This window comes from Bos indicus x Bos taurus, chromosome 3 (assembly GCF_003369695.1).
Source record: "Bos indicus x Bos taurus breed Angus x Brahman F1 hybrid chromosome 3, Bos_hybrid_MaternalHap_v2.0, whole genome shotgun sequence".
Lineage (NCBI taxonomy): Eukaryota > Metazoa > Chordata > Mammalia > Artiodactyla > Bovidae > Bos > Bos indicus x Bos taurus.
Window position 1 is genome coordinate 118974894 of NC_040078.1, and position 143376 is coordinate 119118269.

At 48.4% G+C, this 143376-nt stretch overlaps 7 protein-coding genes across 9 annotated transcripts; 4 read left to right on the forward strand and 3 right to left on the reverse strand.

Moving 5' to 3' along the window:
- Window positions 1–16196: 16196 nt before the first annotated feature.
- Window positions 16197–20042, forward strand: LOC113890238. The gene is made up of 2 exons (XM_027538108.1): window positions 16197–16658; window positions 19516–20042. The coding sequence occupies exons 1-2, from the start codon at window positions 16293–16295 to the stop codon at window positions 19681–19683; spliced, it is 534 nt and encodes a 177-aa protein (XP_027393909.1). The 5' UTR covers window positions 16197–16292; the 3' UTR covers window positions 19684–20042.
- Window positions 20043–20121: 79 nt separating this feature from the next.
- On the reverse strand, window positions 20122–59072 carry NDUFA10 (NADH:ubiquinone oxidoreductase subunit A10). Of its 3 annotated transcripts, XM_027538104.1 has the most exons (11): window positions 58951–59072; window positions 51371–51539; window positions 50441–50656; window positions 49839–49925; window positions 48101–48222; window positions 46162–46241; window positions 44283–44337; window positions 42018–42103; window positions 36931–37039; window positions 35177–35489; window positions 20122–20464 (listed from the first exon to the last, which is right to left on the reverse strand). In XM_027538104.1, the coding sequence occupies exons 1-10, from the start codon at window positions 58987–58989 to the stop codon at window positions 35178–35180; spliced, it is 1275 nt and encodes a 424-aa protein (XP_027393905.1). In that variant the 5' UTR covers window positions 58990–59072; the 3' UTR covers window positions 20122–20464; window position 35177. The 3 variants fall into 3 exon arrangements, with proteins under 3 accessions (XP_027393905.1, XP_027393906.1, XP_027393908.1); XM_027538105.1 differs by lacking the exon at window positions 35177–35489 and having other exon boundaries at window positions 58951–59071; XM_027538107.1 differs by lacking the exons at window positions 35177–35489; window positions 36931–37039 and having other exon boundaries at window positions 58951–59064.
- Window positions 59073–63439: 4367 nt separating this feature from the next.
- LOC113890534 (olfactory receptor 6B2-like) lies at window positions 63440–64557 on the reverse strand. The gene has a single exon (XM_027538374.1). It carries the CDS (start codon window positions 64539–64541, stop codon window positions 63621–63623), a length of 921 nt encoding a protein of 306 aa, XP_027394175.1. The 5' UTR covers window positions 64542–64557; the 3' UTR covers window positions 63440–63620.
- A 10611-nt stretch (window positions 64558–75168) lies between these two features.
- Window positions 75169–76107, reverse strand: LOC113890536 (olfactory receptor 6B2). Its single transcript, XM_027538375.1, has one exon. It carries the CDS (start codon window positions 76105–76107, stop codon window positions 75169–75171), a length of 939 nt encoding a protein of 312 aa, XP_027394176.1.
- A 40757-nt stretch (window positions 76108–116864) lies between these two features.
- Window positions 116865–117824, forward strand: LOC113890537 (olfactory receptor 12-like). The gene has a single exon (XM_027538376.1). The coding sequence runs from the start codon at window positions 116874–116876 to the stop codon at window positions 117822–117824; it is 951 nt and encodes a 316-aa protein (XP_027394177.1). The 5' UTR covers window positions 116865–116873.
- An 11775-nt stretch (window positions 117825–129599) lies between these two features.
- On the forward strand, window positions 129600–130550 carry LOC113890373 (olfactory receptor 12-like). Its single transcript, XM_027538268.1, has one exon. The coding sequence runs from the start codon at window positions 129600–129602 to the stop codon at window positions 130548–130550; it is 951 nt and encodes a 316-aa protein (XP_027394069.1).
- Window positions 130551–140163: 9613 nt separating this feature from the next.
- Window positions 140164–141114, forward strand: LOC113890538 (olfactory receptor 12-like). The gene has a single exon (XM_027538377.1). It carries the CDS (start codon window positions 140164–140166, stop codon window positions 141112–141114), a length of 951 nt encoding a protein of 316 aa, XP_027394178.1.
- Window positions 141115–143376: the final 2262 nt, after the last annotated feature.

Genomic DNA, 143376 nt, shown 5'->3' on the forward strand with positions numbered 1-143376 from the left:
CTGGAGATCAGTGGAGAAATAACTCCAGAAAGAATGAAGGGATGGAGCCAAAGCAAAAAGAATACCCAGCTGTGGATGTGACTGGTGATAGAAGCAAGGTCCGATGCTGTAAAGAGCAATACTGCATAGGAACCTGGAATGTCAGGTCCATGAATCAAGGCAAATTGGAAGTGGTCAAACAAGAGATGGCAAGAGTGAACGTCGACATTCTAGGAATCAGCGAACTGAAATGGACTGGAATGGGTGAATTTAACTCAGATGACCATTACACCTACTACTGCAGACAGGAATCCCTCAAAAGAAATGGAGTAGCCATCATGGTCAACAAAAGAGTCCATAATGCAGTACTTGGATGCAATCTCAAAAACGACAGAATGATCTCTGTTTCCAAGGCAAACCATTCAATATCACAGTAATCCAAGTCTATGCCCCAACAAGTAACGCTGAAGAAGCTGAAGTTGAATGGTTCTATGAAGACCTACAAGACCTTTTAGAACTAACACCCAAAAAAGATGTCCTTTTCATTATAGGGGACTGGAATGCAAAAGTAGGAAGTCAAGAAACACCTGGAGTAACAGGCAAATTTGGCCTTGGAATATGGAATGAAGCAGGGCAAAGACTAATAGAGTTTTGCCAAGAAAATGTACTGGTCATAGCAAACACCCTCTTCCAACAACACCAGAGAAGACTCTACACATGGACATCACCCAGATGGTCAACACCAAAATCAGATTGATTATATTCTTTGCAGCCAAAGATGGAGAAGCTCTATACAGTCAATAAAAACAAGACCAGGAGCTGACTGTGGCTCAGATCATGAGCTCCTTATTACCAAATTCAGACTTAAGTTGAAGAAAGTAGGGAAAACCACTAGACCATTCAGGTATGACCTAAATCAAATCCCTTATGATTATACAGTGGAAGTGAGAAATAGATTTAAGGGCCTAGATCTGATAGTAGAGTGCGTGATGAGCTATGGAATGAGGTTCGTGACATTGTACAGGAGACAGGGATCAAGACCATCCCCATGGAAAAGAAATGCAAAAAAGCAAAATGGCTGTCTGGGGAGGCCTTACAAATAGCTGTGAAAAGAAGAGAAGCAAAAAGCAAAGGAGAAAAGGAAAGATATAAGCATCTGAATGCAGTGTTCCAAAGAATAGCAAGAAGACATAAAAAAGCCTTCCTCAGCAATCAGTGCAAAGAAATGGAGGAAAACAACAGAATGGGAAAGACTAGAGATCTCTTCAAGAAAATTAGAGATACCAAGGGAACATTTCATGCGAAGATGGGCTCAATAAAGGACAGAAATGGTAGGGACCTAACAGAAGCAGAAGATATTAAGAAGAGGTGGCAAGAATACACATTTCTGTGTATTAAGTACAAAAAAGATCTTCATGACCCAGATAATCACGATGGTGTGATCACTGATCTAGAGCCAGACATCCTAGAATGTGAGAAGTCAAGTGGGCCTTAGAAAGCATCACTACAAACAAAGTTGGTGGAGGTGATAGAATTCCAGTTGAGCTATTTCAAATCCTGAAAGATGATGCTGTGAAAGTGCTGCACTCAATATGCCAGCAAATTTGGAAAACTCAGCAGTGGCCACAGGACTGGAAAAGGTCAGTTTTCATTCCAATCCCAAGAAAAGGCAATGCCAAAGAATGCTCAAACTACCACACAATTGGACTCATCTCACATGCTAGTAAAGTAATGCTCAAAATTCTCCAAGCTGGGCTTCAGCAGTACATGAACCGTGGACTTCCTGATGTTGAAGCTGGTTTTAGAAAAGGCAGAGGAACCAGAGATCAAATTGCCAACATCTGCTGGATCATGGAAAAAGCAAGAGAGTTCCAGAAAAACATCTATTTCTGCTTTATTGACTATGCCAAAGCCTTTGACTGTGTGGATCACAATAAACTGTGGGAAATTCTGAAAGAGATGGGAATACCAGACCACCTGATCTGCCTCTTGAGAAATCTGTATGCAGGTCAGGAAGCAACAGTTAGAACTGGACATGGAACAACAGACTGGTTCCAAATAGGAAAAGGAGTACGTCAAGGCTGTATATTGTCACTCTGCTTATTTAACTTCTATGCAGAGGACATCATGAGAAACGCTGGACTGGAAGAAGCACAAGCTGGAATCAAGATTGCCAGGAGAAATATCAATCACCTCAGATATGCAGATGACACCACCCTTATGGCAGAAAGTGAAGAGGAACTCAAAAGCCTCTTGATGAAAGTGAAAGAGGAGAGTGAAAAAGTTAGCTTAAAGCTCAACATTCAGAAAACGAAGATCATGACATCTGGTCCCATCACTTTATGGGAAATAGATGGGGAAACAGTGGAAACAGTGTCAGACTTTATTTTTCTGGGCTCCAAAATCACTGCAGATGGTGACTGCAGCCATCAAATTAAAAGACGCTTACTCCTCGGAAGGAAAGTTATGACCAACCTAGATAGCATATTGAAAAGCAGAGACATAACTTTGCCAACAAAGGTCCATCTAGTCAAGGCTATGGTTTTTCCTGTGGTCATGTATGGATGTGAGAGTTGGACTGTGAAGAAGGCTGTGTGCCAAAGAATTGATGCTTTTGAACTGTGGTTCTTGAGAGTCCCTGGACTGCAAGGAGATCCAACCAGTCCATTCTGAAGGAGATCAGTCCTGGGTGTCCTTTGGAAGGAATGATGCTAAAGCTGAAACTTCAATACTTTGGCCACCTCATGCGAAGAGTTGACTCATTGGAAAAGACTCTGATGCTGGGAGGGATTGGGGGCAGGAGGAGAAGGGGACGACAGAGGATGAGATGGCTGGATGGCATCACTGACTTGATGGACATGAGTCTGAGTGAACTCCGGGAGTTGGTGATGGACAGGGAGGCCTGGCATGCTGCTATTCATGGGGTCACAAAGAATCGGACACGACTGAGCAACTGAACTGAACTGAACAGAAGCAGAAGATATTAAGAAGAGGTGGCAAGAATACACAGAAGAACTATACAAAAAAGATCTTCATGACCCAGATAACCATGACGGTGTGATCACTCACCTAGAACTAGACATCCTGGAGTGTGAAGTCAAGTGGGCCTTAGGAAGCATCACGATGCACAAAGTTAGTGGTGGTGATGGAATTCCAGTTGAGCTATTTCAAATCCTAAAAGATGATGCTGTGCAAGTTTTGCACTCAATATGCCAGCAAATTTGGAAAACCAATCAGTAGCCACAGAACTGGAAAAGGTCAGTTTTCATTCCAATCCCAAGAAAAGGTAATGCCAAAGAATGCTCAAACTACCGCACAATTGCATTTGTCTCACACACTAGCAAAGTAATGCTCAAAATTCTCCAAGCCAGGCTTCAACAGTACATGAACCATGAACTTCCAGATGTTCAAGCTGGATTTAGAAAAAGCATAGGAACCAGAGATCAAAGTGCTAACATCTGCTGGGTCATCAAAAAGGCAAGAGTTCCAGAAAAACATCTATTTCTGCTTTATTGACTATGCCAAAGCCTTTGTGTGGATCACAACAAACTGTGGAAAGTTCTTAAAGAGATAGGAACATCAGACCACCTGACCTGCCTCTTGAGAAATCTGTATGCAGGTTAAGAAGCAACAGTTAGAACAGACTGGTTCCAAATTGGGAAAGGAGTACGTCGAGGCTGTATATTATTACCCTGCTTATTTAACTTACATGCAGAGTACCTCATGAGAAATGCTGGACTGGAAGAAGCAGAAGCTGAAATCAAGATTGCTGGGAGAAATAACAAGAACCTTAGATATGCAGATGACACCACCCTTATGGCAGAAAGTGAAGAGGAACTCAAAAGCCTCTTGATGAAAGTGAAAGAGCAGAGTGAAAAAGTTGGCTTAAAGCTCAACATTCAGAAAACTAAGATCATGACATCTGGTCCCATCACTTCATGGCAAATAGATGGGGAAACAATGGAAACAGTGACAGATTTTATTTTGGGGGGCTCCAAAATCACTGCAGATGGTGGCTGCAGCCATGCAATTAAAAGACACTTGCTCCTTGGAAGAAAAGTTATGACCAACCTAGACAGCATATTAAAAAGCAGAGACATTACTTTGCCAACAAAGGTCCATCTAATCAAAGCTTTGGTTTTCCCAGTGGTCATGTATGGATGGAGAGTTGGACTCTAAAGCAATCTGAGCACCGAAAAATTGACGCTTTTGAACTGTGGTGTTGGAGAAGACTCTTGAGAGTCCCTTGGACTGCAAGGAGATATAACCAGTCCATCCTAAAGGAAATCAGTCCTGAATATTCAGTGGAAGGACTGATGCTGAAGCTGAAACTCCAATACTTTGGCCACGTGATGCAAAGAACTCACTCATTGGAAAAGACTCTGATGCTGGGCAAGATTGAAGGCAGGAGGAGGAGATGACAGAGGATGAGATGGTTGGATAGCATCACCAACTCAATAGATATGAGTTTGAGTAAGCTCCAGGAGTTGCTGATGTACAGAGAAGCCTGGTATGCTTCAGTCCATAGGGTTGCAAGGAGTCAGACACGACTGAGTGACTGAACTGAACTAACCATTATATCTACTACTGTGGGTAAGAATCCCTTAGAATAAATGGAGTAGGCCTCAGTCAACAAAAGAGTCCAAAATGCAGTACTTGGGTGCAATCTTAAAAATGCCAGAATGATCTCAGTTTTTTCCCTGGCAAACATTTCAATATCAGACTAATCCATGTCTGTGTCTCAACCACTGATGCTGAAGAAGCTGAAGTTGACCAGTTACATTAAGACCTACAAGACCTTCTAGAATGATGACAAAAAAAAAAAAAAAAGATGTCCTTTTCATCATAGGGGATGGGAATGCAAAAGTAGGAAGTCAAGAGATACCTGGAGTAACAGGGAAGTTTGGCTTTGGAGTACAAAATGAAGCAGGTCAAAGGCTAACAGAGTTTTGCCAAGAGAAAGCACTGGTCATAGCAAACACCCTCTTCCAACAACACGAAGGATGACTCTACACATGGACATCACCAGATGGCCAAAACCAAAATCAGATTGATTATATTCTTTGCAGCCAAAGATGGAGCTCTATACAGTCAGCAAAAACAAGACCAGGAGCTGACCGTGGCTCAGATGATGAACTCCTTATTGCCCAATTCAGACTTAAATGGAAAAAAGTAGGGAAATTCGGGTATAACCTAAATTCAGTAGGTCATTCAAGTATAACCAAAATCAAACCCCTCATGATATTACAGTGTAAATGACCAATAGATGCAAGGGGATCAGTTCTGATAGACGAGTGCCTGAAGAACTACGGACAGAGGATTGTAACGTTGTTCAGGAGGCAGTGACCAAAACCATCCCCAAGAAAAAGAAATGCAAGAAGGCAATGTGGTTGTCTGAGGCGGCCTTACAAATAGCTGATAAAAGATGAGGAGCAGAAAGCAAGGGAGAAAGGGAAATGGCAAACCATTTTCCTCCTGTCTTGGAGGAGGACATGGAAAACCACTCCACTGTTCTTGCTGTGAGAACCCCATGAACAGTACGAAGAGCTACAATGAATTCTGTAGAAAAGCAGACGTCTCAACTGTGCTTTGAATTTCAGTTGAGTCTTCCAGAAACATGACCATAATAACTACGGACGTCGTGTGTGTATTCCTCACCGAGCATGGAGCAGGGAGTCCCCTCATGAACCTTGTCTGGACATGACCAGGAAGGCGGTGGCCCTCAGCTGTCAGTGATGAGAACAGATCCCTCCTCTGCAGCTCCCAGGTTGAAGACCTGCTCTTCCACAAGGCACGGATGAAACATGAGCACGTCTGGCCCTGCTGGACAAGCAGGGCATTCACCCACCAGCCTTCTTAAGGAAAGACATAAATGATCCCTGTTACACGTGTGGTCAGGGCTGTCCCTGGCTCCATCATGTCCTCCCATTTCCTGCAGTTTCCTCTCCCACCGTCTAGCCGCTCCGAGAGCCGGTCTCGTCCCTGCTCACAAATGGCCGCACTAGCCCCGCTGAAACAGAACCGCTGGGGCAGCAGGGGCCAGGGAGATCGCAGCTCTCCTAAGTCCAGGGCACTGGGAGGTCTTCATGGCCTTGATGCCTGGGGCCTTGCCACCGCAGAGGTAGGTGTGTGGCATGGGCTGCAGGGAGCTGGCCCCAGGAGGGCAGCGTGGGGCTCCCTGTGACGGGCCTCTCAGGCGAGCAAGGCCCCCTCTGCACTGCAGGGATTTTCTTGCTAGGCCCACTTCTCCCCGTTCTGTCCAGGCCGAGGCAGCTGGGGCCCGGGTGGAGGATGTCTGAATAGCTGGTCTCCCCCTAGAAATGCTTCTCCAGGTGACAGGCAGCAAGCAGGGCTCAGGGCTTGGACCCCATCACCTGGAGGGGCCCCGAGGCCCCAGGTGGCTCGTAGCCTGGGCGGGTCCTCTGCCGCAGGCCTGCTCCCAGGAAGACGGTGCCTCGGTCCAGGGCTAGCCCTCTGAGGAGCGGGAAGAGTGAGCCCCAACTGTCGGGGCGGCAGCCGGCCTGCTGCCATCAAAGCCCCTCGGTGCTCCGGGAGGCTGTGCACTGGGCCTTGGTGTCAGCTCTGTCCAGAAGCGCCTCTGGCTAGGCCAGCCCAAGCTCTCCCTGTCAGCCCCAGGTCTCCTTGATGACAGAGAAGCAGAGACCCTGGTCCTGTGAGCCTCTCGTCACCTCCCCAAGCTGGAAACACACATGGAGCCTCAGGTCCCTGGAAGGACACAGAGGCTCAGCCAGCAGCCGCCACCTGGAGACAGTCTCCACTCAGCTGACATTGACAAAGCCCTCGGTAACATGCAGACTGGATCCCATTAACTTGATCTTTTTCCACTGTTTTTTTTAACAGCTTTATAGAGGCATAACTCACATACCATAAAATTCACCTATTTTAAGAACGCAACTTAATGACTTTTCACCAGTTGACAGAGTCGTGCAGCAATCCAACGCTAGAACATTCCCCCTTCCCCAAGGGACCCCTCCTGCCCTCTGGCCATCACCCCACCCCCACCACCCACCCAGCCCCTGACAACCACTAACTGCCTTCTGCCTCTCTGGCTTTGAAACTCTGAATGTTTCAAATAAAGGCGTCCCTGCAAAGCATGCTCTTTCTCCTAGCGGCTTTGTCCATGCAGTGTCACATTTCAGGCCTCACCCGTGCCGTGTCGAGTTATCGGGGTGTCAGGGACTCCGGGGGCCCCCCTTGGCTGCTTGAACGCCTCTGTGCAGGGGTTTGTGTGCACGTGTGCTTCCATTTCACTCGAGTGTAAACCTAGGGGTGGAACTCCCGGGTCACGGGTGACTCGCTGTCTACGGAACAGCTGCCCGTTTCCATTGCCATCATCCGCAACCAGGAGTCCAGCTTCTCCACATCCATGCCAACACTTGTTACTGTCTGAGTCTGTTTTCAACCACTCCGGTGGGAGCTCACTAACCTTCTTTGTAGCAGATTGTGACACGCCTCACAGCTGCTCCCAGCACCCCGATTCAGCACACTGTCACCATGGGGTCCCCAGGTCACAGTCCCCGCCCTGGAGAGTAGCGTCTAGCTCCCAGCCTTCTCACGCCAGGTCCCCAGTACCTGTTCACGTTGTTGGGACATTTGTGTTGCTGCTGCTGAAACACACCTGACCAGGCCGGCCACCCAAGATCTTCAGCTGTCAGCCGTGCTGGCAGATAATGACCCAGTGCCCAGACCTAGTATCACTGCCAAAGAGTTCACGGGGTCACAAGCTGTCATGCGTGTCCTGTGGCTCATCTAACGGGGGGCTCGCTCCCCATTTGACCAGAGGCTGTACAGGTAGTGCAGGAAGGGACCCCATGTCTATACGGAGGACACATCCACTCCCTGCCCCCTGGGCTCCAGGCAGTTGCTGCCTTGGGTCCCACCAAGCTGCAGGGCCATGCTGCTAGATGGGGACACAGGGGCATTGGCCAGGTCGAGTTCCAGCTTGTAGTCCTGCGAGGTTGCACCCCTAGACCAGGGTGGCCAGGGGAGATGGGCTGCCTGGGGCTTGCGGGCAGGGGTGCAGGAGTGTCCACTGGCAAGCTTGTGCCCATAAACACCTGATGGTGATGCAGGCCAGCAGGGCCTCCGGTCCACCATCTGGTTCCTGTTCAGTCATAAAGCTGGGAGAAACATCACTCGGTGGAGGGACCGTCACACAGGCGGCCCTGAGCATCCAGACAGGGCAGGTCTGGGGCCTGCATCCAGTCAGGGTCCCGGCAGATGGCACCCATCCTCCCTGGGGGTCGCCGAGGAGGGAGAGAGGCCGTGCCCCAGGGTCCACAGGGCTTCAGCTTCGCAGGCCCCACCCTCCCGGTGCCTTCCAACAATTCTCCCAGGAGTAGACTTGGGCAGCCCTCCTCCCTGCACAGGGCGGCTGCTGAAATGACTGTGGGTTTGGGGGGAGCAGGCGGGCAGGGCTCCATGGAAGGAGAGAGGCAGAAACACCCGTCAGCGAGGCTCACATGTCCAGGAAGTGACACTGCCAAACCCAGAGCAGCTGCCCGGCGTTCGCTCATCCCGAGGCTTCTGTCGTTGCACAAAGCAATTCTGTGCTTGCCACACTCTTGTGTGTACCTTTAAGAAAATTCTCATTCGGGGGGTAAAGATTATGCAGGTTCATTAAAAAGGGTTCCAGACCTGCAGAAACACTTAAGAAATAGCAGGAGGTATTTGTAATGTGCACAGTTGCTAGAATAGAAAAGGATTTTCTCTACATCAGCAAGAAAGGGGCAGCTCTGCCAGCCAGAAAGGGGCTGAGAACGCAGTGGGCAACTCGGGAGAAACCCGAGGTCAGTGTGAAGCAGAGTCCTGAAGGCGGAGCCCGTGGGACACTGGCCTCGGGAGCAGGGCTCTGCGGGGAGCAGCAGTCAGGGAGGGGACTGGCCCGGCGCGTAGGGTGGGCTGCGCTGGGGAGCAGCCCAGATCGCCACGTGCAGACCGAGCAGGCAGATCCAAGCGGCTGCCCGGCAGAGGGCTGGATCCCAGACAGGCCTCGAGCTTGGGTGGCAAGTGGGTCTGCTTCACGTGATGGACGCTCCCCCACCCCAGACGGGTGAGCAAGACTCCTGTCTGCTGTAAAGATCCATCACTGCCTGGCAGAAGTGCCAGGCTGCGTTCCAATAAAGCATTATTTACAAACACGGGTGGTGAGTCATCCCGCGGGCCACAGTCAGCTGACCCCTGATCTAGAGCATCACCCATCCCCAGGACCAGGGAAGCGATTCTCTCATCAGGGGGGCCCTTCTGCCTTGGACATGCTGTGTCCCCTCTTCTCCCGGCCTGGTGGGGTCGGGTGCCCAGCGGAGGGGTGCCTCTGCTGTGAGGCACAGGAGGGTGGGGAGAGCAGACCTTGGTGACGTTGGCGTCGACCAGCAATGCCTGGCCCGTCAGCCAGCTCTTCCTCTGACATGCTTCCCACAGAGCTTCACACAGCTTCATGAGGAGACAGGCCCCCTCTGGGGACAAGAGAACCTGCAGAAAGAAAGTCAGGTCAGGTCTCCCCTGGGAGACATAGAAAATGGAACACATTGGAGACTTTATTCTACTCACTCTAAGAATCAGACTGGTTCAAAGAGAACCCAGGGAACTGACGCTGATGGACCCGGGTTGATGGGCTGAGGACGCTGTGCGTGGAGGTGGCAGTGAGCGGTCCTGAGCAGCCACGGACGGCGGGGAGCGGGACGCGCCTGGGAAACAGCCCAAAGCTGTGACGGCGAGAATCAGGGGACCTGGGCCGTGTTCTCTGGACAACATACCCTTGAGTATTGAAGCGGGAACACCCTGCTCAGCTGCGGGCTGTCCTCGCAGCCTTGCCTGAGTGTCCATCCCCACAGAAGGAATTGGCACCACCAGTTCCCCTGGGGCAGGTGCACACAGCGAGGACAGACCTTAAATACACAGCGGGGGTGAAACATCCAGGAAGCAGAAGGGGCCAAGGATCCCGTAGCCATGTGTGTGCATCAAAATGCACACACACAACACACACAGCACAGATGTGCACACAAAACACACACGGCACAGATGTGCACACAACACACACGCAGCACAGGTGTGCACACAACACACACGCAGCACAGGTGTGCACACAACACACAGCACAGATGTACACACAACACACAATATAGATGTGCACACAACACACGGCACAGATGTGCACACAACACACATGCAGCACAGGTGTGCACACAACACACAGCACAGATGTACACACAACACACAATATAGATGTGCACACAACACACAGCACAGATGTGCACACAACACACACGGCACAGATGTGCATACAACACACAGCACAGATGTGCACACAACACACAATACAGATGTGCACACAACACACAGCACAGGTGTGCACACAACACACACGGCACAGATGTGCACACAACACACAGCACAGATGTGCACACAACACACAATACAGATGTGCACACAACACGCAGCACAGATGTGCACACAACACACATGGCACAGATGTGCACACAACACACAGCACAGATGTGCACAAAACACACAATACAGATGTGCACACAACACACAATACAGATGTACACACAACACAGATGTGCACACAACACACACACGGCACAGATGTCCACACAACACACAATACAGATGTGCACACAACACACAGCACAGGTGTGCACACAACACACACATGCAGCACAGATATGCACACAACACACAATACAGATGTACACACGGCACAGATGTGCACACAACACACAGCACAGGTGTGCACACAACACACATGGCACAGATGTGCACACAACACACAATACAGATGTGCACACAACACACAATACAGATGTACACACAACACAGATGTGCACACAACACACACACGGCACAGATGTGCACACAACACACACAGCACAGATGTCCACACAACACACAATATAGATGTGCACACAACACAGCACAGGTGTGCACACAACACACACACGCAGCACAGATATGCACACAACACACAATACAGATGTACACATGGCACAGATGTGCACACAACACATGTGGCACAGATGTACACACAACACACAGCACAGATGTGCACACAACACACACGGCACAGATGTGCACACAACACACAATACAGATGTGCACACAACACACACACGGCACAGATGTGCTCAGCACAGGAGCATGGCCCCTTTTGCTCGGGTGACTCAGGACATAAAAACGTCAGCAAATGACTGAGGAGGGCTGTGGTACAGCCGTGACTGCGGGCCCGGAACGAGAGCCTGGTCACCTCGATCCCTGGTGTCAGACATCCCTCCACGCCATCCACACCACAGAACCACGTGGGGAAGAAGGGAAACCGGCCAAGTTCTTCTCTTCAGCAAGACCGCCATTAACATAAGTGAGCCTGATACGCTGAAGTGTGTACCAATAGGAGGGCAGCTGCACTCTCGTAAAATGGAATCTTACTATGGATGCTCTCAACACTTTAAAATATATTTAATTTCACTTAACATCAGTTTTAACATAACAAGCAGAACTACTGCATTTTCTAAACATGAAATACTTCCGTTATCACAACAGTCGGTCCCTTGTTATTGATTCATGCACGTATTTATGGCTGTGCCAGCTCTTGGTTGCTGCGTGCGGGCCTTCTCTAGCCGCAGGGAGCAGGGGCCGCTCTAGTTGTGAGCAGGCTGTAGGGTGAGCAGGCTCAGTTGTTGTGGCACGCACTTTTAGTTGCCCTGGGGCACGTGCCCATCTACCAGACCAGGCATCGAACACGTGTCCCCTGCTTTGGCAGGCTGTCTCCCAACCACTGTACTACCAGCGAAGTCTGGCAGTCTGTACTTCTGATTAAAAAAAAAAATCCCTTGAAATGGGAAAAAAACCCTAAAATGGCTTTGTATTTTGAAAGATCACATCATGTATGCACACACACACACGCACACACACACACACACACACCCTGTATGTGTACACAGAGCCACTACACACATTCATGCAGATGTACACATACGCATACAGGTGTATGCATGCACACTCACACGTGTACACCCCACAAGTGTACACACGGCCACGACACGTGTGCACACGCATGCATGTACATGCACCCCCCACAGGTACACTTTTTCTGCTCCATTTGCTGGGTGCATTACTTCAAGAGCACCAGTTATCCTTATGTTGGGTTGTCTTGTTTATTCTTAATGTGATTTAGGTTTACAAAACTCATAATAAACACCTCTTGTTTTACTTCATTTACTGGGTCATCTGAAACCTTTCTGAGGCCAGTGGCTCCCACACAGTGGCCTCGGCGTCACGTTGAAGGCCTGTCGGTCCACAGGCTGCTGGCCCCGCCCTTCTGAGAATCTGAGTTTGTGACAGAATGCTGACACCGTGGGCCCAGGGACCACGCTCTGAGAACACAGCTCTGTGTCAACGGCTCGATTTCCACCTTGTCCGTTTTGCTCTTCGCTGTCTGTAATTCATTTGCTGGTTCTTTATTGACACTGTCTGGTTTCAGTTTGTTTTCTGACGTCTGGAGTCCAGTTTTCAGATCTTAGCCTTTTGTATATTTTTGATGTTTATCTCCCGAGTCCCTGTTCTTATCAAATCCCTTGGGCAGAGGGTGGGACGAGACTTGGTTCTGTTCGCTGGCTGTTTATCCCAAGTCGGCCTTGTAGTCATCTTGCTATGACCCTATCCTGTGCACTGAGTCACTTATTTTCCTGTGGCTATTTGCACACCCCTGGCCTCCCCACACCTTCCCATCTTGTTCAAGCCTGAGCGACTGTCCACGTGTCCGTGTGTTGGTAACCCTCGTCCCTCAAAGCCTGGCGATGGTTTGCTTTCCCATCGGAGGCACGAATACTTGTGTTCTGGACGCCATGGGAAGCTCGGGGAGGGGGGTGCTGGTGGCAGAAGGGAGGTCTAGGAGGAGGGGTGTTGTTAGAAGCAGCCTAGCCTTGCTTCCTCCTGCAATCTGTGAGATGTCCTGGACTCACAGGGGGAGGGCAGTGTGTACAGTCCTGGATCCTGGGCCCACGGCTGGTGTGCCTGGAGCCACCATGCCCTCCTGGGAGGGTCAGCCCACAGCCACCCCGTTTCTGCTGTTCCATGACTTCCCAGGGTCAGTATGTGCAGATGAATCAGGGCTCCTGGCCCCCAGTCACTGGCTGGCATGGCTCTGGGGCAGGGGGCGGCCCAGGGACCATGCGGTCTGTGCCTCTGATCCGCGGGGGAGCTGTCCCCTCCTTGCTCAGCACCCAGTGTCTGAAGCTTGTGTTCTTGCTTGTTTTTTGCTGGGATTCTTCTCTGATTTTTCCTAGTTATTTCCTTTCTATTCATCCTGGGGGCAGGAGATTCTGCCTCACCACTGTCTCTGACATTCTCTTCGAATATCCACAAGCAGGGACGACTCTTGGTCCCATAAGAACATACCTGACTTGGGGGACGCTAGGAACGTCCATGAGAAGGAGCACCTTGGTGCTTTCGGAGCCAGAGTGCCCGAAATCCAGGTCAGAAAAACAGGAACATCAAGACCAAGGAGGGAGATGTCCCCCTGGCAGGTTCCGGATCTGCCAGCGCCCTCCCGGACGGGACACACGCTCTGTGGCAAGCAAGGTGCTTCTCGGGTGCCCTCCGGCTGTTGAAGCCCGGGCGGGTGGGCTAAACAACGATGCCGGCAGAACCTGGAACAGCCCGGGCACATAGCTGCCCCGGCACGGCCCTCACCCGCCCGCCCTCCTCCACGCCCGTCCCTTCGGACCTCACACCCGCTCTGCAGCCACACCGACCTTCCAAACACACCACAGGTCCTGTCCCTCCTGGGAATGGGCTCCCGGGCGCCCAGCACGCCCGCCCTCCCTGCCGTGGACCCCTTCCTGGATGCCGGCCCATCTGGGGACCACCCACGCCCCACATCGTTGCTTCAGCTTCTTACGAGTGACAGCTGGGTTCCTGTGCATCCTCCAGTCGGGCCCTGGGGCCTCGGGCCTCTGTGGGACAGGGAGCCGCCAGCCTGCGGCGGCCCTTCCTCCCCGTCACCTCTCTGTGACACCTTCCTGCCTCCTCTGCTCCTCGCTTCAGGGCTGGGGTCCCTACACGCCTTCCCAGGGATGGACCTTGGCACGTGGGTGCTTGGGGCTGGAAGCTGAGGGCGCCCTGGCAACCACAGCCAGGCGACCTCGGGCTCCAGGTCCCGGCTCCTTCCTTCCCGTGTGTCACAGGCACCCCAGCAGCCTGAGGGTGCAAGGCGGCCTTGGCTGGTCCTCCCAAGGATGCAGGGCACAGATCCAGACCCAGGCTGCTGGCAGGCTGGCCACTCCCTGCCCGGGCACTGGGTATCCTGAGGCCAGGCCTGAAGGGACCCACGACGCTGAAGCCTTTCCCATCAAGGACATAACAGGAAAGCAGCCCACGGGGTAGGGGGGCCTCTGCAGTCCCTCAGGGGTGCCCTGAGCTCCGAGGCCCAGGCTGGAGACTCGCTGTCAAGAAGCCCACAGGGTCGCACAGAGTCGGACACGACTGAAGTGACTTAGCAGCAGCAGCAGCAGCCCACAGGGCTGGGGCTTCTCTCCTACAGTAGTTCAGCCCGGGCCTGGACCAGCCAGGGAAGCGGGGCGCTCCCACCACACCAGCCTGGGAGTGTTTTTCTTCACCAGGACTGGCAGCCTGCAATTAGACGGAAGCCAGGGCTTCCCAAGAAACGGGATCAAACTCGGGGAACACGGCTCCACCACCGCCCCCTGGTGGCCCTGGGGCCGCTGTCCACTCGCAGTGGGGTCCTGGGTCTGGGCCCTGACCAGGCCCGAGGGCCGTGCTGGCTGTGGAGGGAAACGCGCTTCCCCCGTCCACGGTGCGGTGGTATCAGGGCAGGGCAGGAGGGTGGTAAACACAGCATATGCTGACGCTCCAGGTGGGCTGCGGCAGGTCCCCACGCCCGGCCCTGCCCTCCGGCGCTCCGCCTGGTTGTCACCCAGCGAAGCAGCGGGTGTGGGGAGGGCGTGCCCCTGCAGCCCGCAGGCAGTGCCGGGCGGGGGCCCTGCCCAGCTGGGGGTTGCGGTGCTGCCAGCACTCAGGCCGGGGCTCTGGGGCCTGGCGCGCCCCACTGAGCCTCCACTCTGGCCCGTGGTCCTCACGAGGTCTGCACACGGGGCACCCCGCGGGCCTGGCCCATGCCGTCATGCCATGTGGCCTGAGGCTGTCAGAGGAGCTGGTCTGCAGGTGGACAGGGGTGTGGGCCCTGGGACAGACAGGCTGCAGGCGGGGCGGGCGGGGGAGCACAGAGTGGGGGCCCCCGAGGGGACAGGGCTCTGGCCTCGGTGACACTGGGTTCTTTTTCTGGCTTTTCTTCAACTTCCATGCTGAGTCGAGGCCATCACTGCCTCCTGGAAGACCCCTGCCCCCTGAGCAGCCTCTGCACCAGGCGAGCCCCTGGAGACCCTCCTTCAAGTCACAGGGTGACTGCTCAGACTCGCCCCCAAGGATATGAGCTGCACAGGGGCAGCTGGCCTGGGTCAGGGCAGGGTCCCGGGGAGGGGAGGGCAGGGAGCCCCGGGAGGGGACACTGGGGAGGGGAGGAGCCCCGGGGACGGGGGGGTGGGGCGCAGGGCGGGCCCAGCAGCAGCATCCCCAGGCCACCCGCTGTCCTTAGATGGCCTTCCTGTTGTTGCATAGTGGGGCTCCTGCGGGAGTGTCAGGCTCCAGACGTCCACATCCTGCCCCTGGAACCCATGGCCATGACAGCACATGGTGGGTGGGGTGGGGGCCCTGCAGGTGTGACCGTGGGCCTGGAGTTGGCCACTCCGCATTTTCTGGGGCTGCATTCTCACGGGGCCCTTGGACAGAGGCTCCGGAGGGCCAGGCTCAGGGAAGGAGGCCAGGGACCCAAGGAGCGGCTGTGAGCCCTGGGACCTGGGCGGCGTCCCGAAGCTGGAAATGTCAGGGAAACGGATCCCCTGTGGACAGCTGGCCCCGAGGCCTCCTGCGAGAGGACACGGGCGTGGTTCAAGCCGCTGAGTCCCAGTCACTTGTGACGGCACCACAGGCCACTGCAGGCTCAGTGGTGACCCCATCGAGACCAGGTGGGATCAGCCCCGGGGGGCTGGGTCCCGGCTAAGACACGCTGCTGAGCGCCCCACCCTGAGGCCCTCGCCGTGACCTCATCGGGGCTGCAGCTCTGGACACTGCCCTTCTCGGGGCGTCAGCTCACCACCCCTTCCACAGGCTGGAGGCCGCTGGAGGCTGCTGCAGGCCGCGTGGACAACCTCCAGGCAGGGGCTGGGGTGTGCCCAGACCCCAGGGAAGGCTCTGCGTGGTCACAGCACTGCACTCACATGCCCGCCTCCCAACGCCTCCAGAAAGATCTCATGGAGGACACGCTGCCTCCCCAGGGATCCCGGGCCTGGGCCTGCGGTGTCCCCACGGCACCCGCAGTGGCGTCCTCTGGGGGCCGTCTCAGCCCTGAGGGGCTCCTGCCAGCCAGCTTGAGGAGCAGAGGGCACCGAGAAGTGAAAGCGGCTTTTAAGGAGGGCGTGGTGACTGAGCACAGGCCGGCCCTGCACCTTCCAGGGAAGCGGCAGAGACAGGCCCGGGCTCACCAGACAAACAAACCTGATGACACTTGCCGGAGCGGAGACGGGGGCTGTTTCATTCTAAAGCCAAGAAAAAAGCCTGGAGTCTTTCCAGTCACTTCTGACCAGGTAAAAAAATTTATCATTAGATTTTTTTTTTTTTGTACTCTCAAATGTAAATTGGTTAACTGTCAGAAAAGGCCAGAGCCAGACCAGAGATGATGCTTTTGAACTGTGGGGTTGGAGAAGATTGAGAGTCCCTTGGATTTCGAGGAGATCCAACCAGTCCATCCTAAAGGAGATCAGTCCTGGGTGTTCATTGTAAGGACTGATGCTGAAGCTGAAACTCCAATACTTTGGCCACCTCATGCGAAGAGTTGACTCATTGGAAAAGACCCTGAGGCTGGGAGGGATTGGGGGCAGGAGGAGAAGGGGATGACAAAGGATAAGATGGTTGGATGGCATCACCGACTCGATGGAGATGAGTTTGAGCTAAGTCCAGGAGATGGTGAAAGACAGGGAGGCCTGGCGTGCTGCAGCCCACGGGATCAAAAATAACTGGACACGACTGAGTAACTGAACAAGAAGACTGGACATGCCCAAGTGCACAGCATGCTGGCAGGCAGTGACTCACTGACAGGAAATCAGGGTCCTAAGTCCAGGGCTCACCCCGCCATCGCCGCCGCCTCCCAGCCACAGACGGCCACACGACCGCAGGTAAGTGGCTCACTTGCTGGCTTCATGCAGTGGGGACCTCTAGCCGGAATTCCTTCTTCATCTACATCACTTCTCTCAGCAAGATTTTCCCTCTTTACAGAAGGGATCCATTTTCATTTCGGCTTCGGCTGGTGCATTGCAGAGTCTTCTTGCTTTTTATTTCAACAGAAATGAGTTTATTAAATTCATCTCTTACGAAAGCAAGCTTCACGTTAAGTATGCAAATACTATAGACCTAAGTACGTGGAAAACCGCACTGGGAGCAGGGCTGCTCGGCAACCGCAGCGTTTGCGGGGCTGGGGGAGCAAGACCCTCTGAGAGCGTGGAGGGGCCAGAGCAGGGTGGAGGGCATTGGCTGTGCGAGGTCCAAGCCAGTGGAGACGTGCAGGCCTCCGACGGCAGAGGCCTTACAACAGCGGGACTGCGACACGGAACCTGGTGCTGGGCGCCAGCCCTCCTGGTGTGGGTCCAGCCCGCAAGGTGGACTCTGAGGGGCTGCACTGGGACCGCCTGGCCAGCTCCAGGCCCACTGCCCTCCTCCGAAGCAGCACAGCGCTGCGTCTGTGCTGGGATGCCCCGAGGCCTGCCTGGACCTCCACTTGCCCCTCTTCTCCCCACGAGGGACCCCGCATCTGCAGCTGCAGCCGGGGTCTGTGTCCTTTCTGCCCCCTGTCCAGGGCTGCAAACGGCGGCTGGGACCCAGGAGGCTAAACACACACACGCACGTATTGAAGAGCCCGCCGCCGACCAACACATGCTCCCTGCTTGCTTCTTGGTGTTGACATGTGCACCGCTAAGAACGACCAGCCCAGAAACAGGTCACTAAGGGAACAGGACACAGAGACCCCGGGCCAAACTGGTGGCCGACGGGCTTTTGACAAACAAGATGGGCTTCAGTAGGCAAGACAAGAGCACGTCTCCTTCCTGTCGTATCACAGATCCCGGCCCGAGACGAGACGAGGACAGGTAAGCAGCATCCTTGGGTCACCTGCCCCGCGTTGGGCCACACGCCTGGTCAGCGCTGGGCCCAGTGACCTGCCAGCTGGGGTGGACGTAAGGACCTGTCTGCCACCCGCTCTAAGCAGCTGGGGGCCTCACCCCCCTGGTGACAAAACCTGAGAGAAAAGGTGCGTTACGGGAAACTGACGTCTTCTTGGAGCCTCCCTCCTGGAGACACACACACATGCGCGGTTGTGACAACAGGCTTCCTCCCCGAGCCTGGGGCAGGAGAGGCTGGAAGCGCGCTGTGACCTGCCCCCGGGGTTTCTCGCGGCTGTGGGCCTTCCTGTGAGACGCAGCCGCGGTAGCTCCCTGGGCCTTCTGTGCGCGCAGAGGCTCGGACACGCGCTCTTCTGCCCAACCTCCCAGGAAAAGAAACCCCGAGCACGACGTGATCCCCTCCTCAGCCCACAGATCACACCTGCGGCCTGGAGGGAGCAGGGTCACCGGGTTAGCACTGACCGTCCTGCCCGAGGCCTGTCACTGGCCTGACTGCTGACCTCAGGCCCGCCGCCGTGACAGTGAGTGCTGGCTCCTTACGGAGCAGGGTCACCAGGTCAGCACTGACCATCCTGCCCAAGGCCCGTCACCGGCCTGCCCACTGACCTCAGGCCCACAGCTGTGACAGTGAGTGCTGGGTCCTTACAGAGCAGGGTCATAGGGTCAGCACTGACCGTCCTGCCCGAGGCCCGTCACAGGCCTGCCCACTGACCTCAGGCCCGTGGCTGTGACAGTGAGAGCAGTGAGCGCTGGCTCCTTACAGAGCAGGGTCATAGGGTCAGCACTGACCGTCCTGCCCGAGGCCCGTCACAGGCCTGCCCGCTGACCTCAGGCCTGCGGCCGTGACAGTAGGCGCAGTGAGCGCTGGCTCTTTAGGCCAAGATGCTGGCAGATAATCAGATGAGTTTCCTTCCCTTCCTCTCCTCCCCTTGCCTTCCTCTCCTCCAAGGGGTCTGTGAGGGGCTCCAGGACTGGTCCCCTGCCTGGCGCACTCACTTTTAATGACAAAAGCAGCTTTTTTGAGAAATGCCTCTGGATTCCAACCCAGAAACTGCTGGCAAACTTTTTAATCCTTAAAACCTGACCAGAGTGAGGCCAGCGAGGGCGGGAGGGCGGGGAGAGAGGGGAAGGAGGGGGCGGGTGGGCGGGTAGGCAGGCGGCGGGGCTCCTGCAGCAACCCCCGTCCAGGACTGGAGCCACAGGCCACGCGGCGAGGAAGCACCTGAACTGAGCCCGACACTGACGGGATCTCACCTCACTTACGTTTCAGCAGTCACCTGTGGCTTGGAGCGGTGTGCTGAACATGTGGAGCCCTGGGGCAGAAAACCTGACTGAGCGGTTCTGCAGCTTAACAGCTCAACTCCTGAGGAGCACACGGGGACAATTAGCCTGCAGGAAATCTCGCTTCTGTTTTCCAAGTTTCAATGGAGGTGAATAAAGAAGCGTGACTTGCTCTCACGTGACTCGTTTCTGAAAACTGGACTTTCAGGCGATGAAGGCGTAGGTACACTGATTTGTTTTTGCGGTTTACCCCACCGCCATCCTCTGCGTGAACCTCCCCTGGAAGGAAGGAGTCACGAGGTTGGCTGACCACGGTCCTCGCGGGAGACTTCCAGAGCTCTGCTACAAGTGCCCAGCTCCATATATCGGGGGGAATTTCTCCCTCCTCTGGCTATTTCCTCCGTTCTTTCTCCTTTTCCTCTAATGCGGCAACTACGTTCTAAAACACACAAAATAAGCACTTCAGGACCACCTTCAGTCCTGACACAGGTCTTAACCAAACCAAACCACACCCAAGCAAACTGTGAGCTAATGGTGTGCACACACACACATATGTGTCACGTATGTAGGCGTGCAGACGCATCACGGAGAGAGGTGCCACAAAAACAGTTTTATTTCTCGAAGTCTGAAGACACAGGCGCAGACTGGGCCCGACACAGCCGGGCTGTGGGGAAGGAGACGCTCCAGGCGGTGCCTGCTCTCTCACAGCGGATGCTGCTTGCCCAGGGACAAGCGCTGTAGAAGGAAGCTGGGCCCCCTAACTGGGGGGCTTCTGTCTGCACCCCTGCCCCCCAGCGTGAGGCTAGCGGAGTGCAGGAGCTGGGGGCCTGGGCGTGTCTTCGTCCCTGCAAGGCGGCCTCCGGGAGGCGTCACTTCAGCCAGATCCACTTGTCCCCCACGTCCTCGTTGTACCCGGCGCGGTACTTGCGGCCTGGCAGCTGTGGAACGGAGAGTGTGGTTACCAGCAGTTTACAGCAGACACACGTCCCCCGCTCACCGATAGCCTCCCTGCTCCGTCCCTCGTGCCCCAGGGCAGGGGGGCCTGCCCCTGGGGCTTCCTGCTGCAAGGGTGAGGGGCTCCTTGGGAATAAAACACGACAGGACCCCGCCCCTGGGAGCTTCCACCCTGGTGGGGCGCTATAAACACAAATACTATCAACAGCAACCCAAGCGCTGCCTTGCTGTCACGAGGGGGCCGTGGAGCCACGGGCAGAAACAGATCTGGCCCAGGGGAGCCGCAGCCACGCGGGAAGGGTGGCGGCAGGGGACGTGTCAGCCCTTCCCCCAACCCTCCCGTCTCCTGCCTGCGCCTCCCGCAGGGACCGCACGGCCGGTCGGGGCGGGGGCCCGAGGACACAGGGTGGGAAGCGGGAGCGGCCACGAAGCAGGAGCTGCAGGCACGTTTCCCCTCCCCACTCTCGTCCACGAGGCGCTCCCAGCCAACTGCCGCACAAACACGGCGCTGTAGCAGGAACAGTCTAAGACGTTGGCACGCCTTCAAGTTTATCACATCAGAAAGTAACGTTTCATCTGAATGACGGACTGCAGCCTCACGTCCAGAGAACAGAGTTCGGATCTCAGGGACGCTCTGAGAGGCTCTCCAGCCTCCATAACAGCAGCAGACCCCGCCAGGCCAGCCGCCAGCACTGCAGGACGGTCCAGGAAGGCTCTGCCGTCTTCTTTGTGAATCGGATATTAAACCACAGAGCAGAGAATAAACACGAGCAGAGTCTGGAGCCGCAGAGCCTGCCAGTCTCTAGTAACTGCACCACAGTATGCCCTCTGGCCCTCTCTGGGCAGCCCTGATTGGCCGTGGGCACCGAGTGGGGTCCCCAGATCCCAGCAGCCCTCTCAGTGGAGAGAAGTTGGCAGAGAACCCCAGGAGGTTTCCGTCTGCAGTGTTTCATAGTGAGACCCAAAACTAGCTTCTTCCTTTTTCTCACTCCATATCCCCTTTCCACCAACCTGCGCCTCCACCACCAATTCAGTTCCTCACTTGCACACCCCCTCCGTGGAGCCGTGAAGGCAGAGGTCACAGGGCCGCCCAGCACGTCCCTCAGGAGGTGCCTGACAAGCCCGCAGGAGCACAGCCCCTGGCCTGGCTGGAGCTCAGCGCTCTGGCCGGCGTGGGCCCGCCCTGATCGGGGGAGCCGGCAGGGACGGTGGGTGTGAGCTCTGAGTGGGGCCCAGCGGGAGCGGAAACAAACTGGTGCGCCGAGTCTGACCACGAGGCATCTGAGGCCCTGGAGAGCCCTGACGCCAGGGAAGGCCCCAGCTCCACCTGCTCCAGCCTGGACAGCAAGGCATCTGAGGCCCTGGAGAGCCCTGACGCCAGGGAAGGCCCCAGCTCCACCTGCTCCAGCCTGGACAGTAAGGCATCTGAGGCCCTGGAGAGCCCTGACGCCAGGGAAGGCCCCAGCTCCACCTGCTCCAGCCTGGACAGCAAGAGCGCCGGAAGGGGCTCGAGAGGTCCGAGGCCACAGAGGCTGCTCCGGGTGCTTAGAGATGCCGGCACAGGCTGAGTTAGCCAGCTGCTCAGACACCAGCCAACTGAGAAAACAAACACATATTCACTCATTCTCCTGAGGAAACAGATTCTTCCACCTCTGACGCACTGTGTCCTAGCTGCTTTGAGAGACATGAACGCCAGTCCTATGTTCTCTAAGCTTGGAAAATACACAGAACACATGAGCCAGTCGGGAAGTGGGACAGCAGCAGGTGGAAAGCGCTGGAGGGCCTGAGTGCCCCCTGCCCAACGGGACATGGGAGAAGGGGATGCAGTGCAGGACAGGCAGAGCACCCACTGCAAATACACCCACGCTAGAGGCTCATCCTCACACCACAGGGTCGCAGTGCCATACAGGTAAACGTCTTAACTCCACTCAACTCACATGAGCTGAAAAGGAAGCTCCTAACTCAATACCTGTTCAAACACCTGAGAATAGGACGTTCCTAAAAATCCTAAAACAGAAGTGACAACTGAACACGAGTGAAGTGTGGGCGCCCCGGCTGGCCAGGCTGTGGGCAAAAGGCTGCCCTTCTCTTCAGAGCCGCAGGCCCCCAAGAAACCCGCACCTCTGCACAAACTGGTGCACCTGGCACGACGTCTACCTTTGACGCTGACTCTCCTCTCCGAGGGACACACATTATTTCCTACACACAGCAATGCAAATAATGGGACAGGCAGACTAACGCTGAACTGCAACAGCAGCTTTCCTCGGGGACCAAGGCGCGGTGAGGGGAGAGAGGCAGGTCTTAGAGCCTCTTCCGGCCACAGCTAACGAAGGGCAGACTGAAAGCGTCAGACATCTACTCAAGTCAAACAGCCTCTAACCAACAATGGGCATTTCAGCACAAAAAACAGATGCCGAAATAGTCCTAACTAAGGTCTGAATGTCGAGAGGAAGTACGAAACAGCCACGTGTGTACCTGTCTTCTTCAGCAGATTTAGATAAACTGATCCTAAGGCTTTTCTGTGTATTGCAAGTTTGTCCTTAGTAAAGTGAACTTTGTAAAGGCAAGAACATACAACATTAACATATTAAAGTTATTGAACAACTCTATTTTTAAAACTGGTAAAGGAGAACTTGACACTGAAAATGAAGATAGTGAGGCTGAGGTGCTAAGGAAATGCAAACAGCAGGAGAGAAAGCTGAAGACCCTGCTATCCCAGCCACTGTCTTGGACACGATCTGACTCATGGAGGGAACACAGTATCTTAATAGCATCTGGCCTCCTTAAATTGGAAAGGGACAGAATCGGTAAAGTGGAAACCAATTCCCGGTTTGTCTACCCCAAGGAAGGGCTGTGAAGAAATAAAAAGCGACCTGATGCAGCATTTGAAAATGGCTTAAAAAAATTAGTAGGCACTCATGCACACATTCAGTATTTATATGAATTTGTTTACAGGGTCACTTCCAACTTCAGAGCTGGGGGCAGTGTGTGCATGGAAAACGTGCTGATAAATGGCTCTCACGTCCCTCTGAGACTCCAGGCAGTCCCTGGAGACTGCATGGAGGCGAAGGCCAGCGGGAGCCTGGCCAGGGCCGCCACAGGTCTGCAAACAAGCACCCAGGCCACAGGTCAGCGAAACCAAACCAAACCATTCATTCTTAGCACATGAAACTCCGAGACCCTTTCTCTCCTAAAAAGCTCACCACTAGTCAAGGCCCCTGTGTCACGGCAGGTGAAGTGGCAGAGCCCACACAAGGACTGACAAGCGAGGCACCAGCTCAATCTCGGGAGGTCGTCCTGCCAGAGCCTTGGGGGGCCTCCCTGGGCCGCACTCTCACCGACAGAGCCCTCCTCTCCTGCACGCTGCCTACCCCTCTCCCCGCCGCACGGACGCTTCCATTCCTGGAATGAGCCGAGCCTGCCTCTACCTCCCAGGACCACTGCCCCCCGCCCCAAGTGCGGCAGGGACACCAACACCCACGCGGGCAGGCACCCAAGACCCCACCCGCGTCCCTCAGCACTCATAGGCCCTGCTACGCACTCCCCTACGCACTCCCCGCTAACTCTTATCCCTCCACGGCCCCAGCGCCAAGAACAGCAAACAGCGCTGGAAACAGGAAACACGTGACAGACGCCAGGGGCGTGCCTCGCGGAGTAGGGGCTGGGGGAGCGTGGCCCCCACCATTCAGCGCCCTCGAGATGCCGCAGCTCTCTGGAGCATCACAGCGCAAGGCTTCCCTCACGCGCCCTGAACTGGGGCTCAACGGTTCTCTGTCCACTGAGCAAAGGGAGACCCAGCTCCCTGCTCGGACCCTCTGCGGAGGGGGCATGGAAGACCCAGCTCCAAATCAGCTTTCAGATCACAATCAAAAACAGAGAAGCCTTCCGCTTCCAGCAAAACAACAGCCCAGTACCCTGAAAAACCTCCAGAAATGCATTTAGCTGCACTGCTGAGCAATGTGAGATTTCACCTGGGGCTGAAACGGAGAGGGAGCGGGAAAGCAGCGTTGAGTGGCCGGCTCCACCCCCGGGGCTTCGGGCAAGTGGTCGTGGTGATGCGCCTCCGTGCAGCTCAGAAGTGGCTGGGGGGCAGGGAGAGGGGAAGGGAGGGAGGCGGGTGGAGAATGCACAAGGAGGTCTCAACGGGGACCTTAAGAATTCACTGCCTCAGCCGGTCCTCACACAAGTGTGGGCTCCTGATCCTTACCATCGGGGCCTGGGATCCCACAAGCAGCAAAGGAAGCTTCAACCCTAGCACTTCCTGAATCCCTGGGCCTGGAGCCAGCACAGTCCATCTAGGAGCAGGGCCGTCAGCATCAGCGGACAACACAGGATGCCCCGTGAATGAAATACCCTGGCAGGAGTACACCGAGCTACGAACCAAGGTAACTGATTTCCAGACAGTCTGGGTTCACCTGAATTCAAAACTTCCTGAACCATCCTGTCCTGAGGAGGGCCAGGGGTAAACACCCACAAAGCATGAACTCAGGGTCCAAGGTCTCCCAAGGCAGCAGGAAGTAAGCCACCACGGGTAGGAATCGGAGAAAACGGTAAATGATGGAGTCAGGCTCCAGCCCCTACACCACACACGGAATACAGCGACTGCGTTCACGATGTTTAGAGTAAGAAACTGAAGATGGAAGCAAGGAGGAAGACCCTACCAACGAATCAGAAGGTGTCAGCTGAACAAAAAAGAAATGTCTTTTTCCAAGAATTGGAAGCACTACCCAGGCATCTCCAACCACAGCATCAACAAGCTCAGCCTCCCCCGCAGGACCTAGTCCCGCCTCTCCACTACCATCACACGAGTCAACGGGTGTGTCTTGAGAACACCGCCCCCTCCTACTTCCCAGGCCCCCACAGGCGCAGGGCCAGAGCTCCTCAGGCTTCTGAGGAGACCATGATGCAGGTTTCGGCTTATTACCTTTACTATGTTAATCAGGATGATACAGCTGACCCTTGAACACCGCGGCGGAACCACAGACCGCGGAAATGGAGGGGGCCACCTGTAAGATCTTGCCCCACACTGTAAAGGGCCGACTGGACAAACCGCTCATATTCAGACGGCTAGACACTCATTTTTAAATGCTGCTTTCCTGGACAGGGAAACCAGGTAACTCACTTCAGCAGGCTATCGCCATAGAAAGCACCCTGCCGAATCTCGCTTATTCCAGGAAGTAAACGGCCGCAAACCACCCTCTGCTCTAGTACTGAATCAATCCGGCTGGGAAAGAAGCAATCCCTTAAAATGTCCCCACGCCGCTCGCTCACCCCTGCACGGAGCCACCCCTGTCTCGGGGTCTCAGAGGACAGCGGCCTCGCTGGCTGCTAGCTCGGCCATTTCTAGAACTATGCTCATAGCCGGGCCAGGGAACCTTCAGGGAGAGAAAAATCTTTCTGGATACAGACCACTGGAGGAGAAATTCACAGACGGGTTTTATTTGTTCGTCTTTAATTCCCCGCAACGCCCTTTCCACAGTGAAATTTGGCAATAACTCTTGCTCACGTCTTTAAGGTCCAAACAAAATTCTGTGAATGAAGAGATACACTCACTATTATTTACATTCTAATTTCAACTTACCATTTTTTAAAAATTCAGACTTAAATTGAAGAAAGTAAGGCAAACCACTAGACCATTCAGGTATGACCTAAATCAAACGCCTTACGATTATACAGTGGAAGTGACAAACAAATCCAAGGGATTAGATCTGATAGAAAGAGTGCCTGAAGAACTATGGACGGAGCTCTGTAACACTGTACAAGATGTGGTGATCAAAACCATCCCCAAGAGGGAGAAATGCAAAAAGGCAAATTGGGTTGTCTGAGGAGCCTTACAAATAGCTGAGAAAAGAAGAGATGTGAAAGGCAAAAGGGAAAAGGAAAGATATACCCATTTGAATGCAGAGTTCAAACAATAGCAAGGAGAGATAAGAAAGCCTTCCTTAGTGATCAATGCAAAGAAACAGAAGAAAACAATAGAATGGGAAAGACTAGAGATCTCTTCAAGAAAATTAGAGATACAAAGGGAACATTTCATGCAAAGATGGGCAAAATAAAGGACAGAAATGGCATGGACCTAACAGAAGCAGAAAGTCTTAAGAAGAGGTGGCAAGAATACACAGAACTATACAAAAAAGATCTTCATGACCTGGATAACCATGATGGTGTGATCACTCACCTAGAGCCAGACATCCTACAGTGCAAAATCAAGGGGGCCTCAGGAAGCATCACTATGAACAAAGCTAGTAGAGGTGATGGAATTCCAACTGAGCTATTTCAAATCCTAAAAGATGATGCTGTGAAAGTGCTGCACTCAATATGCCAGCAAATTTGGAAAACTCAGCAGTGGCCACAGGACTGGAAAAGGTCAGTTTTCATTCCAATCCCAAAGAAAGGCAATGCCAAAGAATGCTCAAACTACCGCACAATTGCACTCATCTCACACGCTAGTAAAGTAATGCTTAAAATTCTCCAAGCCGGGCTTCAGGAATATGTGAACGGTGAACTTCCTGATGTTCAAGCTGGTTTTAGAAAAGGCAGAGGAACCAGAGATCAAATTGCCAACATCTGCTGGATCATGGAAAAAGCAAGAGAGTTCCAGAAAAACATCTATTTCTGCTTTATTGACTATGCCAAAGCCTTTGACTGTGTGGATCACAATAAACTGTGGAAAATTCTGAAAGACACGGAATACCAGACCACCTGATCTGCCTCTTGAGAAATTTGTATGCAGGTCAAGAAGCAACAGTTAGAACTGGACATGAAACAACAGACTGGTTCCAAATAGGAAAAGGAGTACGTCAAGGCTGTATATTGTCACCCTGTTTACTTAACTTATATGCAGAGTACATCATGAGAAACGCTGGACTGGAAGAAGCAAAAGCTGGAATCAAGACTGCTGGGAGAAATATAAATAACCTCAGATATGCAGATGACACCACCCTTATGGCAGAAAGTGAAGAGGAACTAAAAAGCCTCTTGATGAAAGTGAAAGTGGAGAGTGAAAAAGTTGGCTTAAAGCTCAACATTCAGAAAATGAAGATCATGGCATCTGGTCCCATCACTTCATGGCAAATAGATGGGGAAACAGTGGAAACAGTGTCAGACTTTATTTTTCTGGACTCCAAAATCACTGCAGATGGTGACTGCAGCCATGAAATTAAAAGACACTTACTCCTTGGAAGGAAAGTGATGACCAACCTAGATAGCATATTCAAAAGCAGAGACATTACTTTGCCAACAAAGGTTCGTCTAGTCAAGGCTATGGTTTTTCCTGTGGTCATGTATGGATGTGAGAATTGGACTGTGAAGAAGCCTGAGCGCCGAAGAATTGATGCTTTTGAACTGTGTTGTTGGAGAAGACTCTTGAGAGTCCCTTGGACTGCAAGGAGATCCAACCAGTCCATTCTGAAGGAGATCAGCCCTGGGATTTCTTTGGAAGGAATGATACTAAAGCTGAAACTCCAGTACTTTGGCCACCTCATGCCAAGAGTTAACTCACTGGAAAAGACTCTGATGCTGGGAGGGATTGGGGGCAGGAGGAGAAGGGGACGACAGAGGATGAGATGGCTGGATGGCATCACTGACTCGATGGACGTGAGTCTCGGTGAACTCTGGGAGTTGGTGATGGACAGGGAGGCCTGGCGTGCTGCGTTTCATGGGGTCGCAAAGAGTCGGACAGGACTGAGCGAGTGATCTGATCTGACTGGATCACAGAAAAGCAAGACAATTCTGGGAAAATATCTGCTGCAATGACTATGCTAAAGCCTTCGACTGTGTGGATCACAACAAACTGTGGAAAATTCTTAAAGAGATGGGAATAGCAGACCACCTGACCTGCCTCCTGAGAAATCTGTATGCAGGTCAGGAAACAGAACTGGACATGGAACGATGGACTGGTTCCAAATTGGGAAAGGAGTCACCTTGCTCCTGTGCAGGGCACATTATGCTAAATGTCAGACTGGATAAAGTGCAACCTGGAATCAAGATTGCTGGGAGAAATATCAAGAACCTCAGATACGCAGATGACACCACCCTTATGGCTGAAAGCAAAGAGGAACTAAAGAGCCTCTTGATGAAAGTGAAAAAGGGGAGTGAAAAAGCGGGCTTAAAACTCAACATTCAAAAAAACTAAGATCATTGCATCTGGTCCCATCACTTCATGGCAAATAGATGGGAAAACAATGGAAACAGTGACAGAGTTTATTTCCTTGGGTTCCAAAATCACTGCAGATGGTGACTGCAGCCATGAAATTAAAAGATGCCTGCTCCTTGGAAGAAAAGCTATGACAAACCTAGACAGCATATTAAAAAGCAGAGACATCACTTTAATGACAAAGGTCCAGCTAAGTCAAAGCTATGGTTTTTCCAGTGGTCATGTATGGATATGAGAGTTGGACCATAAAGAAGGCTGAGCACCGAAGAACTGATGCTTTTGAGTTGTGTTGGAGAAGACTCTTGAGAGTCCCTTGGACTGCAAGAAGATCCAACCAGTCAATCATAAAGGAAATCAGTCCTGAATATTCATTCATTGGAAGGACTGATGCTGAAGCTCCAATACTTGGGCCACCTGATGTGAAGAGCCGACTCATTAGAAAAGACCCTGATGCAGGGAAAGATTGAGGGCAGGAGGAGAAGGGGACAGACAGAGGATGAGATGGTTGACTGGCATCACTAACACGATGGACATGAGTTTGAGCAAGCTCAGGGAGACAGTGAAGGACAAGGAAGCCTGGCATGCTGCAGTCCACGGGGTCGCAAGGAGTTGGCCGCAACTGAACAGCAACAAGAACCCTCTGTGTGCGCACGCTCGGTCGTGTCCGGCTCTTTGCCACCCCGTGGACTGTCACCCTCCAGACTGCTCTGTCCATGGGGTTTCCCAGGCAAGAACACTGGAGTGCGCTGACCTTTCCTACTCCAGGAGATCTTCCTGACTCAGGAGCAGCCCACATCTCTCATGTCTCCCACACTGGCGGGCGGAGTCTTCACCACTGCGCCACCTGGGAAGCCCTCTCTAATATCATCCTAATTTTTCATAAGTGTAAAATTATTCTTAAAAAATGAAGTTATTTTTTAAAAACTTAAGAATTTTAAGAACTAGACTTCCCCAATCATTTAAATATTGACTAAAAATCCCAACATTTCTAACCACTATAATCCTAAGTCCAATATAGCAGCCTCCCTTTAATGGTCACAGATTAAAAATAAGAGAAAACACAACAATGATGAAGAGCTGCCACACAGGCTCACTGAGTTGCTCGGCGAAATGACGAATATGTCCAGCTTCTGGTGGACGAGCACAGGCCCAGTCCACCCCGAGCCACCGTGAAAAATGGACAACATTTGAAAAACAATGTGTGCCAAGACATCAAACGCAGGGAAGTTCCAAGGCCCCAGAAGAGGATAGCAAAGGCGGGGCTGACTGCATCCAGGGGCCCCGCCTGCACTTACTGGCAGGAGTCAGAAGCCCAGTGGGCCCCCAGCAGGGGTCAAGCGCCGCCCCCCGCAGAGAAGCAGTCCAGCACAAGGGCTCCATCAGGAAGCACACACGGGAGACACGCCGGGCCTCTCAAACCCCAGAGCAGCGCCCGCCGGCGGGGCCTCTGACGGACATGGGGGCCTGCCGACTGACATGCTGCCGGACAACAGACAGCACAGCGCCGCAGCCTCACACCATCTTAACTGTTCCTCCAAAATAACGACTGGCATTTAAAAAAATACCAGTATACCAAAACATAAGATTAGATGTCCCCAAACGAAAAGACCAGAGGGAGAATGAGTTTAAACAGATCTAACAGAGGTCCAAATATTACAGTTACCAGATAACTTTTTGACTGATACACAAGAGAAATTAGATAACAAAATAATTTCAACAGATGACTTGAAATTATTTAGAAAAAAAAGAATGAAATTCTAAAATCAAAAACAAGTACGATGAAAGTTAAAATCTCAAACATAGAAAATACAGGCCTAAGAGCAGATCCAGAAGAGCTAAAGAGAGTCAGTGATTAGGACAGAGTGAAGGGCACATCTGGGCTGAAGGTCACAGAGCAAACAGCAAAAAGACAGGAAGGAGCACACAGAACATGGCAGAAAGGGCCCAGCGTGCGGCGCCAAGGAGAGGAGAGAAACGGGGGCAAGCCAGACTGCTCCAAACCCGGCAACATGCATCAGCCAAAGAATGCCGTGAACTCTAAGCAGAGCAGACACGAAGGTACAGACGCACACCCCCCGAGACAGCACAGATGCTCAGAACCAAGTCAGAAACACTGCCCCCAAACACAGCAAGACCCTGCCAGAGGTATACGGAAAAGCCTTTCAAAAGAGGTCAGCAGCTCCAGGGGTCGGAGCGGACACTGAGGGGCGGCACCAGGCTCCACGAGGGCTGTGCAATGGGGCAGAGGCAGCAGGGGAGGGAGCGTGGTGATGCCCGAGGGCGCGGCCGGGAAGGAAACGCTGAACCGAGGGGGCCAGGTGTCTGGCTGCCTGAGCAGGATGGGGACGGGGACAATGAAGAGGAGCCTGGAATTAAAGGTGCGCACTCGTGGCTGTCAGTACACTCAGACAAGTGAATACAGACACACGGGTATAAAATAGGAATCTCGGGAATCCAGTGATACCAATGTATAAATGAATAAGCAGAGAGGGGAGAGACCATCTCTTCACAGCAGAACAGTAACTAATGATGTAGAAGGAATGACGGAATCTGGATAATTACGCTTTGATAGCTGTCACATTAACCATTAATTCAGCCAAGAAAATGCTCAGATGCCAACTACCAGGTCAGAGTCTGATGAGGAAACGGACATTTACATGGTTTCAAGGAACTTCCACTGTAAATATTTATTAATTACAAAGAGTAAAACAGTTAACTTTACAGTGAGAACAGCACCTCAGTCAGGTGACCAGAGTTAACAGAGCCTGTGACAGGACAAACAGGAATCACATGCTGCCTGACAGAGCAAAGGCATCTAAAGCAAGGTTTAGTTTCAAGTTTCAAGACGTTGGCACTTGGAAGATCACAGGATGGTTATTTTTTAATATCCCTCAATTTGGTTTGGTTTGGATGTTTTCCCATGATCAGACTTAGGTTTTGTGTGGTTTTTGTAGGGATGTTAGGGAACTTACTGCATCTTATCCAGCAGCACGTGAACCTTCCTGGGACAGCTGATGAGCTCTGAACAAGGTCTGTGGATCAGAGGCAGTAATGCATGAATGTTAATTTCCTAACCTTGACAGCTGTATTGTGGTTATGTGGGAGAATGTCCTTGTTTGTAAGAATTACACATTAAAGCCATGGTTCTCAAACCTTAGTGTGTACCAGAACTGGCTGGAGGACTCCCTAAAACAGGCTCCAGGCCCCATCACCAGGGACTGCTCCAGGGCTGGGGCCTGAGAACTGGCATTCCTCATGGGCGCCCAGGTGCCCTGACACGCGACCACACTCTGAGAATCCGTGTGTCAGGACGGCTGAAGCTCACGGGCATGATGCTCATCACTGACAGAGGTTCGGAAGTTAGTTTTCTGTTCCTGTTACTTTTGTAAATTTGAAAAATTCCAAGATGAAAATCAGAACAGCTTAAAGAACATCTTAACCAATAAGGGTGAGACTCTGCTGTCAGCAAAACTTCCTCAGACAGAAGGACCACGACCTACAGGAAGGTGTGCAGACCAGGGAGGCTTCAGCAGCAGGGCAGCCAGGGCTCAGTGTGTGTGAACTGACCGCATGAACAATAATCACAGTGTCCCGAAGGTCTACATAGACAGTGACAGCAACAGCACACAGGACCGGGTAAAGGGAAGCAGAAGTGCTCCAGGGGCAGACGCTGTGGGACTAGAGGATCACCAATGCCCGTGAGAAGTCAGCGAGTCAAGGGTGAGCGCTGATCACCAGGCTGCCACGAAGAAACTGTGGGAGAAGCCATAACTAGTGAGCGAGCAGAAGAGGAGACGGAATAAAATGTTACAAACAACAGCACTCTAATCCACAAGCAGGCAAGACAAAAAATATACAAAGAAGAGGTAGGAAAATATAAAATATACAGTTAACATAAACTATTTAAACACAAATGTATCAGCAATTGCACTAAATGTGAACACATAAATATCCCCCATAGTTAGACTGGGCAAAAACTAAAGACAAAGTTCTCAGGTTAGAAGGTGTCCACCGGAAATACAAAGATACGGAAAGAATGAAATTGAAAGATGTGGAAAAAGCACCACCATGCAAATATTAACCGAAGGAGGGCTGTGGACGCCACCGAAGTGAGCAGTGAAGTGCCCCGAAGTAAGAACCGGCACCAGTGATGCAAGGAGAGTTTAATCACACAGAGAGAGACTGATGCTGAAGCTCCAAAACTCTGGCCGCCTGATGTGAAGAGCCAACTCACTGGATAAGACCCTGATGCTGGGAAAGATTGAGGGCAGGAGAAGAAGGGGGAGACAGAAGATGAGAGGTTGCATGGCATCACTGACTCAATGGACGTGAGTCTGAGCAAGCTCCGGCAGACAGTGGAGGGCAGAGAAGCCTGGTGTGCTGCAGTCCATGGCGTCGCAAAGAGTCGGACATGATTTAGCTATTGAACAACAAAAGGGTGACTCTATTAGGAAAGTGCAGCAATTCTAAATGTGTGTAAGTCTAATAATGCAACCTCAAGATATACACAAAGCAAAACCTGCCACAACTAAAGGAGGAACAGACCCACAGACAGCGGCAGCCTCCCCAGACCTCTCACGGCAAACTGACAGAGGAAGCAAAAAGAGTCAGTGAGGAGAGAGACCATCTGAGTAACGTGACTAAGACTTCCTTTCAAGGGCGCTGCAAGAGCCCAGCACACGACGGGCGGAATGGCCTTCTCCTCCAGGACCATGAATGATCCAAGGTGATCAATGCTGAGCTGAAAAGTCAGTCCCAGCCGCCTTCCAAGGACTGAAGTCACAAGGCTATTTGTGACTAGAGAGGAGTTAAGCCAGAAACCAGCAACAAAAAGACCATTAGAAACACTCCGCGTGTTTCTAAATTATCTAATATAATTCAAATTAGCACAATAGCCAAAAAAGAAATCAGACTAAAATTAGAAAATATTTTGAATTGAATGATAATGAAAACACAACATCAAGAACTATGAGATCTAGTTAATTAAGCCAAATTTAGAGGGCAATGTGACCAGCTTTACATGCATATATTCAAAAGCACGACAGGCAGAAAATCAATGATCCACCCACTCATACTAAGAAGTTAGAAAAACAGCAAATGAAAGGGGAAAAATAAGGAGTAGTCATCAGTGATGGAACGTACAACAGTACAAGCAAGAAGCTGGTTCCCTGAATAACGAGCTGCTTTCAAGAGGCTGAAACAGGAGGGAAAACAGCAGGACTGGTAACGGGATGGAGAAGCGGACAGGGTCACCATCAATGTGATCGAATGAAAAACGCTAAAAAGGACATTTTGAACAACTTCACGCCAAGAAATTAGAAAATATGAAACAGAGGCAAATTCTTCAACAAACACAGCTTTGAAAACCCAAGAAGAATCCTGAATATTCCGCATGAAAGAAAGTTATGATGAAAAGCATTTCCGCGCGGCTCCCCCAGTCAAGCCTTCTCAACACTGTAGCAAGGAGTCATGATGACCATGAGCAAATCCTTCCAGAGAGCTGAAATGAGGACCCCCTCTCAACTTAGTGCTCGATGTCAGCATGATCTTGCTGACAAATCTGACTAGGATACTATAAGAAGCTCACAGTAGGACTTCTCTGGGAAACCAAGGTTGGCCTTGCACTAGAAAATCAACCAGTGTAATTTTATGACCACAGTAACAGAAAGAAGAGAAAATCACCCATGACAAAAAGTGTGATAACGCTCAACATCCATACTCAACAGCAGCCCCCTGGAAACTCCTACTAAAACGGAACTTCCCTGACCGGGGAAAGAGGATCTACGACTGACCTGGCTACTCGGCGCTTTGGTGGATCACTGAGAACTCTCTCCGTGAGATCAGAGGCAAGAGAAGGGTGAGCACTGTCACCACGTCTATCCAGCCAGGAACCAGAGGCACCCCACACAGTAACGTTAAGAAAAAGCCTGAAGATTAGAAAGACACTGTCCTCCTTTGCTGGCACGCGCTCCCCTTCTCCCACGGGGACTGTCAATGCCCGCTTGCCCACAGCTTTACTTCCTGAGAGCCCCAGTGCCTCCCGCAGCCACCACGATGCTGGCATGGCTGCTGCACCCATCTCCCACATCTGCCAGTGCAGAATTCAGCGGCATGGCTGCGCTGTGCTAGTCTTCCTGCCGTTTATGAGGAGTGGCGGTGGCTTTTCACTTGCATTACTGACATAAAGTTTCCTTTTAAAATAAATTTGTGGGGAAAAAAAGGTACCACATTTTTTTAATGTGAACGGCAGGGCACCTGACCTGCAGCTGTGACCTGACGGGCAAGGTGCCCTTGGACACTTGAGTAGGCACCTCTGCTGACTCGGGTTCTGCAGGCGCCAGCGCCTTCGTGCATTTACTCTGTTTGTTAGTTCAATGATTTATTCCGCTAAATGTTCACTGAGTGCGTACCAGGCGCCAGAGCTGTCCCAGGCCCTGGGAACAACGCTGTGCGTGACACAGACAAGAATCCCTGACCTCAGACAGGCACTGACATCAGAGTGGGAAGAAACAGAAAATAAACAGAAGGTAAGACAGAGAACCTTAAATGACGATGGCAACTGCTGGGGAGAAACCGAATTCCCAGAGGAGGGTAGGGCAGAGCCGCCGTGAGCTGGGGGGGCTGAAGCTCAGGTCTTGGTCATGGTCCAGGAGACCTTGCCGAGAAGGTAACAGGTGAGCAGAGGCGGGCAGGGGCGAGGGGGTGGATGCGATGCTGCGGGAGAGCCGTACAGGTCCACGCAGGGATGCAGAGTGCAGCTCAGTGCTCCTGGGACATTCATGAGGTAGGAAGGAGGCCCCTGCGGCTGGAGCAGAGGGAGGTCTCCAGTTGTCGAGAGGGCTCTGGCTTGTCCTCTGCAGGATACAGGGAGGTAAAAAGATGGGTGTGATGTACTTGGTGGGAATGTCCTGGTCTCTGGTTAAAAAACAGGCTGTACGTGGAGTGGGCAGAAGCAGGGCAGTTAGCTGGGAGGCATGCCAGTGTGGACCAGGGCGGTCACTGCGGATGTTCTGAACGGTGCTCAGACTGCGGACAGAACCAAGAGTATTGAACTTTTATATTCTGTCCAGTCTGTACTGGAAAGTGAGAAAGAGGTCGGCTGACTTCTGGGTTTCTGGCCTCAGGAGCTGGAACTCTGGAGCTGGGCATGGCAGGATGAGCTCAAGCAGGAAGGCCGCGGCCACCACATGGGGCAGCCCTGATGCCAGGCTTGTCAAGGCTGCTGGGTCACCACGTGAGGGGCACGGACAGCACTCGGGGGCAAGGCCCCTGGCCCGGCAGAGCAGCATGGAGACAGCAGCTGTGGTGACGGGCCACTCAGCCCCCTACCCACGCCCGCCAGCTCCTCTCAGAGGACGTGAAACACAGACGCGCATCCGGAAGAAAGAAACACGAACCGCAGGGACCTCGAGCGACAGCTTTACACTTTCATGGTCCTCCCCAAATATCTGTGCTGAAAGTCACTTCGAAAGCCACCAAAGAACTTACTTAAAAGCGAATGCTAAGTATCTCATGTAAGAAGGAAAGCAGTGGATGTCCTCGGGCACCAGTCAGTGCTGTGCCAGCAATGTGCAGACACAACTCAGAGAACTAGTCACACAACAATGCTGAACTCAGATGCCAACTCGTCTGTGCACTGACCGCCCTTGCCCAGAGAATCCCACGGACAGAGGAGCCTGGTGGGCTACAGCCCATGGGACTTGGAAGAGTCGGACATGACTGAGCAAGTAACACACGTGAGCACTGACCGCCCAGCTTGAAGTTCTGATTTAAATACAGGTATTCTGCGCTTCTGCTGATAACCAATCACAGCCACCGAGGACGTTCTCACTATCCCACTGGAGCTGTGACTCAGGAGTGATCACTGCCGGCCATGTTCCAGCATACTTTCAGCCCCGACGACTCTCCACGCCACTCTGAACGAAGCCCGTGGACCTGCCCAGCTCTCACGCCTGCCCTCGTCCTCCCCAAGGGCGCCCGTGCACCCTAGGCCTCTGCGGAAACGCACACCTCCCCTCCTTGAGGATGACACACCGTGATGCCAGGAGTGAGAACTGATGGGAAAGGACAGAGAGAAACTGAGGAGCAACGAGAGGCCGGCCCAGACGGCTTCCCAGGAGAGCAGCGCCCTGCGTGTGGCCCTGCTGCTGGAGGGGCTGCACAGCAGAGATGAAGGGGCACAGGAGAATCACTTCAGCGAAAATGGAGCTTGCTCACGGAAACAGACCCACAGAGAGCACGCTCCAGAACCGACTTTGCACAGGCTGTCTGACACCCACTGCTCGAGGGCCTTACCTCTGTGAACTCCTGGAAGACCTGGTCACTCTGGTGGGCACCAACGGTGACCTCTGGGAGGAAGACAGGGATGGATGTGTAATTCAGCACCTCCAACTTATCCTGAACCCTGGAAAGTCAGACAGATGTCAGACAGACCGAACATCAAAATCAATACAGTAACATCAATAATCAATACAATAAATCCAGGAAAGTCAGACAGATGTCAGACAGACCGAACATCAAAATCAATACAGTAACATCAATAATCAATACAATAAATCCAGGAAAGTCAGATGTCATACAGACCAAACATCAAAATCAATACAGTAACATCAATAATCAATATGGCACACAAAACACCAAAGTCAATACAATAAAGTAAGCTATTAGGCTGATTGTTTAAAATATCCACCCCCTTCACCTCAGAAGCCAAACTTTCCCCAAAGAGCCTGTGGGGCTGTGGGAGCCACCCTCCCAACACCACTCTCAGGACAGACCGTCTTTTAAGAGTCCCACGGCCACAGGCGACTCCCTTTGGGGAAAGGACACAGATGTGAAAACATGAAGCAGGACCTGCATGTGCTCTGAATACAGACACAGCAGGGATACAAAGGTGAGAGCCAGCACCACCTGTTACAGGGCTGCTCGTGTGGCCAGCGCCCACGAAAAGCCTGCACGACTGATGACGCCTGAGGGACCGAGCGGAGAGCCACTGTCGTGGCTGGAACACACTGGGGGCCCCCGCAGTGTGGGGACCAATTCCAGGAGCGGAGGCTGAACAGGGCGCGTGGAGGAGGCTGGGGCGGGGAGAGCCCCGCGGGACGCCTCCTGCTTTTCTCAGCGCCGAGACACACCATCAGAGGACTCACTCCGTCTTGCCATTTTATTCTGAATGCTAAAATGTTTATGCTTTGTTATAATTTGCTTACTTTAAATTTACTCTGACTATAACTACTGGAAGATGAAAAGCATTTTGAGTGCTTTTAGGAAGAAATGTTAAGTCTCCTTTCTTCAGGGCTCAAAACCAAGAAAATGATTATTTTAAAAGGCCCTTTTCCCATTAATGACTTATAATGGCAGAAGATGCCTCCGCTGAAATGGCCCAGATGGAAGCTAAGTGGATCTGGCTCTCGGCCACGCTGTGAGGACCTTGGGTGGGCCCAGCTCCTCCTCCCCGGGGACCACAGGGCACTGAGAACCTGCGACAGGCCGCATGCGAGTGACCGGAGGCGGAAGCCTGCCCCAGCATCACTCGCAGGACCGACAACGCTGTAACCAGACACCGTCCCAGGGCACGCTGCTGGGACGACTGCTTCCCTAAGTGTGCTCACATGGGTGTCACTGGTCGTGCACATGGGTGTCACTGGTCGTGCACACAGCTATCACATACACTCAATATGAGCGTTTTCTCTTCCTTTTAACTGTAAACTGGTTTACAGAATATCTTTCATAAGCCTGTGTCAATAAAGTACATGTCTTCACTTTTAACACAAATGGAATTATTCTATACTTATTATATGCTGATGTGCTCAGTCGTGGCTGATTCTTTGCGACCCCATAGACTGTAGCCTGCCAGGCTCCTCTGTCCACGGAATTTTCCAGGCAAGAATACTGGAGTGGGTTGCCATTTCCTTCTCCAATACTTATTATATAGTAAGGATATTTTTTAAGGTGATCTCACTGTAAACAATTTCAAATAAAAATGAATCTTGTGTTTTTAAATATTAATAAATATCAAACTGGGGTATGATTTGGTTTTGTCTATAGTTTTGAAAACCTAAAAACATACTGAAGAATTGAAAAGAACAAACTGGCCTAGGAACGCGTGTGACAGAGACCAACAGCGCCATCTACATTTAATCTGGAAGAACTACAGTTCACATACCCCCTTACAGAAAAGGTGGTGTTCAGTCTCTAAGTCCTGTCTGGCTCTTTTTGCAACACCACGGACTGTAGCCCACCAGGCTCCTCTGTTGCTCTGCCTGTGGGATCTGCCAGGCAAGAATACTGAAGTGAGTTGCCATTTCCTTCTCCAGGGGATCTTCCTGACCCAGGGATTGAACCCACCTCTCCTGCACTGGTAGGCAGATTCTCTACCACTGAGCCACCTGAGGAGCTCTCAAAGAGGGTGTATCTTTGAACAAATATCTTCAAACCACTTTTGAAGATTAAAAAAATAATCTATAGAGACTGTTCTACCACATATTCAGCCTTGTGTAAACTGCTCATTCACTCTGAGCTTCCGCGATGACTAAGCAGAGCCCTTGGAGCCTCTCTCCCGTAAACCCAACTCTGGGCCTCCAGAAACTACAGACACATTCCAGACTGAAGATAAGCAGGGGACGGACACAACAGGACACATTTCATGACTCAGGAAGCTAAAGCGGTGAAAGGAAACATTCTGTTCACAAAGCATTTAGTCTAATTAAGGAGAGTCAAACACTGACAGAACATCCCCTTCACATCCCAGCCCAAAGTGTCCCCGTGAGAAGACAGTGTGTCCCCGAGGCTGATTCACAGAACGAGGTGCTCTGCCACGTAATTTCAAAACAACAGTGAGGCAAGAAGGGAAAGAAAAACAGTAAATTATGACTTACAACTCAACTGTTTCCCAATTAACGGAATGCTTACACTTTCTCCTAAAGCATGTCCAAAGCTATCTTTTAGCTTCTCCTGAGCGGCAAAGTTCTGCATGAAACCCTACAATTCTGATACCAAACGCCTACCCTCCAGTTTCGTCGCACTGGAATTCTCTTGGAAAGACAGCCTCCAGAAGTCGTAGAAAACACACGTCCCTGTGATGAGGCAGCAGGGGCAAGAAGGGAGCCCCAGCTCTGGAAGAGGTGGGCCCGCAGCCCTGCATGGAGAAGGCCCGACTGGGAACGCGTCTCCAGCACAAAAATGAAGCAAGCAGGGCAGCAGCGGTCAGTTACGGATTACGGACATGAACACAAAACACTATCAAGGTTGAATAGGTACTCACACATACATGATTACACACAACACACGCTCTGAGATGCACAAAGTGCTCTAAACCAATAATCTGGTCAGGTTCTGAACAGAATGAGTATAGCTGGAAAATGGCAGGTTTACTGTAATTATCTTAGAAAATGGTCATAATTTTGCTTGAGTCGCCCACATTAAGAAATGGCACTTAAGTGAAAATAAGCAGAATTACCGTTGTAAATTGTTATGAATTATCCTTGGGAGGCAGAGGAGAAAAAACTGGGATGAGGAAGAAGCAATCCCGTTGATGAAGAAGCGGTAAGTCCCCACATGGCTCAGTCCCGGCAAATGTCAGGGGCTGGGACAGCACCATTTTGTTTTTCTAGTACTCTGCCCAGCGGGAGCTGGTGTGACAAGAATCATGCATATGCCCACGTCAAATCAAAGTCTGGAAAAGTCAGAGGGGCGCAGGAGAAAAGAAGGCGCACAGGGCGAGCCTAGGAAAATGCTCAGGCCCTGAGGGGGTTACTGGGCAGGTGGGGAGGCCACAGGCTCAGGACACCCTGCATCCTGACGGCAGAGGCAGGGCGGACGATGAGGACTCTGAACTAATTCTGGGAAATGGAACCTGGATTCACGCCTCGACAGGCACGCCACAGAAAGGTTCTGAGAAAAGGGAACACGGGGTCACTGTGACACTCGTGAAGATTAGCTGGCGGGCAGGCACACAGGGATGGGTGGGATGAAGAACAATGAATCGAGGAGCGGAGATCCAGAACCAGGGCCTGCGGCCCCACCCTAGCGGCGGGACCTGGGGAAGGGGCGGGGTCAGGAGGGAAAAGGCGGGTTTAGGCAGATGATCCCAGGGGATGAGGCAATGACCCCACCAGGACCCCAAACAAAACCTCCCCAACCATATACAACACCCTAACAAATGCAAAAGACCTGGAATCACACGAACTGTGTTCTCAGACCACAACAGAATTAAACTAGAGCAATATTTATAGCACCAAATGCATATATTGGAAAGGAAGAAAGATCTAAAACCAATCACCTAAGCTTCTACCTTAGGAAACTGGAGAAAGAAGAGCAATTGAAGTCTAAAAAAAGCAGATTAAAAAAAAATAACAACAAAAACTGGAATAGATGTCAAGGAAACTGAAAATAAGGAAACAGAGAAAATAAGGACTTCCACAATACAGGTTCAAGTGTGCAAGCTGGCACACCTTTTCTGGAGAACAATTTCAAAACACACAGTAGCCATAAAATGCGTTCACATAATCTGACCCATAACTCCAGTTTCATACTTTAGAAAAGTAACCTGAAATGGAATAAAAATAAGTACAATATGCTCATTACTGTTATTATAAATATGAAGAAGTGAAAATAACCCCAAAGACTGATATTAAAGAAATGAAAAGGACTGTGCCTGTATTTCAGAGATCAACTTTTTCTGTAAAGGGCCTATGTATGGCTTCATATATGTACCTTGTTTTTCTTATAATCCTTTAAAAATGTGAGGACCATTATTGGCAGCTGAGGCCTGGATGGGCCCCCAGGCCATGGTCCCCCACTGCTGACTTGCTTCTTTCAGAAGATTTATGAGGCATGAGTAGCCATTAAAAAACTGATTTTAAATATTTAACAAAATAGGGACACACTCTTATTAAAAGTTACCGTACAAAGACATATGCAGGATAATTTTTATTTAGAAATACAGGAACACACAAACACTTTAAGAAAGATGGGAAGAAGCCGCATTAAACTCTGACACCTCCCACGATGCGGGTCCGGCCTGGACTTGGGTTTCATGGCTCTGACCTCCCTGGCTTGAGCCCACAGTGCTCCTCCCCGTTACTCCTCATCGCATACTCGCGCCCGGCCTCCTGCCCTTGCCCACTCACAGCCCCTCCAGAGCTTGGCCTCCCCGCGACAGTCTTCTCCCCACCCCTGGGCAGCACCCCGGACCCGCTCCTCCCTCAAGCCTCCAACACGGCCTCCCGCCCTCGCAGCCACTCTGGACTGAGGACCTGTCTCTCACCTCACTCTGAAGACAGGAGCCACCTACGGAGAGCTCTGAGAGCCCAGGTCCTGGCCCCCAGGCCTGCCCCACCCAGGCCCCGCCCCTCCTCTCCCCACCCCGCCCCGCCAGAACTCACAGCATCCTCAGTTTGTGCAACTTGCGGTCGTTCTGATCCAGCCACGGCCCTTTGTCGTACTTCAGGTACTCAATATCCTCGACCACCTGCGTGCAGGGATTTAACAGAGGACTTAACAGAGAACATTCAGCGCACGACAAACCACAGACCCCGGCAGGAAGGATCACGCCCTGAGGGTCAGAAAGAAAGGTCTGATGGTCAGCCTTCAGTGAAGTTGGGGGGGAGGGGTGAGCCCCATGCGGGCGCCGGGCCAGCTGAGCCCCGGTGGAGTGGCAATTCCCCACAGGCTGGGAGGACGGGGCAGGCCTGGGCATGGGCAGACTGGAGACGGCAGGGGCTGGGGCGCAGAGGGGAGCCAGGCCTCCTCCAGACTCATTTCCTCCCACAACTTGACTCCAGGAGGCAAGCTCATCCACTAAAGCAGCAACAGGACAAGAGGATGCACACAATTCCTAGAGCTCCAAGAGCCCACACTCCTCAGCCTGCAGTCTGGACAGCCGGACCTCCCAGTGGGCCGGCCTTTTCAAACACATTCTCCCCAAAACACGCCAAACTCGGGGACTTCTTAAGGTTCCAAGAATGTGAGCACATTCAGTTATGAACTCCAGTGATAACAGTCTCGGGGAACACGCACGACTCTTCTGCCCAGACCCGTGCCATGTAAAGCCTCTGCCAGAGGGACAGAAATAACCTGAACACAAGGACACGGACATCACAGACAGAGCAGCCTGGAAGGAGACGAAGCGCGGCCTCGTTTCCAGGCAGAAAGAAGCAAGCCTAAGAGAACCCCCGGAGCTGGGCCAGGGCCTGCCTGGACCGTGGGCCCCACGCCCCTGCTGTGAGAAGGGCCGGCTCCCTCCCCACGCGGGGGAGGCGCCGAGGCCCTGCTGTCCTTAAAGCAGCCGCCTCTGCAAAGCTGTCTGCCGTCACCATCTAGTCCTCAACTCCAGACCAAACGCCTGTACTTTCTTTTAGAATTTTTAAACTTTTTAAAATAAGTTATTGGCTTCCCTGGTACCTCAGCTGATAAAGAATCTGCCTGCAATGCAGGAGATCCCACTTCAATTCTGGGTTGGGAAGATCCCCTGGCAAAGGGAAAGGCTTCCCATTCCAGTATTCTGGCCTGGAAAATGTGTATAGTCCATGGGGTCATAAAGAGACAGACATGACTGAGTGATTTCACTTTTCAATTGATACTTAATATAAAATGAGGGATTTTTTTTTTAACCAAATGATGCTCATTTGCCTCAACACCATGTAAGAGCTAACCCAGTCTCTTCTACTTTTATCATCGTTTAAAGCACTGACTTTTCCAACCGTGGGCACACGTGCACCTGTTTCTGGACTCTGCTCTGTTAAACCACCTATTATCTCCTTTATTAATAGTGCAGTGCCTTCATTACCGTAAATCTGTAATATGTTTTTACACTTGGGAAGGAAAATGTTATTCTTTTCCAAAAACTGTTTTTAAGCTGGAGGATAACTGTCTTACGATGCCATGCTGGTTTCTGAAGTGCAACACGGAGACTCATCTGCAACCGTGTAAACCCCTCCCAAGCCTCTCCCTCCTCCCTTCCCGCTCCCGCATCCCACCCTCCAGGTCGTCACAGAGACAGGCTGGGCTCCCTGTGTCATACGCCACCTTCCCACCAGCTGCCTATCCAAATGTTTTGATTACTCAAGCTCTCCTGAAAATGGCAGAGGGTGACCTGCACCCACTACTTTGGGGAAAGCTGGTATCTTTATGTGGTCGACCCCAAACAACACGATCCAGAGTTGAAACCCAAGCCTGACCTGGAGGCGGGCCTCCTTGTGCGTGGACAGTGGTTCCTCCACAGCCTTGATGCCGTGAGGCGTTGCCGTGTTTCCTACTGAGGACCGCACGCTGTGCAGCAGTGTGGGGTTTACTACTGAGAAAATCCACGTGAGCGGACCCTCGCGGTTGAAACCCCTGTCGTTCAAGGGTCAACAGTCTCAATAAATCTTACCTATTAACTAATCCAATGCTCAATTTTACCATAACCCAAAATTCCTTGCATCTCCACCCTTTCATAATTTTAAGATCCTAGAAAGTGAATACCTTAAAGGAAAATCAAAACGTCATGCTCAGAGAAATGTGATGGGAGGGGCGAGGCACTTGTATCAGATCACGGAACACAGATGCTTCTAACATCAGGAGGAGCCGAACTCATCACTTGATTTGCAAAACCCCTACACAGGAGTTAAATTTAAGAAAAATTATAAAATGTTCAGCCGTTTTCTTACCTTTTCTGCATCCTGAGCTTCCCATGCACTGTACTGTAGAACCTCACATTTCTCACTGTAAGAGGAAACGAGATGCTTTCCTGTAAGTCTTCCCAGTGGACGTCACTGCACAGATGAATACCTGACGCCAGGCGCCCACTCTAAACAGAAACGCCCGCATTCTCTGAACTGGCTCTCAGGGAATGGCTGGCCAAGAAGGGCAAACCTGAGGCAGGGCTGTGCCCAAGGCTGGATGGTAGTAGCAGCAGGCCTGTTTTCTGACCCTCACCTGACTAGACCGCCCCCACCGCACAGGCAGGAGAATGGTGCTTACGGGGCAGGGACACGGGTCAGCTCCGCGGGCACGCAAACCTCCACCGGCGGCAGCACGCATCGCAGGAAGCACAGGGGGCCCAGGGCCGCACGGACGGCAGCCGGGGGCGGCTCGGGAGGGTGGGGCAGATGGGGTGGCGGAGGGACATGTTACTTGAGCTGCTGTAATTCTGGGGAGCCCAGCGTCTGACCATCTGCCCTGCTGGGCGAGGATGTGAACTTTCTTGGCTCCACAGGGGATTCACCAGCCACCAGAGAGCAAGTGCGGGGCTGGGTTCACCTCCTAGGAGGGGGCTGTCTGACCTCCAGCAGGACGCAAAGCAGCCCCTCAGGAGCCCAGGCCCGTGTAGGGGTATGAGCTAACTCCCCACTCAGCTCGCGTACAGAGCATGCAGGAGCACTGGACGAAGCAATGGACACTCAGAACCCCTGCTGGACACTTCACCAACAGGAGGCCCTGGGTGAGTTCTTGAAAATTAAATGCCAGGTGCAAGAAAACCCTTATTTCATCTGTAAGCCGAATCTAAGACTTCCTTTCCTGACAGCACAGCTCAATGTCCTATTTGGGACTGGCTGGGGAGCCTTTGCTCAGCAGTGACTTTGCAGCTAGAAGATCACCACAAGGAATCTTTGGAACTGAGAGTCTAGGGCCGGCCACCTCTCCCTGACACCTCTCCATGCCCGCCCCGGCAAGATTCACAGGACTTTCTTTCTGCGCTTCTGGCCTTGAAAATAGAGCAGCAGTCTGTTTCTACTACCCATGAGAGAAAAGCTGATCACAAGGAAGCACTGGTTTACAGCTAAAAAAACTGCATTCTAATTCAAAACTTTTCTTCCAAAACTGCTAGACAATACTCTGTTCACAGTTTCAGTTACTTTGAAATTTTAAATAACAAGAGCAAAACATTTTCAGGTATCAAAAAAGGCTTACGCTTTCTAAAAGTCTGAGAAATTCTACTAGAAACCTTAACAGCATTACGGAAACATCCTAATTGTAGCTGGACGTGAGTGACGGCAGGAAATGCCTGCCGTGTGCCTGACACACGAGGGCCACAGGACGACTGGCCAGAGAGCGCGGATGCTCCGTGCTGTCAGAGGGAGGGAGAAGCAAAGCTGCAAAGGGGCCCAGTGGTGTTTCCACCGAACCCAAAGGCCCCTTAAGCAACAGCTTTCAAAAGGACCGACAGGCGCTGCTGAGCCTTCCCAATCACAACCACCGAGTCCCTCCAGACAACCTTTCTAGGTAAAAGGGCCACTCAGTTGCCACCGAGAGTGAAAACATGAGTTCTCTAACGTTAAAACCTGTCACCGAACATAGCTTCATCTCACTTCTACTATCAGAATAGCCTAAAGATACGACAAAATAAATATTGGCTAAATTAATAAAACAAACCAACTCCCAGCCGACCAAATCAAACTGAAATGTCTGCTGTCATTCTTGCTTATAAACGTCAGATTAAGGCTCCCCAGACGAGATGGAGTGAAATGAACTAGAAGCGCTCCCGGGGCTGGGGGCCATGTGTGCAGAGCTCCATCTGGCACATAAACCCACCACGCCCCGGCTCACCTCATCTCAGGCAGGAAGGTCCCCTTATAGGCATTCTCGATGTCCTGAAGGTAGGCGGAGGTGATCTTCATCTCGTGTGGCTAAACAAAAGCAGAAAGCAAACGTGGGAAACGTCTGTACTTACGTAAAGTGTGAGACAAGCGACCAACACGGTGCTCCCAGGACAGCCGTGTGGGGTGCTGCAGGGACGGGGGTGACAGGAAAGAGCTGCAGTGCCAGTTCCAACAGTCCCCTCCTGCCGCCCAGAGCACGGGAGTCCGCCCAGGGAGGCCTGGGCTGCGGCCTTCTCTTCCCAGACTCTAAGATGTGGACTGCGCGCGGCCGCGGCGCCTCCCGTTCCGGGAATGAGAGGTGGCAGGCCGCAGCAGGGGAGGGCCCGCCTCTCCCCCATCCTCACACCCCGCTGTCACCAGCTGTCTCCCCACCCCGCCCACCTCCTCAAGCTCACTTCCCTTTCACATGAAGCTTGCCAAGCACAGAAATGTAAACTTCCAATCGTGAGCGCAACTCTCCACACTGAGAACCTTAGTTTAGCAGTGCTAAGGGCTAGGTTATCTTTCCCCATGTCCAAGTTTCTTCGTGGCGTCTGCATGTTCTATTTCCCTGTTTACTATTAGTATCCGCCATAGGAATACATGTCTAAAAATGACATAATGTTTCTTTGATAAAATGTCTCCTTTTCTTAGACACAGTGGTAGTTTTAGCTGGTGACGGTATTCATCAAGTACTGGAAAAACAACAACGTTAATAGATCTAATGTGTTCCTTGAAACTGTCTCTTAAATATTGCTACCCAGATAACAAGAGTTATCTAGAGAACTGTAAATATTAATATATAACTTCCTATTTCTCAATAAATGTCACTTTAATAAGCAAAAGCGTTCCCTAGAGCGATAATTAAATACTCTGACTTGTAGTTCCCATCTCTGGCCACCAGATGGAATGTTCTCCAAAGCACAAACCACACAGCACGCTCGGGAGTAAAGCCTCCAAGGCGCAGCCAGGCCACCAGCAGAGACACAGGTACCCTGAGCACGCGCAAACCGATCGGGGGGCAAGAGAGTGACCGCAGGCTCCTTAAGCCGCATCGAGAGCGCCTGAGCATCTCTGCTGCCCTGGAGACGACCAGCCCTGAGAGGCACTCGCTGAGCACCCACGTGAGCCCCAGTGCCCAGGACGGACCCTGGGACAATAGATACACAGGCAAGTCCACACTGACATCAGTGTCAAAAAGACAGTGTTTGCTCCCATGAAAAAACACCCTCAGCAGGACTGATCTTTCCAACAAGGACTAGCTGTAAGGGCGACGACGGGCCTGGCCACCATGCACCTCGCCGGTAGGACCAATTTCAAATCGCAGGGCTTCCAAGACCGACTGCCTCAGCACCACTAAGGCGGTGAATGGACGTGTGTGGAGATCCCTCTCTGGGGTCACAGAGTCACTGAGCAGGAGAAAGAGGACAAAGGGCCCAAACCCGTTAGGTGTGAGAGGTAAACTCAAAGGGTGTTAGAGACGACTCAACCTGCAGGAAGCGACAGAGCACGGCCATCAAGAGCAGAAAGGGAGGCCGCGTCAGGGGGCACGCCTGCCCTCAGGGCGCCACGTGTGCAGACGACACAGGTACAGGGGGTGAAGGCATGGCACACCAGGGCCAGGGGGCCCCGGGGAGCAGGGGCAAGCAGGGGGCAGCAGGGCCGCCCGCAGCCCACCACACTGGGACCTGGGGGACGGCACGTGCACACCCAGGTCCCGGGGAGCAGGGGATAAGCAGAGGGCAGCAGCGCCGCCCGCAGCCCCCCATGCCGGCACCTGGGGGATGGCGCGTGCACGCCCAGGTCCCATGGGCCCTTCAGTGAGTCAGTCCCCACCACGTGTAAACACCACCACCGTGAATGCCGACACCCAGAGAGGCGGGTCTAGGACAGGAAGGCTGAGTTACGTTTCCCTTCTTCTGGATCCGGCTCTGGACCTCGGGGACCGGCACGTCCACGTAGACGACCACGTGGGGGGGCAGGTACTCACAGATGGTGACCTTCTTCACCTGGTTGTAGTGGTCCACACCTGGGGGGAGAGAAACGCCTCCTGTCAGCCAGTGGTCCAGACAGCCTTCAGGCACACGTCCCTCTCAGATTGAGGGAAAAAGGGGCCGGCAGCTCTCAGAGCTGCGTGTCAACCAGCAGCCGCATGACAGTCATGACCGTGACCGCCGGCTACATGCACATCGTGCTGGCTCACAGCGCCCGCAGCCGCCCCTCCACAGCAGGGCTCCCCCCATCACCACAGACCACAAGGATCAGGCCACAGAGACCAGCTGACTACCCCACAGTCAGGGACTTTCCTGGTGGCTCAGTGGTCAAGAACCCGCCGGCCAATGGAGGACATGCCGGTTTGATCCCTGGGTTGGGAAGATCCCCAGAGGAGAAATGGCAACCCAATCCAGGATTCTTGCTGGAGAATTCCATGGACAGAGGAGCCTGGTGGGTTACAGTCCATGGGGGTCTCAAAGTGTCAGACGTGACTGAGTGACTAAATAACAAGAATCCAAAGTTAGACACTGGGATTTAAACCCAGCCTAGTAACACTTTCACTTCACTTCAAGAGTTCTCTGCAGCCCAGATCTGCACATGCCTTGGCTGCATACAAGGTACAATGGGTAGCGCCATCGGCCCGGTGGTTAGCCCCACTGGCAGGTGGGTCCACTCTATTCCCCCACAGGCTCGCCAAGTGCGCATCCTGGGTGCCTCAGGCCCAGCTGGCCCCGCAGGTGCTCCACTGCCTGTTGCGGGTCTTCCTCTTGTGATGCCCCGTCCAACCCCAACTTCCTACCGAGGGTCTCCTTCTTAACCTCCCTTCCCTGAACACATCCTTCAGACAAACGGTCTCAAACGGAACCACACATCTCCCTTGCCTAACCCCGAGGGGCTCCCCTGTGCGTGCCTACCCCCAGCCCCTGGCCCCCCTCTGAGCCTCGCCAGTGCCCACAGCGCATGCCACTCCCTTGAGCGCAGCACCGTGGCCTAACCTGGGCTCCCTGCTCAGGGGCGCTGCCCCTGAGACCCCATCTCCACGCGGTCAGCCGTTCCCCAGGCTCCCTCGCTCCTTGTGGCCAGGCTAACTGCAGCCAGGAGCCTTTTCCCTTGTCTACTGGCCACTTGTCAGACCTTCAGCACCGCCCACCCGGTGCTACTGGCACTGAAAGCACCAGAACAGCATGTGGGCGCGAAGGTGGCCTTCCCAGGGCCAGGAAGGGCCGCGGTGGCTGCAGGCAGGAGGCTCCAGGACAGGCTGCTCAGGGAGACCATCTGCTGGGGCTCTCCAGTGCGCTCTCACGGGGAGAGATGACTTTAGGAGGGAAAGGGCGGGCAGGGACTGGCTTTCCCTGAGGGAAGGCGGCCTTCCCAGGGCCAGGAAGGGGCCACGGTGGCTGCAGGCAGGAGGCTTCAGGACAGGCCGCTCAGGGCGACCGTCTGCTGGGGCTCTCCAGTGCGCTCTCACGGGGAGAGATGACTTTAGGAGGGACGGGGCGGGCAGGGACTGGCTTTCCCTGAGGAACGGCATCATTCATCTACTTATTAACAACAGACGCTCACAGAACGTGTACTAGCTGCAGGGTGGGTCCAGCAGGACCTTTACAAAGCCACCCCCGTGCCCACAAGGCCAGCCTGCCGCCGACTCACATTGCTTCCGGATGAAGCCTTGTCGGTACATCGCCTCCAGGAAGACAAAGTCACTGTAGATGGAGCGCTCCAACACCACACCCTGTCCTGTTTAAAAACATGGAAACAAAAATCAGAATCAGAGAATAACTGCAGCAGTGAAAACCAGTCTGTTCACTTTAGAAATGGAAAAAAATTATTTACAACTCCATTTCCATACCAAATATTTTCAAAAGAACACACATCATATATGCACTTCTAAGCAGAAAATCATTTTCTAAAACTAGAATACTCATCCACTTCAGAAATAGAATGTTCTGTTTTGCTCTTTCGCAGATCCAACAGGAACATCAGCTAACAGAGAAAAGGCACTGGTTTTTGAACTGTAGACTCCCCACCCCCACCCCCATCCTGCCCCCATCCCAACTGCTCAGTGAGACCCTGGGGTCAGCCCTCACCACACCATCGTGAATCTCAAGTATGATCTAACTGGAAAGCCAGAACTTGCCTTGTCAAATACCCCTTAAAAGCAGCTCTACAGAGAGGCAATCTAGGACCGAATTCCGGAAGGGGCCCGAGCGCAGCCTACGCCCAGCAGCCGTCCGCCGCGCAGGGACACGCACCTGTGCTCAGCAGGTGCTCCAGGGCATCCGCGTACTGCAGCAGGCGGCTGGCGTACAGCCAGGCCTGCAGGCGGTAGCTGTTGCCATCGTTGCTTTTCGGGTCGTCGTAAAACTTCTCCAAACTGCAGTTGCCACTGAACTGCACAGGCAGGGGCTTCCCGTCCCCTGTGGTGCTGTCCACATAGTGGATCCCCGCCTCGGGAAAGTGCTTCAGGCCTGAGGAGACAAGCCCCCAGACGAAACGTGACGCGGAAACGTCACAGCCCACAGGGAGCAGCGGGGACCCAGCTGAGCACCATCCCTGTGGCCGGTCAGCTGAGACCGGGGAAAGGTACCCTGATGCCTGTGTTCCTGGTGTGCAGAAGGGAGCGCGCGAGACCCTGGAGACACATGTGCAGGGGCGGCATGAAGCCCAGGGCTGATGACAGCAGGTCCCCCGCAGCCTTGTGTGAGCTCCTCCCGAGAGGGAGAGCTGCCCCTACGTGCGGGCGTCCGCTGCCTGCATGTGGGCACTGGCCTGTCAAATACCAGAGAAGGGGCTCGGACAATACCGGCCCAGAGTCAGAACCGTGGAGACACCTGCCTCTGCACCAGGGAGCTGCGTGCCACCACTTCCTATGAGGGCATGTGTGCGTGAGTGAGGGGACCATCGGCCCTGCTCCAGGGGCTGCTGCACAAGTGAGACTGCTCGTGTTAATGTGCTCAGCTTACATCACCAACATAAAACCCCAGTCCAAACTCACAACCGGCTTGGACTTCAAAGAGTTTCCCTTATCTGGAAGACTAAAAACAGCTTTTTCAATGAGTGTTTCAAAAATGTAAAATACCTACCTTAGGCCCAATTCTATCTACTCAAAATAAAATCACACCCAGACAAGGAACTGTTTACCTGAGAAGACGCTGTTATTCTGCATAATAACAAGTTCATACCTAGTTTCTCTGCTATTTCTTTCGCAAGCTTGCTTTTTCCAGAACATATATTGCCATCTACAGTTATCAGTTTGCTCTTTTCTGTCATCTTTTTGGTTGCTTTTTCACCAAGTATGTACGCCAACGGGCCATACTGCAGCTTGAACTGGACACTTGTATGAATTCCTCCCTGAAAAACACACACCAAACATCACCACCATAGGAGCATCGTGGTTATTGCAGGCATTAGCAACTTTTAGATATAAATGCCAAGAAGACCCTCGGTGACAAAAGAACCAACATCAACATCTTTATAACCTATTTGTTTAATTACCATCTCCTAGTCCCACCCCCAGCATAAGTTCATAAAGGCAGGATACTGTTTTGACTACTGCTAAATCCTCAGGGCCTGGAACAGGACACATCTCCTTGTTCATTAAAAATTGTACGTGTGTATGTGTGTGTGTGTGTGTGTGTGTGTGTGTGTGGTGTGTGTGTGTGTGTGGTATGTGTGTGTGTGGTGTGTGTATGTGTGAGTGTTGTGTGTGTCTGTGTGCTGTGTGTGTCTGTGTGCTGTCGTGTGTGTGTGGTATGTGTGTGTTGTGTGTGTCGGTGTGGTGTGGTGTGTGTGTGTGTGTGTCTATGTGTGGTATGTGTGTCTCTTTGTGTGGTGTGGTGTGTGTCTCTGTATATGTGTGTGTGTGTGGTGTGGTATGTGTGTGTGTGTGTGTGGTGTGGGGTGTGTGTGTGTGTGTGGTGTGGTGTGTGTGGATGAATGAAAGAAAGGTAGGATGGAGGGGAGGTGGGAGGAAGGGGACAGAGAACATTTCTTTGGTTCAGGCCTCAGTCTGTGGAACAGGTTATCTCATGTTTTTAAACAGCTCCCGATGTCCTCAAAGTACTTGAAAGCTAACAGACCTAAAACTGAAATTCAGCATGACCTGACCCCCATCTGCTCCCCTCACAAGCTCCCCTCCACCACCCACCAAGCAGAACAAAGGCAAGAGTCACCTGTGACCCGCTCCTCCTTCCTCCAGCTCCATCACCACACACACAACCCCACTGACCCCAACCCTTAAGTCTCTCTGGCCAGCGGCCCCTCCCTCCCCTCGGCACACTGACTGCAGCCATCTCACATCCCTTGTCTGTAACGCAAAAGCCTGCTTCTCCTGTCTCCAGCATGCAGATCTATTCTCCACACTGAAACTCAAACACCAAGCCTCGCCACTGTCCCCCATCCCAACCAAAAAACCCCACAGATCAGCACAGGGAGGAGCTGGAATGCCCTGTGCAGTACTGGGCTAGAGCTAGAGACATTGGTGTGAACTCATGTCCAGTTCACGACAGACACAGGGGGTCACACAGGGAAACACTCACGGACACAGGTATTCAGAGGTGCGTACAACGGACTCCCCTGCTCTGTCTGCCAAGAGGGCCTAGAGCAACAACACCCCAGGATCAATTATGCCGAGCACCTAGATCTTGGTTTCTAATGCTGTTCTCCACTCAAAGGAGCAAGGGCTCCCGGGAGAAATGGCTGATTCTATGGCTACCTCTTGCGAGGCCAGGTAGTAAGGAAGTGTTCACACACACACCAGGAGGGGCAGGCTGCAGGGATATAGGAGCCACCTGAACGAGTGCCCAATGGCCACAGCTGGAACAGCCTGAGCAACACAGTACAGCTGCACTGAGTTTTAGCCCGAAATACAAAACAAATATACACAGTCCATACTGGTATAAATATAGAAGTATGGAAGAGAGACAAGCCTCCCACACGATAGAATTCCAGATAATTCATGAGGATACTCTGCCCTGGGGACAGAGAATAATCCCCAGTCCCTGGGTATGGGCTGCACGCAGTGACTTCCCTCCAAAGAGGACTCGATGGAAAGCGGGGAGAAAGAGCAACTTCACAGCAGAGACGCTGCCACTGCCCCAGTCAGGGGACTAAGGTCGACAGTGACAAGTCACATTCATGGTGTACCTTGCACAGTACGTGAGGAGGACGGCACTTGACCTCTGTGCTCTTCCTCCCAGAACACACAACCCCAGTCTAGTCATGAGAAAATATCAGACGAGTCCCATCGAGGGAGAAACTACCTGCCCAGTACTGCCCCAGACTGCTGCAGTCCTCAGACACAGGAGAACCTAAGAAACCCTTGCAACCACAGGAAGCCAACGGGCAGAACGATAGGTATCACAATGCTCCAGAGGTAACGCCTGAAAAGACAAACCACCCAAAGGCCCATCGACAGGAGACCAGTTTAGTAAACGGCAGGGCAGTCTCCGTGTTCCCAAGGTCTCAAATCCCAACAACCAAGAACCTAATTCACTGAGCAGCAGCCGTGTGCCAGTAGGTCAATCATTGATTCATTCAGCAACTATTTCTTGATTCCCGTACCATCCTGTCCTTTTCCTAAACAGGATATGGGGATACGGCAGTGACTCAAAAAGATCCCACAGGATAACAAAGCAAAAAGAAATTATAGAGTGAGTGCTGCAGAGGGAGCACAGTGCATGGGATGGGATGTAAATTAAAACGGATGGTCACAGAACCCTTAGAGATTGATGTCTGAACAAAGACTGGAAGGCAGTGAGGGAACTAGCCACATGGACATCTGGGCAGAGGAACAGTGAGCGCCAATGCCCTGAGGCTAGAGCACTGCAAGGGTCAGCAAGGCCAGAGTAGCTGGTGCCACGGGGACTGGATGGGGAAAGAGCAGCAGAGGAGACGAGTGAGGGGGTAATCACACTGGTGCCCTGCATCCTGGGAATCAACCACTCTTGCCCCTGGAGAAGGGAAAGGCTCCCCACTCCAGTATTCGGGCCTGGAGAATGCCATGGACTGTATAGTCCACGGGGTCGCAAAGAGTCGGATACAACTGAGACACTTTCACTCACTCACTCCTCCAGACTACCTCTGAGCCATGTGCAAACTGTTCCTTCTCCATGTCCCCAACCTGAAGACACCACAAGCTGTGGCCCAGAGCGGGTGCACAGCAACGTCGTAGAAAGCTATCAGTCACTCTGACTCCAAAATCTTTCCAAAGTGCTTTTTTACATTTATGATAGTCTTTCTGTAATTTCCTATCCTCAGTCTCATTTTTCTGCTCTGTGGAATCACATGGAATAGTGATCTTTCATAACACATTTCCAATTTCTTCAATTATTCCTCAATTATTAGGTTGATGAAAAAGTAAGTGCGGTTTTGGACAGTGAATTTTTTTAAATGATTCTAACTAGGCTCAAACACATCTTTGTTAATCAAAATAGGAACCATTACAATCAACATGTTTCTGCCAACAATATATAAGTTTGTTTATTCCTATAGGTTAAAAAATCCATGCTTTGGGATTCAATGAACTCTTGGAAAGCATTTTCTGCCTCTTGCTGGTTCGGGAAGTGTTTTCCCTGCAAAAACTCATCAAGGTGCTTGAAGAAGCGGTAGTTGGTTGGCGAGACGTCAGGTGTATATGGTGGACGAGGCAAAACTTTGTAGCCCAATTCGTTCAACTTCTAAAGTGTTGGTTGTGCGACGTGCAGCCAGGCGTTGTCGTGAAGAACTGAGCCCGCTCTGCTCCCCACTGCCGGCTGCAGGTGCTGCAGTCTACTGTGCATCTCATCCATTTGCTGAGCATACTTCTCAGATGAGACGGTTTTGCCAGGATTCAGAAATCCGTAGTGGATCAGACGAGCAGCAGACCACCAAACAGCGATCATGATGTTTTTTTGGTGAAAGCTTGGCCAAATTTGGGAAGTGCTTTGGAGTTTCTTCTCAGTACAACCACTGAGCTGGTCATTGCAGATTGTTATATAAAATACACTTTTTGTCACACGTCACAATCAGATAGGGAAATGGTTCATTGTTATTGCACAGAATAAAAGATGACACTTCAAAATGACGATTTTTTTGATTTTCAGTCAGCTCATGAGGCACCCACTTTCTGACCTTTTTCCCATTTCCAATTGGCTTCAAATGTCAAACAACCACAGAATGGTCGATGCTGAGTTCTTCAGCAACTTCTCGTGCAGTTGTGAGAGGATCAGCTTTGATGATCCTCTCAACTGGTCACTGTCAATTGCAGCCATGAAATTAAAAGACGCTTACTCCTTAGAAGGAAAGTTATGACCAACCTAGATAGCATATTGAAAAGCAGAGATATTACTTTGCCAACAAAGGTCCATCTAGTCAAGGCTATGGTTTTACCAGTGGTCATGTATGGATGTCAGAGTTGGACTGTGAAGAAAGCTGAGCACTGAAGAATTGATGCTTTTGAACTGTGGTGTTGGAGAAGACTCTTGAGAGCCCCTTGGACTGCAAGGACATCCAACCAGTCCATCCTAAAGATCGGTCCTGGGTGTTCATTGGAAGGACTGATGCTGAAGCTGAAACTCCAATACTTTGGCCACCTGATGCGAAGAGTTGACTCACTGGAAAAGACCCTGATGCTGGGAGGGATTGGGGGAAGGAGGAGAAGGGGACGACAGAGGATAAGTTGGCTGGATGGCATCACTGACTCGATGGACAGGAGTCTGAGTGAACTCTGGGAGTTGGTGATGGACACGGAGGCCTGGCGTGCTGTGATTCAAGGGGTCGCAAAGAGTTGGACACGACTGAGTGACTGAACTGAACTTCCGATGGCTAGCCACTGAGCTCGTCTTCCAGGCTCTTGTCTCCTTTGCAACTTCTTGAACCATCATTGCACTGTACGTTCATTAGCAGTTCCTGGGCCAAATGCGTTGATGTTGCAGTTTGTCTCCACTGCTTTATGACCCATTTTGAACTCAAAAAAAAAAAAAAAAAATCACTCAAATTTTCTTTTTGTCTAACATCATTTCCCTAGTCTAAAATAAATGTAAAATACACAGGAAGTAATGTTATTAGCAAAGAAACATAAAGTGAGAAATGTGCGTTAAAATGATGTATAACATAACCACATTTAAGAATGTATTTCAACAATGTGAAATGAAATTACTTTTGCACCAACCTAATAACAAGCTGCATACTCTTTGCATCCTATTCATTTTCCTCTGGACCTACTGAAGTCCATCTATATTCCCTGCAGGGAGTGATGTTCAGGATGGACACAGTCACAGATGGGTCCATCTAGTGAGCACCCCGCAGCAGAGTAGTACCCGCTCTATCCTGGGGCTCTAACTTCCACTAATGCAGGGAAGTATACTGGGTGTTAAACACAACTATCTCTCTCTTTTTCTTCTCTTTTGCAGCCTGAATTATCTCCTAAAGACATTTATATGACTTTTTAATAAGACCACTGCACTGTTCTGTTCAATAACCTTTGCTCATCAAAATCCTAAGCACAGAGGTCAAGTCTCTACAATTTGCCACCTGCCGGGGACCAGCCCCAGCTGATCCAGGGAATTCGAAGCGGGGACGGCGTCGGCGAGGATCAGGAAACAATTGCTTAATTAAACGTTAATTAAGGATATAAAGAGTAATAGAATGAGGATAGCTCAGTAGGAAAATTCAGTGGAGAAAAGAGGCTGAAATAAGGATAGCTCAGTGAGGAAATTCAGTGGAGAAAAGAGGCTGAATAATTCAGCCAGAAGGTAAGAGAAAGAACGACATGGTGAGACCAAGTTCGGTGAACAAGGCCCGCACTTTATTTTCCAAAGTAGTTTTTATACCTTAAGTTATGCATAGAGGATAATGGGGGAAGGGGTAGAGTCATGCAGTAAGCCAGGCTTTCTTCCTGCAAACTTATCATATGCAAAAGTTTAGGTGATTTGCATCATCTTCTGGCCCGGAGGCCTTTTTCTCTAAAGGTGATTATTCTCAAGTCAGGCGCCAGCCTCCAAAAAGCATTAGATAAAGTTGCATTCCTACAGAGCAAAGGTGTGGTGGGCTATAACAAGAAAAAGAATTAACTCAAGGGTCCCAGGTTACAAACATTAAAGCTACTACTTACACCAACTATATTAATCAATACACTGCCAGGGACACAGCAGGTAAGGGATATGGAAACTTAGCAGCAAACATTGGCCCAACAAGTGAAAATCCCTTTACCAATACAATTTCTAATCAATCTTTTAACTACTGAAAAGAATCTGTGTTTAGACAGTTTAGAACATCTCCTGCCTCTCACAGTTGGGAGGCTCTGAACAATCACATGTGGCCGGAAAAACCTATTCAGGCAGGCTAGAGGATTTCCAAAGGAGTTTGTAGGTTAAACACTGTCACACCCAGGAATTATTAACTGGAGCTGTAAGCTAACTCTTTTTTCAGAGAGGTCGTGGGGGACAGCCCCCCGTAAAGTCAGAGGTGTAGGTGAAAGCACAAAGCAGAAAGTAGGCAGACTCTGGTTTTGGGGGTAGATTGCTCGAGAATTTCCAGGGAGACTCCTGAGGCTTGATCCCGCCTTTGCGTATGCCAAGCCTCCTTCCTCATGACCTTTGCCAGAGGCGGAGCTCGCTCCCCGCATCTCCCCCTTTTTTATTTCTTAAAACAGCCAGAGGCAGCTCAGTCGCAAGCTTTTGAATGTTCTGCCGAAGAATCCTGACAATACAAGGAAGAATGATTATGAGAAGCAAAATTAAAGCACCAGCAGCAATGTATCCAAGGATATTAGACAGAATGTTTTTTCCAGAAATAAAAGTTAGAGAAGGTGTGAAAAAAGTCATTAGCTGCTCCAGCGGTGGTAAAATCCAGTCGACAGTGTTCCAGGGCCTGTATTTGATTATGAACTTTCCCTAAGTCCAGGCCAATGTCAGAGCTGTTGCAAACACCTGAGATATGTTTTTTGATTTTTTCCCATTCATAATCTGTCTCGTTTACCTTTAAAGATGTCACGCATATCCACCGGTAATCAGCGTGGCAAGACAGAGCCATTTTCACTTTTAAAGCCTGTAACTCAGTCCCAATATGCATTATTGCCTCTTCTAAGGCATCTACTCTCATCTCCAATTTTCTATCTATAACTTTCTGTGTTGCTAGAGTTAAAGAAACATTTTTAGACATGGTATCAACATATTGGGCAGGATGCACTTGTTGAGTCAATGATATTGCTGCCACAGCCACCAACGTTCCTCCAGTCACTAGGAGCCACAGAAGCTAAGATGCAGTCACTGTCATAAACTGGTTTTCCTGACACAACTCATTTTGCTTGTCTTGCTGGCTCTGCGAACAGTGTCATTCCAGAAGGTCTCCTAATGCTTCCAGATCGGACCTGAACGCCTTCTGCCATTTCTGCTCTCCGTCACTCACCCCTTACCGGCCACTGACAGCGCCGCCTCAGGAGTTAACGAGTGAATGAGCGCGCACGCCCCCGGCCCCGGCTCAACACACCAGTTCACTCGCCCACCCCGTAACCGCTGTAACCTGGCTTCCCCCTGCCGGGCGGCCAGGCAGCCCATTCACCTCCGAGCCCCACGTTCTACTTGGAGCTGAGAGAAAATGGCCTGAAGAAGCTGGCGGCTCTTGCAAGCTCTGCCCTCGCAATGCACGACCAGACACTTCAGAGGACAGTGGGATCCACCGCCAGGAAGGGACCTGGGAAGCCCGGGGAGGCGAGGAAGGGGCGGCGCCAGGAGGACAAAACAGGTTCCCCGCCCCCCGCAGCTCCCGCCCGCCGCCGGCTCACCACGCGCGGTGGGACAAGTCTCAACAGCCTCAAGGCCATGGCTCCGCTGTCTGCACCGGCTCAAGGACCCGAGGGGACGCGGTCGTGACAGGGTCCTCTCCCGCTGCCGGCGCGCCGCCGTGACGTCACGGCTGGGTGTCCGCGCCGCGCCTGACGGGAATGTTCCGGCGGCGAATGCAGGCGCACAGCGCGCAGCCGCGGGCTGGTCCGCCAGGGGTCTCCCTTGGCGTCCGCCTCGACCCGGCGTCTTAGGGCCTGCCCGCAGCCCGAGTTCTGAGGGGTGAGTTCTGAGGGGTTGTCCTCCCGTCGCCCAGGTTCCCAGGGGAGGCTCGACCGCCGCCTGGATTCTGAGGGACGGTCCTCTCGCCGCCTGGATCCTAAAGGGAGGCCCGCCCGCCGCGGGTTTTGAGGTGGCACAGTGTGGGGAGCTGAAGCCGCCCCGGGCCCGGTAGTTACTACCGCGCCTCATCCGCGTCCAGGGCGCACCCCACCCCCCGACTCCCCAGGGCTGCAGGGCAACCCAGAGTCATCTTGAAAGTGTCTCCGCAGCTCACAAACCACCGGAGGCTAGGAGGGCGGTCAGCGGGTGAAAGGAGGGACGGTGTGAGAGCGCACGCCGGACAAGCGTGATCCTCAGAGAGGCTCTCAACGAGGGATCGGGAACAGGATCGCCCTTCCCGGCCCACGGGGCTTGAGATGATTTCTTTCCTACTACACTTGACATTTGAAACTTCTCACAAGCCTCACCCTCCTCCACCTCCTCCTCCTCAGGCGTATTGTTTTTAATACCCTAAGTGTTGTTTGACATTCATTCGGTTTTCAGCTTTTCAGAATGGTCATGGAGTTGTCACAACAAATGTCCTTTCAATGGATGTGTTTCCAGTAAGAGAACTGCTTGTCCAAAATTCAGATCCCCAGCCCCCAATGCCGGAGGGTCTGATTTAGAAGATCTGGGATGGGCTCTAAAATCTGTTTAGCAAGCTTCCAGCTAGTTCTGATGTGAATGACCCACATTGAGAGAAACACGGCTCTATACGTTGTCCGAGAGCAACGGCCGTGTCCAGATCCTGCACCACTGTGCCCTCAGCCCCAAGCAGACTCCTCACACAGCACAGGTGTGCCTCAAATACAGTTAGATGACCAGGTGTGACCAGGTAGCCCCAAGCCATCTGGCCCGGTGGAGTCACCACTTATTACCCAAGTGCTGGCTCCACATTGTGATGTCTAGAAAGCCCCATGTCCTTGCCAGTATGTCTGAGAAGTTTGGGGTGTGGGGGGTGAGGGTGGGGACGCCTCCCTGTCAGGTTCTCTGGCCTTGTGCCACTAGCCAATTTGCATAGTCGCTCCAGTACTTGGTTGTCTTTCCTGCTTCACCCAAGCAAACACACACCCTTCTTATCACTTCCCAAGACCAAGTTCTGTGTTTATTAACTTTGTACTGATGGCATAGTGAAAAAGAGAGCGAGATCTCAGTGGAAACAAAATAACCTTAAGTTAAATATCACTGTCCTGAGGTATCACTGTACTAAGTTTTCTCAAACAGCATGTGTGTGTGTGTGTACGCGCACGTGCACGTTTGCACACACGTGCATGCAAACACAGACACAATCATGTCCGACTCTTTGCTAAACCATGCACTGTAGCCTGCCAGGCTCCTCTGTCCAAGGGATTTTCCAGGCAAGCATACTAGAGCTGTTTGCCATTTCCAGCTCCAGGAGATCTTCCTGACCCAGGCATCGAACCCTCATCTCCTGCATTAGCAGGCAGATTCTTTACCACTGGGGCCAGCTGGAAACAGCTCCCCCAAATGGAATCACATGGTCAGTCTCCTTGGCCCCACACCCACCACTCTATTTTGGGAACTGCCTTTCTGTCAAGGGCCTTTCCAGGCCTGGTCTCCTCTTCTCCCTGGTTCCTGCGTCCAGCTATAGATCATGAGCAGGAGATGGTGTCCACAGGGGCATACCTCCTCACGGCTCTTAACCCTAATGCTTATGATGAATATTGTAGGAAGGCATGGTTTGTTATATATAATGTTTCCCCAACTACTTTTTTAAAACCAAACCTTACTCAGTTACACAGAAATACTCTTGTATCTAGAGTAAGTTGAGCTGTTGGTGCACAGAAATAAATGATATGTTCGATGTCCCTAATAGTAACACGTGAATATTTGTTCTGGGATCTGGACAGCCAGCCACGACCAGGTGCTGCCATTCCGTATCCAGAAACAAGGAGAGGAAGCAGTGCGCTTGGGGATGTCCCTTCCAAAGGAGCTCCATTTATGAGTCTCTAGCGTATCTGTCCAGCTTCAGTTGGAGCAATTGTATAATCACTTAACTACAGCAGTGAAACCAAATGAGCAGAAGTTCAATATTAGCTTATAAGAGAGAAAGTTGGATTTTCTGGATCAGTATGAGATACTTTGAAAACAACAATACATTAAGGCCCCTGCACTTGAATGAGTTCTGTTCTGAGTCCTAAGACGTTTCTAGATCCAACCAGGTGAGCCTAGATACCCAACTAACACAATTGACTAATACTGTATTGTAATAGCTTTATAATACTTTTCACAATATATAAAAAACAAGCAAACAAAAAGCATGTTTAACCTGACAGCACACACAGTGCCTTGAAAAGTGCAGTAGTGCATACTAACAGCTGGCACGCAAGGGCTGGCATGGACTCAACAGGCGAGAAGAGCTACTGACTGGAGGAGAGAGAGGAGGTGGGAGACAGTAGAACTGGAGGATCGTCAGCAACAGGAGATGGAGGGTGAGCTGCTGCTTCACTCACACATGACATGGATCACACAGGTTATGGTTCCTTCCTGGATTCAGTTCTATCCAGCCTCTTGGAAAAAAATGATCCGATGATGTCTGGATAGTACCTCTTTTTCTCTTCATAGATGACACGGTAGCATTGGATTGCATTCTGAATAGCTGCTGCAACCTTTGTGTACAGTTCTACTTGTGTGATTGGACACACAAACAAATTGTTGAGAGTTTGCAACTTGAATGTTTGTATGTAGGGGACTTATTGTAACAAAAATATTATAGCTGCATTATCCTGAAATCACATAAGGTGCAACAATTTACTAATTGCTTGATAAAAAATATCTATAAAAACCTATAGCAAACCTCATACTTGATAGTGAAAGACTGATGCTTTCCTTCTACTCTTTCTAAAATAAGAAACAGGCTGCAATATCTGCAGGCTCCCTTGGCGGCTCAGCGTTAATCCACCTGCCAATGCAGGAGACATAGGATTGATCCTTGGGTCGGAAAGATTCCCTGGAGGAGGAAATGGCAACCCACTCCAGTATTCTTGCCTGAAGAATCACATGCACGACAGAGGAGCCTGGTGGGTTACAGTCCATGGGGTCCCAAAGAGTTGAACACGGTTGAATGACTAACACTTTCACTTTCAAGGCATAAAGATTGGAAAGGAAGAAGTAAGACTATCTGTATACATAGGTAACATGTATTGTTTATGTAGAAAACTCAAAGCAACCTACAAAAAATCATAAGTGAATTCAGCAAGATTTCAGGTTACAAAATCAACATGAAAATCAACTGCATTTCTATATACCAACAGAAAAACAAGGGGAAACAAAAAGAATGCAATGCCACTTATGATTGCTCTAAAAATGTAATACTTGGGTATAAATCTAGCACAGACATACAAATCTAGCAAAGACATACAAATCTAGCAAAACATACAGGATATGTATGCTGAAAGCTACACAACATGAGAAGACTCAACAGAGAAACAATGAGAACTCTCCCCCAACTGATCTGTAAGTTTAACGCAAGTCCTGTCAAAATATCAACAACGTTTTTATTGATGTAGATGAGCTTGTAATAAAATTCACTTGTCCAGGCCCTAGAAGAGCAGCAACCATTTGGAAAAGGAAGAGTGAAGTGGGAGGGATCATTCCTCCACTGTTGAGGATTTACTCTGCATCTACGTTAATCAAGACCATGTGGTCCTGACAGGACTGACACAGAGATCAGAAATAAATCTGCACCAGTATTGTCAACCGATGCTTTCCAAAGATGCAGTGCAGCTCAGCAAAGGAATGACAGGCTTTTGAGCAAATGGCATTACAGCAGCTGGACGTCCATGGACAACAAACCTTAATATGCCCATCACGCCTTATACAAAACTGACTCACAGTGGATCATGGCCCTTCATTGTAGGGGCAAAGCTATGAAGCCCTTAGAAAAAAGTCATAGGATAAAACCTTCAGGACTTAGGATTAGGGAAAGAATTCTTGGGCTTGACATCAAGAGCATAATACACATGAATAGACAAACAGACCATGGGACAAAATGAGTCCAAAAGAGATGAGAATAGATAGATATTTGGTTTATGGAAAGGGTGATTTTGCAGAGGGCAAAGCATTGTCTTTTCAACAAAGAGTGGGTTCTGGTCAATTTCATATGCATATAGAAAAGAATTAATGCTAACCCAGATCTCATACTGTAAATAAAAATCATTTTCTGATGGACTATAAATCGAGACAAAGGTGAAACAGCAAAGCTTCTGGAGTTACACAGGAGAATATCTTCATGATGTTGGAATAGGCAAACAATTCTCAAGTGGAAGATAAGGTGTTATTACCATCATAAATTAGACTATAGAAAAACTGTGCTGCTTTGAAACCTGGCCTAAGACCAGAGCCTTTTCAAGGCACCCTTGAACTCTTTGTTCCTCAGACAGTAGATCAAGGGGTTGATGATTGGGGTGAGGACAGTGTAAACAGCAGAGATGAGCTTGTTGGAGCTCCGGGAATCAATGGCCTGGGGCCGGACGTACATGAAGATCATGGCTGTGTAGAAGAAGGTGACCACAGTGAGGTGAGAAGCGCAAGTGGAGAAGGCTCTCCAGCGGCCCGAGGCCGAGGGGATGTGCAGGACGGCCAGGGTGATGTGCCCGTAGGACAGCACAGTTGCCACGAGCGGGAACACCAGGATGAGGAAGGCCAGGATGAAGTCAACCAGCTCTGCGGTTGAGTAGTCCGTGCAGGCCAGTTTGAGGATGGGGGAGATGTCACAGAAGAAGTGGTTCAGGACGTTGGAACCACAGAACATGGCGCTGGAGATAAAATAGACCTTGATCACGGAGATGGTGAAGCCACTCATGAAGGAGAAGGCCACCAACTGGACACACAGCCCTGTGGTCATGATGGCTTGGTAGCACAGGGGGTGGCAGATGGCCACGTAGCGGTCGTAGGCCATGGAGGCCAGGAGCACACATTCGGTGCACACCAGGGAGCTGAAGAAGTAGAGCTGGGTCATGCAGCCCACGAAGGAGATGCGCCTCCTCTGCAGGAGGAAGCCGTCCAGCATCTTGGGGATGATGTCAGACTCGTACCACATCTCCAAGAAAGACATGGAGCCCAGAAAGTAGTACATGGGCCTGTGGAGGGAGGGGCTGCCCCAGACGGTGAGGATGATGGCCAGGTTCTCCACCAGCACAAAGAGGTAGGTGAGCAGGAAGAGGAGGAAGAGCAGGTACTGCAGCTGGGGGGCCGTGGGGAAGCCCACCAGGATGAAGGCGCTGACCTGGGTCACATTCTTCCCCCTCATTCTCTTGTGCGGGGCACCCAGGGCCACAAACAACCTTCAGGCCAGATGAGGGCCAAGGACAGCTGGGGAAAGAAAGCAGAGGTCAGCCTGGGGGTGGGTTTTGATCCAAGGAGGTGATGCCTGGTTCCTCAGACAGCAGGGGAGCAATGATAACAGTATTTCCATGTTTTGTGTTAGAAAAGCCCTGCATACATTTAGAGGTAATGACAGAGGACATCTAGGGAGAGTGGACATGCAAGGAGTAGTTGTTTTGACTTAAGAGAGGAGATCCTTTGCACGGCCCATCGGGATGTGTGTCTGGGACCCAGGATGGATGTATCAGCCCCATCTTTGGCTGTAGGGCATGTTTTACAAGAGAACATGAGCCTGGATTCCTCGGCCACCACTAGCATCCACTGCCTCCACCACCTGCATCAGGACGAAGCATGAGGAAAACATATTGAACTTCGTTTTTCCCAAGTTTTATGCATGGCAGCTGCTCTTCCACCTCTGCGGTGCCCTGCCCTGGTGCAGAAAGGTGCACAGGGAAGGCAAGTTGGGTGTGACTGGGGTCATGCCTGCCCCTCCCCAGAGGGAAGTGCTGTCAGGGCCTGAGAAGCTGTTGCAGGTGAGCAAGGGTCTCCAGGTCTCTGGTGGTGTGACCTGCCGCTCCCACCCTCAACCCATGCCCCCACCCATGGTCATACCCACACACTCACACGTGCATGCATCACACATACACTCACATTCTCACACCCATACATACACACACACACAGATACACACTGACACGTTCATCCAGTACACCTACACTCAGTCTCACACCCATACATACACACACACCAGTACACACTGATACATTCATACAACACACCTCCACCATGAGTCTCAAACTGTACATACACACAAATATGCGGTCACACATTCATACAACACACCTAAACTCAGATTGTCACACCCATACATACACAGACACACACTGACGCGTTCATACAGCACACCTACACTCACAGTCTCACAGCCATGTACACACAGATATACACACTGACTTGTGCATACAACACATCTACAGTCTCACAGCCATGTGTACAGACATATAGTTACCCACTGACATGTTCATACAACACACCTACAACCACAGTCTCACACACATACACACTGACACATTCATACGACACACCTACACTCACAGCCTCACACCCATATGTACACACACACACACAATACACATGATGCATTCATACAGCACACCTACACTCACGGTCTCACACCCATACATACTCACAGACACACAGATGCACACTGATACATTAATACAACACACCTATATTCACAGTCTCATACCCTATGTACAGACTCACACACAGATACACACTAAAACGTTCATACAACACGCCTACATTCACAGCCTCACCCTATATACATAAACACACAGATGCACACTGACACATTCATACGCACACCTACATTCTCACACTCATATATTCACATACACGTGCAGATACGCACTGACACATTCATACAACTTCCTTACGCTCAGTCTCACACCCATATAAACAGACACACAGATACACACTGACACGTTCACATAGCACACCTACACTCAGAGTCTCACATCCATACATACACACACACACAAATACACACTGACTTATTCATACAACACCTACACTCAGTCTCATCCCATATACATACGCCCACAGATACACTGCCACATTTGTACACACACCTACAGTCTCACACCCATATGTACACACACAGATACACATTGACACATTCATACAGCACAACTACACTCACAGTCTCACACCCATACACACACACACACAGGAAGTCTTGGCTGCCTTTCCTGGCCAGCGCAGACTGTGGGCATGGTGGAGTGAGGGGTTGGGGCAGTGAGTGGGAAGTTGGGGTCAGGGGGAGTGTGGCCAGCACTGGTCTCTATCAGATGGGAAGGAGGGAGCAATCGTCAGGCCTGGAAGCTTCCTTCAGATCTGTTCCATTGATGCTGAGCAGGAAGAAAGGGACCTGTAGGAAGTTAGGGCCACCAGCCAAAAGGGAAGAACCGCAACTGAGCTTGTAGGGCTGGGGGAGGGTGGAGAAGGTTCTAGGAAAGGGCTGCAGGCTTCAGGAGATCACGGGATGGGCAGAGGCTGAGCCTGGCCTCTGCTGGCCTCCGGGGCTGTCTCCTCAGGTCAACTAGCAGGACATGAAGGGCAGACTGTCCCAGAGGAGGCAGGCAGGGGGTGCCTATGGTAAGGAGGCAGATGCATGGGACGACAGAGCCAGTGGCATGTGGAGGGGAGCTAAGGAGACCACTTCTGACAAACACCCAAGATGAAGACTGGCCTGAGGGCAGAGGGTCTTCTCACGGAGCCCGACTCACCTGGTGGCACCACAGGAAAGGAGGCTCTGAGGTGCAAGACCACTGCCTTCCTGCCCCCCTGAGTGTGGACCCCTGGCTCCCACCACCCTCCCATCCGTCCTGCTCCTTGTTCATCTGCTCAGCTCCCCTCTGCCTTAGGAGGTGCCCCTTCTCTCTGCTTCAGCAGAGCAGCCTCGGGCCCTGTCTGAACCTGTTACCCACTTGCCTTCCCTGGACGGCACCTGAGGCTCTTGCCCAACCTCAGGCCCCTGAGTCTTTGACCCAGAAACACAGTGGTGTGTCCATCTCCCTGCCACGCTGTAGGAGGTGATGGATGTGCAGCACCTGGACACCCGACAGGTGTGGGCTTTTATCCCACCACCTGCACCACCCCACAACCATGCTGGGTGCAGGGGACCCAGGCAGAGGGTATGGTGGTGAAGAATAATTCCAGGCATACGTCACTGGAAAAGCCCCTGATGCTGGGAAAAATTGAGGGCAGGAGGAGAAGGGAGCAACAGAGGATGAGATGGTTAGATAGCGACACCAACTCAATGGACATGAGTTGAGCAAACTCCAGGAGATGATGAAGGACAGGGAAGCCTTCTGCGCTGCAGTCGATGGGGTCTCTAAGAGTCAGACATGACTTAGTGACTGAACAACAATAACAACATCTCGATTTGCACATGATGACTTCCTAATACGAGAACAGATGTGCCCAAAGGACACAGTGAGCCTGTGAGAAGACACAGCGTCGCTGGGGAAGCACTAACATGGGAGCCCCGGACTCACAAGGCTTTCCTGGCCTCTGTCTCCATCTGGGAAGAGGCCTCTGTCTCACCAGGTTGGCTCTCATGAGGTCAGATCCCACACGTTTCTTGCCTCCTCATTGCTATCCTATTTTCCTTTTCTTTGAGACATATTTCTTGAACACATGCTGGGGGCAGGGCCGGAGAGGCAATTGTCCTGTTCCGGATGGCATTTGTGTTCCAGCTGAGGAGGCAGAGGACTCAGAGACGTGCAAAGGTGGCAATAAAACCAAGGAAACCACACTACATACATGGGTTGAGTGTGCACAGCCCAGAACACGGCTCCCTGGCACATTGACCATTCAAAGTGGAAGGAGTTTGAGAAGTGGCAGAGAGAGGAGGGTCATCCTGAACCACCCTACCACCATCTCCCCTGGATCAGGTCATAAGACACTCCCATGAGAGGGGCTCTTCCTGCACCCAGAGGAGAGGAGCATCCTCACTTCCGAGGACAAGCAGATGCTGAGAAGGAGCCAGACAGGCCTGGCTGAGGCTCAGCACTTCCCTGAGTAGTCCCTGAGCCTTGTGGTCCATGACTGTCCACGTCACACAGCATCAGACTCTAGGTGTGGCCATTTCTTCAGATTACCTTCCCTTATAAAGGCTCCTGTGTTTCACCAAAATGCTATTACATACATGCTTTTCTCCCTCACTTTAGACCCAGTCAGGTACCTAAGACAACATATTAAAAAGCAGAGACATCACTTGTCAACAAAAGTCCATGTGGTCAGACCTGTGGTTATTGCAGTCATCATGTACCGATGTGAGGGATGGACCATAAAAAAGCCTGAGCACTGAAGAATTGATGCTTTTGAACTGAGGAGTTGGAGAATATGCTTGAGAGTCCCTTGGACAGCAAGATCAAACCAGTCAACCCTAAAGGAAATTAAGGCTAAATATTCATTGGAAGAACTGATGCTGAAGCTAAGGTCCAGTACTTTGGCCACCTCGTGGGAAGTGCTGACTCATTGGGAGGACTCTGATGCAGGGAAAGAGAGAGGGCAGGAGTGGAAGGGGGTGACAAAGGATGCAATGCTTGGATGGCATCACTGACTCAATAGACATGAGTTAGGACAAACTTTGGGAGATGGTGAAGGACAGGGCAGCCTGGCACGCTGAAGTCTATGGGGTCACAAAGAGTTGGCCATGACTTAGCCACTGAGCAGCTGATCACCAGTGTGCTGGATAATTCATACTGGATTGTCTGGTTCAGTGAAAAACTGTGTTTACTTAGAAATTCAGGACAACTGGAGCTCATCCTCCTTCCCTGCACTTAGGACAATGGCTGGTTTCTTTTGCAGCAAACCCTTTGTTTGGGAGAATTTTAGACAAGCTGCAAAGATGGTGCAGAGGGACCCAACAGTGACATGCCCGCCGCTCTGAGGGCACATCTCACACAGCACTGGAGCTCCTCTGGTCTCTGGCTTAACCCCAATGCCCTGCCGCCAACCAGACCCCAGCCCTGCTGGGATTTGGTCTTGCGTCCCTCTCATGGCCCTGTTCCATTCCAGGGTCACACATGGTTTTCAGACAGCCTGCATTTTTGGTGTGCTTGCCCCAACTCCCCACCCCTGCCTGGTCCCCTGCTCAGAGTCCAAGAGCAGTAAGGAGCCTGGGGTCCTCTGCTCCAAAACAAGTTCTCCAGCAGCTGCAGAGAGAAGGCTCCCACCAGGCCAGCAAATGCAAACTCTTTTGGGTCCTTTGGGAAAACCTGAGAGGGGCAAAGGAAGATTCCCTTTCCAGGAAGGATGGATTTACGTGCCTCTGGGGGTCTTAGAGACTTAGTCTTAGAGCAGGGTCTCCCTGATTCCACCGGCACTGGCAGCCTGCAGCCGCTTCCCCCGCAACTGGGAACACCTGGACAGCACCTGAGGCAGCATGGGGACAAGTGCCCTTGGTCTTCCCAGTCCATGTGAGGCTGTTGGTGAGGCTGGGGGTGATGTCAGAAACGGGCTTAGCACAGGGCCTACAAGTGTGTAGTCGGCACAGGGCCTACAGGTGTGAGGGCCATTTCTGGAGCACCCTCGAGTCTTGGTGATGGGACTGCAGAGGGGAGTCCTGCACAGCCCCTGCCACAGATTGGCTGTTGTGAGGGGGCAGGCATGGCTGGTGGAGTCTCTCTCTCTCTCTCTCACACACACACACAAAATCACTAGCCAGGATGCAGTGTACACACCATGCTCTAGAATCACAGTAAAACAACAGGCATCAACATGGAAGGTGCTGGATCCCAACTGGGGTCCTCTGGTCTTCTCTGTGACTGGCTTCTCCTGGTGTCCAATGACTCACAGGCAAGCCACGGGGACCAGTGTGACTGGGACTCACTCTGGAGAGGAGAACTGCCTGGGTGGCTGGGAGGCACAGAAGTCTTGGCTTTTTCAGTTGGAGCTCAAGGACTCCAGGGCCCAATTACCCTGCCAGGCAGGCAACACTGCCCACATGGCCAATTAGTGGGTCCTCGGGCCTCTGGGACCAGCTGAGGGCAGGTCTGCGTGTCCACCTTGTGGCCCCCGTTTCACTCCATACAGCTCGGTGGCCGTGTCCTGGGCCAACCTGAGGAGCCGCTGTCCCTGAGTTGTCCCTCGGTCCCACACCTCCATCCCCAGGAGGGTGGCGGGGAGGGACAGCAGGCTGCTGTCAGGAGGGGTGCAGGCCAAAGCCAGAGGCTCGGCTGGCCATGTGTTGACCCCGCAGAGTCACAGAACCGATGGGACAGGCTCAGTCCCTGGTCCTCCCAGCTCAGAACCTCCTCAGTGTCCAGTCCCGAAGGTGGGGCCTGGCAGGGAGGCTGGGCCACCAGTGGGAGCCTGTGTCTCCTCTCTGGTCTCACCCAGACCCTCCTTTTCTCTCTGCTCTAACTCCACTGCCCTGGCCCCTCCCCTTCCCCCCACCTCATGCTCTACAGATGGCCCTGCCCCTCCTCCTGCCTCGAGCTCTGGACTCCTGCTGCCTCTGGACTGTCCTTCCTGAAGCACTTTTCCCCCACACCCACCCAGGACGGTCTTGTTTTCCTGCCTGTGGGATTAGTGTCCTGGGTCCGCAGAAACAAACTACCACAAACTAGGAGGCTTAACACAACAGAAAATGATTCTGAGAGTCCCACATCAGGGGTGGGAGTGCCAGGCTCCTCCCACAGGCCCCAGAGGAGGGTTCTTTCTGCCTCTCCATCCTCGGCGGCTCCAGGCTCCCTGGCCCGTGGCCGCATCCCTCCCATCTCTACCTCTGTGGTCACAAGGAGTCGTCTTCTGCTGTCTGTGTCTCCCCCTGGACAGCCCACAGGGACCTCTTCATCTCCACATCCTTCCCTGATTCCATCCTGAAGGACTCAGGTCACAATCATGGGCTCTGGGGTGCAGATAACCTTGGGGACCGTCTCCCGGCCCCCTGGGCCTGCTGGGCTTTCCCTCCTTAGCGTGAGCCCCTGAGCACCCCTCTGAGCATGCTACTTGTGTGTGTTGTGTGTTTCCCTACCCATCACAGAAGGCAAGCTGCATGGGGCTGGGTTCTTGTCTGTTTGTTCGTCATCAAACGCCAGTTGTCTGACTCCTGTCTGGCATGTAGGCAGTTCTTGGGCTACACATGCGTGAATGAGTAAATGGTTGAGTCAGTCAGTTGTGACCAGAGAAGGCCATGGACTGAGGGGTTCCCAGGAGACGGAACCGGTTTCTGTCTCAGCTGCCCATGAGGGAGACAGGCTCTCAGGACCCTGTGCATGGCCTGCAGTCACCTCGGCTGAGCCGGAGCTGTGCTCTGGCTGGTGGAGCAGGAGGACGAGGGGTGGTCCAGGAGGTGCCCTACTCTCTCTGCTAAATCACATGGGGCCAAGGGGTCTGACCGAGCAGGCCAAGGGTGGACCGGATGCAGATGAGCCGCTTCACAAGGTGGAGGGGGGTCCGGGGCTGTAGCTGACCTCCGCTCCTAGGACCGCCCTCCTCCTGCCCCTGGGGTCTCCCTCCACTGACATCAGGTGCCCGCAGCTCAGTGTCTCCAGGACACACACTTCCTGCCCTTGGGACAGCTGATGCGGGATCCCCGGAGCCCCTCCCCTCTGACCTCCCACCTGCACCTAGGTGGTCCCACTGGGTCTGTTCCCTGCTCAGGCTCCAAGGGGACACTGCACACCCCACCCTGGCTGGGGTTTCATGGTCCACTCAGGCCATCTCTTCCTCGCTAGACCCTGAGGGCTGCCGTGGCTGGCTGAGTCTCCCTCACCTTGTTTATCTGGCATGGACCTTGGACCTGGCACAGAGGGATGACCAGAAAGGGAACCAAATGGTAGCAAATGCACGTGGCTGAAGGGACAAGTGCAGAGCAGAGATGGGCTGGGGGTCCAGGCAGCACCAGGCACCGGCTTTAAAAGCCACTCACTTGGCATCCCCCCGTGCTGGTGTGAATCTGATGAATTTTACATGACTCCTAATGAGAGAGTGAATGAGAAAGGGCCTGTGCATGTCTCTATGGGTGCAGGACCCAGGAGGGTTAAGGGGTAGAGACCTCAGGACACAGAGACAAGGTGGAAGCCAAATCTCTGGGGCCTCCACAGAGAGAGGTGGTCCATACAGAGCAGTTGAAATGCCCTGAGGTCGTCTGTGGTCTCCATAGCCCATCCCCCTTTCCTTGTGTTTCCAAACCTGGCCCTGGTCGTGTGGGTGCTCCTCAGATTATCTCTTTTTGATCCCAACTGCCTGACTGACCAGGGTTTGAACTCTGCAGCCGATCAGAGCCGTGTGGAAAGCTGTCTGATGTTTTGAGAGCCCTGACCTCTCTTGGGCCCACATCCCAAGATTCTGACTCTGCGGTCCCCAGGTGGCAACTTGGTGACCTCGCCCCTGAGGGATGCTGCTTCTAAGATGCCAGCTCCTCTTCAGGACACCTGGTGGGCTCCCTGGAGCATGCGGCTGAGGGGTTAGTGCTCCTGGTTCCTCCCTGCAGATGGCTAGAACCTCTTGTTTGTACCTTGGGGAATTCCTTCAATAAATATTGGTGGGTTGCCCACCAGGCACCATGCAGGGCTGCCAGGGTCTCTGCACATGGCTCTCCAGTGGCCTGGGCACCTGGGTGTGTTACAGGTCAACCAGGATCACCTTGTGCGGTAAGAAAACTCATTCTCTCAGCAGTGATATGTGAGGGGTGGGGGCTTATATACAGAAGACAGAGGGGTGGAGTCTAGCTGGGACCTGAGTGGAACAGGACTTTAACATTTAAACCAAAATCTACAGGCCCTGATGATTCCCAGACACACGTTGCTCTGTGGACATTGGTGCTCGGTTCACTGCCTAGTTCAAGGGCTCCATTCCCCAAAACACCGCACTTTGTTTAGGACGTGAAAACCTCAGATGACCTGATACATTTCACTGTTTCCCAAAAGGCGCAGGGTAATTTCAAAGATGAGGAAGCCTGCCTTTGCCTAGCCATAAAATAAGGAAAAGCTAAAGGCAAAGGAAAAAAGGAAAACTATACCCATTTAAATGAAGAGTTCCAAAGAATAGCAAGGAGAGATAAGAAATGTTTCTTCAGTGATCAATGCAAAGAAATAGAGGAAAATAACAGAATGGGAAACACTAGAGATCTCTTCAAGAAAATTACAGATACTGAGGGAAATTTTCATGCAAAGGTGGGCAAAATAAAGGACAGAAATGGCATGGACCTAATCGAAGCAGAGGATATTAAAAAGAGGTGGCAAGAATACACAGAAGAACTATACAAAAAAGATCTTCATGACCCAGATAACCATCATGGTGTGATCACTGACCTAGAGCCAGACATCCTGGAATGGGAAGTAAAGTGGGCCTAGGAAGCATCACTACGAACAAAGTTAGTGGAGGTGATGGAATTCCAGTTGAGCTATTTCAAATCCTAAAAGCTAATGCTGTGAAAGTGCTGCACTCAATATGCCAGCAATTTGGAAAACTCAGCAGTGGCCACAGGACTGGAAAAGGTCAGTTTTCATTCCAATCCCAAAGAAGGGCAATGCCAAAGAATGTTCAAACTAATGTACACCTGCACTCATCTCACACACTAGCAAAGTAATTCTCAAAATTCTCCAAGCCAGGCTTCAACAATATGTGAACTGTGATCTTCTAGATGCTCAAGCTGAAGTTAGAAAAGGCAGAGGAACCAGAGATCAAACTGCCAACATCTGCTGGATCATAGAAAATGCAGAGAATTTCAGAAAAAACATCTACTTCTGCTTTATTGATTATGTCAAAGCCTTTGAGTATGTAGATCACAACAAGCTGTGGAAAATTCTTCAAGAGATGGGAGTACCAGACCACCTTACCTGCCTCCTGAGAAATCTGTATGCAGGTCAAGAAGAAACAGTTAGAACTGGACATGAAACAACAGACTGGTTCCAAATCAGGGAAGGAGTATATACATCAAGGCTGTATGTTGTCACCTGCTTATTTAACTTCTATACAGAGTACATCAGGTGAGATTCCAGGCTGGATGAATCACAAGCTGGAATCAAAATTTCCAGGAGAAATATCAATAACCTCAGATATGCAGATGTCACCACCATTTTGGCACAAGGTGAAGAGGAACCAAAGAGCCTTTTGATGAAAATGAAAGAGTAGAGTGGCAAAGTTGGCGTAAAGCTCAACATTCAAAAACCAAGATCATGGCATCCAGTCCCATCACTTCATGGCAAGCTGATATGGAAACAGTGACAGACTTTACTTTCTTGAGCTCCAAAATCACTGTGGATGGGGACTGCAGCTGTGAAATTCAAAGACACTTGCTCCTTGGAAGAATGCTATGACCAACCTACACAGTATATTAAAATGCAGAGACCCAACTTTGTTGACAAAGGTCCATTAGTCAAAGCTATGGGTTTTCCAGTAGTCATGTATGGATGTGAGAGTTGGACTGTAAAGAAAGCTGAGCGCCAAAGAATTGATGCTTTTGAACCATGACGTTGGAGAAGAGTCTTGAGAGTCCCTTGGACTGCAAGAAGATCCAACCAGTCCATCCTAAAGGAAATCAATCCTGAATATTCCTTGGAAGGACTGATGCCGAAGTCACTCAGTCACCTGATGTGAAGAGCTGGCTCATTGGAAAACACCACGATGCTGGGAAAAATTGAAGGCAGGAGGAGAAGGGAACAACAGAGGATGAGATGGTTGGATTGCATCACTGACTCAATGGACATGAGTTTGAGCAAACTCTGGGAGTTTTTGATGGACAGGGAAGGCTGGTGTGCTGCAGTTCATGAGTTCACAAAGAGCTGGACGTGATTAAGAAACTGAATTGAACTGAAAATGCAGAAAATAATGGCATTATCATCCCCACAGCTATTGTATCAGCATCCATGAGCTGAAGGGGAAAAACTGATGTGGAAGTAAATTTTAAAATAAATGAAGCACTGCAACGATGCAATGCATTTCCATGATTACAAATAAATGTCCTCAAAGAGAAGAGGTGTATTTTCAGATTCTGTTTCAGATGAACAGAATGAAAGTCCACAACATGTCTGCTACAGTGAAGCTCGACCAAAGCCCAGGGCCATTTTCAAGGCACCCTTGAACTCTTTGTTCCTCAGACAGTAGATCAAGGGGTTGATGATTGGGGTGAGGACAGTGTAAACAGCAGAGATGAGCTTGTTGGAGCTCCGGGAATCAATAGCCCGGGGCCGAACATACGTGAAAAGCAAGGCTGTGTAGAAGATGGTGACCACGGTGAGGTGAGAAGCGCAGGTGGAGAAGGCTCTCCAGCAGCCCGAGGCCGAGGGGATGTGCAGGACGGCCAGGGTGATGTGCCCGTAGGACAGCACAGTGGCCACGAGTGGGAACACCAGGATGAGGAAGGCCAGGACAAAGTCGACCAGCTCTGCGGTTGAGTAGTCCGTGCAGGCCAGTTTGAGGATGGGGGAGATGTCACAGAAGAAGTGGTTCAGGACATTGGAACCACAGAACGTGGCGCTGGAGATAAAATAGACCTTGATCACGGAGATGGTGAAGCCACTCATGAAGGAGAAGGCCACCAACTGGACACACAGCCCTGTGGTCATGATGGCTTGGTAGCGCAGGGGGTGGCAGATGGCCACATAGCGGTCGTAGGCCATGGAGGCCAGGAGCACACATTCGGTGCACACCAGGGAGCTGAAGAAGTAGAGCTGGGTCATGCAGCCCACGAAGGAGATGCGCCTCCTCTGCAGGAGGAAGCCGTCCAGCATCTTGGGGATGATGTCACACACGTACCAGATCTCCAGGGAAGACATGATGCCCAGAAAGTAGTACATGGGCCTGTGGAGGGAGGGGCTGCCCCAGACGGTGAGGATGATGGCCAGGTTCTCCACCAGCACAAAGAGGTAGGTGAGCAGGAAGAGGAGGAAGAGCAGGTACTGCAGCCGGGGGGCCGTGGGGAAGCCCACCAGGATGAAGGCGCTGACCTGGGTCACATTCTTCCCCCTCATTCTCTTGTGCGGGGCACCCAGGGCCACAAACAACCTTCAGGCCAGATGAGGGCCAAGGACGGCTGGGGAAAGAAAGCAGAGGTCAGCCTGGGGGTGGGTTTTGACCCAAGGAGTGGGCGCCTGTGTCCTTGGACAGCAGGGGAACAGAAACTGTCTCTAAGTTAAGCCTGAAGCATTCAGTGTGGGGGGGGGGTCTAGGTTTCCTGTGGACTGGACACCCTGAGAGCAGGTGGGGCTCTGGAATAGCCTGCCCATTTCCTCCCCCGGTTGATCTTCAAATCATCTGATTGCTTTTATAAGCTGGACTTTCCCGAAGGCGTCTAATAGCCATAAGGGATGTCCACAGTCCTTGGCTACATTGGAAGATAGTTGTCCTTCACCTGGTTTCAGAGATGCTTTTGTAAAAGGAAGGGATACCAGGGGCTGGTAAGGTTTATGGGTCTCTCTGAGCAGCCAGACTCCAGACCCATGGCATCTCTCCACAGAGCTGGGGGTGTGAAGAGCAGGAGGAGCCTCCCAGGTCAACAGGAGAGAGTTGTCACCTCAAGGCCCCCTTGAGATCTGGTAAAGGATGAAAAGATAAAGCCCCACAACATCAGAAACTCCTGCGGGGAGTACCAGCAAGGGGAGGTGTCAACGGGGTTCCGGAGGAGAGCAAACAGAAGGCAGAGGGGCTGGGGCAGCAGAGTGGGGGAGTCCAGAACATTCTCGAGGGGCCTGTCACCGCTGAGGGAGGAGCCACCTGCCCAGCGAGCCCATGACCAGGGTTAAGGGGGTGTGTGTGACAGGGGCATAAAGACAGAGCTCTACATGCAGTGTCTGCAGAACAGTCCAGGGGCTGCCCTGGCACGCTTTCTCCACCTGCAGGTGGGTCCCCCAGAGCCAGCCTGTAGACTATAGCCCACCAGGCTCTTCTGTCCATGGGATCCTCCAGGCCAGGATACTGGAGTGGGTTGCCATTTCCTTCTCCAGGGGATCTTCCCGACCCTAGCCCTTATCATATGTCAGATGTAACTCACATAAATTCCCTCTTGTAACCCTCACCATGGCCATGGGGAAACAAGGCTCAGATTTTTCACGTGAAAATCTGAGGTTCACGGTGAAAAATTCAGGAACTCACGAAGACACACGGGTCCTCAGACACTGAGGCCACGACTCTTCCCAAGGGACGTCAACAAGAGAAACAGTGAGCCCATTTGGGTGCAGGCTAGAGACTCGGAATTATTAAGATGGACTGTTAGAGCTTTGGGTTGCCCTCTGACACTATTCTAACAGGCTATAAAACAGAAAGTCACAAAATAAATAGTATCATCAGAAGAAAAGGCAGAGGTTTATGCCGTGGTTTTCTTATAGCTTAATTTCACAGATGAAAATGACATGCCAAGAGCTTAGACAATTCCTAAAGGCACTCATGGGATGGCCAACATTAGAGTCTCAAGGTCTCCACTTTCTGAGAAAGCTGACAAGACAGAAGGCCCCATGTCCCCATGATATAAACACAAGAACTGTTAGAGATGCTTCAGAGACAGCCATGGCCTCAGATGCTGTACCAGAATGAATCTCCCTCTTCTCTCAGGAGCAGAGCTTTCTCATGGCTTATAAACTGTCGCAGGGTGCGGGGATTTCCCAATTCATTTCACCAAGTGGCAAATTCCTTTCCACGAAAGGAGAACTAGGTGCCAATGACCTAGTGTGTGTGTGTGTGTATTTAGTGTAGTTACAAAACTCAAATGAAAAGCCAGGAGGTAGCACCCAGAAGCACGTTCAGACAGCAAATGCCACAGACAAGCAAGCGTGCCCGTGCTCAGAGCGCAAGCTGCTGCCGGGCGATCAAACGTATCAGAGTGATGACGGGAGTCCTGCTGATGCAGAAAGGCTTTGACCAAAAACGATCCCAAACTTTGTATATATTTGCCATCCCCAAATAAGTGATTTATTTGAATATTAATATATAAAAAATCTCTGATTCAACATAGAAAATAACCTTATGGTTACCAAAGGGGTAAGTGGGGGGTACTTTAGGAGTTTGGGATTAACAGATACATACACACTACTATATATAAGATAGAGAACCAACAAAGGCCTTCTCTGTAGCAAAGGGAACTACACTCAACATCTTGTAATAACCTATAACCGAAAAGAATCTATGGGTGAATTGCCTTCGGGCTTCCCTGGTGGCTCAGAGGGTAAAGCGTCTGCCCGCAATGCAGGAAACCCAGGTTCGATTACTGGGTTGGGAAGATCCCCTGGAGAAGGAAATAGCAACCCACTCCAGTATTCTTGCCTGGAAAATCCCATGGATGGAGAAGCCTGGTAGGCTACAGTCCATGGGGTCGCAAAGAGTCGGACACGACTGAGCGACTTCACTCACTCTTCACTCACACCTGAAACTAACACACCATTATAAATCAAGTGGACTCCAGTAAAAATGTAAAAACAAGTCAAAAATGTCAATACCTATTGCAGTAGATTCTCTTAGCAATGACTTCCAATGAATCATGACTTCAGGTAAGAAAAAATATCTCTCACTCAGCCAACAGCCTGTGACATCCCTGTGGTTAGTATCAGAATCACTCACATTCTGCTGAGACTAGGATGAAGATGGGTATTCTTTAAAACCACCAAGAAGTAAGAACGCCGCCCTCTACTACCTACTACAAAAATGGATAAAGAAGTAGACAAAACTGTCGTTATTTCCAGATAATGTGTCTTTAACCTAGAAAACCCAGATTATAATTGATTGTTGGTGTTGTTCAGTCACCAGTTGGGTCTGACTCTTTGCGACCCCATGGACTGTAGCACGCCAGGCCTCTGTGTCCCTCACCGTCTCCCGATGCTTGCCCAAGTTCATGCATAATTGATTAAGGGATTTCAAAATGATATTAAAGCTGTAGTCATCCTATATGGCTTCCCAGGTGGCACTGGTGGTAAAGAACCTGCCGATGAAGGAGGCGTAAGAGACACAGGTTCAACCCCTGGGCTGCCAGCAATTAATCATGAATATGTCCCTTGAAGATATATTGTAAAGCTGTCAATATTTCCAAGTGGATTTTAAATTTTAACTTGACTATAGCTGTGCATGCATGTGCTAAGTTGCTTCAGTTGTGTCTGACTCTGTCCGACCCCATGGACTGTAGGCCCCCAGACTCCTCTGTCCATGGGATTCTCCAGGCAAGAATACTGGAGTGGGTTGCCATGCCCTCTCCAGGGGATCTTCCCACCAGGGATCGAGCCCCCGTCTCTTACGCCTCCTGCATCTGCTACTGGCACTGCCAGGGCAGCTTTGATCACAGTTGAAACCTCACCAAACTTTATTTTCCTTAAAACGGAATGAAATGATCCTTAAAATCCTCTTCAAGTAAGAACACATGGGAATATCAAAGACGGTTCAGGAAAAAGAAAGGCGAGGATTAGTGAAGACAACTTGCTATTTTGGAGATGAGAAAATGCAATGAAGTGAAAGTAGAGAGAAAGGCAGTGCCAAAGACCCTCAGACCAGTGCACAGCTGCACGCACCCCACACGCAGCAAAGCGCTGCTCAGAATCCTCCAAGCCAGGCCTCAGCAATATGTGAACCGTGAACTTCCTGATGTTCAAGCTGGCTTTAGAAAAGGCAGAGGAACCAGAGATCAAATTGCCAACATCCGCTGGATCATGGAAAAAGCAAGAGAGTTCCAGAAAAACATCTATTTCTGCTTTATTGACTATGCCAAAGCCTTTGACTGTGTGGATCACAATAAACTGTGGAAAATTCTGAAAGAGATGGGAATACCAGACCACCTGACCTGCCTCTTGAGAAATTTGTATGCAGGTCAGGAAGCAACAGTTAGAACTGGACATGGAACAACAGACTGGTTCCAAATAGGAAAAGGAGTTCGTCAAGGCTGTATATTGTCACCCTGCTTATTTAACTTCTATGCAGAGTACATCATGAGAAATGCTAGGCTGGATGAAGCAAAACTGGAATCAAGATTGCTGGGAGAAATATCAATAACCTCAGATACGCAGATGACACCACCCTTACGGCAGAAAGTGAAGAGGAACTAAAAAGCCTCTTGATGAAAGTGAAAGTGGAGAGTGAAAAAGTTGGCTTAAAGCTCAACATTCAGAAAATGAAGATCATGGCATCTGGTCCCATCACTTCATGGGAAATAGATGGGGAAACAGTGGAAACAGTGGCAGACTTTATTTTTCTGGGCTCCAAAGTCACTGCACATGGTAATTGCAGCCATGAAATTAAAAGATGCTTACTCCTTGGAAGGAAAGTTATGACCAACCTAGATAGAATATTCAAAAGCAGAGACATTACTTTGCCAACAAAGGTCTGTCTAGTCAAGGCTATGGTTTTTCCTGTGGTCATGTATGGATGTGAGTGTTGGACTTCGAAGAAAGCTGAGCACTGAAGAATTGATGCTTTTGAACTGTGGTGTTGGAGAAGACTCTTGAGAATCCCTTGGACTGCAAGGAGATCCAACCAGTCCATTCTGAAGGAGATCAGCCCTGGGATTTCTTTGGATGGAATGATGCTAAAGCTGAAACTCCAGTACTCTGGCCACCTCATGCAAAGACTTGACTCATTGGAAAAGACTCTGATGCTGGGAGGGATTGGGGGCAGGAGGAGAAGGGGACGACAGAGGATGAGATGGCTGGATGGCATCACTGACTCGATGGACGTGAGTGTGAGTGAACTCCGGGAGCTGGTGATGGACAGGGAGACCTGGCGTGCTGCGATTCATGGGGTTGCAAAGAGTCAGACACGACTGAGCAACTGAACTGAACTGAATGGTTTAATAAAAGAAATGTTAAAAATAATGAGTGCTGCCACTTAGTCGATGGGACAGTGTGAAAACAGTATGTTGTTGTTTAGTTGCTCAGTCATGTCCGACTCTGTGACCCCATGGGCTGCAGCATGCCAGGCTTCACTGTCCTTCACCATCTCCTAGAGTTTGTTCAAACTCATGTCCATTGAGTTGATGATGCCATTCAACCATCTCATCCTCTGTCATCCCCTTCTCCTGCCCTCAATCTTTCCTAGCATCAGGGTCTTTTCCAAGGAGTCCCCTCTTCAACTATCTCTATCTCTAGTTCTTAGATAGAAAGTTCTAAATCAAATCTCATGGGGTATAATTAGGAAGAAAAGGGAAGATTGCTTAATGAATGATTCCAAGGTCATCTGTTAAATATTTGTTAAAAAACTAAGTGAGTCTTTTCTTTATATGTAACACCAGAAAGCAGGGTTCTGATGGATAAGACATCAGTACTCAAAGGTCCACCAGCCCTGTCCTTGTCCATGGACACCATGGAGTGGAGAGCGTGGCCCACATGTGTGGAGGCAGAAGCCACTCTTTGGAATTTGGTTGTTAATGAATAAGTCAAAGATTAAGAGTGACATTTAAAAATACCTGAGAGGTCAGATTTCGTGGTGGGGCAGAGGGAAAGCTTAACTGGAGCTGAGCGAGTCTGAGGGTCCCTCCCAGACACCGGCGTGTTATCACACCCACATCTGAAAATTCTTTACACCCTCCCTTTGGCCATTGTTTTGGACAGTCAGAACATTGCATGGCGAAGCACAGATTTCTGGTTTCTCTTGAAAAATTAAAAGGTCAGGGGTGGGGACAGCATGGTCGGAGTTCCTGCATGCCCACACAGGCCAGACCCTCAGACAGGCTGAACCCTAGGACGGTGTGAGAACCACTCCTGCTCCCCAGGCTGCCCTCAAATTGTTCACACCCATGGCCCCTCTGTTACCTGGCTCCAGCCATGGGCGCTAGGCTCCCACAGAGCTGAGCCATCCCCACCGCCCTGCGTGCGCCCTGTCCAGTCTCCTCCTGCTTCTTCTCTCCTTTGCCGTGGACTCTGCTGAGCGGTTAGACATCTCTCTGACTCGGCATCCCTGCTGTACCACCCTCTGTCTCATCTGCAACTGCTCAGCTGCGCCATGGTCTTAGCCCCCATGCCCACAGGCTTCTGTCCCCACACCAGCAGTCCCTCAGGTGCCTGTCACCAGCCCATCCTAATTTCCGGGCCACGATCCAGTTCTTTCTCCACCGGCCTCTCCTCCACGTGTGCTGCCTTGACCCCAGCCATCTTCTCTCACCGTCCATGCTCAGCAAGGCCACCCACTCCCAAGTCTCTACCTGGTGAGGCCCACACCCCCATCTCTCTACCGATCCTGCCCATGTGTCCAGCCAATGACGAGAGGCCTCCACTGGCCCTGGAGTCCAAACCCTCCTCCTTGTGTTCGTCATCAGGCAGCGGCACCATCATGCACCCAGCTGCCCCTGGCAGATGCCCAGCTTCAGTTCTTCTCCCCGGCGTGGCTCAGCCAAGGCTGGTCCTAGTCGTCCCGCATCCTTGGCGTCTCTAGAACTGGCTCCCTTGTCTCCACTCTCCTGGGCTTCCGCCCAGCTACCCTGCATTCAGGTTTCATCACCATGCCAGAATGACAGTCCCTGAACTCTAACTGATCCTCACTCGCCTTCCTGACTCCATCTGGTCCACCCTCCACAGGGTGGAGAACAGCATGCGGATCTTCCAGCCACATCCATGCAACATTCCTGGTACGAACTCTGCTTTCCCAACAGACCCGTCTTCTCCCCCCTCACCTCCTCCCCCTCCAACAACAACAGTCCTGCCCAAGGAGCCACTTTCGGTCCCTGAGAGCACCTTGCTGACCTCAGGTGCCCCTGATGCCCCGCCGAGGCCAGAACTCGGGCATCCATCAGGTCTCGGATGTCTTCTTCCCCAAGGGCTGGCTGGGCCCCCAGTGCTGCTCCGAGACACCCTGAAGGGGAGGCTTCAGGATCTGGGCGCAGAGGGGAGAAAGCATGCTTGCTAGAGAGGGGAAGAAAGAGCTGGGTTTGGGCTGTGCTGGATTTGAGGGACCCCCGTGTCCAGACCCCGCGAGTAGGGCCCTGATGTCCAGACCTCACGGGGTAGGGGGAAGGCAGGGGAGGGGCCAGTCCCTATCCATCTGACACTGAGCGCCCACTACTGGGAAGTTAGGATTGCAAGGCACTTGGGCTCAATCAGGAGAGAAAACAGTCTACAACTTCCGCCTTCATGAAATGCAAGTTCTAGGAGAGGCATAGAAGCAGAAAGAAAGGGACCTACACTTGTAACTTGCAGATCAGTTGCTGAGGGCGTTCCCAGGTGATGAGAAGATGTAGGGCAGGTCAGGGCGGGTGGGGCTGGCGATGCTGGGTGTGGGAGTGGGCATTGGTGAGGAGCTGATGCGGTGAGGACTGGCCGGGCAGCTGTGTGGGGAGGACCCTAGGGTGCATCTGAGAGCGGAGAGGACAGCAAGGAGACAAGCCCATTGGAGCAGAGTGGGACAGTGCAGCCTCCGGGAGCTCCGCCACCAAGGGGGGGGGTCACCCCGTGGAGGACGAGAGGGCAGGAGCAGAGGATGCCAGGGTAGCCCTACCCCAAAATCAGGGGTCCCTTCCACTGAGACTCAGGTCTCCCCTGATGGGGGCGGTGGGCAAAGCGGAGGTCTCCCACCGCACCTGCTGTGACAGCAGAAGACAGAGCAGACGTGGACCAGCGTCCCTGTCTGATCACGTCCCTCCCTGTCCATCCCTGTGAGGACAGGAGGGGACAAAAGCAGGGCACGGAGGCAGGGCCCAGCGGGGGCAGGGGAGACGCAGAGCAGCCTTGAGCAGCCTGGGGTGCCGGCAGGGGCAGCTGACCTCTGGTGGACGTGTCCCCCACATTTCTAGAGCAGGGGGACATCTCCTGGCGGACAGAGTGGACGATAGGAGAGCCTGGGACCCTCCATGGATACCTTCAGAGCTCAGGGGGAGGATGCTGGAGATGTGGCTGGGTGGTGGTGGGGGCAGCGTGGGAGGGAGGAAGCCCCCGTCGTGAGATCAGGGAGGGGGACACAGGTCGCAAGGGGCCTCTCAGTCCTGGCCCCGCTCCACACACTCCCAAGACACCGGGTCCAGCGGCCGCCAGACAGGCCCCTCGACCGAGAGGAAGCACCCAGGAACCTACCTAAGGGCCACAGGCGCCGCTGGCTTCCCCCAGCCCAGCACAGGCTGCTGTCGCCCCCTCTGCCCACTGACCCCCAAGCAGACAGCGCCCGTGTGATCTGGCCTTTCCTGAGAGGCAGCTGGCCAGCTCTGGGGCTCTGCTGATTTAAAGGAGGTGCCGGGAAGAAGGCTGTTGGCTTCCTCCCCATCCCTCCCAGACGCGGGGCTCCAGGGTCTAATTACCCTGCCACAGAGACGTAACTGCCCCCACACCACCAATTAGCATGGAGTCTCCCAGCCTGCGCCTCCGGGCCCTGCTGGTGGCATCTGCTGACACAGCCCTGCTGGGCTTCAATGCTGACCCGCCCTCGCCCTGTCCAGGGGTCCAGGCCCTTGATGGAGCTTTTGCCCCTGTCCACTCAGTCTCCCACCACAGAGTGCTGTCTTCACCCCAACCTCTGATACTCCTTCCCGTCATGACTGTGAAGGGGTATGACTCCTGTTTGGGGCCAGGGGGCGCTCCAGGGACAATGACCATGATCTGCTCCAGGGAGATGGACTCAGTGGGGACCCTGTGCTATCTCAGGGTTCATGGACATTATTATTCATAAAGGGGCAGGGAAATTTGAGTTTTTGATTCAAGAGAAGAACATTTTCCACACATACATAATCAACACACACACCATTGTATCAGTTCAGTTCAGTTGCTCAGTCGTGTCTGACTCTTTGCAACCCCATGGACTGCATGCAGCATGCCAGGCCTCCCTGTCCATCACCAACTCCTGGAGTTTACTCAAACTCATGCCCATTGAGTCGGTGATGCCATCCAACCTTTTCATCCTCTGTCATCCCCTTCTCCTCCTGACCTCAATCTTTCCCAGCATCAGGGTCTTTTCAAATGAGTCAGCTCTCCGCATCAGGTGGCCAAAGTATTGGAGTTTCAGTTTCAACATCGGTCCTTCCAGTGAATACCCAGGACTGATCTCCTTTAGGATGGACTGGTTGGATCTCCCTGCAGTCCAAGGGACTCTCAAGAGTCTTCTCCAACACCACAGTTCAAAAACATCTTCTGTGCTCAGCTTTCTTTACAGTCCAACTCTCACATCCATACATGACCACTGGAAAAACCATAGCCTTGACTAGACGAACCTTTGTTGGCAAAGTAATATCTCTGCTTTTTAATATGCTGTCTAGGTTGGTTATAACTTTCCTTCGAAAGAGAAAGTGTCTTTTAATTTCATGGCTGCAATCACCATCTGCAGTGATTTTGGAGGCCCCCAAAATAAAATCTGCCACTGAGTGATGGGACTGGATGCCATGGTCTTAGTTTTCTGAATGTTGAGCTTTAAGCCAACTTTTCCACTCTCTTTCACCTTCATCAAGAGGCTCTTTAGTTCTTCACTTTCCGCCATAAGGGTGGTGTCATCTGCATATCTGAGGTTATTGATATTTCTCCCGGCAATCTTGATTCCAGCTTGTGCTTCTTCCAGCCTAGCGTTTCTCACGATGCAGTCTGCATATAAGTTAAATAAGCAGGGTTACAATATACAGCCTTGACGTACTCCTTTTCCTATTTGGAATCAGGCTGTTGTTCCATGTCCAGTTCTAACTGTTGCTTCCTGACCTGCATACAGGTTTCTCAAGAGGCAGGTCAGGTGGTCTGATATTCCCATCTCTTTCAAAATTTTCCACAGTTTATTGTGATCCACACAGTCAAAGGCTTTGGCATAGTTAATAAAGCAGAAATAGATGTTTTTTCTGGAACTCTCTTGCTTTCTCGATGATCCAGCAGATGTTGGCAATTTGATCTCTGGTTCCTCTGCCTTTTCTAAAACCAGCTTGAACATCTGGAAGTTCATGGTTCACATATTGCTAAAGCCTGGCTTGGAGAATTTTGAGCATTACTTTACTAGCATGTGAGATGAGTGCAATTGTGTGGTAGTTTGAGCATTCTTTGGCATTGCCCTTCTTTGGGATTGGAATGAAAACTGACCTTTTCCAGTCCTGTGGCCACTGCTGAGTTTTCCTAATTTGCTGGCATATTGAGTGCAGCACTTTCACAGCATTATCTTTTAGAATTTGAAATAGCTCAACTGGAATTCCATCGCCTCCACTAGCTTTGTTCGTAGTGATACTTCCTAAGGCCCACCTGACTTCACATTCCAGGATGTCCGAATGTGGGAGTGATCACACCATGGTGATTATCTGGGTCGTGAAGATCTTTTTTGTACAGTTCTTCAGTGTATTCTTGCCACCTCTTCTTAATATCTTCTGCTTCTGTTAGGTCCATACCATTTCTGTCCTTTATTGAGCCGATCTTTGCATGAAATATTCCCTTGATATCTTGAATTCTCTTGAAGCAGTCTCTAGTCTTTCCCATTCTATTGTTTTCCTCTATTTCTTTGCATTGATCGCTGAGGAAGGCTTTCTTATCTCTCCTTGCTATTCTTTGGAACTCTGCACTCAAATGGGTATATCTTTACTTTTCTTCTTTGCTTTTCACTTCTCTCCTTTTCACAGCTATTTGTAAGGCCTCCTCAGACAGCCATTTTGCTAACTCCTGGGAGAGGGCTAATTAGTCTAAGCCTGCGCGCTTAGCATGGTTATCACATCTGTTTGCCCATCACCATGAAAACAGCAGCACAGCGTTCAGCGCACTGCATTGGCTGGCTCTTCTGTGCTTCAACCAGGGCTTTCCCATCAGTTGGTCATAGGATGGCAGGATTCCAAACAGGATGTTGCCTGTCCACCTGCACCTGCCCTTCCTAAACCAGGACGCTTGCAGTTGGTCACTCAAGAGCCACTCGTAGGACGTTGTCCATGTGGCAGTGGGGTCTGGCTGCTCGGCAGACGGCCCTAAAGCCAGCCCTGGAGGAAGAGGCACCCAGCTCATGACACCAGGCTCCTGAACGGCCATTTCCGTGTTATCATGGAACTCCCCCCTTATTGCAGTGTTTCTCTGACATCACCCAAGACTTTATGGGTGTCTTGGCTTCAGGATTATTTCACATCATCAGTCCTGGGGACACTTGCACCCAATGCTCAACAGTAGCTGCTGACTGTCCCTCAGATATGTTTCATCATCCCTGGGTCTAGAAGTGCCCTGCCCCAAATCCCGCTGTTTGCCACTAGGTGGCACTCACAGGCTTTAACCATGCGCTCCAGTCCGCAAAAGTGTGACTTACAGATTCTTCCCAAGCCATGTCTGAGACTGTATGCTCTTCAGGGCCAAGGGCACACTGCTGCTGCTGCTAAGTCACTTCAGTCGTGTCCGGCTCTGTGCGACCCCATAGACAGCAGCGCACCAGGCTTCCCCGTCCCTGGGATTCTCCAGGCAAGAACACTGGAGTGGGTTGCCATTTCCTTCTCCAATAAGGGCACACTAGAGACTCAGATATAAGCTGCTGTTGTTCAGCTCCCCTTCAGACATGGCTTCTGTCAGGTGTGGGTAGGAGCCAGCAGTCTTCAAATGTGGCACTTTGCATCCTCTGAACAACCCAACCGTGCATGGCGTTTCTCCTTAGTTCCACGGAGAGGCAAGGACTGCAGTCTGTTTTCAGATGCCTGTGGGATGTCAAGGGTGGCTTCTCCTGTGTCGTTCCTAAGAATTTCTCTGTCTGCTGGGCCCTTCTGTCTTTGCTGGACTCACCTACCGGCTTCTGTTAGTCACGTGCACCAGCAGTGTACGTAAGTCACTCCCAGCTTGCTCTCCAGTGTCTGACATTACTGTGATATCAGTTTAGTGTTTATTACAGTCAGGCCCTGCATCAAGTACAAATGTCCTCCTACCAAATTATGACAGAAAGTTGGCAAATTCAGGAAACCCTGTGACTAGACGGTAAATGTAAAATGGGGTGCTTTCCACATGGAGACACACTGTGGTTGACTTCTATATAAGACTGAGATAAGAAAAAGGCCATCTGCAAGACCCATCCCTGAGTACACATCTCCTTTAGCTTGCTTGTTTTTTATTTTTTTTTTGCACTACTGAAACCATACGAAGAACTTCTGATGCTATTGGTGGTATGTGTATGCTCTGTCCTTGGGATTTCCCAGGCAAGAATACTGGAGTGGGTTGCTATTTCCTCCTCCAGAGGATCTTTCTGATCAGGGATTGAACCCGTGTCTCCCATGGATCCTAGCCTGGCAGGCAGGTTCTTTACCACTGAGCCACCTGGGAAGCCCCGTTATGGGTGGTATTTGAGCCTTAATAGTCTATGTGGTGGAGAAGGCAATGGCACCCCACTCCAGTACTCTTGCCTGGAAAATCCCATGGATGGAGGAGCCTGGTGGGCTGCAGTCCATGGGGTCCCTGAGAGTCGGACATGACTGAGCGACTTCACTTTCACTTTTCACTTTCATGCATTGGAGAAGGAAATGGCAACCCACTCCAGTATTCTTGCCTGGAGAATCCCAGGGACGGGGGAGCCTGGTGGGCTGCCGTCTATGGGGTCGCACAGAGTCGGACACGACTGAAGTGACTTAGCAGCAGCAGTCTATGTGGGTCTCCACTAGCAGTCTGATTCTCTCACAGGTTGCACAGGGCTGTTGTACAGAAATTTGTTTACAAGCATCCCAGTTTCTAACATGTTATTAACTAAAGTGGTTATCTCTTCTTGTCTACTATACATTCATTTATAATTCTGCACTATTTCAAGTTAACGACCTGTATGGGCTCAGGCAATTCTTTGGGCACCCATGTGGTATACTGAATTAACACTGACTGAAGGGTGAGCTTACACATTTCCCATATTACAAAACTAGGCAGGGGAAGTGTTGCCAAGTCAGACACAGTATCTATCCCAATAATATAGTCAGGTAAATGTGATGCAGCCACTTCAATGAAGTCCATTCAGGTATTCCAGTTTTCATCCAAACTTCCACCTTAATCCCATCACCGCCCAGTCTAGCTCTATCTCCTCCCAATCTACCTGTATCTTCCAGGTGGGACTCTACCTGGAAGGTTTACCAACAGGTTTTGGAACCAAGTCGGGCTCCTATGTCAAGGTTTCCAAGACAAATATTTTCTCCACCCTCTGGTCATTTTTCCAACAACTACACTTATGTGCTAAGTTGCTTCAATCATGTCCAACTCTGCAACCCCACGGACTGTAGCCCGTCAGGCTCCTCTGTCCATGGGATTCTCCAGGCAAGAACACTGGGGTGGATTGCCATGCCCTCCTCCAGGGGATCTTCCCGACCCAGGGATCGAACCCAGATCTCCTACATTGGCAGGTGGATTCTTTACCATCTGAACAACCAGGGAAGCCCAGATTTCTCCCTTACTCCTGCTTCTGTCTTTTCTCTCTCCCTATATTTATGATGTCTTTTGTAAAAAGTACATAGGTTTTATACAGGTTTTTTTATTTAGCCAATCTGATAATAAAATATTTATTACATTAAAGCTTAGTGTAAATGGTGTATAATTTTATTAACATGTGTTGCTTGTTTTCATTTGGCCCCTCTATTTATATTTTTTATCTACATGCAATTGAATGGATTTTTTTTAGATTTTTGCTTTCCTCTTATTATTACATTACTGCACACTTTATACTATTATTTTCTTGCTATCTTATGAAAGACAACATGCATTATTCTCTCAGTATAGTCAAAGGAGAACTATTATTTTGTAACTGCTATGATAATGCTAGAGCTTTAAAAGTTCAAATTCACTTACTCTCTCCCAACTTTTGCAAATTTCCACATAAATCTTAGTCCACATATCATTTGTCTTATTTTTATACAACCAAAAAATTTAATATTTATCCATCTATTTATGCTTAAATTACTCTTCATTGATTTTTACATTATTCTATTTCCATCTGGGATCATTTAAGGGAATTTGAAAAGCCTGAAAGTGAAAGTGTTAGTTGCTCAGCCATGTCTGGCTCTGAGACCCTGTGGACTGCAACCCGCAGGTCCTCTGTCCATGGGATTCTCCAGGCAAGAGCACTGAAATGGGTTGCCACTCCTTTCTCCAGGGGATCCTCCTGATCCAGGAATCGAACTCGAGACTCCTACATCGCAGGCAGATTAAGGGAATTTAGTGTTTATATTAGAAAAGTATGGACATAATATATTTCTCTATTAGGTCTATTTTAATTTTCCTTTTCAAGGTTCTGCAATTTATAGTGCAGACCTCGTGTATGCCTACTATTAAATTTATTCCTTATTTTTCTACTATCATAAATAGCTTTCACATTAAATTTTTTCCCCCATTATTTGTTGCTTGTATATCGAAAAGCAGTTCATGTTCTATGGCTTAATTAAGTTCATTATTAGGCTGAATATTTGGGTTGTAGATTCCCGAATACTTTATACAATGAAAATCATATTATTTGTAAATAAATAGCATCTTAAATTTTTGGTCAAAATGGCTACGTCTCATGTCTTTTCTTTGTCTTCTTGCCCTTGTTGAAGTCTCCAGCACAAAGTTAAATGAGGATAGGGGGAGCAGACAGCCATGCTCCACTCCCGATCTTAGAGGAAACATTCCAATTTTCACCGTCATGTGTGATGTTAGCTGTAAGTTTAGAGATGCCCTTTTTGGCCAGATGACATTTTCTTTAGTTATTCTACTCCTACTTTCTCAGATATTTTGAAATGAGCATTGAATTTTGTCAAAGGTTTTTTTTTTTTTATGCATTTATTGAGATCATCATGTTTTTTTCTCTTCTGTTAACTTGGTAAATTACCATAAAAATTTTTGAACATCCTCCAGCCTGGAATGGACCCTGCTTGGTCATGCCATGACACCCTTCCTGTATTTCTGGGTTCTTTGCTCCCACTTTGAGAGACTTCTGTGACTATGCTAATGAGCAAATGATCTGTTGTCTTCTGCTCTTGTAACGTTTGTGTTTTGGAACCAGGCTTTTACTAGCTTCAGCCACAGATTTTCTGGCAGTGTCTGTGGAGTGGGTATTATTTTTCATTACCTTTTTATAGAGATTTCTGTGAAATCATATGGACCTAGAATTTTCTTTGTTGGAAGATTTTGTTTACAAGTTCCATATGTTATAACTGAAATCTGTCTATGAATGCTTTCTACTGTGCCCGATGTCATATTTGATACGGTGAATTTCTAAAGTATGTAGATTTTTCATCCAAGTTGTCAAATTTGTTGGTGCTTTCCAAGTGACTCAGTGGTAAAGAATCTGCCTGCCAATGCAGGAGATGCAAGGGATGTGGGTTTGATCCCAGGATCAGTAAGGTCCTCTGGAGTAGAAAATGGCAACCCACTCCAGTGTTCTCGCCTGGAGAATCCCACGGACAGAGGAGCCTAGTGGGCTGCCATCCGTGGGGTCACAAAGAGTCGGACACGACCTAGTGTCGGAACAACAGCAGCAGTGAGAATCTACCGTATGCCCGGGGAACTTGACTCAGCACCGTGGTGACCTAATTGGGAAGGAAGCCCGGAAGAGAGGGCATCTGCGCGCACTGCAGACACTAACGCAGCCTTGTAAAGCGCCTACACTCCAGTAAAAACTAGTTTAAACGTGTTGTTAGGCTCCTGGGACTTAGAAGAGGGAATCTTATTAGAGCTTCCGTTCAAAGCAATGTTGTGCTAACACTAACCACACAGGTCACATTAGGTTTGACTATGAATTTTGGAGCTAATTGTAGGATGAAAATTGGTTTTGACTGTCCAATTTGTGTTGGGCTGACAATTTTACAGTCAGAAATTTTTGGAGAAAGCCTCTGCTTTCCTTGGCCTACATTCCCCCTTCTTCCTGGGAAAGGGAGAGTGGTAATGTATTCTTCAGCCTTTTCAGTGCATATTTATTTGAGAAGAAAAATGATTGCTCCTATTTTTCAGAGCTTAGAAAGCCACTAAGGAAGGGAGACAGGCCTCTCGGAATTCTTGGATAAGCACAGGGAATCTGTGCCAACAGCACTTTCAAAAAATATCTGCCTTTTTAAAGCAAGGTTACTGATTTTTAAGTTCAACAGGCTTAAAAAAAATAAAGGCAAGAAGCTGCTGTATTACACAGGGAGCCCAGCCTGGTGCTCTGTGAAGACCTAGAAGGGTGGGAGTCCAGAAGGGACTTATGGGCTACAGTCCGTGAGGTTGCAAGAGTCAGACACAATCGACTGACTGAGCACACACACACAACCAATATCTTACTAAAAGTGGCTTAAATAAAAATGTCCTTATTACCGTGCCAAGGGTACAGCCCAAGAGTAGTTGGACTGAAAGTGCTCCAAGTGCTCAAAGATGCAGGCTCCTTCCTCCTTTTGCCACATTCCTCAGAGTATTGAGTATAATACTCAGGGTTTCAACGTGACTATTATAACTCCAAACATCACATCCACCCTCAAACATATCCAGAGAGAGAAAGAAAGGGACCATGGAGGAAAGTGTGTACTCTTTAGGATTTGTGAGTGATAGAAAACCCCAAACAACAGTGGCTTAAATAAGAAAAAAAGTTCACTTATTTCTTGTTAACCCTTCCGGGTAGATAGTGCAAGGCTGCTGTGGAGCTCCATGTAGCAAGAACTCACATTTCTCCTTCCTTTTTGCTCCACCCATGTGAATATGAATTCATGGTCCAAGCTGGTAAGATCTGTTATAAATGGAAGGCCAGAGGAAGAGACAAATAAAGAGCAGAGGGTATACGTGTGCCATCTCTTTAGAAAGGTCCTGGGAAATTGTTCAGTTCAGTTCAGTCACTCACTCGTTTCTGATTCTTTGCGACCCCATGGACTGCAGCACGCCAGGCCTCCCTGTCCATCACCAACTCCTGGAGTTTACCCAAATTCATGTCCATAGAGTCAGTGATGCCATCCAACCATCTCATCCTCTGTCGTCCCCTTCTCCTCCTGCCCTCAGTCTTTCCCAGCATCAGGGTCTTTTCCAATGAGTCAGCTCTTCACATCAAGTGACCAAAGTATTGGAGTTTCAGCTTCAACATCAGTCTTTCCAATGAATACCCAGGACTGATTTCCTTTAGGATGGACCGGTTGGATCTCCTCACAGTCCAAGAGACTCTTAAGAGTCTTCTCCAACACCACAGTTCAAAAGCATCAATTCTTCAGTGCTCAGCTTTCTGTATAGTCCAACTCTCACATCCACACATGAATACTGGAAAAACCATAGCTTTCACTAGTTGGACCTTTGGTGGCAAAGTAATATCTCCGCTTTTTAATATGCTGTCCAGGTTGGTCATAACTTTTCTTCAACGGAGAAGGCATCTTTCAATTTCATGGCTACAGTCACCATCTGCAGTGATTTTGGAGCCCAAGAAAGTAAAGTCTCTCACTGTTTCCCCATCTATTTGCCATGAAGTGATGGGAGCAGATGTCATGATCTTAGTTTTCTGAATGTTGAGTTTTAAGCCAACTTTTTCACTCTCCTCTTTCACTTTCATCAAGAGGCTCTTTAGTTCTTCTTCACTTTCTGCCATAAGGGTGGTGTCATCTGCATATCTGAGGTTATTGATGTTTCTCCTGGCAAACTTGGTTCCAGCTTGTGCTTCATCCAGCCCAGCATTTCTCATGATGTACTCTGCATAGAAGTTAAATAAGCAGGGTGACAATGTACAGCCTTGAAGTACTCCCTTCCCGTTTTGGAAAAAAAATGTCAAGAAGCTGCTATATTATACAGGGAGCCCAGCCTGGTGCTCTGTGAAGACCTAGAAGTGGGGGAGGGAAGTTCAAGAGGAATAGTATATATTTCCACCTGCCAACGCCAGAGACACAGAGACGTAGCCTTGATCCCAGGATCAGGAAAGTCCTCTGGAGTAGAAAATGGCAACCCACTCAAGTATGTTTGCCTGGAAAATTCCACGGACAGAGGAGCCTGGTGGGCTACAGTCTATGGGGTCACAAGAGTCAGACACAACTGAGTGACTGAGCACACACACACACACAACAAATATCTTACTAAAAGTGGGAAATTGCTATATTACATTAATTGGAACTCAGCTACATTGCCACACCCATTGCCAAAGAGAATGAAAATTGCTGTCTTTCTTCTGGGTGATCATGTGAACAGCTAATAATAGGGATGTTTTAGAATATAATAAAAGGAAATGGATGTTGATGGAAATTATTAGTCTTTTCTGCAGAGGGTATCTTGGCCTCCTCTCCCTTTTGAGCATGAGTAAACTGTTTGCCAGATCATTCCGCTTGACATCTCCTTGGTCACAACTGCACCAACATAAGTACCCCAGCTATAAGGTGGTAAAGAAAGCTGGGGTCTGGCATTTCTAATCTCTGCCATGGATGGTGGCTATGCCAATGAGCAGATAACAAAGAAAAGGCCGCTTAAGCAACAGTGAAAGAAAGTGAAAGTGAAATCGCTCAGTCGTGTCCGACTCTTTGCAACCCCATGGACTGTAACCTATCAGGCTCCTCTGTTCATGGGATTTTCCAGGCAAGAGTACTGGAGTGGATTGCCATTTCCTTCTCCAGGGGATCTTCCCAACCCAGGGATCGAACCCAGGTCTCCTGCATTGTAGACAGATGCTCTACTATCTAAGCCACCAGGGAAGCCCAGTACAAGACAAGCAACAGTACAAGATAGCATTACCTTTATAATACATGTGAATATCCGCTGGGGGAAGAAATCTCTCCTCATTGTTCTTTTTCAAAGTTTTCAGTTATTTTCAGTTTGTGATTGACATCTGAGTTTGTACAACCTGTTGTATCCCCATTTGTCTAGGTCCCATTTTCTTTTGCCATCAGATGATAGGATTCGGCTATATGAACTTCTGGATATTTCCGAGTTTTCCAGTTCTGGTCCCACAGGACAGTGAGCTGTTCAGAAGCCAGTGTTTGACAGCTTAGACGGAGGAGGAGCATTTGTGTTTGGTGGGTGCATGTCAGAACTACGGAGTGTGAGGCTTAGCTTTGCAGCTGTTGGTTTGTCAGCATGGTGGTTCACCAAGGTGGTGCCCTGGAAGCTGGGGTGGAGACCTCGTGCTCATTACCACACGCACTTTGATCCAGCATGCTCATTGGGAGCTGTTTGTGCGCCAACCTCGTTCATTAGAACCCCCAAAGCTTCAAGTCTGAGTTCTCCAGGGGTTCAAATCTCAACCCTCCTTGTCTCAGAAGCCGCATCCTCTGAGGACCTTTCCTTGGCTGCACTCTATCCATGTTTGATTACCTCATTAGAAACTCTTTAATGAGGCAAGAGTTTCAGGATGGTTAGCAGCAGAGTTAGCTTGAAGACAGAGCCCAAGGGAGTATATTACCTCATGGTTGGGGAAAAACAGGCTCTGGCATTATTGGTAAACAGTCCGAGGCCATAGTTAACTCATTTCTGATAAGGCGAGGTTAGAAGGCAATAGAAAAGAGCAGCTTTCGTGCAGAATCAGTGCTAAGCTTGTATTATAAGACCTAGACCTGAGTCTCAGTTCAATCGCTAGGAGTAGGCTCTCTGAAAAGAGCCAATTACCAGGTACTATTACTACTCAATTCACAGTGGTGTTAGAATATATTTAAATAAGCATGTTAATGCATTTTAGCTGCATAGCATAGTATAGAATAGGTTGATTAGGATTATTATTTTAAAAGATGTATTTGAATACAGCATCTAATCACTTAAGTACTAGCGTGTCATTTAAATACAGTCAAATATATATCAGACTTCCCTGGTGGCTCACATGGTAAAGAATATGCCTGCAATGCAGTTGAACCAGGTTCAATCTTTGAGTTGGGAAGATCCCCTGGAGAATGAAATGGCTACCCATGCCAGTATTCTTCCCTGGAGAATTCCATGGATAGATATATTAAACTGATATGTTAGTACTCATGTGCTTAGAAATTTTAAAATGCATTTTAACCCTAAGAATCTTTTTCAATCTCTTCTTCATTGAATAAAAATTAATTAATTTGGAAGTTAATAAAAATTCAGATTAAAAATCCAAATAATAGGTGTCACTTATTGTATTGTCATACAAATTGAAACTGCATAGGACAAATGGCTGAATAAACATGTTTGGTTTTTGTGTCCACTCCAGATTTCATTAAATGACAGAAAAGATCATTTCTGAAATGTAAAACTGCATTAATAATTAGGAAAGTCAGAAATAATGTCATCAGTTAGCAGATATTTTATAGATTACTTCAGAAAGGAAAAGCCCTGTGAAGTGACCGAGACGGTGCAGATGAAAACCCCCAAATATGCAGGGAAGATGTCTATGAAGATAAGCATGATCGGTGTTCTATTAACAGATGCAAGAGGCAGAAACCACTCCAGGGCTTTGCCAGGTGATTAACTGGGGAGCTACTTGAACCAGTCTGCATGAACCAGTTCCTCCCCAGTTTTCTTAGGGTGCATTTGTTCACAGTTCAAAATTACTACTTGTTGAAATCAGAGCCAGAGAAGTGTGGTCCTGTATAGGTAGCCACAGATCCAAAAAGGTAAGACTCTGGTACATCATGTTTACCAAGTAAAGGAGATAATTGTATGTGATACACTCCAGTAAAATAAATGGTTCAAAAATGAGAGAGACAGGGGATGAAAGAAGTCAGGGTGAAAAACAAAAATGTAAAACATATTTTTAAGCCCATGACTTTTTATATAGAATGTAATACAGTTTTTTTTTTTTTTAATAGAATCTGGTTCTAAAGTGCTAAGTAATGTTAATTTTAGAGTAGTTGGTTTGGGGGAAGAGCATGCTAATGTTCTTGGTTTCTTGAAGTGGATTCTGATTCAATACAAAATATGTTTAACATGTGTTAAAAATGCAAGAGAAACTATAAAAGAATATCTATAAATGTGAAATTTCCAAAATACTGTGTAAAAAGTGGAAGAAAAATCAATTATACAATTCACTGATAAAAGGTAAGAAAAATGACCAGATTTTAAATACTAAATAACATAATAAATACATGAGTTACAAATCAAAATATATCAAAAATTTCAATGAAGAAAAATGTAATAAATTAAACTTTTCAGGGAGAATTGCTCTTCAGTTCAGTTCAATTGCTCAGTCATGTCCAACTCTTTGCCACCCCATGAACTGCAGCACGCCAGGCCTCCCTGTCCATCACCAACTCCTGGAGCTTACCCAAACCCACGTCCATTGAGTCGGTGATGCCATCCAACCATCTCATCCTCTGTCATCCCCATCTCCTCCCTCAATTTTTCCCAGCATCAGGGTCTTTTCAAATGAATCAGCTCTTCACATCAGGTGGCCAAAGTATTGGAGTTTCAGCTTCTTCATCAGTCCTTCCAATGAACACCCAGGACTGATCTCCTTTAGAATGGACTAGTTGGACCTCCTTGCAGTCCAAGGGACTCTCAAGAGTCTTCTCCAACACCACAGTTCAAAAGCATCAATTCTTCAGTGCTCAGCTTTCCTCACAGTCCAACTCTCACATCCATACATGACTACTGGAAAAACCATAGCCTTGACTAGACAGACCTTTGTTGACAAAGTAATTGCTCTTAGTACGATTAAAAAAAAAAAACTACATTTTTTTGATACTTTATCTATAAACTACATCTAAAACAAAATGGCATGGAAGGGTCAAAGAAGAAATACTGAATGCAAGAAAATATTTGCAAATGATGTGACTGACAAGGGGTTAATATCTAGAGTAAATGAACAGCTCACACAACTCAACATCAAAAAAATAAAGAAACAATCCTATTTAAAAATGAGCAGAAGACCTGAAAAGACATTTTTCCAAAGAGGAAATACAGATGGCCAACAGGCTGTGAAATGATGTTTCACATCACTAACTATCAGGGAAATGCAAACAAAGCCTCAATAAGATATCACCCCATACTTGTCAGAATGGCTGTCAGCAAAATGGACATAAGAAGCAAATGTTGGTAAGGGTGTGGGGAAGAGGGAACCCTTGTACGCTATTGGTAGAAATGCATATTGGTACAGCCACTGTGGAAAACAGTATAGATGGTTCTCAAAAAAGTGAAAATAGAACCACCACATGACCCAGGAAAACATCTATTCCTGCTTTATTGCCTATGCCAAAGCCTTTGACCGTGTGGATCACAATAAACTGTGGAAAATTCTGAGAGAGATGGGAATACCAGACCACCTGACCTGCCTCTTGAGAAATCTGTATGCAGGTCAGGAAGCAACAGTTAGAACTGGACATGGAACAACAGCCTGATTCCAAATAGGAAAAGGAGTACGTCAAGGCTGTATATTGTCACCCTGCTTATTTAACTTCTATGCAGAGTACATCATGAGAAATGCTGGGCTGGAAGAAGCACAAGCTGGAATCAAGATTGCTGGGAGAAATATCAATAACCTCAGATATGCATATGACACTACCCTTATGGCAGAAAGTGAAGAACTAAAGAGCCTCTTGATGAAAGTGAAAGAGGAGAGTAAAAAAGTTGGCTTTTAGCTCAACATTTAGAAAACTAAGGTCATGGCATCCAGTCCCGTCACTTCATGGGAAATAGATGGGGAAACAGTGGAAACAGTGTCAGACTTTATTTTTCTGGGCTCCAAAATCACTGCAGATGGTGACTGCAGCCATGAAATTAAAAGATGCTTACTCCTTGGAAGGAAAGTTATGACCAACCTAGATAGCATATTCAAAAGCAGAGACATTACTTTGCCAACAAAGGTCCATCTAGTCAAGTCTATTGTTTTTCCAGTGGTTGTGTATGGATGTGAGAGTTGGACTGTGAAGAAAGCTGAGCACCGAAGAATTGATGCTTTTAAACAGTGTTGGAGAAGGCTCTTGAGAGTCCCTTGGACTGCAAGGAGATCCAACCAGTCCGTCCTAAAGGAGTTCAGTCCTGGGTGTTCATTGGAAGGACTGATGTTGAAGCTGAAACTCCAATATTTTGACCACCTGATGCGAAGATCTGACTCGTTGGAAAAGACCCTGATGCTGGGAAAGATTGAGGTCAGGAGGAGAAGGGGATGACAGAGGATGAGATGGTTGGATGGCATCACCGACTCAATGGACATGGGTTTGGGTGGACTCCAGGATTTGGTGATGGACAGGGAGGCCTGGCGTGCTGTGATTCATGGGGTTGCAAAGAGTCGGACATGACTGAGCAACTGAACTGAACTGAATATACTAAACAATAGAAAAAGAAAAAAAAGATACTAATTTGAAAAGATATGTGAATCCCAGTGCTCATAGCAATCTACAAATGTCAGTAAAGGAAGCAAATTAAGTGTTCATCAACAGCTGAATGACTTAAGAAATGTGCTATTTGTGTATGTATAGTTGATTTTCAGTCACTAAGTTGTGTCCAACTCTTCGTGACCCCACGGACTGCAGCACATCAGGCTTCTCTGTCCTCTACTATCTCCCGGAGTTTGCTCAAATTCATGTTTATTGGGTCACTGATGCTATCCAGCCATCTCATCCTCTGCTGCCCCCCTTCTCCTTTTGCCCTCAGTCTTCCCCAGCATCAGGGTCTGTTCCGATGGGTTGGCTCTTCACATCTGGTGCCGAAGGATTGGGTCTTCAGTTTTAGCCTCAGTCCTTCCAATGAACATTCGGGACTGATCTTTAGGATTGTCTGGTTGATCCCCTTGCCGTCCAAGGGACTCTCTAGAGTCTTCTCCAGCACCACAGCTCTAAAGCATAAATTCTGGCACTCAGCCTTCTTCATGGTCTAGATAGTAGTCCACAAGAAGGATAAAATAAAAAGAATGAAATTTTGCCATGGTTGAATTTGGAGGACATTACGCTAAGTGAAATAAATCAGACAAAGACAAATACTGTATTATTATCACTTATATGTGGAATCTATAAAACTCTGCAAATTAGTGAATATAAGAAAAAAGAAACATACTCACAGATATAGAGAACAAACTACTGGTTACCAGTGGGGAGAGGGAAGGGAGTAGGGCTTATATAGGGGAAGGGGTTAAGAGGTATAAATTATTACCTATATAATCCACAAGAATGTATTGCACAGCATAGGGAATATAGCCAATATTTTATACTAAACATAAATTAAGTAAAACATTTAGAAATTGTGAATCACTATATTGTACATCTATAACATAATATTGCACATTGAATATATTTCAGTTTAAAAAGCATATATTGGGTTTATTTTGTTTGTTTATTTATAGAATATTCCAAAATTACATCTTTGCTTTGACATAGATTGAAATCTTCATAAGTTTAAGTGGCTAATTCATGCTGATGTACGGCAGAAATCAAACCAATATTGTAAAGTGAAAGTGAAAGTCGCTCAGTCGTGTCCAACTCTTTGTGACCCCATGGACTCTACAGTCCATGGAATTCTCCAGGCTAGAATACTGGAGTGGGTAGCCTTTCCCTTCTCTTCCCAACCCAGGGATTGAACCCAGGTCTCCCACATTGCAGGCCGATTCTTTACCAGCTGAGCCATCAGGGAAGCCCATATTGTAAGCCAATCATGAATCAATTAAAAATATATAAATATTTTTAAAAAGTCATTTGGTCACATACAATAAAATTTAAAATATTTATTCAAAGGGGGAAAATCCTAACTTTTGGAGACTTAGAAACATGTTTCTAAATGTGCCTTGAGTTAAAGGGAAAATAAAAAGGGAAATCATAAATTAATTGAAAAGTAATAAAGTAAGAAATTCTTCTACTAGCTTTGAGCTTTTTTTTTTTTGCTTTTGCTAGTTCCTTGAATTGTATGGTTATGTTGTTTGAGCTCTTTCCTATTTCTGAATGTAGGTACATATTATCATTAACTTCCTTCTTAGAATTGTTTTTGCTGCATCTCACAAGCTTTGATATGCTGTATTTTCACTTGTCTCAATAGACTTTTTATTTCTCTCTTGATTTCATCTTTGATGTGTTGGTTTTCCAGTAGTATAATGTTTAAGCCCCCTATAACTGTGAACTATCTAGTTTTCTTCTTGTATTTAATTTCTAGATTCATACATTTGTGGTAAGAATAAGTACTTAACCTGATTTCAGTCTCCTTAAATGTATTAAAACATTTTTTTTTTGTGACCTAACATCTGGTCTGTCCTGGAGAATACTTCATGTGTGACTGAGAAGAGCGTGCATTCTGTTGCTGTGGGATGGAATGTTTGGTAAATGTTAAGTCCATCTGCTCTAATGTTAAAGTCTGATGTTTCCTTCTTGATTTTCTGTCTGGATAATTTACACATTGCTAAAAGGGGGCCACTGAAATTTCCTGCTATTGTTGTATTGTCTGTTTCTTCCTTCATGCCTGTTAATTCTTACTTTATATATTTAGGTGCACCTATGTTGGGTGCATATGGGCTTCCCTGATGGCTCAGACGGTGAACAGTCTGCCTGCAGTGCGGGAGATCTGGGTTCCATCCCTGGGTTGGGAAGATCCCCTGGAGGAGGGCAAGGCAACCCACTCCAGTATTCTTGCCTGGAGAATCCCATGGACAGAGAAACCTGGTGGCTGCAATCCACAGGGTTGCAGAGAGTCAGACATGACTGCAGTGACTAAGAACACATGCATACATTGCCTTTAGGGCTTACCTGGTAGCTCAGGTGGTAAAGAACCTGCCTGCAATGCAGGAGGCCCTGGTTTGATTCCCCGGTCAGCAAGATCCCCTGGAGGAGGGATAGGCTGCCCACTCCAGTATTCTTGGTCTTCCCAGCTGGTCAAGAATAACCTAATTAACTGTCTTTAAGTAGATGTCCATAAGAAATAAAATTTAAATATTGGGAAATTTAAGACACAGTCTTTTAAGTAACTCTCAAGTCAAAGAAGAGATAATTAAAAGGTAAGTACGTAAAACTAAATGATACGGAAAACTCTGCATATCAAAACTTAGGTAATCCAGCTAAAGTAGTATTTATATGAAACTTCATGGCAATGTTTTCACTTGATAAAATGTATCTATTAGAATCATACAGTAGACAGTAGTGAAACATTAGTGTGTTTTTCTCCAAAGATATGATATCTTTTTGTGCAGCCCAGCTAGCTCAGTGAGTAGAGCACGAGACTGTTAAAGATTTAACATTGAAAAAAAATACACATGAGTTTATCCTCTTACAGTTTTGGAAGGCAGAAGCCCAAGTCAGTTTCAATGTCTCTTGAACTGTGTTCCTCCTGCAAACTGTAGAGGAAAATCAGTTTCCATGCCTTTTCCAGCTCCTAGAGCCTGCTTCCGTTCCTTGGCTTGTAGCCCGTTCCACCTTCAGAGTCATTCCAATCACTGTTTAAAGATTTAATATTCTTAAAATGCCCATACTACCTAAAATGATCTACAGATTAAACACGATTTCTATCAAAATCTCAATGACACTTTTTAAAGAAATAGAAAATTTTTTTCTGGATTCATATGGAATCACAAAGGACTATGAATATGCAAATCATTCTTAAGAAAGAAGAATGAAGTTGAAAGTATTACATGTCCTAGTTCTAAAATATATTACAAAACTACAATATTCAAAAGAGCATGATACTGGCATACAGACAGATTTACAGATCAGTGGGACAGGATAGACAACCCAGAAAGAAATCAATGCATATATGATCAACTGATCTTTGACATGGGTGCCAAAAATACATAAGAGGGAAAGCATAGTTTCTTCAACAAATAGTGTTAGGAAAATTGTATATCACATGCAAAAGAATGAAACTGGATCCTTATCTTACACCACACACAAACATTAACTTGAAATAGATTAAAGGCCTAAACATGAAAACTGAAATGGTAAAACTCATAGATGAAAATATAAGAGAAAATCTTCAAGATATTCATCTTGGTACAGACAACATAAGGAAAACTAAACAAGTGGAACTATCAAATCACCAATGATATTCAGAACTAAAACAAAAATTTTTATAATTTGTATGGAAACACAAAAGACTAAATAGCCAAAGCAATCTCGAGGAAGAAAAGCAGAGCTAGAGTAATCAAGCTCCCTGACTTCAGACTATACTACAAACTACAGTAGAAAAGACAGTACGGGCTGCCCTGCTGCCTCAGCTAGTAATGAAGCACCTGCAGTGCAGGGGGCCTGGGTTCAATACCTGGGTCAGGAAGGTCCCCCGGAGGAGGGCATGGCAACCCACCTCAGTATTCTTGGGCTTCCCTGGTGCCTCAGCTGGTAATGAATCCACCTGCAATGCAGGGGGCCTGGGTTCAAAACCTGGGTCAGGAAGGTCCCCCGGAGGAGAGCATGGCAACCCACCTCAGTATTCTTGGGCTTCCCTGGTGGCTCAGATGGTAAAGAATCACCTGCAATGCAGGAGACCTGGGTTCGATACTTGGGTCAGGAAGATCCCCTGGAGGAGGGCATGGCAACCCATTCCAGTACTCTGGCCTGGAGAATCCCCATGAACAGAGGAGCCTGGTGGGCTACAGTCCATGGGGTTGCAAAGAGTTGGACACAACGAGTGACTAAGCACAGCACAGCATGGTACTGGCACAAAAATGGAAATAAAAACCACAGGATAGAAAACCCAGAGATAAACCCATGCACATATTATCATCTAATCTTTGAAAAAGGAAGCAAGAATATACAATGAAGAAAAGACAGCCTCTTCAATCAAGGGTGCTGGAAAAACTAGACAGCTGCTTATAAAACAATGAAATTAGAACACTCACTAACGCCATATACAAAAATAAACTCAAAATGGTTTAGAGACCTTAATGTAAGGTCAAACACTATAAAACTCTTAGAAGAAAACATAGGCAGAACACTCTGATATAAATTTTAGTATCTCTTTTTCAACCTACCTCCTAGAGCAATGAAAATATAAATGACAATTAGCAAATGGGACCTAATTAAACTTAAAAGCTTTTGCATAACAAAGGAACCTATAAACAAGATGAAAAGACAACCCTCAGAATGAGAGAAAACATTTGTAAATGAAGCAAGTGACAAGTTAATCTCCAAAATATGCAAACAGCTCATGCAGCTCAATATCAAAAAACAAACAATCCAATAAAAAAATGGGTGGAAGACTTAAATAGACATTTTTCCAAAGAAGATATACAGATGATCAACAAACACATGGGAAAATGCTAAATATCATTAACTATTAGAGAAATGCAAATCAAAGCTATAATGAGGTATCATCTCACATCCGTCAGAATGGCCATTATTAAAAAATCTACAAACAATAAATGCTAGAGAGGGTGTGGGAAAAAAGGAACACTCCTGCACTGGTGGCAGGAATGTAAATTGACACAGTCACTATGGAGAACTGTTCCTTAAAAATTAAAAATAGAATTACCACATGACCCAGCAATCCAGCATATACCCAGGATAAACCATAATTCAGAAAGGCATATGCACCCCAGTGTTCATTGCAGCATGATTTGCAGTAGCCAGGATGTGGAATCAACCTAAATGTCCATCAACCGAGTAATGGATAAAGACAACGTGGTACATACATGTGATAGAATATTAATCAGTCATTAAAAAGAACAAAGCCATGCCACTTGCAGAAACGTGAATTGACGTGATTATCATACTAAGTGAAGAAAATCGACAGAGAGAAACAAATATTGTATATTAACACATGCTTGTGGAATCTAGAAAAACGGTATAGATAATCTTATTTGCAAAACAGAAATAGAGACAGATGTAGAGAACAAATATATGGGCACCAAGTGGGGGAAGGGGGGTGGGGGGTGAACTGGGAGATGGGGGTTGACATACGGACACTACTGACACTGCGTACAGATCAGATAACAAATGAACAACTATTGTGTAACGCTACCCCATCTTCTGTGGTGACCTAGATGGGAAGGAAATCCAAAAAAGAGGAGCTGTGTGTAGCTATAAGAGGAGCTATATGTGTACATATACCCAATTATCTTTGCTTTACAGTGTATGTATACAGGATACATAAGTAAATCAGCTATACCTATACATACAGCTCCTCTTTTTTGGATTTCCTTCCCATTTAGGTCATCACAGAACATGGAGTTATACACAGAACATGTATAACACCACAGAGAATGTTATACAATACGTTCTCATTTGTTATCTATTCTATCAGTTCAGTTCAGTCGCTCAGTTGTGTCTCTTTGCGACCCCATGAATTGCAGCATGCCAGGCCTCCCTGTCCATCACCAACTCTCAGAGTTCACTGAGACTCATGTCCATCGAGTCAGTGATGCCATCCAGCCATCTCATCCTCTGTCATCCCCTTCTCCTCCTGCCCCCAATCCCTCCCAGCATCAGAGTTTTCCAATGAGTCAACTCTTCGCATGAGGTGGCCAAAGTACTGCAGTTTCAGCTTCAGCATCATTCCTTCCAAAGAAATCCCAGGGCTGATCTCCTTCAGAATGGACTGGTTGGATTTCCTTGCAGTCCAACGGACTCTCAAGAGTCTTCTCCAACATCACAGTTCAAAAGCATCAATTCTTCCATGCTCAGCCTTCTTCACAGTCCAACTCTCACATCCATACATGACCACAGGGAAAACCATAGCCTTGGCTAGACAGACCTTTGTTGGCAAAGTAATGTCTCTGCGTTTGAATATGCTATCTAGGTTGGTCATAACTTTCCTTCCAAGGAGTAAGCGTCTTTTAATTTCATGGCTGCAATCACCATCTGCAGTGATTTTGGAGCCCAAAAAAATAAAGGCTGACACTGTTTCCACTGTTTCCCCATCTATTTCCCATGAAGTCATGGGACCGGATGCCATGATCTTCGTTTACGCAGTACCAATAGTGTATGTATGTCAATCCCTATCTCCAAATTCACCCCACCCACAATATACTCCAGTAAAAATTAATTTATAAATAAAACAGATGAATAGGATTATATCAAACTAAAAAGCTGAACAACAAAGGAAACACTCAACAAAGTAAAATGGATATGAAAGAAAATATTTGCAAACTATCTGATAGGGCTTCCCTGGTGGCTCAGATGGTAAAGAATGTGCCTGCAATGCAGGAGATCTAGGTTCAATCCCTGGGTCAGGAAGATCCCCTGCAAGAGGGCGTGGCAGCCCATTCCAGTATCCTTGCCTGGAGAATCCCATGGACAGAGGAGCCTTGTGGGTTACAGTTCATGGGATCACAAAGAGGGACACGACTGAGCAAAAAGCACAGCACATATATCTGATAGGAGGTTAATCTCCAAATACTTAAGGAATTCCTACAATTCAAACAAGCTGAATTTAGAAAAGGCAGAGGAACCAGAGGTCAAATTGCCAACATTTGCTGAATCAGAGAAAAAGCAAGGGAAATCCAGAAAAGCATCTACTTCTGTTTCATTGACTACAGTAAAGACTTTGACTGTGTGGGTCACAACAAATTGTGGAAAGTTCTTCAAGAGATGGGAATACCAGACTATCTTACCTGCCTCCTGAGAAACCTGTTTGCAGGTCAAGAAGTAACAGTTACAACTAGACATGGAACAACAGGCTGGTTAAAAATTGGGAATGGAGTATGTCAAGGCTGTATATTGTCACCCTGCTTAACTTAACTTATATGCAGACTACATCATGTGAAATACAAGGCTGGATGAATCACAAGCTGGAACCAAGATTTCCAGGAGAAATATAAACAACCTCACATAGGCAGATGATTCCACTCTAATGGTAGAAACTGAAGAGGAACTAAAGAACCGCTTGATATGGGAGAAAGAGGGAGTGAAAAAGCTGGCTTAAAAATCAGCATTCAAAAACTAAGATCAGAGCATCCACTCCCATCACTTCATGGCAAACAGATGGGGGAAAAGTGGAAACAGTGATGGATTTCATTTTCTTGGGCTCCAGAATCACTGCAGATGGTGACTGCAGCCATGAAATTAAAAGACACTTGCTCCTTGGAAGAAAGTTCAGTTCAGTTGAGTCATGTCCAACTCTTTGTGACTCCATGGACTGAAGCATGCCAGGCTTCACTGTCCCTCACCAACTTCAAGAGTTTACTCAAACTCATGTCCATTGTGGCGGTGATGGCATCCAACCATCTCATCCTCTGTCATCCCCTTCTCCTCCCACCTTCAATCTTTCCCAGCATCAGGGTCTTTTTTAGTGAAATCAATTCTTCTAATTAGGTGGCCAAAGTATTGGAGTTTCAGCTTCAGCATCAATCCTTCCAATGAATATTCAGGACTGATCTCCTTTAGGATGGACTGGTTGAATCTCCTTGCAGTCCAAGGGACTCTCAAGAGTCTTCTCCAACACCACAATTCAAAAGCATCAGTTCTTTGGAAATCAGCTTTCTTTATGGTCAAACTCTCACATCCATACCTGACTACCGGAAAAACTATAACCTTGTTGGCAAAGTAATTTCTCTGCTTTTTAATATGCTGTCTAGGTTGGTCATAGCTTTTCTTCCAAGGAGCAAGTGTCTTTGAATTTCATGGCTGCAGTCACCATCTGCAGTGATTTTGGAGCCCCCCCAAAATAAAGTGTATTCCACTGTTTCCCCGTCTCTTTGCCATGAAGTGATGGGACCAGATGCCATGATTTTAGTTTTTCAAATGTTGAGTTTTAAACCAGCTTTTTCACTCTCCTCTTTCACATCATCAAGAGGCTCTTTAGTTTTCCTTCTCTTTCTGCCATAAGGGAGGAAGAAAAACTTGGAAGAAAAGCTATGACAAATTTAGACACTGTATTAAAAATCAGAGACATCACTTTCCTGACAAAGGTCTGTATAGTCAAAGCTATAGTTTTTCCAGTAGTCATGTATGGATGTGAGAGTTGGACCATAAATAAGGCTGAGTGCTGGAGAATTTATGCTTTCAAACTGTGTTGTTGGAGAAGACTCTTGAGGGTCCCTTGGACTGCAAGGAGATCAAACCAGTCAATCCTAAAGAAAATCAACCCTGAATATTCATTGGAAGGATTGATGCTAAAGCTGAAGTTCAGATACTTTGGCGACCTGATGTGAAGAGCTGACTCATTGGAAAAGATCCTGATGCTGGGAAAGATTGAGGGCAAGAGGAGAAGGGGACACAGAGGTTGAGATGGTTGGATGGCATCACCATCTCAGTGGACATGAATTTGGGCAAACTCTGAGGGATAGTGAATGACAGGGAAGCCTGGCGTGCTGCAAGTTCATGCAATCACATAAAGTCGGACACAACATAGGGACAAAAACATAAATAGGCTAAGGACTTAAGTAGACAGTTCTCCAAAGAAGACATATTCATACAAATATTCAACAGACACGCTGAAAAATGCTCAACATCACTAATCATCAGGGAAATTCAAATCAAAAGCAAAGTGAAACATCATCTAATACTTGTCAGGATGGCTATTTTCAAAACTGAAAATGCAAGGCAACGGATTTTGGCAAGGATGCGGAGAAACTGTACAGTGTGGATGAGAACGCAGAGTGATGCACGTCTATGTAAAAACTATCACCGTTTCTCAAAAAATGACAACTAGAACTACACATGAACGAACAGTCCCTTTTCTGGGTATTTTTCCAGAAGAATTGAAATCAGCATCTGGAAGAGATTTTAGCATTCCTGTGTTCACTGCTGCAGTATTCACAGCTGCCAAGACGTGGACACAATCCAGCTGTCCATCAACAAGTGAATGAACAAAGAAACTGCTGTCTGTACATACAATGGAATACTATTTACCCTTTCAGAAAAGGGAAGTTTTGTTCACAAATTTTATGCTAGTGTCCATTGTTGCTTTGCACACCTTATTCAAGAGTCCACGTTGTATTTAGTTGCATTGAGCAGCTTCAGCACATGCAACAAATTCTGACAAGTTCTTTTCATTTTTATTGTTACAAATGTCTTCAAATTTTCCTTGTTTTGGCATCTTAGACACACCCATCATTTAAAAGTGGACATTTAATTTCCAAAAATAGGGTTTTAAAAAATATCTTTGAGATTAACTTATCATTTTGATATTAATTACTCATTTAAATACTTCCTTCTCTACAGTCACCCTCTGTGCTTTTCCATTCTTTTAATTTTATCAAGGTTTTCAACGGCTAACTCAAAGAGCTCTCTCGGAAAACGTCACACTGCAATTGAAAATATGTGGGCTATTTTCAAACATTTTTGATAGTTACTTCTAACATAATTCCACAGTAATAACAGAGCAGCCTATGTGTGATTTCAATGCCTCTACACAATGAAATTTCTGCACCTTGTTTTATGTCCCTGGATATGTTCCAGTGTCTCCTTGTTTATAGTCTATGGGAACTTGAATAGAATTTGTATCCTGCTGTTGTGTGAAAATTGTGTAAATCTTTTTTTTTTAACTTTATTTTATTTTTAAATTTTACATAATTGTATTAGTTTTGCCAAATATCAAAATGAATCTGCCACAGGTATACATGTGTTCCCCATCCTGAACCCTCCTCCCTCCCCATACCATCCCTCTGGGTCGTCCCAGTGCACGAGCCCCAAGCATCCAGTATCGTGCATCGAACCTGGACTGGCAACTCATTTCTTGCATGATATTTTACATGTTTCAATGTCATTCTCCCAAATCTTCCCACCGTCTCCCTCTCCCACAGAGTCCATAAGACTGTTCTATACATCAGTGTCTCTTTTGCTGTCTCGTACACTGGGTTATTGTTACCATCTTTCTAAATTCCATATATATGTGTTAGTATATTGTATTTATGTTTTTCCTTCTGGCTTACTTCACTCTGTATAATAGGCTCCAGTTTCATCCACCTCATTAGAACTGTAAATCTTAACTATATTGAATTGGTATATAGTGCTTTTCAGGTCTACTATATCCTTCTACTTTTTGTCTGTTCTATTAATTTTTGAGAAAATAATAATTAATTTTTTCTATTAATATTGAAACTCCAACTAAAAATCTTATCTAGTTAAAAAATAATTATAATACATAGTGGAACTATATGTAACCTGTTCTGTATTTTCCAAGTCTCCTGTAAATGTGTTATCATACTTTCATAACTTAAAAAATAAAACATTTTTTTACAAAGGGAAATTTTGCACTATGCAAAAGCATGGGTTTATTATGCTAAGTAAGATGAGCCAATCACAAAATTGCATTATCCCACCCGTTGGAGGTACCTAAAATGCTCAGATTCATAGAATCAAACAGTAAGCAGGTGGTTGCAGTGCAACTGGGCAGAGCTATTATTTAGGAGGCATAAATTTTCATCCAAACAAGATGAATAAGCTCTAGAGTTCTGCTGTACAATATTGTACCCACAGCCAACACGTTAAATTTTGTTAGGCAGTAGATCTCTAAGTGTTCTTTACATAACAACAACAAAAAATAATGTGATGTCCTAAATATTCATTTTCGTGGAGTTCAGTCAACAAACTGTGATCTTCCCATACACTGGAGACATTGAAAGCCTGGCTTGGAAGGACAAAGATTACAGTGTTTGGTTAAAAAATCACAGGCCTGATGTGTAGTGTGACCATATTTTTGTAAGGAAAAATCAACTTCTACAAAATGCACATGCTCGCTGATGCCACCTCCTCCCCTCATGGTTTCAAAAGTGAAGACATCAAACTGCTGGCCAAGGTTAGGTCAGCGATTGGCAAAGACACAGTGGCATACTCACAGCTGGCTCCAAACACCTTCTATTTGCCTGACTTTGTCAGACACTTTTATGGTTTTGAGAATCAAGATTGTTCAGTTATCATGCTTCACTTTCCTCCATCCTCCCCCAGGAAAGAAATATATTTAGGGTGGTCTTCTCTCTCTCATGGGGACTGACTTGCACAAGGTCAGGATCCACTGGAGGGAGGAGCCCAGAGGGGTCCAGAGGAGGATTTGCTCCTCAGCAGCCATTTAAGACAGAGCAGCGCGCTTTGGGTGGAGGAGGGGGGGCGATGGAGCAGCTTTGGACCCCGGCATCCACCCCTGCCGCCCCGGGGACATGTCCACTGAGGTCACGGGGCCGGTTCTTTGGCTCTGGGCTTGGCTCCTGTTTGCCGCTCTGGAAGCTGAGGGGCTTCTGGGCTTTGCTCACTGGACCTTGAGGTGAAGCAGGACCAGACAAGGGCAGGTGACTGGGGCCCCAGGAGCACACGGAGTCCCAGTTCACCGCAGAGGCTGGGACACAAAGCGGCTCACCTAATTAGCCACTGGAGGCAGCAAGTTTCACCATGCCAAGTAGAGAGGTCTCCCCAGCAGTGACCCCAGGGTAGGGGCCTGACCTGCTGCCTGGGTGATGCAACAGGAGCTGGGCGGGCAGGTGAGCTGATAGACTCCCCTGCTTCCACCAAGACCCAGGGCCTTCCCACTCCAGAACCCAGAGCACCGGCCTGACGCTTGCTGACACCCCAGCGTCCTCCCCTACCCACTCCCCACTGGCGCTTCACGGCGTGGGAAGCCAGAGGTGAATGGGGAGGGGTGGGGGTCCTCGATGCCACCTCAGATGCAGCACAGACCTGGGTCAGGAGCTCAGGAGACCTGGGCAAGCAGATCCTGCATGTGTGGGCTTGAGTGAGTCACGACCCTCACCTGGACAGGGTAAGGTCAGGGCAGCCACCCGGAGGGGCTGCAGGAGTGGGAGGAGACCATGTGTGTAAGGGGCAGCAGGGCCGTGTATACAGTAAGCACTCAGGTCTCCTCTCGGCAGGGGAAGTGGGGGCACCCTCCCGCCTGACCAGCCCTGCCTGTGGGCTGCAGGGCCATTTAGACTAAAGGGACAGTTTTCATTATAAACAGAGAGCACCACTGTCTACTTCACTTTAATGCATTGCTCAGGGTCAGATCAGGACCACCAGACCCTGAGCACGCGCTACTAGGGCACAGACCCCATGCTGGGGGTGCACAAATAACAGACCAAGGCCAGCCTCGGGCCGCAGACATGGAATCAAATACCTGCAGTTTGACATGACCAGGACAGCAAGAGGGGGCATGATCAGGCTGCTGATGGCACAGAGGAGGAAACAGTCACAGCAGAGCAGGCCACAGAGGGTCCCTGGCGAGACGAGAGAGCTAGTGACCCCTGCATGGTGGACAGGGCTAGGCAGGTGTTTCAGACAGAATGAGACAGTGGAGAAGTCTGCCTCCTGAGAAACCTGTATGCAGGTCAGGAAGCAACAGTTAAAACTGGACATGGAACAACAGACTGGTTCCAAATAGGAAAAGGAGTGTGTCAAGGCTGTATATTGTCACCCTGCTTATTTAACTTATACGCAGAGTACATCATGAGAAACACTGGGCTGGAAGAAGCACAAGCTGGAATCGAGATTGCCGGGAGAAATATCAGTAACCTCAGATACGCAGATGACACCACCCTTATGGCAGAAAGTGAAGAGGAACTAAAGAGCCTCTTGATGAAAGTGAAAGAGGAGAGTGAAAAAGTTGCCTTAAAACTCAACATTCAGAAAACTGAGATCATGGCATCCGGTCCCATCTCTTTGTGGCAAATAGATGGGGAAACAGTGGAAACAGTGAAAGACTTTACTTTTTGGGGCTCCACAATCACCGCAGATGGTGACTGCAGCCATGATATTAAAAGATGCTTACTCCTTGGAAGGAAAGTTATCACCAACCTAGATAGCATATTAAAAAGCAGAGAAATTACTTTGCCAATAAAGGTCCGTCTAGTCAAGGCTATGGTTTTTCCAGCAGTCATATATGGATGTGAGAGTTGGACTATAAGAAAGCTGAGTGCTGAAGAATTGATGCTTTTGAACTGTGGTATTGGAGAAGACTCTTGAGAGTCCCTTGGACTGCAAGGAGATCCAACCAGTCCATTCTAAAGGAGATCAGTGTTGAATATTCACTGGAAGGACTGATGCTGAAGCTGAAGCTCCAATACTTTAGCCACCTGATGCGAAGGGCTGACTCATTGGGAAAGACTCTGATGCTGGGAAAGACTGAAGGCAGGAGGAGAAGGGGATGACAGAGGGTGAGATGGTTGGATGGCATCACTGACTCAATGGACATGAGTCTGAGTAAACTCCGGGAGTTGGTGATGGACAGGGAGGCCTGGCGTGCTGCAGTCCATGGGGTCTCAAAGAGTCGGACTCTTTGCGGAATCACTCGGATGACTGAGCGACTGAACCGCACTGAACTGAAAGAAATGAAGGAAGTGGTCAGAGAACCTGGCTGGGGACAAGCAAAGACTGGGGTCACCAAGCCTGAAAGGAGAAAGTCTAGAGAGGGAGGAAGCAGGGGGCAAAAAACTGCTTGTTCATCTCACGTGACTTGAGGCAAGGTTACTTCTAACTCATCCTGGTGTCTGTCTGATCCATAAGGAAGTGGCATCTGTGCAGTAAATTAAGTGCTGTATGTGTTCCCTTTCAGTCTGGCTTGAGCTCCTTCAGAGGAGGCGGTGGCGGCTGCTCCCCAGGTCAGCAAGGGCAGGTCTCCTGTGGACCCCTCTCCAGTGCCACGGCTTCAGGACGCGGACAAGTGCTCCAGCCCTCCACCTTCACTACAACACATGCAGAAGTGTGCACAGAGTCACACTCGGTGTCCAGGCATGATAGCAAAGCAGACCCCCGCCCAGGAAGCATGCAGGCCAAGACACGCTCTACCCCCAGTCTCAGCTCAGCAGTTCACATGCCCCACGTGCCCTGGCTGTTCAGGAGCCCCAGCTTCCATTGATCCCTGGTAACGTAGGCACTGTCCTGACGTTTAAGGTAATCATGGTATTTCTTTTCAAACTTTAACTTTTTATTGTATGTTGGAATATACTTGATCAACAATGTTGTGATAACTTCAAGTGTACAGCAGAGTTATTCGGCTAACGTACCTGTATTCACTCCTTTTCAAATTCTTTTCCCATTTATTTTGTCACATAGCATTGAGCAGAGTCCCTGTGCTGTGCAGTAGGTCCTTGTTGGCGATCCATTTTAAATACTGCTGTGTGTGCGTGCATCCCAAACTCCCTAGCTATCCCTTCCCCCCAGTCTTCCTCCCCGGTGACCATAAGTTTGTTCTCTAAGTCTGTGAGTCTGTTTCTGTTTTGTAAATACTTCTATCATTTCTTTCTAGATTGGGCATATATGCAATATCATGCAATATTTCTCTTTGCCTGACTTCACTCAGTATGACAATCTCTAGGTCCGTCCATGTTGCTGCAAATGGCATTTTTTATTCTTTTTAATGGCTGAGCCCCAGGTGGGTAGTAATCAAGAACCCACCTGCCAACGCAAGAGATGCCAAATTGATGCCTGGGTCAGGAAGATTCCCTGGAGAAGGAAATGGAAACCCCCTCCAGTGTTCTTGCCTGGAAATTTCCTTGGACAGAGGAGTCTGGTGGGCTACTGTGCGTGTAGTTGTGGAGTCGACGCGACCGAGCAGCTGAGCGCACACACACGCGCAATGCTCCCATAACGTGTTTCCGCGTCTTCCTTGCCCCTCCTCCGCTGATGCGCATTCAGGTTGCTTCCATGTCCTGGCTACTGTGAACAGCGGGGTGCAGGCATCCTTTCAGACCATGGTTTTCTCAAGATACACGCCTAGGAGGGGGATCGCTGAATCATATGGTAGCTCTATTTTTAGTTTTTCGAGGACCCTGCCTCCAGTTCTCCACAGTGGCTGCACCAATTTACATTTCTACCAACAGTGGAGCTTGCCTGCGCTCTTTATTTCCTTCCATTCCTTTGCATTCACTGAAAACTGTTATTATTCCATTTCTTCTTTATATTACTTGGGATGTTTCACATTCCTTCACTTTTTCTCTCAGTTGTTACAAAAAGATTAAAGTTGCATTTTTGAATGAATACAACTCACAGTAGCATTTTTATTTACTTTCTGAACAAGGCAAAAAGCCTTAGACTATTTGTACCCTAATTGCCCCCTCCTGAATGGCATACATTTGGTGTTTTCTATTTTAATCCCTCTCTGTTTTGACCTTCAAGCATTTTATAACATCCACATTTATTCAGATATCTCAATATTTTCGCCCTTTCCCTCGATTTCGTTGTTTCTGCCATCCCTGGGTTTCCACCTGGGATCAATTTCCTTTTACCTGAAGGTCATCTTTCAGGATTTCCCGTGGTTTGTGTCTGTCAGTGACAAACTCTCTCCGTTTTATCTTGCTGGTAAATCTTTTTATAGCAGCCTCCTTCTTTCGTTTTTGTTTAAATTGAGAAACAATTCTTATATGACAAACTTCTACAATTTCACAATTTTAAAGTGTATAAGCAGGTGTGTTTTCCTTTTTGTTTTAGCATATCCACGATGCTGTCTGTCATCACCACTAGCTAGTCTCAGAATATTCTCCTCCCTCCTGCTCTCCCAGCCCCTGGCTACTGCTAATGTACTTTTTGCCTCTGCGTTTGCCTTTTCTGGACATTTCCACGGAATCATAGGATTTGTGCCCTTTCAGATCTGGTTTTGTTTACTTAGCATTGTTTTCAAGGCTTCTCCATATTGTGTCTTGTATTAGAACTTTATTCCCTTTATGGCTAAATATTATTCCATTCTACGGCTATATCAAATTTTGTCTATTCCTCATTTGATGGACATTTGGCTCACATCCACTTTCTGGCTATTATGAATACTGCTATTATAAATATTTGTTTACAAGCCTTTAAGTGACTTTATGTTTTCAGTGCTCTTGGGTTACATGCCTAAGAGGGGATTGTTACTGTACACTCTGGTAGCTCTACTGTTTTCTGGAGCAGCTGCGCCACTTTTACATCTATATTAATGTTGTGTGATGGTTCCAGTTCCCCCGCATCCTCACTGACAGGTGCTCTTCTCTGCTTTTTCACTATGGACGTTCTAGTGGGTTGAGTGGATCTCATACTGGGCTTCAGCCTTGATTCCTCTAATGACTAATGATGTTGAACATCTTCTCCTGTACTTAATGGCCATTTGTGTATCTTCTTTGGAGAAATGCTTATTCAAGTCCTTTGCCCATTTAAAAAATTGATTGTCTTTTTGTTGCTGAGTTGTAAGAGTTCTTTATGGTTTATGGAGATGAGGTCCTTATCAGATATATAATCTGCAGACATTTTATCTCATGGTTTTTATTTTCATTTTCTTGATAATGTCCTTTGAGACATAAAGTATTTTAATTTCGATGAAATCCAATCATTTTCTTACTATTGTTGCTTGTGTTTTTCAGTTATATTTAGGAAAATGCTGACTAATCCCAGGTCATGACAATTTACACTGACCTTTTCTTCTATTCTAATAGTTTCAGTGCTTACTTTTAGGGCTTTTCCTGTTTTGAGTCAATTTTTGTAAGTAGTGTGAGGTAGACCTTTTCATTCCTTTTTTTGCATGTGGATTTCCAGTTATTCCATCACTGTTTGTTGAAGATTTTATTCTTTTCCTATTAATTGGTCTTGGCACCCTGTTGAAAATCAACTGGCTACAAATGTATGGAAAGCCAACCGAAGTCTTACTGCTGCAGTAGATTCTTTGAAGGGACAGTCTGTTTTTCCTCAGGCTGCATTTAAGACTTCTCCCTCTGTTTCAGTTTTAAATATTTTTACTCTGATATACATAAATGTGCTGTTCTTTGCATTAACTCTGCTTTAATTTAATAGGCCTCGTGAATCTGCAGATTAATATTTTCCATTGGTTTGATAAAACACTTGGCCATCATCTCTTCCAATTCAGATTCAGCCTGTCTCTCTGTCTCCTTTTTTAGTAACTTACTTCTGTGGATGCATCCTTGGTGGTTCCGAGTATCAAATACATGTTTTACAAGTTTTTTTTTTTTCTTTTTTTCTATTGTCACCAGTAGTTCCACAAAACAAGCAACAGAGCAAAAAGTCACTGCCCGGGCACTGGGCCTCTCGGACTTTCTTTCCAAAACTGGTGTATGTCTCCAGGGCAAAGAACTCTCAGCACTGGAATCCCCGGTCCTCTGTGTTTATCTTGAACTTCGTTAGCAGTTCTCCACTAAGTCATTAACTAACTCTCCTAAATGTTCAACCAAATTTCATTTTTATTGTTGATCTTTTCTAATAGTCTTCAGCAGGAAGTTTAGTTTGGGTTAGCTAGTTCACCATCACTGGAGGTGTAGTTCTGCTGGTCTGAGGACTGAGGTCATGTCACCCCATGGAAATGGAAACCTCTCAGTAATGACTTTTCAGGAGTTCTTGCTGGAGGGATTTGAGGGTGGTCTGCAGACCCAGGCCCTGCTCTTTGCTCTGTTCCTGGCCCTGTACGTGGTGGCCATCCTGGGGAACCTCACCATGATCATGGTCATCACCCTGGATGCCCGTCTGCACTCCCCAATGTACTTCTTCCTCAAGAACCTCTCCTTCCTGGACCTGTGCTACTCATCTGTCATCGCCCCCAAGGCCCTGGTCAACTTCCTGTCCTCCTCCAAGGTCATCACTTTTGCAGGCTGTGCCACTCAACTGTTCTTCTTCTCCCTGATGTGCACCAGCCAGGGGTTCCTCTTGGCCGTGATGGCCTATGACCGCTTCGTGGCCATTGGCAGCCCCCTGCGCTATCCCATCACCATGTGCCCCTCAGTCTGTGCCCGCCTGGTGCTGGGCTGCTACTGTGGGGGCTGCCTCAACTCCATCCTGCAGACCAGCTTCACATTCAGCCTCCCGTTCTGCAGCTCCAACCACGTCAACCACTTCTTCTGTGATGTGCCCCCCCTGCTCCGGGTTGCCTGTGGCAACACAGCCCTCAATGAGCTGCTCTTGTTTGGCATCTGTGGGGTCATCATTGTGGGTGTGACAATTGTGGTCTTCATCTCCTATGGCTACATCATAGTGACCATCCTGAGGATGCACTCAGCAGCTGGACGCCACAAAATCTTCTCCACCTGTGGCTCCCACATGACTGCAGTGACGGTCCTTATTGGGACTGTCTTTGTCATGTATGCCCAGCCGGGAGCTGTGGAGTCCATGGAGCAGGGCAAGGCGGTCTCTGTCTTCTATACCCTGGTCATCCCGATGCTGAACCCTCTCATCTACAGTCTGAGAAACAGGGATGTGAAGGATGCCCTGAGGAGACTGGGCCAGAAGCACATAGCCACGTGAAGGAGGGTGGCCAGAGAGGAGGCATGGATTTGATCCTTGGTCAAGGAATTAATATCCTAAAACTGTTCTCTTGAATTTTTGTGTACTTAAAAAGTAGGCAAAATTAATTTTAATAGAATAAAATTGTCGAAGGACTTAAACAACTTGATTTCAGGATTTACTATAAAAACCAGAGAAATCACAACAGTGTAATTTGGGCATACTGAAACAGAATCAAGAATACAGACTAAATTTATGTATATAAGGTCCATTTATTTTTGACGTAACTGGCAGGCTAATTCAATGGAGAAATAGTGTTTTCAACAAGTTGTTCTGAAACAATTGAACATCCATATGCAAAAAGACACACATCAACCCCAATAATGATTAACTCAAAACAGACAAGATTCCTAAGTATAAAGTGTAAAAATTTAAAACCTGTGGAAGAAAATGCAGGAGACCATCTTTAAAACTTTGGGTTAGGCAAGCATTTCTTTGATAGGACACAAGTTGTGTAAGCTACAGAGGGAAACATTTGATAATTAGAACTTTATACAAGTTAAAAATATTTAGTTTACAGAGACACATTGAAACAGTAAAAGAAACAGACATGAAAAAAATATTTGCAAAACATGTATTTGATAAAAGACATACTTAGAGTATATTAAGAACTCTTAAAACTCCATAATAAGATATCTGAATTAAAAAGACACCTGAATTATAAAAAAGGCCAAAGGGGACCTCTGATTCCCTGTTCCACGTGTAAAACTCTTAAAAATTGCCACTCCATCCCGATAACAAATAAAAAGCTAAACAGACTGACAAAATTACAACCATATTCTTGGATAACTTACATTTGTATAGCATAGTTTATAAACATAATTTTTTTCAAAATGATTGTGTAACCATGTAAAGACATTATATGGAATCATGTAAGCTGGATTGTTAATATAGATTATCTAAGGCAATGGCACCCTGCTCCAGTACTCTTGCCTGGAAAATCCCATGGATGGAGGAGCCTGGAAGGCTGCAATCCAAGAGGGTCACTGAGGGTCGGACACGACTGAGCGACTTCACTTTCACTTTTCACTTTCATGCATTGGAGAAGGAAATGGCAACCCACTGCAGTGTTTTTGCCTGGAGAATCCCAGGGACGGGGAAGCCTGGTGGGCTGCCATCTATGGGATCACACAGAGTTGGACACGACTGAAGTGACTTAGCAGCAGTAGCAGCAAGGTCATACACTGGAGAAAGGAATGGCAATCCACTCCCGTATTCTTGCCTGGAGAATTCATGGACAAAGGAGCCAGGTGGGCTACAGTGCATGGGGTCACAAAGAATTGGACACAACTGAGTGAGTAACACACACACACACACATCATACATGGCTTTCCTGATGGCTCGGGTGGTAAAAAAATCTGCATGCAATGTGGGAGACCTGGGTTCTATCCCTGGTTTGGGAAGATCCCCCAGAGAAGGGATGGTACCCACTCCAGTATTCTTTCCTGGAGAACTTCATGGACAGAGGAGCCTTGAGGGCTACAGCCCATGGGGTTGCAAAGAGTCAGACACAACTGAGTGACTAACACTTTCACACTTTTCACACAAGGTCATATATGGGCTTTCTAAGTGGCTCAGTAGTAAAACAAACAAACAAAAAACAACAAAAAAAAGACTACCTTCAATGCTGGAGATGCAGGAGATTCAGGTTTAATCTCTGGATTCGGAAGGTCCCCTGGAGGAAGAAATGACAACCCATTCCAGTATTCTTGCCAGGCAATCCCATGGACAGAGGAGCCTGGCAGGCTACAGTCCATGAGGTTGCAAAGAGTCAGACATGACTTAGCTATTGAGCATGCACGCACCTAAGGTCACATATAAGCTTGTGTTATACGCTCATATGTTAGGAAGGAAACTGATCCAATTTTTTAAAGGAAAGGGAAAAATGACTACAGAAAACTCTGCCAACAATCATAAAAACAGCTTAAAAATCTGTATATAAAAATGTTTATTCATTTAAAGAAATTATATATTTGTGTATATAGAAAGAAATTAAAAACTATTTACATTCAGAAATTGAAACTTAATCATCTTTAAAGGAGTGACCCAAGTCTAGAGAACCTAGCACTGAACCTGGGCACATACAGAAACGTGGCAAATGTGGGCAGAAGACATTTGGCTACAGGCACAATACCCAGCAGCAGCTTAGGCTGCAAGGACATGCTATTTTATATTACAAGATGCAAGAAATCAACTCCTTGTGCTTTTCTCGGATTACCTCCCATCGTCGCTGCAGTTTTGAACACAGTTGTCAAGCACAGACATTAAGGTAGTCCTCACAGGGAAGGTCAAGAACTAGCCAAGCAAGTATCCCAGGAAGACAAAAGAAAAGCAGGTGCTATTTTGACCCAAGAGGAAGTGTGGCCAGCATGCTCGAGAAACATTAAAGAGACCACAACAAGCTATCGAAAATTCTTACAGAGATGGGAATACCAGACCACCTTTCCTGTCTCCTGAGAAACCTGTATGTAGGTCAAGAAGCACCAGTTAGAACCAGGCATGGGACAATGGATTGGTTCCAAATTGGGAAAGGAGCATGTCACAGCTGTATATTGCCACCCTATTTATTTAACTTATATGTAGAGGACATCATATGAAATTCTGGGCTGGATGAATCACAAGCTGGAATCAAGATTACCAGGAGAAATACCAACAACTTCAGATATACAGATGATACCACCCTAATGGCAGAAAGTGAAGAGAAATTAAAGAGCCTCTTGATGAGGGTGAAAGAGGAGAGTGAAAAACCTGGCTTAAAAATCAACATTTAAAAACTAAGATCATGGTATCTGGTCCCATCACTTCAATAGTTGGGGAAAAGGTGGAAACAGTGGTAGATTTTATTTTCTTGGGTTCCAAAATTGCTGAGGACAGTGACCCACAGCCACAAAATTAAAAGACACTTGCTCCTTGGAGGAAAAGCTATGACAAACATAGAAAACATATTAAAAAGCAGAGACTTAACTTTGCCAACAAAGTTCTATATAGTCAAAGCTATGGTTTTTCCAGTAGTCATGTACAGATATGAGAGTTAGACCATAAAGAAGACTGAAGAATTGCTGAAGAATTGATGCTTTTAAACTGTGGTGCTGGAGAAGACTCTTGAGAGTCCTTGGATAACAAGGAGATCAAACTAGTCAATCCTAAAGGAAATCAACCCTGAATATTCACTGGAAGGACTGATGCTGAAGTTGAAGCTCCAACTGACCACCTTGCGCAAAGAGTCAACTCATTGGAAAGGATTCTGAGCTGGGAAATATTGTGGAACTGTAAGATGAGATGATAAGGCTATGAAGCCAGATGATGTCATTCAGCCAGTGACAGCAAGGAGGAAAACTCAGACCCCGAGTCCTGGGCACTGCCACAATCAGAAGTCAGCAAGTGCAAGATCCATAAGGAAGCTAGGAGGAAGCAGCTGGTGAGTCAGGTTAAACAGGTCAATCAGCTATGAGAGTGTGGCTTCAAAGGACTCATACCGCACCAATAGGTACCTGGATTCTTAGAGGAATGCCCAAGTCAGAACAGCGTGCCATTTCAGGAACAAAAAGGTGATCAAAGGCTGGTAGGTCAGGTCTAGATTTGGACCAAATAGAAGAGCTGCCCACTGGCTAAAAATGAGACAGTTTGATGTTATTAAGGATAGTAATTACAATACATTCAAATACATCAAATACATTCAATATGAATTCATAATAATACAAAAAAACTTAGTCACCATTGGAGAATGCTAACGAATCAATTCAATGTTTTTGAACTGCTCCTGATAAAGAAAGAAGCAAGTGTGCTGTTTCTCCTACATGAACTGAAGCCCAAAGGGATCGGAGAGTAGAGGAGGAAGTTCATCTTTGTAGGTGGAATTAGAGGGTATTAACCTAAGTGAAACGAGTCAGACAGGAAAAGAGAATACCGTATGACTCCACTTACATTTTGAATCTAAAAACAAATAAGCAAACAGAACAGAAATAAACTCACAGATACAGAGAATAAATGAATGGTTGCTAGAAGGGGGGACACTAAAGGGGATAAATAGGTGAAGGGAATGTGCAAAAATAAATCACTGGGCTGTCATATGCAGCATAAGGGATGTAGTCAAAAGTGTTGTAAAAACTGTGTGTGGGGACAGATGGTTACCAGACTTGTTCAAGTGATCATTTCATAATATATGTAAATGTCAAATCACTATGCTGTACACCAGAAACTAACATAGGATTAAACATCAACTATAACACACACAGACTCACATACATACTACAATTAAAAATATGTTCGCATGGCCAGGCTCACCTGAGATAATGTATGTGAATAAAACACCTCAAGCAATGACTAGTACAAAAGATATGATTGATGGGTAAATTTTAATTGTGCCCTAATGGGTGATGATTCCAAAGAGAAACCAAATATTTAATCTTTCTTTCATACTTCACCCAAACCGAATATCCATGACCCTGTTTTAAATAACAAGAATGATAATTTAAATACATGGCCAAAATACTCCCTAAAGTGAATCTGATGCCAGTAGGAATAATTTTGGCTGAGTGCCTCTCACATAGGAGAGAGGTCAGGGGTCTGAGGCAAAATCTTGTTTCCATTTGGGGCAGAAACTCTCTTGGGCTCCTGGTCTATCATCCAAGGGCATGGAGGGTATTTGCACTGGAGTTGGTGCCCAGAACTCCAGTCACAGCATTCACCTTTCTCATCTAGCATAGAAAAAACGATTTATTTTTATATTACACACATTTAGAGAAAAAATCATGAAGTCATATTTACTCATAGAATTCACCATCTTGCAGCTAAAGAGAATGAAATTTGCCTAAATGTCACTATAACTTTTGCCTGTTCAAAATTGTTGTCCTCCAAAGTTAAAGATTTTCATGATTTTATAGATTGATGCTATCCGCCCTTGATAGAGTTCCTACACAATGAACAAATTGATTAAACATAGAATGCACCATGTCAAAGGATATGCAAAGGAATTAAGGAAAAGAAGCAGGAGGAAAATGTCCTGAAAAAAATCACTTCCTCTAAGTGCTATTCCAGCGGAAACTGCAGTGTTGTCACATATCTAGTATAAAAATGAGAAAATGCCAATGCCTGAAAATACTTTGAAAACTTAGGAGAATTCATTGGCAGCAGGAAACACAGATAAAAACAAAAGGGTAGAGATTTAGCACCTTATGAAAGTAAGGGTAAATGGGGAAACAAAGAATCCTACTGCCAAGAAATACTTAGGCAGATAAGTGGGTAAATAGTATGTGATGCAGTTGCTCATGAAGAGTGCTGAAGGGGCAGAATGATTTACAGCAAGGACAATTCACCCTCTTGTTCTCATGGAAGTTATGAATGTAGGCAGTCCAGACCCATAGAGACTTGGTGAAAAAACTGCAACAGAGGAGAGGAATTGTCATGGATTATCAATCCTCTGTTCATGGGGTTCTCAGTGCAAGAATACTGAAGTGGTTTGCCGTTCCTTTCTCCAGGCTTCAACAGTATGTGAACCATGAACTTCCAGATGTTCCAACTGGGTTTAGAAAAGGCAGAGGAGCCAGAGATCAAATTGCTAACATCCCCTGGATCATAGAAAAAGCAAGAGAGTTCCAGAAAAACATCTAATTCTGCTTTATTGCTATGCCAAAGCCTTTGACTGTGCAGATCACAGTAAACTGTGGAAAATCCTTCAAGAAATGGAAATACCAGGCCACCTGACCTCCCTCCTGAGAAATAAATCTGTATGCAGGTCAAGAAGAAACAGTTAGAATTGGACATGGAATAACAAACTGGTTCCAAATCAGGAAAGGAGTATGTCAAGGCTGTATATTGTCACCCTGCTTACTTAACTTGTCTGCAGAGTACATCATGAGAAACGCTGTGCTGGATGAAGCACAAGCTGGAATGAAGATTGACAGGAGAAATATCAATAACCTCAGATATGCAGATGACACCACCCTTATGGCAGAAAGTGAAGAAGAACTAAAGAGCCTCTTGATGGAAGTGAAAGAGGAGAGTGAAAAAGTTGACTTAAAACTCATCATTCAGAAAACTAAGTTCATGGCATCCGGTCCCATCATTTCATGGCAGATAGATGGGGAAACAGTGAGAAACTTTGTTTTTATGGGCTCCAAAATCACTGCAGATGGTGACCGCAGCCATGAAATTAAAAGACACTTGCTCCTTGGAAGAAAAGTTTTGGCCAATCTAGACAGCTTATTAAAAAGCAGAGACATTACTTTTCCAGCAAAGGTCCATCTAGTCAAAGCTATGGTTTTCCCAGGAGTCATGTATGGATATGAGAGTTGGACTCTGAAGAAAGCTGAGTGCCAAAGAATTGATGCTTTTGAACTGTGGTTTTGGAGAAGACTCTTGAGAGTCCCTTGGATTGCAAGGAGATCCAACCAGTCCATACTAAAGGAAATGAGTCCTGAATATTCATTGGAAGGACTGATGCTGAAGCTGAAACTTCAGTACTTTGGCCATCTGATACAAAGCGCTGACTCATTTGAAAAGACCCTGATGCTGGGAAAGATTGAAGTCAGGAGAAGGGGATGACAGAGGATGAGATGGCTGGATGGCATCACCGACTCAATGGACATGAGTTTCAGTAGACTCTGGGAGTTGGTGATGGACAGAGAGGCCTGGCATGCTTCAGTCCATGGGGTCGCAAAGAGTTGGGCACAACTGAGTGACTGAACTGACTGAACTGATCAACCCTCTGTGCCCACAGTTATCCAACACTGTGGTCACTGGAGCAGCTTATAGATCACTTCTCTCCCATGGAACCAGGACTTCTTAAAATGGAAAGTTTTAGAGTTGAGTAGAGTAATTGAATGGCAAAAACTAAGATGGAAGGAAAGGAACCTTAGTAAAGTAAGATTAAGATGAGAAAATTAATGAGCTTAAAAAAATGTGCCTTTCTACTCAGGAATACACATCTAGATATCCACTTAAGAGGGGAAGATGTCCATTGCATAATATTCATTACTGAGTAAGGAATATAAATAAAGAAACAACCTAAAGTGTCTCTACTAAGCAGATTCCACAAGTAAATTGTTGTACATTATCATGTTTAAAACAATTGAAATAACTGAACTAGAATATGGAATAACTGGGAAAGATGCTGAAGATCCCTGCAGAGTGCATTTTGACATAGAGCTGGAGAACAAGATAAAACAGTAAAGTGTATTGCTGACTTTGCCAAGTGAAAGCAGACTCCCTCACCACCCTCCTGCTTCAGTCACCAGGGCCACCATAGCTAATTAACACAAATTTGGTGACTTATAGCAAAAGGAATTTTACTCTTAGGTCATAATGCTGCTGCTGCTGCTGCTAAGTCGCTTCAGTCGTGTCCGACTCTGTGCGACCCCACAGAGGGCAGCCCACCAGGCTCCCCCGTCCCTGGGATTCTCCAGGCAAGAACACTGAAGTGGGTTGCCATTTCCTTCTCCAATGCATGAAGGTGAAAAGTGAAAGTGAAGTTGTTCAGTCGTGTCTGATTCTTAGCGACCCCATGGACTGTAGCCCACCAGGCTCCTCCATCCATGGGACTTTCCAGGCAGGAGTACTGGAGTGGGGTGCCATTGCCTTCTCCGGAGGTCGTAATGATAGATGTTCAAAATCAAGTTGTCAGCAGAGACCACTGCCCTTGAAAACTCTCGACAAACATTCTTCCTTGCGTCTTCCTGGAGGCTCCTGGCATCTGGGGCATTCCTCCCCCTGTGCTGCGTCCCTCCAACCTCCATCCATCTTTACATGCGCTTTGCCCTGTGCCTTTGTGTCTCCGTGTCGTTTTCTCTTCCTATAAAGACCCCAGTCATTGGACTTAGGGCCTACCTAATCCAGCATGACCTCATGCTAGCCAATTCCTTTGGAAATAAGATCCTACTCTGGTTTTCTGGGTAGACATTATTATTATTATTTTTTTTTTTTGGAGGGAGACACTTTTCACCTTATTACAGTGATATTCTGGTGTCTCGAGGGCATTTAAATTCTGCAGTTGCTGAGTGTTTTTGACTATTTGTGCTGAGGAGGTTCAATTAGTTAATATTTTAAATCTAACGTATTACTCTAATTTTCCCCTTGTTTTATCAATTACTGGGAGATGTATGATAAATATGCACTATTATTTGGATGTATGTATTTCATTTTTAAATTAATTTCATTGGAGTGCAGTTGTTTTACGTTTCATTAATTTCTACTGAACAGCACAGTGAACTAGCTACACGTACACATATATTCCCCCTTGGATTTCCTCCCCGTTCAGGCCACCACAGTGTGTTGGGTCCAGTCCCCTGAGCCATACAGTAGATTCTCATTAAGCGTCCATTTTATACATTGTATCAGTAGTGTATGTGGGTCAGTCCCAACCTCCCAATTATTTGGATGTATATATTAATTTAAATTATACTTTCTGTATTTTTCTAATAATCACATATCACCTTCAGACAGTGAAGAATCTGCCTGCAATGCAGGAAACTCAGGTTCAATCCCTGGGTTGGGAAGATCCCCTGGAGAAGGGAATGGCAACCACTCCAGTATTCTTGCCTGGGCAATCCCATGGACAGAGGAGGCTGGTGGGCCACAATCCACGGGTTCGCAGAGAATCAGACACAACTAAACTACTCACTGTCTCATTTTCACTTTGGATTTCTAACCAGGATTACAGTGATCCAGCACATATATTTAAACTGATTTAGCACATATATTCAAGTCTTCATTGAGGGTCAGGCCACACCGAAGACAGGACACTATTTCTGTGCATCTAATGATAATAGATGCATAGAAAGGGCTGTGCTTGGAACACAGGTCCAGATTTCTTACCCATAGGTTTTCCTCAAAACAACCAGTGGGGGTGGGGCGGGGGGGGTGGGTGGGGATGGGCCACGGACCAAGATGTCACACCTGCTGCCCGGAGGACACCGCTCCAAGGAGGGCCACTGGGCCCCTCTAAGTTCTCTTCCTTCTCTCCTGTTGCCACCCTGTGCTTCCTGAGGGGGTTCAGGCTTCTTGCCTCCTCTGTCTTGAATTGAGGGGAATCAGAGCAAGATTGGCCACAGGAGGGCAGCTTCCAGGGACCCAGGGTGTTGGGAGTCCCAGTGCACTAAGAGCCCAAGTCTCACCTAATTGGCCATTTGAGGCCTGTATTCCCAGCTAACTGAGATAGATACATCTTCCCCAGCAGAGAGACCATGAAGTGCAGGTTTCAGGACATACCACCCAAGCACAGGATCAGATCTAAAGGAGCAAGTGAACTGAATCCTCCTATCCCTTACTTGTTCTAAGACCCAGGAGCTTCCTACAGCAAGAACATGGACACTGGACAGACCCTCACTGGGAACACAGGAGTCCTCTGCTAACCCCTCCCCACTCTCACTTCCCTGCACAGGAAGCCAGAGCTGAACAGGGTAGTGTCCTGGGCTCCACGTCATTATCATCAGCACTGACCTGGGTCAGGAGTCCCATCCTCCCCGGGAGCACAGGGTCCTGAGTGAGCCGTCCCCCTCCTGACATCACAGGAGCAGGGCAGTCATCACTCAGCAGGGCGTGGTCAGCATCACTGACAGGTGAGTCCTGGGGGCCGGCCCCCCTCCACCCCTGCTGCACTGCACAGGGTCGTTGAGGGCAGCCGGTCTGAACTTAAAGAGAATAGAAATAATCAGTGGGTCTCTTATAAGTGTGGGGTTTAGTTCATTGCCTGAGGCTCTCTTTTCTGACAAGCTCCAGGCTCTGCTGGATGCTATAGGCCCTCAGACCACATGTGAGATCAGCTCACAAGGAAGGATTCAGCCATAGTTAATACAAATTGAGGCTTGCAGATAACAACTGATTTTTTTTGCTTTATTAGGCAAGACTTTCTCAGGCTCAATTCACACAGGTTTACTAAAGCCACTAAAATAGCCTCACTGGATCATCTCAACAAGCCAAAGGAATGTGTGAGTTTGTTTTTTATAACAAAGCTGGTAGCTTGGCTTCCTAGAAGAAAAGCCAGTCCCTCCTCTGGGGCTCCCCCAGGCATCCTAGGGTCACTGCTGTGATGACCCGAGGCCCCTGATGCAGACGAATTGTCCTGGAAAACATTCACAAACATGAGCTAGGAACCCCAAGGACATAGGAGCAAGGCCAGTCAACCTGAGAATGGTGGGAGATGGTCACTTTGGTCACATTTGCCAGGATTATGTTTGTGAGGACCTGGCTGAGCAGAGGTGGACAGCTAGGTCATGGCCACCTCAGCTGTGAGCACAGGGGCACAGGAACTGGCTGGGTACCAGGGTGTGCAGCCAACGTGTGTAGGGCAGACCCTCAACTCCACCCTGAGCACCAGCTCCAGCCCTGAATTTGAGAGGGATCTGCCTGGACATCCAGGTCAGACTGTCCTGCTCTGCTGTCATGTGAGGGTGGGGGTCAAATAGCCCCGGAGAGGAAAGCTGGACAACCTCCATGGTCATCAACCACTCCTTTGTTGGAAAGTATAGAATCTTTCAGGGCACCTTCTAAGAAAACTTCAAGAGAAGTTCCTGAGAAGAAACGTGGAGGTCATGGCTTCTCCAGAGGAACCACTGACCACCCAGCCTCTGCTGGCACACCCCCTCTCTTTCCAAAGTAAGCCAGCTCGCGATGCTATAGATCTGACCTCTAGACCACATGGGCTCTGCTCTGAAATACACCTTCTTATTGATCCTCATCTACACTGTGGGAGACGCTGCAGCTCTGGGCCCTCCATCCTTCACTACTCCTCCCCCTTCAGGCTGCATCTCCCCTGATAATTCCTCTGGCCATCACAGAGCTGGTCCCCATGTGCCATGAGAGTGTGGTGGTCAGCCCTGCTCAGGGCAGACCAGGGAGGTCTGGGCTGTTGCAGGGACAGGAAGCAGCACCCAGCAGGAGGACTGAGACACTGAGCAGATGTGACAGTGCTGGAGGCTCCCACTGCTCCAAGCAATCACTACACAGGGTGTGCAGAGGAGCCAGGGGCATGGAAGTAAGGACAGGAGAAGACATGCCCATCTCCTGAATGAGTCACAGCCCCTGTCCTGCCACTTCTCAGACTGTGCAGCTGGGTTATTTCCTTCCCAAATTTGTCCAACACTAGAGGTCCCCCGAGATCCTCAAGGATGCACAGTGCTCTGGGGACAGAACGATAGTGTAGTCCAGGTTTCAAACAGTGGTGTTGAGATGGGGCTCAGGGTCTGCAAAACAAAACGACAGAAATTCGCCCGATCATTGCTAATTCCTGCTCTCCTTCCAGCTTGGTCTTCCACGTGGGCAGGAAGCACTCAGTAAACATTTCCAAAATTTGTGAATGGGTTAACAAGGCAAGAAAGTGTATGATTAGATGTTGAAGAAGGACAGGTAATGACACAATTCAGAAGCATCCCCTTGGAGATGGAAACCATGTATTAAAGGAGGCACAGAGGCTGCAACACTCCTCACACTGAAGGTCCTGAACTCTGCAAAGCCCCTGATATGCCCCCACCCCACAATGACAGCAGCTCAGAGCCTCTGACAGAGGGAATGAACTTGCATACTTATGAATCAGTGAACTGGAGGAAATGTTCCTTTCCAGGTCAGTCTGAGCTCATCTGGCAGCAGAACTGGGCAGCTGGTTGTCTCTTGGTCAGTGGGCAGTGAGACACTGAAGGGCTCCTATTCTCCAAGAGAGTATGACCCTGTGGCCTTGACCTGCTCCCTTCTCCTTGCCTCCCACCAGCTCTCTGCTCTCTGCCCTGTGTCCCCCAGCTCAGGACCATGTTAACCCCCCAAAATGGAAACGTCTCAGCGATGCCTCTGCAGGAGTTTGTGCTGGATGGATTTGCGGGTGACCCACAGACCCAGGCCCTGCTCTTTGCTCTGTTCCTGGCCCTGTACGTGGTGGCCATCCTGGGGAACCTCACCATGATCGTGGTCATCACCCTTGATGCCCGTCTGCACTTCCCGATGTACTTCTTCCTCAAGAACCTCTCCTTTGTGGACCTGTGTTACTCATCTGTCATCTACCCCAAGGCCCTGGCCAACTTCCTGTCCTCCTCCAAGGTCATCACCTTTGCAGGATGTGCCACCCAGTTCTTTTTCTTCTCCATGCTGGTCACCACAGAGGGTTTCCTCCTGGCCGTGATGGCCTATGACCGCTTCATGGCCATCTGCAGCCCCCTGCGCTATCCCATCTCCATGTGCCCCTCGGTCTGTGCCTGCCTGGTGCTGGGCTGCTACTGTGGGGGCTCCTTTAACTCCATTGTGCAGACCCCCTTAACATTCACCCTCCCATTCTGCGGCTCCAACCACATCGACCACTTCCACTGTGATGTGCCGCCTCTGCTCAAGCTTGCCTGTGCTGACACTATGACCAATGAGCTGGTCATGTTTGGCCTCTCTGGCCTCATCATCATGGGCACCACACTCGTGGTTCTCGTCTCCTATGGCTACATCACAGTGACCATCCTGAGGATGAGCTCAGGAGAAGGGAGACACAAGCTCTTCTCCACCTGCGGCTCCCACATGACAGCCGTGTCCCTCTTTTATGGGACCCTTTTTGTCATGTATGCCCAGCCAGGAGCTGTGGAGTCCATGGAGCAGGGCAAGGTGGTCTCTGTCTTCTATACCCTGGTCATCCCGATGCTCAACCCTCTCGTCTACAGTCTGAGAAACAAAGATGTGAAGGATGCCCTGTGGAGACTGGGCCAGAAACACACAGCCAAGTGAAGGAGGGTGACCAGAGAGACCCAGTGTCCTGAGGACTGGACAAGAAGACTTTAGGGGAGGCACTGGGTTTGGTTTGAGGAATTCACTCTTTATTCATCTAATTCATTCTTTCATCCAGCATTTCATTCAACCCTTCCTGGAAACAAATCATGGGTCGCCCATTTCAAGGGTGAGTGGCAAAATCTTTGCCATCAGATAATTAATGGTTCATGATGATGAAGGCCCTAATCTCGAAGCTAGGGTAATATAGTCAGTAGAGTCATGACTTTCCTGATGGCTCAGATGGTAAAGAGTCTGCCTGTAATGCAGGAGACCTGGGTAGGACCCCTGGCTCAGGAAGATCCCCTGGAGAAGGGAATGGCAACCCACTCCAGTATTCTTGCCTGGAGAATTCCATGGACAGAGGAGACAATTCATGGGATTACAAAGAGTTGGACAAGACTGGTGACTAGCACAACACACCAGAGTCATATAAGTAGGATAGGTAGGAGTCATAGAAACAGGCTACATTCTCTACCTCAACTCTACATGACAAGACCTTTCCATTCATGGCTGATACATGAATCTCTTGAGGCTGAATGGTTTACTGATGGGAGCAATTTTGTAGAAATAGGAACCTGAAAGGCAGGCTGTGCCACAGTTAGTCTAGATGAAGTCATAGAAGAAGAAAGAGGAGGAGGAGGAGGATGAAGAGGGCAAGGGGGAAGGGAGTGGAGGAGAAGGGGAGTGGGGAGGAGGAAAAGGGGGGAGGGACTGGAGAAGTTGGGGAGGAGGACGGGGAGGAACTGAGATAGAGACACAGAGAGAGGAGAGACACAGAGAGGAGAGACACAGAGAGGAAGCCCGCCCTCTTAGGTGGGACTTAGAGACACTGAGACAATCACAGAGAGCACCTGTTTTGATACCAATTAAAATAAATGCCATTTAAAAGCATTTATTACATTTATGAGATAGATATTCAAGCAACAGGTGATATTTGATGATATTAAAGAATTTATTTATTGTGGATATTCTTTTCTTTTAGAGATGCATGCTGAAATACTTATAACTGAAACCCTATTTGTTTAATACTTACTTCAAAATAATACAGGGGCTATGGGAGTAGGGTAGGGGCTGGACAAGCCTGGCGAAGAGTTGATGGCTATTAAAGCTGGGCAATGAGTAATCGGGGCTCATTACACCATGTGCTCGTCTTTTTTTTTTTTTTTTTTTTAATTTTATTTTTAAACTTTACAATATTGTATTAGTTTTGCCAAATATCGAAATGAATCTGCCACCGGTACACCTGCATTCCCCATCCTGAACCCTCCTCCCTCCTCCCTCCCCTCCCCTCCCTCTGGGTCGTCCCAGTGCACCAGCCCCAAGCATCCAGTACCGTGCATCGAACCTGGTCTGGCGACTCGTTTCATACATGATATTATACATGTTTCAATGCTATTCTCCCATATCTCCCCACCCTCTCCCTCTCCCACAGAGTCCATAAGACTGATCTATACATCAGTGTCTCTTTTGCTGTCTCATACACAGGGTTATTGTTACCATCTTTCTAAATTCCATATATATGCGTTAGTATACTGTATTGGTGTTTTTCTTTCTGGCTTACTTCACTCTGTATAATAGATTCCAGTTTCATCCATCTCATTAGAACTGATTCAAATGTATTCTTTTTAATGGCTGAGTAATACTCCATTGTGTATATGTACCACAGCTTTCTTATCCATTCATCTGCTGATGGGCATCTAGGTTGCTTCCATGTCCTGGCTATTATAAACAGTGCTGCGATGAATATTGGGGTACATGTGTCTCTTTCAATTCTGGTTTCCTTAGTGTGTATGCCCAGCAGTGGGTTTGCTGGATCATAAGGCAGTTCTATTTCCAGTTTTTTAAGGAATCTCCACACTGTTCTCCATAGTGGCTGTACTAGTTTGCATTCCCACCAACAGTGTAAGAGAGTTCCCTTTTCTCCACACCCTCTCCAGCATTTATTGCTTGTAGACTTATGGATTGCAGCCATTCTGACTGGCGTGAAATGGTACCTCATAGTGGTTTTGATTTGCATTTCTCTGATAATGAGTGATGTTGAGCATCTTTTCATGTGTTTGTTAGCCATCTGTATATCTTCTTGTGTATTTAAAATATCCTCCTCTCCCTCCTCATCCACATCACGATGCTTAGTCAGGATGTGTCTTGGAGTTCATTGCTCTGCAACACCCTCCCTTCCAAAAAACACATTGCCAATGGGATTCCTTCTTCTGTGCTCTAAGACTCTCTTCTATTCTGTTTTTGAAAATATTTTCTCTTCCATTGTTGGTTTTTCTCTGTCAACGTTAGTTAATTTTATATTGAATTTTACATATCTGTCCTTTATACTTATTAACTTCTCTTTAATACATTTTTTCTTTTTCTTTTTTTCTCTATATTTATCAAGAAAGTCTTAAGACTGTCTCCTGTGCCAGAAATATCTTGTTTGGTTGTGTAAAGTCCACTTGCTTTATAAACAGTTTCAACTCCAGTGTTATGAAAGCTGATATTCTAATTTTGTGTTTTTTGTAGCTCTAAACATGCTTAGCAAGATGACCTGTATGAACATGGTATTTTTCTCTTGGGTATAGGTGAGTTGCAGATTTTCTTTTTTTTACTATTTTTATTTATTTATTTATTATTATTAATATTTACTTTACAATATTGTATTGGTTTTGCCATACATCAACATGCATCTGCCACAGGTGTACATGTGTTCCCCATCCTGAACACCCCTCCCACCTCCCTCCGCATACCATCCCTCTGGGTCATCCCAGTGCACCAGCCCCAAGCTTCTTGTATCCTGCATTGAACCTGGACTGGAGATTCGTTTCTTATATGATATTGTACATGTTTTCCATTACATGTTGGTTCCCAATAACAAAAATAATGGGAGAGCACATGTGAAATCTGAGCTTCCATTTCATTTGAAAATCAGTCCTTCCAATGCATATTCAGGACTGATTTCCTTTAGAATTGACTGGTTTGATCTACTTGCAGTCCAAGGGACTCTCAAGAGTCTTCTCCAACACCACAGTTCAGTTCAGTTCAGTTCAGTCGCTCAGTCTTGTCTGACTCCCTAGGACCCCATGAATCGCAGCACGCCAGGCCTCCCTGTCCATCACCAACTCCCGGAGTTCACTCAAACTCATGTCCATCGAGTCAGTGATGCCATCCAGCCATCTCATCCTCTGTCATCCCCTTCTCCTTCTGCCCCCAATCCCTCCCAGCATCAGAGCCTTTTCCAATGATTCAACTCTTCGCATGAGGTGGCCAAAGTACTGCAGTTTCAGCTTTAGCACCATTCCTTCCAAAGAAATCCCATGGCTGATCTCCTTCAGAATGAACTGGTTGGATCTCCTTGCAGTCCAAGGCACTCTCAAGAGTCTTCTCCAACACCACAGTTCAAAAGCATCAATTCTTTGGCGCTCAGCCTTCTTCACAGTCCAACTCTCACATCCATACTTGACCACTGGAAAAACCATAGCCTTGGCTAGACAGACCTTTGTTGGCAAAGTAATGTCTCTGCTTTTTAATATGCTATCTAGGTTGATCATAACTTTTCTTCCAAGGAGTAAACATCTTTTAATTTCATGGCTGCAGTCACCATCTGCAGTGATTTTGGAGCCCAACAAAATAAAGTCTGACACTGTTTCCACTGTTTCCCCATTTATTTCCCATGAAGTGATGGGACCAGATGCCATGATCTTAGTTTTATGAATGTTGAGCTTTAAGCCAACTTTTTCACTCTCGTCTTTCACTTTCATCAAGAGGCTTTTTAGTTCCTCTTCACTTTATGCCATAAGGGTGGTGTCATATGCATATCTGAGGTTATTGATATTTCTCCCAGCAATCTTGATTCCAGCTTGTGCTTCTTCCAGTCCATCATTTCTCATGAGGTACTCTGCATATAAGTTAAATAAGCAGGGTGACAATATACAGCCTTGACGTCCTCCTTTTCCTATTTGGAACCAGTCTGTTGTTCCATATCCAGTTCTAACTGTTGCTTCCTGACCTGCATATAGGTTTCTCAAAAGGCAGGTCAGGTGGTCTGGTATTCCCGTCTCTTTCAGAATTTTCCACAGTTTATTGTGGTCCACACAGTCAAAGGCTTTGGCATAGTCAATAAAGCAGAAATAGATGTTTTTCTGGAACTCTCTTGCCTTTTCTTTAACTTCACTCAAAACTTTAAAATGCAAATCAAAATAATAATATATGATTTTTCACCTATCAAATTTAAAAAATCATAAGTTTTGTAACATTGGTTGTCAGTGAAATTTGGAAAGCAGAGACAGTTTTATATTTTTTGAAGAAATAACTTTAAAATCAAAATGGTTTCAGTAACTATGGAAAGGTCAAAATATTCAGTAAACTTTTTCTGCTTGGGAAAAAATTAGCATCAGCTTCACAGAACACACCAGTGTGGATTCTGGATGTATTAACCATGTGATTGTTGAAAAAGTAAAGACTCCAAGGTTATGAGATGAACATGAAGAAGGAGTCTTCATTGAGGGTGTACTTGTTAGCTTGATGTGTAGTCAAGAAGGTAGTCAATCCTTAGGAAACCCCAATTTCCTCAGGAGGAGGGTGAGGAGAGGATGGGAGTATCCCTGGAGAAAGTCATATGAGAGCCAAGCAGACCACTCAAAAGCCAGCAGCACATTGAACAAATGTAAGATATACAAGGTATGTAAGATGGTTGGATGGCATCACCAACTCAAGGGACATGAGTTTGAGTAAACTCTGGGAGTTGGTGATGGACAGGGAAGCCTGGCGTGCTGCAGTCTATGGGGTTGCAACGAGTCAGACACGAACAAGTGACTGAACTGAACTGAACTGAATATGGAAAGAGCTCAGAATCCATGAAAAAAATGAAAAATATGTTGTAAAATAGAAAGTAGAGACTGAGAGAGCAAAGATTGACTGTTGTGTGCGAAGTTTTCCTCCCAGTAGGGAATTGGACCAGGCTTTAGTCTAGGATGAGGCTGGGTAGGATTTTTAAGGCCAAAGACTGAAATAAATGGGACGAGCTCTGCCTCACACTGGAACAGCAAGTATGTGAGTCACTGAGCCCAGTGATACGGGCTATCAGGCCAGTGTTCCTGGGGCTGCGGTCCACAAAGTAGTGGGCAAGTCCAGGCTCAGCCTCCCCTGCTTGTCTAATTTGGATCATAGCCCCCAGGTAGGATTGCATTACAGTAATGTGCTTGTAAAGGAGCAAATAACAGAATTAGAAACACAAACAGCCAACGACTGTATGGAAAGATGTCTGTCCACACTAACAGTGGTGCTCGTTAGAAGTAGACACTAGTGCTAGCGGATCAGTCGGGGTTTCCCAGAGACCCAGAGCCTGTAGGACATGTACAGGCATGTTTAGGGCTTCCCTGGTGGCTCAGTGGTAAAGAACCCACCTGCCAATAAAGGAGACATGGGTTCAATCCCTGGGTCGGGATGATACTCTGGAGAAAGAAATGGCAACCCGCTGCAGGAGTCTTGCCTGGGAAGTCCCATGGACAGAAGAGCCTGGCAGGCTACAGTCCACGGGGAAGCAAAGAGTCAGATATGACCTAGCAACTAAACAGCAATGCAGACATATATAGACAGAGAGTAACTATAAGAAATCACCCCCACACTATTATGGATGCCGGCAGGCCCCCAGATCTGTGGTTGGCAGGCTCAAGATTCAGGAAAAGCTGCTGTTTTCAGTTTTGAGTACCAGAACAGGAAAACCCTGATGTCCCAGCTTAAAAGGTAGTCAGGCAGATGGAATTCCTTCTTATTTAGAGGTGGGTCAAGGTCTTCTATTCCAGCTTTCAACTGATTGGACGAGGCCCACCTACATTAGGGAGTGCAATCTGCTTTGCCCTGTGTACCAATTTAAAATCCATCCAAAAACACCCTCACCCAAATACCTAGAATCATGTTTGACCAAATATCTGGACATCCCCTGGCCCAGTCAAATTGATGCAACTAGTCGTCACACCATGTGAGATACACAAATATTCAGAAGATGAAAGATGTTAAGTACTGAGGGGAGACCCATGTGAATTTTTCATGTGCTGATGCCAGAGGCGGAAATTGTACCAGGTCTGAGAGGGCAGTAGGGAATAGGCATAAATATCAGCTGCCAGTCCCCAGCAATGTGACCAGGAGGACAGAGTGAGCATTCTTCCCCATATTGTTTATAACAGAAAAAATAGTCTCATGGTCCACTAATACGATGGATAAATAAATTTAGTTAATATATCCATTAAAGGCAAAAAACTGACTTAGATATTCATAGAATTAGTGAAAAGATCATCTTGTAGAATTAATGAATGTCATGATCCATATTTTAGAAAAGTTAAAACCAATAAAATAAAACCCACCAGCATGCACACATGTCTGTAGGGAATCCACCTGGTTCTAAATAGGACTGAGGTTTTTACATGGGTTAAAGTTTCTGTTTTTCCTTTGCCACGTCTTCATTGCTTGGATTTCTGCAAACAGATGTTCATTTTGAATTTTTTAAAAATAGATAATTTTAAATATGTATGTTAGAAATAAAAAATGTAAAAAAGGATGCTCTTAAATTAACTGATATGTGTGATAAGGACAGAGCTATTTGCACAAGGTCATGGGGCTTGAGCGAGGAGAACCATGATAGAAGGGAGGAACCCAGTTCCTCAAGGCAGGACTCTTTCACACCAGGTCACTTTTTCTCAACCAACATAGTGGGAATATAGAAGGAGGGCTTGGTTATGAGGAGGGGCTCTGGGCCCAGGGATTCACACCTCTTGCCCCTGAGGGAAGGCCATGGGCTCTGCTGTTAGACTCAGCGCTTACCTCCTATTCATTGCTCTGGGGTTCAGAGGAATTTCTGGGTTCGGTTCCCAGCCCTGCAGGTGAGAGGGGTCAGAAAATGGTTGCCACAGGGGACACAGTAGAAGTGGAAGTCCCAGGCACTTTAGAGGCCAGAACACAAACAACTGCAGCTAATTGGCCATTCAAGGCCCAAAGACCTGCTGTGCCCTTGGAGAGATCTTCCCAGCAGAGTGTCCCCAAGGTGCAGGCAGCTTAATGTGCTTCCCAGCTGATGGACAGTGTGGAGGGGCAGGTGAACTGAGTTCATGCCCTGATCTGCTTCTATCAAGACCCAGGAGTTCCTGCAGCCAGAGCCTGCTGCCCTCCTCTGTCCCCCTCCTCACTCTCACTTCCCTGCACAGGAGGCCAGAGGTGGACGAGGGAGGGGGCCCTCAACACCACATCATTATCATCAGCACAGACCTGGGTCAGGAGTCCTGTCCTCCCAGGGAGCACAGGGTCCTGGGTGAGCCATGCGCCTCCTGACATCACAGAGGCAGTGCAGTCATCACTCAGCAGGGCATGGTCAGCCTCACTGACAGGTGAGTCCTGGGAACCTGGATCCTGGACAACAAGGTCCCCACTTCCCACTGCCCTGGGCAGGGTTAGTTAGGACAGTGGGTCTGAGCTTAATGAGAGTAGAAATAATCAGGGGTTCTACAGTAAATGTGGGTTTTACTTTGGTGCCCAAGATTCTGCATTTCTGACAAGCTCTTGGCTTCTCAAGCTGATGCTGTAGGAGCTTAGACCACACGAGTAACGAGAGTTCACAAGGAAAGGGCTCAGGACACAGTCACTACAAATAGACACTCATAGACAGCATGGATTCTTCTGCTTCACCTGGGAAAGTACTTTTCAGGCTCAACTCAAAGGCAGGTTTACTGAACCTATCACCACAGCCCCACTTGGGTCAACTCAAAAGCCAAAGGAATGTGAGTTTGTTTTTTCAAAAACCAAACCAGGAACTTGGCTTCCCAAATGAAAATGCCAACTGCTTCTCATGTACTCCCCCAGGCATCCTAGTGTCACTGTTGTGATGACCCAAGGGCCCGTGAGGTGGACAAATTGTTCTGGGACATAGTTTCAAATATGAAGCTGGAAACCCCAGGGGACACAGAAGCAGGGTCACCCAATCTGGGGTAGTGGGTAGGAGATGGCCCCTCTGGTCGCATTTGACATCATTATGTGGGTGAACACGTGGGTGGGCAAAGCAGAGGGCAAGGGCATCGCTCCTCAGGTGTGAGTGTGGGCACAGGGTCTGGCCAGGCGCACAGCTAAGGTGTACGGGGCAGACCCTCAACTCCACCCTGAGCACCAGGTCCAACCCTGAATTTGAGGGGGTCTACCAGCATCCCCTCTGCTGTGAGAGTGGCTCAAGTAGCCCAGGAGAGGAACACTGGACCACCCACTCTTTCACCACACCCTGTATTGTTAGAATGCCATGGCTCTCACAGACCACCTTCCAAGAGAACTTCAGGATGAGAGGGAACGTGAGGATCATCCCTTCTTCCCCCTTCACTGACCATCCAGCCCCAGCCTGCACACCCCCCCCACATGGAGCTCACTCCCTGCAAAGAAAGCCAGATCCATGATGCTACAGCTCTTATCCCTAGAAAACATGGAATCTCTCTGAAACCAGACTCTGCCCTCTCACTGATCCTCTTCCCCTCCCTGGGAGGCACAGTTGCTCTGTGCCCACCTTCCTTCCCCACTCCTACCTCCTTAGACTCAATCTCCTCGGACTATTCCTCTGGCCACCACACAGCAGGTCCCCATGTCCCACGTGAGTGTGGTGGTCAGCCTTGCTCAAGACAGACAATGGAGGTCTGGGCTGTGACAGGGACAGGAGGACCCAGACACTGAGCAGATGTGACAGTGTTGGAGGCTCCCACGACTCCACGCAATCACCCACAAGGATGTGCCAAAGAACCAGGGGCATGGAAGTAAGGACAGGAGAGGACATGCTCAGGTCCTGAATGTGTCACAGTCCTTGTCCCACTGCTTCTCAGACCATAGAGTTGGGCTGTCCCCTTTCTATGAATTGTCCAACATCTGGACATTGGCCAGAAGCACCCTGAGGTCCTCAATGATGCATAGAACTGGCCCTGGCTCAAAAAAAAAAAAAAAAAAAAAAATGCTGAGTTGGGGCTAAGCATCCACAGGGGAGAGAGACAAAAAGCACTTGAATTAGCCTGGTGAGGACTGGTCCCTGCTCTGCTGCCAGCTTAGTGTAGCGGTGGAACAATTACTAGGTCAGTCCTGAAACAGAAAGTGCTTAATAATACTTCTGAAATTAGTCAATCAGTAAAATAAGGTGCAGAAAACACAGGATTACATACTTAAGTGAGATGTGTAAATGCAACAGCTTAGGAGCATCCTTGAGGTGAAGCAATATTTCCTTGAAAGGAGTGAAACATGGCTATATTGCTGTTTTACACCGAAGGCTCTCAGCTCAGATAGACACCTGTGACGCCCCCTCAGATCCTCAGCAACACTCAGTTTCTCACGGAGGGAGTGCTCCAAGCAAGTATACGAAGATATGAATCAGAGGAATGTCTGCCATTTCAGGCCAGTCTGAGCTCATCTGAAAGCAGAACTGGGCAGCTGGTGGTCCCTTGGTCAGTGGGCAGTAAGGCACTGAAGGGCTCCTATTCTCCAAGAGAGTATGACCCTGTGGCCTTGACCTGCTCCCTCTCCCTGCCTCCCACCAGCTCTCTGCTCTCTGCCCTGTGTCCCCCAGCTCAGGACCATGTCAATTGCCAAAAATGGAAACCTCTCAGTGAGGCCTCTGCAGGAGTTTGTGCTGGAGGACTTTGAGGGAGGTTCGCAGACCCAGGCCCTGCTCTTTGCTCTGTTTCTTGTCCTGTACATGGTGGCCATCCTGGGGAACCTCACCATGATCGTGGTCATCACCCTGGATGCCCGTCTGCACTCCCCGATGTACTTCTTCCTGAAAAACCTCTCCTTTGTGGACCTGTGTTACTCATCTGTCATCGCCCCCAAGGCCCTGGCCAACTTCCTGTCCTCCTCCAAGGTCATCACCTTTGCAGGATGTGCCACACAGCTGTTCTTCTTCTCCTTACTGGCTACCAGTGAGGCATTCCTCTTGGCCGTGATGGCCTATGACCGCTTCATGGCCATCTGCAGCCCCCTGCTCTACCCCATCACTATGCGTCCCTCGGTCTGTGCCTGCCTGGTGCTGAGCTCCTACTGTGGGGGCTGCCTCAACTCCATCCTGCAGACCAGCTTCACATTCACTCTCCCATTCTGCAACTCCAACCACATCGACCACTTCTTCTGTGATGTGCCTCCTTTGATCCAGATTGCCTGTGCTGACACTACCATCAATGAACTGCTCTTGTTTGGAATCTGTGGCCTCATCATCGTGGGCACCACACTCGTGGTCCTCGTCTCCTATGGCTACATCACAGTGACCATCTTGAGGATGCACTCAGGAGGAGGGAGACACAAGCTCTTCTCCACCTGTGGCTCCCACATGACAGCCGTGTCTCTCTTTTATGGGACTGTCTTTGTCATGTATGCCCAGCCGGGAGCTGTGCAGCCCATGGAGCAGGGCAAGGTGGTCTCTGTCTTCTACACCCTGGTCATCCCAATGCTGAACCCCCTCATCTACAGTCTGAGAAACAAGGATGTGCAGGAAGCCCTGTGGAGACTGGGGCAGAAACACACAGCCACGTGAAGGAGGGTGGACAGAGAGAGAGTGTCCTGAGAACATAACAAGAGGGTTTTATGGGAGGCACTGGGTTTTGTTTGAGGAATATATTCTTTCATGCAATTCATTTTTTCTCCCATTTCACTCAGTCCTTTGTGGAAGCACATGTTGGACCACACATGTAAGTCTGAGATGCAGAGATAGATAATGCCACTGGAAAAATAATGGCCCATGATGGGGCAAGATTCTAATCTCAAAGTCTGGATAATATAGCAGGCAGAGTAATGAGCAGAGTATTGAAACAAAACGTGTATTCCAGGTTCAACATCCTCCAGGGGAGGTATGAAACTAACAGTCTCAGGCCTCTCTCTCCACTTCATCTATGAATCTAATGTAAATGTGTGCTTAGCAATCTCCCCTGGAGCACATAGAAGGGGCGGGCATCATGACACTCATCCTGGCCCCTTCCTTGGTGATAGCCTGGGTCACCATAGCCAATTAGGGGGTTAGGAAGACCGTGCTTCCCCTCAGTCCTGCAGCGGGGCTGTTCCTCCTCCTTCCCCTTCTGTTCACTGATATCACCACCCAACTCCTGCTTCAGACGCTCCTAGTGCTCCCTGTCCTGAGTTTCTCCCCTTAGACAGCAGCTGGGAGCCCCAGGGAGCCAACATGGATGCCTGACACCCAAAGTTCACCATCCAACCTGACAGGTGACACTGTCCTGACTACTTGCGACCATAAGAAATGGGACCTTGTCAGCACAGACACCTCTGAAAAAGGATGAAGCTCACAGTGGCTGAAACAGAGAGCAGGCGGTGGAGAGGGAAGGTACACTTTCTTGCTGGTGAGCACCACTCCCTGCTCTCTGTCCCAGACTTCCTGGGACCCTTAATTTTGACCTGCCCATTCAGCGCTCCATGCTTGTGCTCCATGGACCCAACACACAGCCTGGACTCAGAGCCCAGCGGCCTCCTTAACATGTCTCCTTTTAGTAGAATCATCCCCTCTCAGTCACTCCCAAGGCCCCTGGACATGGAGATGGTCTGTATACTCTGTAGGGTCAGTAGGAATGTGGCCTGTCTGTCGGATCACGGATCTCCATCTCCCTGCTCTCCCCTCCCAGGAGAACTGCCTGAAGGGGCTGACAGCTAAGTTATTGTTCTGCAGCTCACGATTACTCAATTTAACATGTATGACACGGTCTCTGTCAAACTCTTTTGCCCACTGATCTCCAAAATTAATTCTATGTCTGTCCTACTTGACTATATTTATCTGAGAATGCAGTTTTTAAAATAAATCCCCACATTTTCTGCTCCACAAATGACATGGTTTCTTAACTTTCAAGTGATAGTGTCGTTCCACCCCCAGCCTCTTTTTCCCACCCTCTTCCTGCTCCTCCTCTTCCCTCTTCTCTCTTCCTGCTTGTTTCACTCCCTGTCTCTCACTTGTTCTCCCATTCCATGTGTTTTCCAAAGCACTGGACTCCTAATCTTAAACCAGATTTGGAATGGAAAAAAGCAAGTGCAATATTCTTTTCTTCTTACACAAGAGTGTAATTATCATCAACATGTAAAATTTAAATGTACAAACAGTGAAGTATCCATTGTTCTTAGGCTTCCCTGGTGGCTCAGTGGTAAAGAATCTGCCTGCTGATGCAGGAGATGCGGGTTCAATACCTGGTCTAGCAAGGTCCCCTGGAGAAGGAAATGGCAGTCCACTCCATTACTTTTGCCTGGAAAACCCCATGGACTGAGGAGCCTGCCAGGCAATAGGCCATCGGGTCGCAAAGAGTCGGACATGACTTAATGACTGGACAACAACAACTTATTGTTCTTAGAAAAGCATTAATTAAGACTTTGGAATAAATCAAGAAAGCTGGTCAGATATTGATGGAATAGAAATTCTCCAATAATCTGAAGAAAAAGATTTTTTTTTAATCCTACATATTGTCTTTTTCTTTACATTACCTACATTTCAGATATCAGTGGAAATCACTGCACAATGTTAGAAGTGATTTATTTTGTTTGTAGATCCCATAAAATGCTTTGTAAGCTGCTGTCATAGGTAAGTTCTCAGTACATATCTTTTGGTGATTATCAGTTCATTCAGTCACTCAGTCGTGTCCAGCTCTTTATGACCCTAAGGACTGCAGCATGCCAGGCCCCCCCTTTCCAACACCAACTCCCAGAGTTTACTCAAACTTATGTCTGTTGAGTCAGTGATGACATCCAACCATCTCATCCTCTGTCATCCCCTTCTCCTCACGTCCTCAATCTTTCCCAGCATCAG

What these genes read in the sequence shown, in the direction of transcription:
- NDUFA10 (XM_027538104.1), bottom strand. Translation starts at nt 58,989, where the DNA reads ATGGCCTTGAGGCTGTTGAGACTTGTCCCACCGCGCGTG. An exon ending in GGAGCACCTGCTGAGCACAG is followed by an intron (nt 49,926 to 50,440) that starts GTGCGTGTCCCT and finishes GTTTTTAAACAG; the next exon opens with GACAGGGTGTGGTGTTGGAG. An exon ending in TTGCACAAACTGAGGATGCT is followed by an intron (nt 37,040 to 42,017) that starts GTGAGTTCTGGC and finishes CTGACTTTCCAG; the next exon opens with GGTTCAGGATAAGTTGGAGG.
- LOC113890373 (XM_027538268.1), top strand. Translation starts at nt 129,600, where the DNA reads ATGTTAACCCCCCAAAATGGAAACGTCTCAGCGATGCCTCTGCAGGAG.
- LOC113890534 (XM_027538374.1), bottom strand. Translation starts at nt 64,541, where the DNA reads ATGAGGGGGAAGAATGTGACCCAGGTCAGCGCCTTCATCCTGGTGGGC.
- LOC113890536 (XM_027538375.1), bottom strand. Translation starts at nt 76,107, where the DNA reads ATGAGGGGGAAGAATGTGACCCAGGTCAGCGCCTTCATCCTGGTGGGC.
- LOC113890537 (XM_027538376.1), top strand. Translation starts at nt 116,874, where the DNA reads ATGTCACCCCATGGAAATGGAAACCTCTCAGTAATGACTTTTCAGGAG.
- LOC113890538 (XM_027538377.1), top strand. Translation starts at nt 140,164, where the DNA reads ATGTCAATTGCCAAAAATGGAAACCTCTCAGTGAGGCCTCTGCAGGAG.
- LOC113890238 (XM_027538108.1), top strand. Translation starts at nt 16,293, where the DNA reads ATGCCCGCCTCCCAACGCCTCCAGAAAGATCTCATGGAGGACACGCTG. An exon ending in TTCCAGTCACTTCTGACCAG is followed by an intron (nt 16,659 to 19,515) that starts GTAAAAAAATTT and finishes CTTACGTTTCAG; the next exon opens with CAGTCACCTGTGGCTTGGAG.